Below are 121,896 nucleotides of genomic sequence, written 5' to 3'. Positions count from 1 at the left end.
TTTGTTGGTTTACTAGCTGGTTGGTAATTGAAAATGTACTGATTGGATTCGTGATCTAGTGTCAAACTAATTAGTAACTATTATCAATTTATGCACTTCATAGTACCACTTCGGCGAGTATTGATACACAAAAGGCTTCACCAGTGAGGTACTGAATCGACGTGTTCCACTCTTTTCCTCGTTGGGCCTCCACAATCGTTACCGTGGTAAGATTTCTTTTGCTAAGAGTTGAGAAAGAAGTAATGGTGGGGCTCAACATATAACTTTCCTTTTATCAATCTCTATTCATGAAGAAAGAGGTCTTTAACACATGACGTAGGCCTAAATCTATTAGAAAGATCTACTGCTTATCTTCTTCATTCTAAGGAAGCCAAATTTTATTTTTTTTTCGTTTAAAATTAGTTTTCGGCTAGGGTTAAATTCACATACGTTAGGTCCAATGTCTAATTATTAAATTTTGATCCGACTAATGCGATTTCAAGAACCATTTAAAGTCTTACAATTGAAGAGATTTTTGAAAAAACAACCATAGTCCAAAAACATAAATTTTCAGAAAAAAAAAAACGGAAAAAACTATCTGGCATGGGTGCTGTTGATACTTCACGTATGAAATTCATCATGCCATTTCTTAAGGTGTTATAGAAATTTGTGAAAACTGAAGTACATTTATAACTTAAGTTGCTTCATAGAAATTGTGTAAATGTAGGTAACTGTGGACAATTGTTGTTTTAAGAAAAAATTCTCTGTTGTGGCTGAAGTGTACCTCTCTTTTATTTCTTTTTCTTAATTATATCATGTTTCTTTTCCATTCGTTGCTTACGTTTCTTTCATGGGATTAATTCTTCACCTAAAGATGACTCCTTAACTAATACAACAATTCACGTACTAAAGTATTTTTCTCTGAGGAGGCTTTTGCCGTGTACATAAGAAGCAGTACTGCCAATCTTCTACACTTTAAAGTTATATGGATAAATGTTTCAAGATGATATGAATGAGATATTTGTGAATGCTATCATCGTCCTGGACAATGGCTGTTTTCACAAAAAAAAGTCTTTGGATTATTGTTCTTTAAAAAAAACCATTCAATTCTAAACTTGAAGAAATAATATAAAATATATTCAATATAATAACACATAAGTAATAAACTAACACAAACATCGTGGATAGAAGTTTGACTTCATTTGTAATAATGTTTCGAGGGAACTTAAAATTCAATGTTTTCCAAAGTACTACAATTTAAGGCTTTCCTATTTTGTTTGTACAGTAATTACCACATCGGTGGGCCAAAAAAGGCTATGAATAATTCATTATCTCAGTGGTGTGGTACAATTGAAGAGAAATGGACATTAAAATTGAAAATAATACGCTTTGTATTCCAGCTTTTATAATTCTTGCGTCAGAAAGCAAAAGGAAGTAAGCGCCAAAACATGGATTTTTAGGTTATGGTTGATTCATATATAGGACTTTATTTTTGTTTCGGTGTTGGTACTCCCGAAATAGATGGATTGTTGCATAATATATATTTTTTTTTATATTTAAAGGCGGTAAGTCATTAAGTTGTTCACAAAATTGAACATTCATCTTATCATATCTCTAAATGGATAATTTGGACTTAATTCCTTCTGGTTTCTGAGGTAAGAATTCTCAATGTATGTGCTAATCGTTTCTTCTTTGAATTTTTCTTTTAGTGAGTTCATTTGTACATTTCATTAGACTATCATTACATACACTATACACTCGTTTCACCAATTTTATATCCTCCAATTTTTTAATTATCCATTCTTCTTGACGTCCGAAAGTAGTTGGCAATTTTTAATAGAACGCCTTAATTATTCTGTTTTTATTACTGTATTAACGTGACTTAGTGAATAATAATGCTTTTCGTTTTCTTAGTCATTTAATGGGATAGTGAACCGAAATGAGACAAGTGGACAATAGCTTTGGAGCTCGCACAATTTTTCCAGTGAGTCCTGTAACTCCTTGAAATGACAAGACGTTATGCGTACCTTGAACATATCGCTTTGTCTTTTTTTTCTTTAGACCTTTTACGTTTCGTCGAGTCGTCATTTGCATTACCTCTGGTGTAACTTGAATTTTATAACTGGTAAGAAGACATGGATGCACTCCATAGGTACTAAAGAGAGGTGGAACTATAAATCCAATATAAACAAATCGCTAAAGCCTCATTTGCCTATGAGACAGAATTTTCTCACAGTTCGCGAAGTGAGATCGAATCGTTACTTCTCGATGAAGTGTGTCTGCTTGGGTTTGCCGGTAGACTTGAGCGCAATGGGTGGGGATCCTGTGATGACGGTGTTGTCATTCTTTTTACGCATGATGAAGAAGAGACCCGTGGCAGCTATGATCCCGCCCGCCACGATCATGATCCACTTCATGGCGCCCACGATGCTGATGATGAGGAACATGTCCAGTATCTTGTCCACATATTCCTGATGCAGCTCCATATTCTGCAAAAGAAATCACCCTACGTTAATCTGTATATCTCTTTTCAAACAACATGATGTAATTTTAATTATCTTTTAATGATGTAAAGCCTACACAGTGAGTCAAAAAGAAATAAAGATAAACTTTGATGAATTGTGTCTTTGATAGTTGTTAATATTGGAATCGCACCAAATCCATATTGCAGTTCTTGTAACCTAAGGGATGACGTGGATAGAAGTCCTGACCACATATGAAGGGTACACGGGAAAAACGAACAATGTCACAATGCTCTTAAGGTTGATGTCGTTATCTAATTCACTGTATTACTACAAACTTTAGTATTATTTTTACCAAAAGTGGTAAAGGAGAATTAAAACCACGGATACACTCATCATTTCTTTCATTTCAAGCAGAAACATCAATAAATTTTGCAGTTATATACTGAAATAGATCACTATCCCATCTCTAATGGAAATGTGACATTGTTCGTTTTTCCCGTGTACTCTTCATATAACAGATTGATCGGTCTAACGAACTTTAAAGACAACAACTTTTATCAATTTCACTGTATTGTCATCTAGAGACGCAAAAGAAGTCACGTTATAATCTGAGAGCAAACGTTCCTTGCGATCTATCTTGATGATTATAATGAGAAATAGACGTAAGAAAAGAGAAAATAATAAATTCGAGAGAAAGAGAAATAAAAAGCAACAGGGAAAGATAGAAACTGGGAAATAGGTACTGTGAAATAGCAAATAAAAATAAAGGATTCATGATATTAAAGAGCACGAAGCAACAGGACAAGGGGAAAAACGCGACGGTAAGAAAGAGAAGGAAGGCTAAGAAAGAAATTAAAATAAGACACACAGTAAGATAAACGATAAGATACGATAACTAGAAAAAAAAAGACAGCCTGGCAACTTCATCAGAATGAAGCGGGAATGGAGAAATGTTGCGAAAGTAGAAAGAAATCCATGGGCACCTCGTACCTCCTGTAGCCAGAGGAATGGCAGCAGCGTGGTCTTAACGGCGCGCAGGAGGTCCACGTGAGTGGTCCGGCGCATGAAGATGTTGAGCTGCAGTCTCTTGTAGGCTTCGAGTGGAGTTGCCGTCAACTGCAAGGAAAGCAATGTTGAGAAGCAGGCAAAAGTCCATTCGTTGCCGAAGTGACTATCCGATCAAGAACGTACCGGCTCGAAGAGCAGGGTGATCTGGTGCTTCTCTTGTGAGGGATTGAGTCCCACGACGCCGTCCAGATACTCTTCGTCCGCCATGTAGAAGTGGGGCAGGGAAACCACTAGCGGGTGGCCTGAAATGAAACTTTGCCGTTTTAAAATAGATATACAGAAGTTTCCGAGGTGGTGTTACAAACATGTACAGGGACATCATTTTATTTTTACTAAAATTTTTAATATTAACCTGTCTATACCTTTAGAGAACCGAAAACACCGCTTGCTCCCCCCTCCAAGACTGGAGTTCGATGATACTGGCGTAAAACACAAATCACTCTACTAGGTATAGGAAGGAAGAAAAGTAGTTCATCCATTTACGTAAACTAGGAAATATCGCGATTTTGAGTTTGATAATTTTCATTAGGTTTTTCTTTAATCAAAGTACAGTACTGTATTAAGAATAAGTGTTTTTACTCACGAAGTGAGTTATCCATGCGAACGTATTCATTATGCAGTGTATATTATACTGTCTACAGCACATTAGCGTACAATATAGAGAAAGAAGTTAAATTGAAAAATAATCATAATATGAATATTTAAACACAATTTTGAAAATGGTGGCCGTTCATTTCGATACAGGCTTCAGTTCTTTCGTGCATATTATCGCACTATAGACTATTGCATCTGATTCCAATTGTCAGTTTCATCCTTCGTACTAGTAACTCATGTTGAAATAATTCTGTACCTACTCTACGTACTGTGAATTCAATCTTCACTTCTGCCCGACCCGAAAATATAAAATTACTCAGACATGCTATCTACTGTCCGTCCAAGTGGTTATGCCGCAGGATTGTAGAAAGGGAGGAAATCACGTGACAGTTATTTACTTAACGAGGCCCTTTTATTTAAGTTAAATTAAACAGCTGTATAATATTACGTAAACTTCCAATTCCTAAGAGAAATTAATGTTTTCAGAAAAGAGCTAAGACAGCCCAGCTATTACAGAGGGGCGAGCAGAAGCAGGTGGGGGAAATCGAGATGCAAACGGACAGTACCTGTGCGAAAATATGATTCAATATTGAAAGCTCTTTCGTCACTGGAAAACGCGAACATATTTCTGGAACGTACTATACTCAGTAACTCAGTACTGCTTACTATCTGCGGTCTTGGCTCTGTGTGGAGTTGGAACTTCCTTAGTAGAAGGGGTGTGAGTGAAGTACATTAAAAAACTCAGGTACAATAAAAATTGAAGTAAAAATAAAATGATGTCCCTGTATCAATTTGAGATAAGGAGCCATGGTCCGGAAATGACTGAGTCGAAAGTTACAAGCAAAAATAGTTGTGTGGAAATGAAAAAAATTATTCCTCTGTACACCTTATTTATGTGTATTTATCTGTACATCTTACACATACTGTTGTTTACGTTGCCTACTTACAACTGAACATGACTGCTTGGCGCAGTATCTCCACCGTTTCGGTATTTATCAACATCCAACCTGTATCTTTTGTGACCTTCAAGAAGCGATGAATAGCGATCATCTCCAACGCTGTCCAGCTCTAAAGTCACTGACAGAATGTGGCAGATACTGGGAAGCGAGAAGCCTCGTGCCTCTATTTAATTCTTAGTTTTCAGTTCTTTAAGGATTTCGTTTAGTCACTTTATTAGATTTAATTTTTATTTCTATCAAGTTATATTGTTTTAATCTTGAGGTTGTGTTTAGATCAAAGATAAGTTATCTATGTACCTGTCATTAGAATAAATAAATTATAAATAAACAATATATATAGGCCTACATATAAAAGAAAAATGTTGCATTAATGGAAAATAAGGATGCTGCAGACATGCATTACACGTCACGAACAAAACCGGACTGCAAAATTGACCTTTCCAGATAGTTGTGTAAAATTCAAGAAAATATAAAAAAATCCTACTGTAAGGTATTTTCAAATGTTCAACGTTTGAAGTTATGTAAGTGCACAAACACCTGTATTTTCATGGTGCAATAATTTATAGGATATAGGGATCAGGAAGAACGTCGAATTCCAATCGTAATCCATTTCGAAAATGTGTGTACTTCAACTTTTCAGAAAGTCGACTCTTCACTTGTAGATACATTATATAGCCTACATAATTTATGATTAAATTATTCATATGTTGTTATTTTAAATATGTAGATATGTAAGTAAGGCACGTAGAGATTTAATGTTATTTCAAGTTATGTATTCTTAAGGGGAGAGGATGGTATTTTTTGGCGAAAAATGAGTAAATAAAAAAAAATTCTTTAAAATACTCATGATATGTGTGGAATGCATAGCATAATATTTTGTGGGTATTTGTGCTCTTATCAGATGTTGAGACGCTATTGTTAAACTTCCTGCGTTATGGATTATTAAATCACTCGCCCCATTTTATTGTTGTTTCCGGTAAATTGAATTAAAAAAAAAAACAAATCTTTAAAATACTCTTTCATATGTGCGGAATGCATTGCATAACATTTCGTGGGTATTTGTGCCCTTATCGGATGTTGAGACGCCATTTTTAAACTTCCTGCACTATGGATTTTTAAATCACTTCCCCCTTTTATCGGTTTACGTTAACTTCATTTTTTGCTACATTGCCAGACAAAAATGGATATAATTTCTGAACTATTAAAGTTGCATGTATGAAATTTAGAACACATATTCTTTAGACTATTAGGAAACTTTTCTCTGTAACAGAATTTTGTTAATTGATTTCATTTTAAAACTACGCCCGTTTGTTTGCAAGAAAGGAATTAAGGAAATTGTTATTAAATTTTAATTGTTTATTTTACAAACGTAGGGACTAATATCAAAATTCTGTTACAGACAGTTTGTAGAGAATGCCTTTGCAAGTACATTGCAAAAAACTGGATGAATCTACCTTTAAAAATGATTTCGATATATCGGTTCTAGTAGAATACTGCATTGGGAATATTTTTTTCAAATCTGGGCCCCCAAATAATTTTTTTTTCAAAATATTTATTTTTGGTTGAGTTGCTACAGCTATGAGCTCTCTACATACAAAAAATTAATATTTTACACCAAATAGGAAAAAAAGTTAAAAAAAATACCATCCTCTCCCCTTAAAAGGATGTGTAACTTAACCTTGACTACCTATTTTAGGAACAACTTGTAGTTTGCGTAATTGGTAGGCATGTAGTTGTAGCCTTCTAGAACTGTTTGTATCTATAGTCTATCAGTGCATACATACCTTTGTTTAGATATGACCGACTACTCATTCCACGCGACCAACATTTAGTTGTTGTTGTTGTTAAGTCAAGTGTCCGAAGACAGGTCTGAACCTCACAAGTGATACCAACAAGGCACCCTTATGAAGCAACTAGGCCAGGAGATAATGGGGTTAGAGGGACATCTAGTATGGTATAGTAAATGTACCATTAAGCTTACTATACGTTCATGGGTCCGAAACCGCCAGGCCTGCTTATGGCATTAAGCCTATGCTCAGCAAAATTCAGAGGTCGCGGTTGGAATACCTCCCTTATCATATACATAGTTGGACTCACCGGCGCAGCGGCTGATGTCGTGCACGCCGTGCTTGAGGCACGTTTCCGGCGTGGTGCAGTAGCACTTCAGCTCCGGGTCCGTGGATGTGTCTCCTAAGTCTACAGCGTACTTGAAGGCGCGGATCCCGCTGTACGTGGTTTGATACTGGTACTCGGCATCTGGCGCTCTGCGAACACACAGACCTATTGTTTGCACTACTGATCATATAGTAGACCTATAGGAAAAGGCGGGTTTGATTCGTGAAAGCTTGCTCTTGCTCTTCCTTAAAGATAGGGAATAGAAGACGCTCTTGCTGTTCAGTGAGGTTAATTTAACATTAGTTCCTAAAAAGCTAATATGGCCATCTTTTCAATGTTCCCAACTGTTACCAGATATCACCAAAGCGGGTAAAATTACATTTCTACGTATACTCTGAAATAATAATAATAATAATAATAATAATAATAATAATAATAATAATAATAATAATAATAAATATAATAATAATAATAATAATAATAATAACTTATTTATTTTTATGCTCGACCATGCCGAAATGTAGTAATTATACACCTGGTAGCAGTCCTTTAATGCATGTCATTAAAGTACACCTACTCATTAAAGTATAGGTCTTCAGCCAATGACAAGTCAGCTTTGTACCGCTATAACTTATCGATTATTCTCGGATATGCAATCGAAAGACAATTAGCGAAAAGTCACGGAGGCTGGAAATCCAATACTGTTGCAGAAGGTTATGTTCTGTCACTATAATAATTAGCGTTAATTGTAAATAATATTCAAATAAATTCAATTTGTCATCTCGTTTTTCAATTCTAAATCAATTTCCAAGTTATATCAGAGTAATGTTCATTCTTATTCTGTGCCAAGGTCAATGACATTCGGCCTCGGAAAAATTCAATACTTTCGCGTCTGCGCACATCTCACAATTCAGGTCAGTTCGCACATAACCATAAAAAGACCTAATTTTCAATACTTTCAAGTTAGAAATATAGTCGAGCATAAAAAGTCGTATGAAACTTGCCTATAATGATAATTAAGACGCTCGTATGAAAATTATGAAACTCGCTTGCGCTCGTTTCATAAACAAACATACTTGCGTCTTAATTACTACCATTATAGGCTCGTTGCATAATGTACTATTATTTATTTATTTATTATTAAGATTTGTGTGCTGAACAGCAGCCAGAGGCCAATTATATTTTAGCACAATACACAAACAGAAGATACAAGTACAAAAATAAATAAATAATATCTTAAATCAAGAAAAACATACATAAATAAAATTGAGAACAAGAACAGTAAATAGTAATAAAATCAAAACGAAACTATACTTTAAAAGGATCTAAATTGTGCCCATGCAAATTGGCATATTTTATGCATCTACAGACTGGAGAAAGTGATTTTGAATTTCTGTTATACAATTTTTTTTTTGAAATCTTAAACCCTTTGTAGGAATACGAAGGCTGATGTTGTTTATGATAGACTCACAATCAATATCACCATTGATCACTTTGCAAAGAAATTGATAATCAAGATTTTGACGTCTAGAATAAAGGCTACAACAGTTAAAATATTTACAGGTAATCTCATAACTGAAGTCAGAGGAGCTGGGTATAAATCGAAAAGCACATAAGGAAATAAATTTTCTTTGAATATTTTCCAATTTAACCGAATCAGTTGAAGTAATGGAATTCCAGCCTACAGATGCATATTCAAATTTAGATCGAACCAAAGTAAAGTATAGAATTAATAGAGTCTCTGGAGCAGAAAAAGAATACGTTATATACCTTATTAAACCAAGCATTCTTATTGAATGATTATAAATATATTGAACATGATCATGAAAATATAATTTAGAATCGAGTAATACTGCAAGATCTTTAATTAAATTGTTCCTAATAATTATACAGACGTTATTAAGAGAATAATTAAATTTTATGAAGTTATATAAGTACACAGACACTAGTCTTTTAATGGTACCATCATTTATATAATATAGGGATAGGAAAGAATATCAAATTCCAATCGTAATCCATTTCGAAAATGTGTCTCACAGCACAACTGCTACTATATTACTACTACTAGTACTACTGCTGCTGCTACCACCACTACTACTACTACTACTACTACTATACTACTACTACTACTACTACTGCGATGAGGATGATGATGATGTTGATGATGATAATATAATAATAATAATAATAATAATAATAATAATAATAATAATACATTTGTGATTGATCTAATACAGTATTAAAATGTATTTTATATGGCAATATGAAATTCATTAGTTTGACTAAACAGTTCATGAATTATGAGAATGAAGTTAAAAATTAATTGTTTGACCATATGAAATTATTACGAACTCTGAAAATTATTAATATGAAGTTCCAAATCCCAAGAAAATATGTGACAATTTATGTTAAAAAAATAATATATTGCTGTTACGATTATTCATAAAGATTCATACAATGACAATTTTTCATAGTTATTAAAAAATTGTTATTTACGTTTCTATGGAAACAAATAGGTCTCATACCACAACTGCTACTATACTACTACTACTACTACTACTACTACTACTACTACTACTACTACTACTACTACTACTGCGATGAGGATGATGATGTTGACGATGATAATAATAATAATAATAATAATAATAATAATAATAATAATAATAATATAGTACTACAGTAGTAGTAGTAATTAATATATTATTATAGTACGTCCAATTGTCCTGAATAATACTGGTTCTGCAAATCTAGCTTTCAGGTAAAGCTCCCTGTGAAGCAGACTTGAATAATTTCAAGGGAAAAATTGTTCCGGGGCCGATTACACAGAAGTTTGTGTTCACTCGATGTGGGTTTCTGGCGTCGTGTCAGCCCACTCGAGTTATGTGGATATAAAGGGAAAAATTGAGACGGTGTCTTGTGAAGTTCCTGGGTAGCTAAGTCGGTAGAGCTTTGGTGCGTTCAACCAAAGGTCCCGGGATCGATACCCGGCCCCGGATCAATATCGTTACTGTTAATAGAAATTGTAATGATTATAATTTGTGAATCTTGTAATATGAAGCTTTTCTTTAGATTTTTATTTTTATTTTAGTAGGTTATTTTACGACGCTTTATTAATATCTTAGGTTATTTAGCGTCTGAATGAGATGAAGGTGATAATGCTGGTGAAATGAGTCCGTGGTCCAGCACCGAAAGTTACCCAGCATTTGCTCATATTAGGTTGAGGGAAAACCCCGGAAAAACTCTCAATCAAGTAACTTGTCCCGACCGGGAATCAAACCCGGGCCATCTGGTTTAGCTGCCAGACGCACTAACTGTTACTCCACAGGTGTGGACCTTTCTTTACATGTAGGGTAAAGGTGCCTAATTCCGTGACAAAATTTCAATTGACTGCCGTGGAGTTGTGGTCTCTGACTTTTAAGTTTTTGAAATACCTAACAGATGGCAGGAGATGTCTTCCTTTCAATTCTATTGACTATCCGCCTTTTGAATAGAAGCAGTCGACTGCAGAAGCTTTTGTTCAGTGGAAGGTGGTTGACCAGTAAGTTTTTCTTTCTCTTGTGACCGCTCCTGAAGAAACATTTTATATTTGAAGTAAGAATTAATATAACATTATAAAACTGATATATTACTGTAGATTAAAGTCAGCTGAATCAATGTGTATGATTATTTGAACATTGTGAGATAATAGCAATGCTACAGGAGCTTTCCCATTTTCGGATTTATTTTCACATTTCTCCTTCCTGGCTCACTCGATCAGTGATGCCACCGCTAAATTGTGAAAATTAATGTCTATGAAAGAAAATAGTTCGTAGAAATAATAATAGAAATAAGTTATAGAAAACATCAATTATAATTATAATAAAATAATAGGGCATATATTTAACTTAATTACTGCTGTTGTTAGGAATATAAATAATGAGAATTAATTGTGTTTAATTCAATTTATTCAAATTTAATTTTGTATTGAATTTAAGTTTCAGTTTATTTTATTTATAATATATTAATATGTAATATGTATTCCTGTAGTTACACAAGTATTGTCTATGAAATTTGTCACTTAGGCCCTTTTTTTTGTTGTAATTTCCTGCTTAATCCATATTAAAACAATATACCATGACTTTAATGTGTTTTTCCAAATACGCGTTTGTTTTCTGAGCAGTTAATGAGTATTATTTTAGTATAACGGAATTAGGATATCACTCACGGAATTAGGAAACCACTATCACGGAATTTGGATCCCTGTCACGGATTTAGGAACCTCTGTATAACAATGAAGAGTCATATATTATATACCAAACTTGTGAAACTGTTGACATTGAATGCTGTAAAAACTGTAGCTAAAGGTCCAAATAACGTCATTTAGGTGTTATTTGAACATTTTTATTACAATTTTGGCATAAATATAACTTTATTAAATATGTCACGGAATTAGGCAACCTTACTCTATACAAGTGATCGCCAAAAGCTGTGTCGCGACACATGCCCCTGCCTCCACTCAAGCGTAACCATGACATCATAACCTCACCCTCTGTTTACAGCCATCACTTCGATATAAGTAAAGACATTTATCAGCAGGGGACGTACGCATGCAATGTTACAAATGTGTAGGATAATAATAATAATAATGATAATAATAATAATAATAATAATAATCATAATAATAATGATTTATTTAACCTGGCAGAGTTAAGGCCATACGGCCTTCTTTAACACTCAACCAGGAGTAAAACTGCAAATTTACAAAGTACACTACAATTTTACACACAAAACTGAATAAGATAATAATAATAAAATGTAAACAACGAGTAAGTAGAAATCAGACATACTATATAACATACAGAAATAAAGGAAAAGGAATAATAAAGTGTGCACAATAGGTCAAAATAAATGAGACATACAAAGTATAAAAAGGGAAGACAATTATTGATAATAATAATAATAATAATAATAATAATAATAATAATAATAATAATAATAATATGTTTCGATGTCTTTTCGAAAACAGATGGTAAGTAAAAACTTAATTTTAAGGAGCATGGAAGGAAAAGTATTTATTTTGTGCAGATAGCAAAAATATGAGATACTTAATATGTTGTGAAATTTTAAATGAAGTATAAAAGAACAATGCACGTTGTCATTATTTTTCTTGTTATGAAGACTACCACGCCCTCACCTGTAACTTGAATAATAAACGAACAATAAAAAGTATCGGCTTATATGTCTTAATCGGGGTAAAATATATCGACGTTATTTCGACGTATGTAGTGTAATTTGTAAATTTCATTAATAAATAAACAATAAAAAGTATTGGCTTCTATGTTTTAATCGGTGTAAAATACTTCCACGTTTTTTTCTACGTATGAGTGTAATTTGAATATTTCATTAATAAATAAACAATTAAAATATCGGCTTCTATGTCTTAATCGGAGTAAAACACTTCAACGTTTTTTTTTTAAGTATTTAGTGTAATTTACAACTTCGTGACCAGCCTGGTACGTTTTTCTAATTTCAAATATCTGCTGATGTAAAGTGCACGCTCTTTCTATGGAAAATAAGAAAATAAATTTATTTTATTTTATTAATAATACAAAAATAATTAATAAGAGGATAAAAAATTAACATGGAAAAAGTGTGTATACGGTAGTAATAAGTAGAAGAATATTATATTGCTTTCGTTTTTTGGTCACAGTCCGTCTCTGCACTGTTATTCACTGCATTACCTGAGGAGATACCCACACCACCCCTCTCCCTGCGATAGTGGTGTGCGGGTTGCATTTCTATTACGTCACAATTTCGTGGTGTTTGGCAACTAGAGCTGGGGACGGAGCGAGTAGAACTGTTGAGTTACTCGGTTCTATCGGTTTATGTGCTTGGCAGCGGAGCACCGAAGTTACTCGGTTAACCGTAGCCGTTACCGGTCAGTTCAAACGTTCAAACAGAGTTCACGTGTTTTACTTAATTGTAGCAGGCAACAACGTAGGTACTGTTGTATTTAAATATTATCTGCTGCAAGACAAATTATTTCCTTATCCCCAAGGCGGGCTGAAAGGTCTCTAGTATTGAAGAGGAGTTCATTCTATTATATGATCTGTCAGGTGGACCTAATGAACATTGAATCTGAACATATTACTGTACATAATAATAATAATAATAATAATAATAATAATAATAATTATTATTATTATTATTATTTTATTATTATTATTATTATCATCGTCATCATCATCATATTAGAGTGTTTGATTAATATTAAAATAAGTTAAAAAAAAGTGCATTGTTTTTCTTCTATTTGTGTTTATTGGATTTGTGTTACCTCATCAGTCATTTTATTTGTATTTATTTCTACGAATTATGTTGCCTAATTACTTTAATTTATCAATAATATTACTCTTCACCAAAGAGAACATGGTTGTATTGAAGGCTAGTAATGTTATAAAATAAATAAGCATTATGTTCTTCAGTTTAAGATTCCACGTTTTATTGATTATTTTATCCACTTTCCGTAATAGTAAATAATTCTGTGTGTTATTTTTAAGTGTTTTAGGCAGCGCTTCATGGAGCCCGTTTCTTTCTATCTTCTTTTTTACTTAGCTGCAGCGTTTAACGTTTACCTCACATGTTAATTTATTAGCTGTTAGTATTATAAATTGAATCCTCTAGATTCAAAACCCTCTAAAGACCATTTTGTTAGTAATTGAGTTACGCCCACATATTGCTTGCTAAGAATGAATTCGAATGATTTGTACAGTTTGAATTCAAAAAGCCAGTAAATTTGAAGCAAAAGGCTTGTTAAAATTCACTGTTAGGTTGAAAATTCCCTCTATTTGCCACTAGTTACTGTTAAAATCCTTCAATTTATGAAAGTGGATGTAGGGGATTTTGAATCTATAGGATTCAATTGTTTTATCAATTTTATTTCGTCTGTCATATATAACAACACTGAAAGTTAAATAGGCCTTTCATACAAAATAACTCCGCAAATAGTTGTAATCACGCAAATGAAATTTGCAACCGCCATTTTGCAATGAAGAGAAGCACTTTTTTCTCGTCAATCGGCAAAGCGAAAGCGCTTTACTACAACGCTTTTGAAACAAGCTTGGTTTCACTTTCAAGGTACGTTCTAAAATCGACTCAATCTATCTACATTTTAAATCTGCCGCCACAAATTTGTACTCTGTACTGTACTTGGTTCAACCGAGTAATGACGTCATTGTAACTGCTCCAAAGAGTTTGTAATATATAACTAGAGACACCAATGGCGCTAGTGTAGCGTACAAATTTGAACCGATGTTCGGCCGCCATTAAAGGGAGTTGATGCTTCGCCGGGAGTGCGAGCAGTTCATGCTTATTTGAGGAGTACGAATAAATATAAGTACACCTGAAGGGAAATAATATGAAAATGGTGAAATACTGCGCCGCAAATGATTGTTCTAACATAGCTTACTATTGTAGGATGCCCAGGAAAACATGCATCTCTTAATATTTGGAAAAATATTCTAAATGCAGTTCCTCCTTTCAGTGTGTTTACAGAATGTCGGAACATTTCTTGAATAACTTTTTTTCCAGAAGCATATTAATCAGGTTTATACGGTTGATTTCAACAATGTATGTAAGGGTTAGGTGCCATCGTATTACAGATTATAATAGCAAAGTGCATAATAAAATCCTCAGACAGTATCTGTATAAAACTGTTTTATTTCAGAATAAATTACGGTAAATCATGTAATATCCGTTTGGTACTTCTAGCTTATTCGTTAAAATATAGCTGATGGCCACAAATTTATTACCACCATCACAAGTTGCCGTGCCATCACTACTACTAGGCCTACTAATACCAAATATTAGACCTACTAATACCACTACTACTAGGCCTACTAATATCACTAATACTAGGCCTCCTAATACCATCAATACTAGACTCACTCTTACCACTACTAATAGGCCTACTAATATCACCAATACTAGGCCTACTATTACCACTACTAGGCCTATTAATATCACCAATACTAGGCCTACTAATACCACCAATACTAGGCCTACTCTTACCACTACTAATAGGCCTACTAATATCACCAATACTAGGCCTATTATTACCACTACTACTAGACCTCTATTATATCAGTACTACTGGGCCTATTACTACTACTGCATTAAAAAGCCTGTACTGACAGCTATACAATTAATAAATTGTTTAATGATAAAAAATTATTCTTTTTATGTTTTAAATCAGGTTTCCAGAATTTTGATGATCTCATATTTCACCACTAAACATTTTCTAAGCACCATATATCTTCCTCTTCCTTTGCATGAAAGGACTAAAATATAAATTATTTTAAATATTACAGTAGATATCTATTATTATGGCCCTAAAAATACTGGCAATACTGAAAATTCATGTTGGTATTGTCATTATTCAATATTTCACTTATTTATACCGAGTATTACTTATGGGTGATTGAAATTATTTTTTTATAATATCGCCAAAGATGAATCATATAATAGTTTAATAAATACAGCGCTTCTCTGCCATTCATATTTATTTCATCACGACCCATCCTTGGTAAAAGATGTTTAAAACAGTGTCTATCACCAGGCTACATCAATGTATTGTGGTACTGTTTCCGAATTTCGCGCCGCAAACACTCCCTTTAATGGCGGATGCTAGCCGATTCAATTTGTGACATTTTCCTTGCCTGCCACTCACGGGTATGTGTCTCTAGTAAGTATTACAAACTCTTTGAACTGCTCCGAACCGAACCGCTGAGTCCCCAGCCCTATTGGCAATCACTGCTCTATACAGTAGGAGCAACTGTACCTGCAAAGGTCTGCCAGGAATCCCGTGATATTGTCCTTCTTGGTGAGGAAGGGCGGGAAGATGGTGGAGTCCGTGCCATTGAGAGTATTGCACGGCTTCCCGCTCCACACGGTCTGCTCGGGCTGGTCCCTGAACTCCACGAGTCGGCCTAGTTCCTTGATGTTCTCGATGCCGCGCTTCACCCGCAGCCTATCGCGGACCGTTCCATTTTTCTGAAATCAGACTTGTCCGTCAGTATGGCTGTTTGCAGGCTCCAAAGCAGCGCTGCTCGGTATGCTCAATGTTGCGACCAGTGTTGCCAACACTTATTCATATAATCCCGCTAGATGGCTTTCGAAAACCAGCGATTTTCTAACGAATATCTCTAGATTTTAATGTGTACTTATTATATAATAATATTATTTGCATTTGATATGTATTGCATTTTACTGTTAAACGTAAGAATTGGACATGTTCCTTATTCTATGCTATAAAGCAAATGTAAGAATATTATGGAACGAATAAATCTATCTATCTATCTATCTATCTATCTATCTATCTATCTATCTATCTATCTATCTATCTATCTATCTATCTATCTATCTATCTATCTATCTATCTATCTATCTATCTATCTATCTATCTATCTATCTATCTATCTATCTATCTATCTATCTATCTATCTATCTATCTATCTATCTATCTATCTATCTATCTATCTATCTATCTATCTATCTATCTATCTATCTATCTATCTATCTATCTATCTATCTACCTACCTACCTACCTACCTACCTACCTATAATAATAATAATAATAATAATAATAATAATAATAATAATAATAATATTGGTAAATCCACCCGTCAACGTAAGGACATTCGCCCGCCAATGTAACTAATATTGCATACTTTTATCATTGCCAATGTGGCGCTATAAAGCAATTTTGAACACTTTTATCACAGCCTCAACATATTTCAATTCTTATTGCACTATATATGTTACCATTAAAACCCGAAATCTGACAAAACCAGTTTCAACTAAAGTCCCGACGCTGTTATTTCCAGCGTGACTCCGCCTCTTTGCTTACATCTTAGAAAGTGAAGGCTCTGTAAAGTCTAGGTAGGTAGTATCGTTCGCCATTTTTGTTCTTACGTTGCCGAGCTACCATACGAGGAATCTATTTGCCACACCGTTAAACATTATCATGTCGTAGCTCCTATGATAATAAATCAAACGCAATGTAATTCAGCAAATAACTGAGCAGCAAATAACGTCTTCGTGTGCTTTCTGCGAACGCCAACGAAAGAGCTAAAATGGCGCGCGATTATATTATGTATTTATCGTGCCTTAATGAATGAATCAGCGAATCACAAGACGCACACGTTTAAATGTACCCGACCAGCAACGCGATTGGCTGCCGGAAATTAGAGCGACGGGACTATAGTAAAAACTAGTTTTAAAATGTAGATATATACAAAACGAATTTTCGTAAGATCTAGAATCAATGGTTTGTTTGGTTTTTTTTTTTTTTTTTTTTTTAGGCTTTTACCAAACAAAAACCGTAACAAACCAAACCTAACCTATCATTGATCTAGAAAACTCGCTTTCTATCTATATTTGCATAAACTAGTTTTTACTAGCAGAAACTGGATTTGACGGATTTAGGGTTTTAACGGTAACATAGCCTATATGTGGAATTATCACTACATTAACACATCCATTATTTCACACAACACACATTGAACGAAATAAATGTAATTATGGAAGCCGCCAATAATGCTAATATGAATTTCATTTCAGAAACTTTAAAGATTAAAAACCGCTAGTATTCCTGCTAAGCGGGATAATATAATTTTACCCGCGAGACGGTTATCCAAAAAAGCTAGATTTAGCGGGAAAACCGCTGAATTGGCAACACTGGTTGCGACCTACCGATCCGAAAATGGAGAACTTGAAGATGTCCTCGCTGACACGGTGGAAGTGGTGAGCGTGCTTCTTGATCTCCGAGCAGACGGCCGTCGTGGCGAAGTTGACTTCAGTGCAGTTAAACTCGAAGCCGTCGAAAAGCAGATCGCGGGCCGGTGCTGTAACGAACACGGACGACGTGTTGCCGAACATGTGAGGGATGGCGGCGTTGATGAACTCCAGTCCCAGAGGATGCTGCCTCTGTGCCTCTAGCACCATACCCTGAAGTGTTCAATAAGCACCTGTATTTTTATGTTATTAGTGGCTTGTGCAGCAAATGCTGCAAACTAAGTTCATTAGACGTTGTAATAAAAATTTTGCATATTTATTTTCAACAAAGAATACCAGACATTTTGAAAGTTATTTGGTTCCATAATAATGAATCATACCTCCCTTTAAATCACCTTTTTATGAACTTGTTCATCCATTCATAATTATTCTACCCGTTCCAGACTTGACATATATTTCACCAAGTACAAATATAGTACTACAAGCAATAGTTTTATTTCCATATCTTATAAACTTTATAACTCTTTACCATTGCATATAAGAAACACGTCATATTTTACTTTCAGAAGGATGGTGAGAAGGACAATGATGGCAAATCCAATCTACAGTGTCAATGATTTTAGCAATATTACGTTGTAGATACTATTTGTCATAAGCTCATGTAATTGACAAATCTGTACATTTTAACCTGATTTTATACTATTTCTTTTAAAACTTTTAACCTGTTTTTGTGATAATCTGGTGATTGTATATTTATTTTTTTTATTCTTACATTTATTCATATTGTAGTAGCCAGGTATTATATATATATATATATATATATATATATATATATATACATCTATATATCTGACGTTGTCTATGGCTGTAAATCGCTTAATGAAATTACATTCATCTATCTATCTATCTATCTATCTATCTATCTATCTATCTATCTATCTATCTATCTATCTATCTATCTATCTATCTATCTATCTATCTATCTATCTATCTATCTATCTATCTATCTATCTATCTATCTATCTACCTGTCTGTCTGTCTGTCTGTCTGTCTGTCTGTCTGCCTGCCTGCCTGCCTGCCTATCTGTCTGTCTGTCTGTCTGTCTGTCTGCCTGCCTGCCTGCCTGCCTGCCTGTCTGTCTGTCTGTCTGCCTGCCTGCCTGCCTGCCTGCCTGTCTGTCTGCCTATCTGTCTGCCTGCCTGCCTGCCTGTCTGTCTGTCTGTCTGTCTGTCTGCCTGTCTGCCTGTCTGTCTGCCTGCCTGTCTGTCTGTCTGTCTGCCTATCTATCTGTCTGTCTGTCTGTCTGCCTGCCTGCCTGCCTGTCTGTCTGTCTGTATGTCTGCCTGTCTGCCTGTCTGTCTGCCTGCCTGCCTGTCTGTCTGTCTGTCTGCCTATCTATCTGTCTGTCTGCCTGTCTATCTGTCTGTCTGCCTGCCTGCCTGCCTGTCTGTCTGTCTGTCTGTCTGTCTGTCTGCCTGCCTGCCTGCCTGCCTGCCTGTCTGTCTGTCTGTCTGCCTATCTGTCTGTCTGTCTGTCTGCCTGTCTGCCTGCCTGCCTGTCTGCCTGCCTGCCTGCCTGCCTGCCTGTCTGTCTGTCTGTCTGCCTATCTATCTGTCTGTCTGCCTGCCTGCCTGCCTATCTGTCTGTCTGTCTGCCTATCTGTCTGTCTGCCTGCCTGCCTGCCTGCCTGCCTGCCTGCCTATCTATCTATCTATCTATCTATCTATCTATCTATCTATCTATCTATCTATCTATCTATCTATCTATCTATCTATCTATCTATCTATCTATCTATCTATCTATCTATCTATCTATCTATCTATCGGTCCGTCCGTCCGTCCGTCCGTCTGTCTGTCTATCTGTCTGTCTGTCCGTCCGTCCGTCCGTCCATCCATCAGGATAAATCACCTTTTTATGTAACAGGATACGTAAAACAATTTACAAATTTGTAAACCTTCGCCATTACTTGCCTACTCATGTATTACGTTTGGTTTATTTGGCTATAGTTGAATCTGTTATCCAATATGGTATAACTGGATGGGGAGGCATTACAAAAACTGCTCTTCTTCCTCTAATTATGTTGCAAAAACGTAGAATCAAAATTTGTTTGAAAAGGCGACTGGATTATCCAACAAATTTGATCCATTCCGAATTGAATGTTTTTAGAATTGACCAAATTTATAAATACTCTTTAATGAAATTCTATCATAAAAATAGAATGAAATTTGTAGCTCAGCCACATGATCATAATACAAGACGAAATGAAATTCTTAAATTAGTTGAACCTAAATGTTTCACATCTGCTGCTTTACTACACAGTATAAATTATGGTCCACGTCTATATAATTCGATAATAAAATTTAATCCAGAATTGACTACTTTAAGGAATGAAATTTTCAGATCCAGAATTAAAAAATTTATATGACAGACTTCCCTGTATTTATATTATGTACCATGTATTGTAAAACAAGTTTATTTCTATCCTAAGTATATTTTTTTCTATTTTATCTTGGTTACTATATCAACATGACCTGCACTAATTATACTATTAATAATAATTTAATATTAATCCAACAATCTCAACATCGTCTCTTTTTTCACTCAGCTATTACTAGTATTATTATTTACTAATTTTATTATCATCTTATGTGAGCTTTTTTCTTAAGTATCTTGTCTACAAAGTATGTGTATCTATGTAACGGAACTGTCCCCGAACACGAGCTTTGCTCTTTCGGGTATTGTAATGTAACGTTTTTATGTATATGTTATTATTAAATAAAATCTAAACCTAAATCTAAATCTGAATGTTTTTTTATGCCAAATACTTTTTCTTGAAAATATCTACCTTCAGTTTTTGAGTTTCAGCGCGAAAACGCAAGTAGTAACAATGTCAGGATGATCAGTGGGTTTTTCATACGGGAGTAAAGCAATAAGTATTTCAGTTCATTGTGGATTGTAGTCGAAAGTTAAAAAAAAAATGTCAGGTTTGCTATGTTTTCGAACAATAGACATAGTATCTTGGTATAGCTGCTGCATGTAGAGCTTGAAATGTATAGGGTAAAATCATTTTATCTTACTAAGAGATCTTGCTAAAATGATCGGGAAACTACAAAATTATTTATTAGTAAGTAATACGTTTTGGTCTTTCCTGTAAGTTTTGCGCTCTCTCGAGCCAATACTGAAGAGAATGATGCATATAAATATCTACACCACATCGCCATTAACTATATGGAAAAGACCCAACCCCACTTGATTAATAACTATAAAAATATTTGAATTTTCGTAACAATATTATTATCTTACGTAAGTTTTGTAGTTTTATATATATATATAACTACAAAACTATATATAGACGCCACTCAGTAAATTATAGAAATGAAGATCTAATTTAAGACATTCTCTACATCTACTTACAGCTACTCCAAAACGTTTCGCTTTCATATCATTAATATAGCATTAATATGTATAATTATTAATAAAAATGGTAACATCATGGCATTAACTATAATAATATTTAATTTCTAATGGTAATAATGTCATCAAACCACCTCACGTTTTGTAGATTTTAATATCCAATACACAGCTGTACTCAGAAAATTACACACCGCAGAATAAGACCTATAAATTATTTTTAGTAAGTCTGAAGTTTTTTAATAACCAATTGAATTGAGCTGTAAATAATGTCAGCAATACTGCAAGTCATGGCCTTCGTGTAATAGCCTATTGTTTATTGCACTACCATCTCTATCGATACAGACGTTAGTGGTTTATTGTAGTGTGTGTTTTGTTTTATTCTGAAATGCAATTAGTTCTCAAAACTGACGAAAGATTGATTTTGAAAAATAGGAAAATTATGTAGGAAATCTACCGCTTCACTGAAAGTTACTATTTTTCTGAAAATCCTTGGATGCCAAGCTTCAAAATGACGGGTCATTCATTAAAATCCGTTTAGCCGTTTTCCCATAATTTTTATTACCAGTTCAATTATATAAAAATGGTAACATCATGGCATTAACTATAATTACGTAAGATATATAATATATATATGTACATACATGTAGATGTTAACATTTCAACAGTCACCGTCGTAGCTCAAGTGGTAAGCGCGTAGCCTACGAGTCTGTAGCTGCGCTGTATTCATTGTTGTTTTACTTTACAATGTTACATTTAAATTAGTCTGGTGCGACATGAATTTTCCTGGCACAATTGTAAAATATTTTTTGCACGATATTGTTTTTTTGTTGTATTTGCTACTATTGTTGTTGTGCATTGAAAGCTTGAAATCTCACAAAGAAACTTGTTGCTAGGGAAACCATTCTTCATAACATAAAACTATACTGAAATAGACCCATTACGGTGCACTTGTTACTTAGTTACCATTGCAGTGTAGTTTTGTGCAGCATTTGGAATAATATTGCTCTACATTTTCAATGTAAAATATATTATTTGCAATTTAAAAATATGTTCATGCAAAAAATGTTGTACAATAAATGTGTTGCAGTTCCATTATTGTATGCCATTTAAATTTATTACTCTCTCCTCTTACCATACGTGCCCCCATCAGGTGAATAACTGAATTCAACACTGTATCTGTGACACACACCAATATTTATTTGGCGACAGACTTTTAATTACCAATAAGAGTTTTTTCTGTTGTACGGAGGAAGGACCCGAAGGCTTACACTGCAGCCTGAGGCTTATTGTGCTTACCACTCCTATTCTTTGAATGATTGGGTAGCCGAATGGTCGTGCTCTTGTACAAATACAACGCTCTGCAACGTGAATTTAACCCGGGGTGCGGTATGAATGATGATATTTGAATTAATGATGGCGAAATGAGTCCGAGGTCCAACGCCAAAAGTTACCCAGCAATTCTGCTTCAGAAAACTCCGGAAAAAATCCTAACCAGGTAACTTGTCCCAACCAGGATTCGAACCCGGGCCCGCGATGTCACTTTTAATATATTTAGGCCTACATAATTTTTGGAGGGAAATACACGTACAGGAGCTCGTAGATCACTGCCCGACGAATACAGTAACGGGAAGTACAACGATTAATATTGACATTTCTTTCCCATGTAATCTTATCTTAACCGACCTATAGTCATCTACTTGAGTGCTGTAGTTGGAAATAAATTTTAGGGGGTACTGTTGAAATCTCCTTGATCAGACTAGACTATATGAACTCGTACTGATCTTCTTTTCCAAGGTTACCTTTCAACCTGCAATCTCCTCTGCAGATCTCCTTTCAGATCGCAGCCACAATTTGCATATAAGGCAAGAAATTAAACGCTGACACTTATGACCCAACACTTTTTAGGAACAAAAACCTAAAAACATCTTTTACTGGAAGAGAATTCATTTTTTAGTGAAGATATCGTTCATTACAATAATGCTCATTACATTCTTCAGTTGAAATTGGAATGGAATCTGCAATATGTAACTGGACTCAAGATTCATGAACGCACGAAAAGTAACAATATTTCCCTCATCTAGCAAACTGCTAGCATTACACCTGACCGAGCTTTAAAATTAGAGAGTCAGTGCAGCAGGATTCGTAAGGCGCCACATCATAAAATTAGTGTTGTGTGAAACCGTCTACGCAAGTTTTGAAATTAGCGATTCAGTGTAGCAGATTTCTCGAAGCACCATCCCATAAAGTTAATGTCAATTACATATAGAAATACCACTGCGGTATACAAGTTGAAATTAACAAATCACAATTACTTCTGAAGTGCCAGGCATGGTTTTCGATAAAATAACGAATGAAAGTGTTTAAGCAAAGGATGTGAGATGCTAGCCGCTACTTTTATGCCAGATAGGCTATCAAAATCAAAACGTTCTTCAAGTAACTAATATCCTTCATTTCAAAGCATATTAAAGACTATGGGTCGAATCCATAGTCGTCACTTATAAAATAAGGAAACACTTAAGTAATGACCATTTCCTTAGCACTTGTTTTAGATCGTATTGCAGAGACGCTACTCTTTCATTTGCAGTGAACATTCCCTTGACATCGAAAGAAATATGGCAAAATGGCTAGACGTGAGCACTTTCGTACATTCAATTGTTTTCCAGCACGTTCAAATGGTTAAATCGGCATTATTATCGCACACAATTATAGAAGTAAATATTAGAGAGCTAAAAACTCTACAAAATGTCGAGAAAGCATTTTGCAGCAGAAGAAGAAAGAAGTGAGCTAAGAGAAATAGTTATGAAATATAGAGATATCGTCGAAAGTAAAAAATCTGATAATTGTTCTCTCCAAAAGAACAACTTGACATGGGACAAAATTACAGTTGAATTTAATCCAAAATCCGGAAATATTCCTGTAAGTAAATCATTTAAATTTATTTTTCAGTTATTTTTATGATAAACACAGTGGAAGTGGTATGATTCATCATCATCCTTAGCTCGACAACCCATCATGGGTCCTGGCTGTCCTTAGGAGTTTCCGCCATTCATCCCTATTTCTAGCAACACTCATCCAGTTTTTAACTCTAATAGTTCTGGCATCCTCCCTGATGCCATCCTCCCATCTGACCTTTGGTCTTCCTCTTCGTCTACTTCCCCCTGGTTCATATCGGAGGACTCTGATAGCTGGTCTCGAGTCCTCTAATCTCATTATATGACCAGCCCACCTCAGGCGTCCCATTTTTATAAAAGATGTTATATTGGGTTCACTGAATAGTTCATATAATTCATGATTATACCGGGCTCTCCATTCGTTATCTACATTGACTGGCCCAAAGATCGACCTTTAAACCTTACGTTCAAAAATGTTTAATCTATGTATATCCTTTTTAGTCAATGTCCAGGCTCCTGAGGCATAAGTGAGGACTGGTCTTATCAAGGTTTTATATATTCTAATTTTGCTTTGGGGGGTTAATATTTTAGATCTAATATGTCTCACGAGACCATAGTAGCATCTATTAGCGAGGAAGATCCTTTTACCAATTTCAAGACTCATATCATTATCTTGACTAACTATAGAGCCCAAATAACTAAAATTAGTTACTCGATCAAATTTATAGTTTCCAATCTCCAAGAAATCATCTGCACCACAAGCTCTATTTGGGTTAGATATCATGTACTTAGTCTTCTTTTCATTTACTTGTAGTCCCATCCTCTTTGCTGCGTCCAGTAGAGAGTTAAATGCATCTTCCAGTGCTGTTCTTGTTCTAGCAATGTCGATGTCATCTGCATAGGCTAGGAGTTGTACTGATTTATAATAAATCGTATTCGTTGTTTGTATTTCTGAATCTCTTATAATCTTTTCCAGTGCAATGTTGAACAGCATGCACGCCAGTGCATCCCCTTGTCTTAGTCCACTGGTTGGAAGTGGTATGATTACACACATTTTAACAGCTTATTCCTTGGGTAGAATACAAACTAAAATGCAAATAGACCCTAACACTTCGTTAGGGCCTGAATACTTTTCGAGAGAAAAAAATAAATACCACTTAAACCTACCTGGAATGATGCTGTAGCATAAAATCTCAAAGCCACCAGTATTTTGTGCAGTGGTGAACTTGGTAAGCCTCATTGTTGTATTGTAAATTTATTTCAATGAGAGACATCAAAATATACACAACAGTGTTCTTGTCGAAACGGTATCTCCTCTTAAATTGTTGGTCATTGTACATCTCTAAAAGGCTTTCCATATCTCTAATATAGGCCTATCTTTTGTTTTGCCGAAACACATATTCATTTTCATTATAGAACTAAATAAATTCATCAAAATCATAATCATCCATTGCATAATGAATCAGCTGATTACAATGCATATGAGGAAACACTTGAGTAAGCTGACAAGCTACCTTATTTGAATAAGTGTTCACTTCAGTGGGATTTATGAATTGGAAATGATTATAAGCAACTGCTTAAGGGTTTCCTTACAATAAGTGTTGACTATCAATTCGGCCCTTAATCTGTATATCACAACTGATTGAATTCTTTATGCCTTAAATTTAATTAACTTACTTGTTTTGTATTATACTTACAGCTCAACTGATGAATGATCGTTTGTAAATTTAATAATCTGATTGGCTATATATTGTATATTTTTAGTAGAGCCATCGATGTAGCTCAGTCGGCAGACTCGCTGGGCTGCTGATCCGGAGCTGCGTTCGGGCTTGGGTTCGATCCCCCTTTGGTCTCATTGAATGGTTTCTTCCGAGGTTTTCCCAGCCGTGGGACTGAAGCCGGATGGTCTATGGCAAGTCCTCGGCATCAACCCCTTTGATTTGATTACCTGGTTGAGTTTTTCCGAGGTTTTCTCCAACCAAAAGGCAAATGCCGGGTAATATTTTGGCGAATCCTCGGATCTCACCTCATCTCACTACATCTCGCCAAAATATTGTAAAAAAATTGCGTAATATTGTAAAAATTGTAGAAAATTACTACATTGTAAAACTGTAAAAATTATAATTGTAATATTGTAAAATTTTGACTTGTTCCACATCTTAAAGCTTCATTGCTCATATAAGAACTATGGAATAAAATAAATGAATGAATGAATTTAAACATAATTAATATATTTTCGAGTCTATATTATTTTCCGGTACGGTAACAGCGAGTTTTTATTTTAAACGGTACGGCGTACCGGCCCGTAGCGGCCCAACTACAGCACTGTGAAGAAGGAAGCAGAATTCAAAATCAACTGATGTTATCAGTTCACTTTATGTTTAGTCAACAGTCCGAAGACTGGTTGGAACCTCACCACCAATAAGGCATCACTTATGAGGCAACTAAGCCAGGTGATAAAGGTCTAGAGTGACCAGCTCCGTTCCCTCTCCATTGCATACATGCTGACTAGTAATATAGTTCAGTAATCAGACTTGAGATCTGTGCAGCAATTCCTCTGACATATCGCCAATTGAGATGTACTGCCTGATAATAGATGTACCAGCCAGAACCTCAATCAGAGGTAATCATCCGCTATTGCGTTACAATCCAACAACAGTAAAGTCCTCAAACTATGTAGCGACCGATAGAGTTTCTCGAATCCAAGAAGAGAATTCTTCTGATCGCCAAAATATGAGATAAGCTTCTACCTCGAGGCGGTCCCATCGTTGTAACAGGGCCGCACACCTGTAATAACAGAAGAGCAGCGGCGACCTCAGCAACCGGCGACGTGGGAACGCGAGAGTCCTTGGAGTTTCCAGGTCAGCTGTTACTCAACGCCATTGCTGGCACGAGGCAGGTGAATAGAAGCAACACGGGAATTTATTTGAAACAGTTTGTCTTCTCAAGTTGATTCCACTACGGAAACCCAAAGTACTACTTCCGGTTTCATAATAGGACTTGCAGCGATTTCCCATGAATCGAGTTCACTGCGATCTACCACACTGCTACTAAGGTTCAAGACTTAGAGAAACACTCGATTAAAATTTTATGAATTCATAAAGGCCCGTGTTATCAGCTACAATTGTGAAGACTCAAGAAAAATCTGAGTTGAGGAAAGAAAATTTGAATGGATTGAAATGAAATTTCTGCGTTTGCTACGTAGATTCCCTTTCTTCGAAATAAATTTTCACCGTACCGTATTCTATGAGAATAATTTAATACCAATTTCTAATTATAAAAAACATTATAGCTCTACAAAGAATAGATTTTAACACATGTTTTCAGTATCCCTGGGAGCACCGGAGTAGCTCAGGCGGTTTGACTGTTGATTCGAAGTTGCGTTTGGGCACGGGTTCGATTCCCGTTCGAGTATCTGGTTGAGTTTTTTCCGAGCTTTTTCTCAATCGTAAGGCGAATGTCAGGTAATCTATAGCGAAACCTCTGCCTCATCTCGCTATCAACAATTCCATCGACGGTAAATAATTCAGTAATTGATAGAGCATCGTTAAATAACTAAGTAGACAAAGTTTGCCTGATGCCGGAAAAATTGTTTTGGGCATGACTGTGTCTGCATGTTTATCTGTCAGCAGGTCGTGTACAGCGATTTCATTGAAGATATTGTTTATTTTGAACACAAAATAACGGTAAATAGGAAGTCGATTGAATCGATTGTTCCTTGCATAAGATGAGATAAATGAAATGAACTGCTCAGAATGTCCCTAGACTCCTATTTTAAGGAGAAAGTATTTATTTTATCCAGAATTAGGATTTGTATTTCTCGTTGGTATTTTTTTCAGTGTCACAAAAGTTTCAGGCAGATCCAACTATGAGTTCGTACAAAAGAGGGCTACCTGGTAGTTTGACTGGTTACCTTGCTGAAAGGAATGCCTAAACTTTACGCAGTGGAGACGTGCAAGACGAAGACTGTTCGGTCGATTGGTACCTAACAGAGGTCTGCATCGGACGTTTTCGCTCGAGCGCCAAGTAGTTCATAGCATAATCCGATAGGTAGCGCACATGCATGATGGGTAAAATTGTCACGAGCGATAAACCCTCGAACGGTATTAGCCGAGCGTTAGACATTCGTTCTTGTTACAGTGATGAACTGTGTAGTAACATCATAAATGTTTATCATTTCAAAACTTTGCAGTGTTTAACTAACCTCTCCATAGTACAACTACAAAATTTGCTTTAAAATGTAATACATATAAATGTTGTAGGTAAATGTATTTTTTTTTTTCCACACAGGAGTGATTTTGTTTTTGCCACTTTTGATAGATGTTATTGGATGTAAATGTAATTATTATAAACGGAGAACACAATCACGATAATGCAAGAACTGTATCAAGTTTTCTAGTAATAATAATAATAATAATAATAATAATAATAATAATAATAATCTATAATAATTAGTGTATCAATCTTTGCGTCTGTGACAGTTGTGCAGCATGATTATTCGTTTTATTATATTTTCTGTGACGTTATCTCTGTACTAATATTGTTATTAATCTACTGCTATATCAATAATATTTTGTAAAACGTTTCTACATTGTCGCAGTATATAGGCGAAACACTACGTATGGACCTATCATATTATATATGTGGTAAATCTAATATTGAATAATTATTACTTAGCAATAATAACTGTATATCGAAGTTTTTCATATTATTTTATAACTTCATGTTCCTGTTTTGGTACGTTCCATTGACTGTTCCATAAACACAGAAAGTAAAGTCTTATTTTTACCGTGTAAGCAAAATATATGTGTATCTTATCTGTCGCCTTCCATACAAGATAAAACATGTCGGTGAGATGACCTTGTACTGTGCTTCTATTTATTACGAGCGTATCACGACCGATCGTAACTGACTCGAGGGTGCGACACTCGACCGAGTTCAAGCGAGCGATTTAACTCCAATGCAGCACTCTGGTACCTAGCCTGTTTACCACACTGCCACACTCACTATCACACGGTTTTTATTTCAATTTCTCATATTCTCACTCTTATTAATTTCCCATTTCACTTTCTCACAGTCTCGTTCATCCTTACTCTCTTTAGTACAAAAAATTTTACTTTCTCACGTTTTCACTCTCACCTCATTTCATATTTTCACTCTAACTCTCCTATCAAATGCTTCCTGTCTCCTTTTTAAAATTCTAAGTCACTCTCACCTTCATTCTCATTACCACACACTTCCAATCTCATTCTCATAACTCAATCTGACATATTTTATTATCACTTCCACTCCCATACTCTCACTTTCATTCTCTATATCACATTCACTATAACACACTTTCACTCTCACACGCGTTCACTCTGATTTTCTCACACTCAATCTCACGTTCACTATTGTACATTTAAACTTTCATACTCCCACTTTCACTTCCACACACTTCCACGTTCATTCTGACACACTCAATCTCACATTCACTGTAAGTTATAACAAACTTGTCATTCTTCTCACTGATTCTCATTAATTATAACTAGACTTCGTGGAATTGCCACGAGATTCGCAAGGTTTACTGTGCATGCAGTATAGACTGTATGAGAAGAGGGCGTGTCTCTGATGTAAACATTGAGCAGTATACTGCGGTTACAATAAAACCTGTATCATGCATTCAAGAAATATAATGAATGATAATTGAAGTAGGAAATGTCTAAACATGTAAATATACAATTATTTTATAGTGAGATATATTACCTCTTAAAATTTAATGTAAGATACATCATCCTTGAATATGTGCATTACAGTGAAGAGTTACGTACATTTTGACCGACTGCAAAGTAACCTCCTCCGATGGTCACTTAAACAGTTTGTATATTGGGAACTTGTAGTTCAACACCACACGATGTAATACGTGCATTTCTTAAGAACGGGAAGTCACTACTTTTAGTACACCAACTTCAGACATCTTGTCGTGATCTGATAGTACATAATTTATAATACGAAGTTGTGAATAGGCAGAATTTTTAGCAATAATGTTTCTCAACTTACATTTCACTTTTTTCTGAAATTAGTGAATTGTTATTTTGGATAACGGTTTGTGATACTTTATCCACTATATTAAGGGCTTCTGAGAGTTGTAGTTTAGACGATTCTAACAGGATGATGCTTTTGGACACGATTTCAAAATTAGAATAAATGACAGAATATCTTTCAATAGCTGTTCAGAAAGCAATGATTTTACAGCTGCAACAGCGGAACTGTCTGTGTATCCAAAGCATGAATTACCTCCATTATTTTTCCGTAATGTTCTGCATAATAATTAACAGAATTCAACCACGTTCCCCAACGGGTCAAGACTGGTTGCGGGGGTAAGGCTATTCCAGGAGTAATTGTTTGGAACAGCAACACTCTCATTGTAGTTTGATTGAATTCTTGTCTGCACTGAACAAATGTTAAGCTTTGACTATTCCAACCACAGTAATGCAAAAACAAGTGCTTACATAGGTATACATTAGCTGTAGCTGCTCTGTCTATTTGGACCGGTCACAACTCTTAACATGAACTGCTTATTCTACGAGACCGGGCGGTCGCTCACCTCCTCTATACTACCGTACATCGGCAACCTGATTGCATGCTGCGTGTGGCAATTCAACGAAGTCTAATTATAACATACTTCCACTCTACAAATCTGGTTTTCAGGTATAGCTCCCTGTGAAGCAGACTTGAATAATTTCAAAAGACAAATTGTTCCGGGACCGGGTATCGACCTCGGGGACCTTTGACAGAGCGCTCCAACGCTCTACCGACTGAGCTACTCAGAAACTCTACCAGATGAAGCAGACTTGAATAATTTCAAGGGGAAAAATTGATCCGAACCGGGTATCGAACGCGAGACCTTTGGCTGAGTGCGCCAACGCTCTACCGACTGGGCTACCCAGGAACTCTACCACAAATTTTAATCACACAGCATGGTGTACACTCCATGCTGGATCTTTGACGTTTTGTCAACTCACTTGAGATACGTGGATATAAAGAGAATAAATAATTGAGCCGGGGTCCGGTAGATTTCTTTCGTAGCTCAGTCGGTAGAGCGTTGGTGCGCTCAGCCAAAGGTCCCGGGTTCGATACCCGGCCCCAGAAAAGTTTTTTCCTTGAAATTATTTTTACTTTCACTGTTCCTCAGTCACCCATCCATTCTTACTTTCATCACAATTCCACTGTCATTCTTAAGCATTCTTGAGTGTGTGTAACTCATTTTCTCAGTAACCTCAACGTTAATATGAATTTACACGTATTCAGCTATGTTTGAATTTACGCGCACCCATAAGCATGCATAACGAGACTTGTCAACTACAATTCAGTCCCCGGAAACAATAGAAAAGTAATTATTACAACGTAATAACAACACAATATCATATAAGACGTAAGGGTTCATAATGGATTTTAAATGTATTAGGTGCATTGCTTTATTGATGTAATGCAGAAGTCTTTTTTTTTTTTCTTGTTTTTCTTGAAATTTTATATAGGTCCTAAAATATTAATTTAACGTTAGAAGAAACCCCTTTAAATGTCACATGTATTCTAAACTATAGCATATTTCTCGTTGTTGAATTCAGATATCTTCCTCCTTCGGAAACATACATTCATAGGACAACATTGAATATGGCTGACGGAATAAAATAATTGTATTCAAAAATAAATCAATGACCTGAAGAGGACAATACTTTATTTTTTTTCTTCTATGTGCACACAAGGTAGCTACTATTTTCAAACCGAAAATAAATTTGTCTATAAATCCATCTAAATGCATATAAAGTGTTAGTTGGGAGGTCGGAGGGGAAAACACCTTTGAGGAGGTCGAGACGTAGATGGGAGGATAATATTAAAAGGGATTTGAGGGAGGTCGGATATGATAGAAGGGGCTGGATTCATCTTGCTCAGGATAGGAACTGATGGCGGGCTTATGTGAGGGCGGCAATGAACCTCCGGGTTCTCTAAAAGCCATTTGTAAATAAGTAGCTAAGTATAAATCCATCTTTGTGCATAAAAAAGTATTCGCCATTGCAGATTAAAATGTATATCTGTTGTCTTAGAATTTAGTATTTTAAGTGGATTATTTTACGACGCTGTAACAACTTATCAGGTTATTTAGCGTCTGAATGGAATGAAATTGATAATGCTGGTGGAATGAGTCCGGGGTCCAGTACCGATAGTTACCCAACATTTGCTCATATTGGGTTGAGGGAAAACTCCGGAAGGAACCTGAACCAGGTAACTTGCCCTGACCGGGATTCGAAACCGGGCCACCTAGTTTCGCGGCCAGACGCGCTAACCGTTACTTCACAGATGTGGAGTAGAATTTAGTTAATATCTATCTTAAACTAGAATATAAAGATAGCTATGAATTTGACTACGTATGCTTGCTGTATTAAATTATCCTCAAAGTCCTAGAGATAATATAAAATTCCTTCGAGTTCTATTCCACAATCAAAGGATATTTTCTCATAGTGGTAACACACTTGTGTGATTAACACAGCCCTGAAGACTGGATGACCGTTGCTACGCTACTACAGAAGTGGCAAAATTATTTGACGAAACGTTTTTCTTTTAAACATAATATAATTCGTCATATCATTATAATTCACAGAGTCTATATTGTTGTAAATATGATTATTTACATCTTTTGGTATATGTTTCCAACGGTTGGATATATTTTGTTTGCCTATGTTGCAGCGGCGGATTTTCAGGGGAGGCAAGGGAGGCCGAGCCTCCCCAAATATTTTACCAGAACACAATATGGCAGTAATAATTCCAGCTGAATTAAGATCACAGACAAGTTACAGCAAATGACGAACATTTTTTCTTTTATATTAATTTTACTATTCACTAGACTAAGATGTAAGTTACGTAAAGTCGACCACATTCAGTTGGTGATGCCCGTTCAGTATACTGTAGATGGTATAAATAATTCGTACTGAAAAATAACAGATAGCGCTGTAACCTGTATAGTCGACATCTAGCATCCTGCAGCGTCTATGCGAGAGCGGGAGAGAGGAGTCGACTACATAACGCTACTCCCCGGTAACCATGGCAACAGCAGTTCAACCAATAAGATAGCTGGTTAGAAGAGTGTTTAAACTTGACTAGAACGCGCGAGGGGAGCCGATTTTGAGACGCCTTACCCACCGCTGACAACTGTACTGCTTATAGTCATGGCTGGTTTCGGCTGTATTGGGAAGCTCTCTCTCTTTCTCTCTTCTTGGTTTTAGAAAATTGAGTCACGTGTTGTTAGTTTTCTCTCCCTACGTAAAAGTTTTCATTTACGTTGTTAGATTTTCTCTTGTTTGCAGGTGTTCTAGTTATTTTATTCTTTTGTGTTACGAGATGTATTTACTAACACAGTATTTTAAATATATCGAGAGTTTAGAAACAAATGCAGATTTGTCTCTAGCTTCTTCTAGTAGCAGTTGTTCAGTATGTTGTGACTTATTTGATCGGTTTGCGAAGAAAGAGGATCGTAGAGTTAATTTGCTGTAAATTAGACTATGTAATAGTAATGAGCAAGCTCCGGATTCTTAGGTTCGAATCAATTTTATTGCAATCTCGATACTCTCGAAATATTATTTTTCTTATTCGTTTTATGTAGCAAAGAGTAACATTCTTAAATTCAATATGACCTAAAAGACCTAAAAGACCTAATTCATGGGTTAAGACTTAGAGTGTCTTAAAGAGAGGCTATCTTTACCAAGCCATTGTAATATATTAACAGTATGTTGTTTATTTTTATTCTTTCCCCGTAAAATCATATAAATTCCTAAACATAAGATTTAAAATCCTAAAACATAAATTTGAATACCTAATTTTAATTTCTTAAAATCTATAAATTCTGCGCTTGGTAATGAGGTACGTCACAGGCCTTATATTTTTTAAATTCTCATCATTCACGTCTTGGCCTCCTCAACTTTCAAACCCACCGTCCGCTACTGCTATGTTGATACTATTATTGTTTTAATTATAGACTGCAGAATATATTCAACAGTCTGTTCTCTCATGGTCTGCAAAAAGACCGGATATGAACCCAATTGAAAATCTGTGGTCTATACTGAAGAAGATACTGAAAAAAGAAGCTTACAGCAAGAAATGAACTCAAGCTCCGTCTGATATCTGGCTAAATGATGCTGATAATCAAAGAAAGTCTCATTTTGGTTTCCAGAATCCCTGACAAAATCAACATGTAAATAAAGAATAAGCGAATGTTCACAAAATATTAGTAACCTCCATACTCAATTTTCTGTTCATTATTTGTGTCCAGAATTTATTTTTGTTGAATATTTCTGCCGTTAAATAGTTTTGTTGCACATGTAATCACGTTAATCTAATAATTTGGCCACCTCTGTATACGATCCTCTTGCTAATGGTGTATTTGAAGGATGGATGAATAGAAAGAAGTTGGTATCTCCACCCTGAAACATGTTAATGACTTTTAAGAGCGAACATAGGAAAGAAGAGAACCCCTAAGCGGAAGTGAATGTAATCTGTCTTTGGAAGAAAAGACCGAAACAAAAAACCCATCCTGCCGACAGGCGGTTGTAGATTTGATAACCTACCCATGGAAATATTTTATACTCGACATTTCAAAGGATCATAACTGATTTAGATAGCAGAAAAATGAAGGATTTCTTTTGAGATGAACTTCCCATATTGCAGATGACAGTGGTAATAATGACTATGTTAAATTGCAATGGAAACAATAAAGAGTACTAAAATATTGAGTAAAAACTGGAGACTTGTAACTTTCTGTATCTTATAATTTTATTTTAATCGTCGAAAGATATTTCATTGCACAACGTTGGTTCTATATTTAAGTTTAATAATAAAAAATAAATTACGCTTACGAAACAAAAGTTGCTATTTATAGTTTAATTCATGTTAATTTATTTGAGGGGAATAATGATTGTTGATCGTAACAAAGACTATACATATATTTTATAGGCATTGGAAGACATTTTACTATAATTATTAAAATGTTCCCCTCCAAAGGAAATGATTTTCTCCTAGGGAAAATAGTTATTTTCCCGAATTTCATTCAAATTAATCACAGCTACTACTTCGTTATCTTTGCTGGCTTTCTGCATTGTACATTATTGAAATCATAAAACATTGTTTAATAAAACGGTTTCAAATTAATCATTGATTTATGCCGAGTAACGACTAGTAAAAAATAAGAACCCAATTTTCATTGTAGGCCTATTCGATATTAACACATTTAACAAAAATAATCTTAATTGTTAGACAATTAAAATTCTACTAAGTAACAGCCACACCAATGTTAACATCAGAATTTGAAACTGGGGTACTAAAAGAGTACAACAGAGAAAAAAGAATGTGCCGAAATGAAATTTCCGAGATACAATAGCTGGATACACTGAGCTGGACAAATTCAGGAAACTCACAATACGAAAAATAAATAAATAAATAAATAAATAAATAAATAAATAAATAAATAAATAAAAGCTTTTAATTTAAATGATTCATATAACAATATAAAACTGAAGACCACGTGTTAAGAACGTTAAAAAAGATTAATTCAACGAGCTGTGACCTACAAACTTAGTGGGAAGGGAGATGTGGATTAATCAAAATGACAACGGAGAGACGTTTTAGATTTCTAGTTAAGTGGAACGAAACGGAGAGCTCAATTCATGATGATGATTATGATGATGATAATAATAATGGATCTTTATTGTTAACGCTTAGTCTTACCAGGAGCAGAACGTTGGGGATTGTGATAATCTCGTCCCCAGTGAGTTTGCCAGACTCCTCCTGGTTGAAGTGCCAAGTGTCCTTGAGGTTGAAGCTAACGGAGTCGTCCTCCTCGTGGTCCATGATGTTCACCTTCTCCTTATCCTCCCTGTAACAAACGTCATCAAAATTTTAAGATCTGTTCAACAATATGTTAACAGACATCAAATCTTCTGCTTATATTTCACTATCACCCGATATATCAAATGTTAGTATGTGTCCACATGTCGTGGGCGTCTTCAAACGTGACGTAATTTCATGATGATAATTTTTGGAACTCTCGCGACGTGAGCAACAGAACGGCTTAGACAACACATTAACAACGGACAAATATCAATATTTTACTCGTTATTGAAACACATTAACATGACTTCTACGCACGTGGTACACTAATCAACTTATTACGATCTAATCTCGTCTGAGAGTTAACCAGAAGTTTCGTGTAATGAGAAAATAAAATTAATTTACTCATATCTGTTCAATAATGTCGTCGTTCAATAAATGTCTATCTGTATTTATTAAATGTCTTATCTGTATTCTTCACCTAAAAAGAAACATCTTGAATATATGAGAAGATAATGAGAAATATACCGATATACATGGTCATGAGGGTTAATAATCTAGTGTATTTAGTAAAAACATGTTGTATTTCATGTGTATACTTTCCGGATGATCTAACAAGCAGATACAATAGAAACCAGTTAATTGGCCTATCGATAAATCATGAAAACAGTTTATTTGGGAAAATTATTGAAGAACGGAAACAAGTCGATAACATAGATCAGCATTAATTTGCTTCGCTTGTTTGGACCATCACGCAGCGTAATCGGGATTGTGAATAGCTGGCGAGAAAAAAATATAAAAAGCAGTATTTTTGGATGAGATTGTGATTTCAATAAAATAGAATTGGAAATGCTACACGGACCTGTACTGAACATGAAGCAATTTCGGTTTTGATATACATCGAAAAATACGAAGAGTTCTTGTACATTGATAACGGTTTTCAGTGACACAATGGACATGAAGATTTTGATGAATTGAAGATACTACACGGACCTGTTTTGAACATGAAGCAATTTCGGTTTTGATATACATCGAAAAATACGAAGAGTTCTTGTACATTGATAACAGTCTTCAGTGCCACAATGAACATGAAGATTTTGATGAATTGGAGATGCTACACGGATCTGTACTGAACATGAAGCAATTTCGGTTCTGATATACATCGAAATGATCGGTGCCACACATAGAGAACTAATCATTGTTTTCGTCAGGGTTCTTCAGTTCCTTGAAGCAGTAAATGCTGTAGATGTGGAGGTATTATTTATGGTTCCTTCTTCAGCATTTCCACATGATATTCCTTTTCAACTAAAACTAATAAGTCTAACTAATATTTGAAGTCCTCGCAACTATTTTCAGTTTAACTTCAGTCAAAATTCATGTTCTTCCACTCTTCTTGTCTGCAACATAATATGTACAGTCTGATCCGTTTGGGTATGGATAATATTAATTTATTATTATAAAGCTATTATGATAGTGGAAACAATTTCTTGCTGGTTATATTATGATTAAAATATGGGAGTTTCCATATATGACAATCAAACAATGCTTCAATTGAAAGGACAAATGAAAATCGTAGAAGTTTAAAATTGCTACAAATCAAGAGCGGGCACAATGTGTTCTTTGGTATACTAAATTTAAGAGTATTAAAAGAGTTCAAATGGATTTTCGGCGTGAGTATGGTGTCAGTAATGTACCTAAATACGATTCCATAATGTTGTGGTATCGAACATTTGTAGAAACAGGTTCTGTGTTAAAAAAAAACATGCAGGAGATCGCAGGCGAAACCCAGTACGAGAAGCAGCTTGGCTTTGTCCCCAAAACTACCTAGATCTGACTCCTCCTGACTTCATCATCATCATCATCATCATCATCATCATCATCATCGTCATTGTCATCATAGTCATCATAGTCATCGTCATCGTCGTCATCAGAGAGCATAACAATGTCCGTTCTCAATTTATTTTGTTTTTTTTACGCTTATTAATAGGCTTCAACTTGACTTGAAGTGACGTCATAATCGCGTGCTGGAATGTGTTACATAAATACGAGATTTATTTATACCGGCATCTGCGACAACAATGCTAATTGCTTTTCCCACACAAGCATCGCGAACTGCGTGGAAAACTGCCACAAGGCTAAGGGACAGCAAATTGCACCTTAACATGCGGTAGCGGTTGTCAACATCAGATACTCTTCACGCATTCCGCGCTGACAATACGTTTGTTTTTATCCTCTATTCTAAGTTTTCTTCAGAAGCCAAATCCAACTCCAGGATTTTGTTTTGTGTTTGTAATTAAGTTGTGAATTAAATCTTTCGCATGAGATCCTTGGATCTTTCCTGTCTTTTCCAACGTTTCTAGAATATTATGTTTTCATTATTGCATTCTGTAGCTTCCGGTTTTATTTTTCCTCGAAATAATTTCAATTTTTATGTCTGTTGCCGATTTTAAGAGGCGCAATTTTCCGACCTATATCCTCTTTTCTGGGAGGCAAAGGCTAATTGGGATTTCCCGGTCTCTGATCGGGTCAAAAACTCTGATATAACTGATACTTATCCCTTGCGGTGAATTTCGGTGAAGTCCGGAGGGCCTAATTAGTCACATCCATTCTCCTCACCTCCACACTTGGTCCCCCTGGTATCTTTTCAAGATTAGAAAAAGAGAGTGGTGCGCGGAAAGCAACGGGAAACTACCGCATTTATCTTTCCCAAGAGAAACTGGCTGAGAAGAAATTCCCTACTGAAGGATGCACTGGAAGGAATGGTGAATGGGAAAAGAGTTCGGAGCAGAATAAGATATCAAATAATAGAAAACATTAAGACATATGGATTATGTGGAGATTAAGAGGAAGGCAGACAATAGGAAAGACTAGAGAAAGCTGTGTTTGCAGAGAAAGACCTGCCCTTGGACAAAAGACTATTAATGAAACTGGTATTTAATAACACTAGTCTACAAATTTTAACTTTGAAAATTGTGCCGAAATTAAACATTGTTACTATCCACACATTTGCCATGCTGAATCCAAAAATGGAACCCATTTTTCAGCAGCACCCTCAGATTTTCAGTTATTACCCTTATTACACTTCTGAAAAGTTCGATACTAGCTAAGCAGTTCCACATTTTTAATATCTAATGCAGAATGCACAAACATAGTCTTCCACTATTATAGTAGTGTTCGTACTAAAAATAAACTATCCTTCATGTTATAATGATGTAAATGGCTATTTACATTTACGTAGTGGAAGGCAGGCATCGCTTTAAAACACTTTTTTGTGTATGTTGTAGTATTCTCTCTTTGTATGAACCAGCAGTAATCACTCATCATAGATTGATCCCATCTCCCTTTATAACGCTGTTCCATCTGTAAAATGTCTTGATGAAAGCGTTCCCTTTGTTTGTCACGCACTGCACCCAAGTTTTTAGGAAAGAAATCTAAATGAGAATGTAGGAAGTGAATTTGACAGACATCCTGTATCCAAAATCCTTATGATTTTAAAAAAGATTCTGAACTAGTTCGTCATGATTTTCTTCCTTCTTGTTGTCGAGGGACCCATTCACAACACTTTTAAATGACTCCCATGCTGAGGTCCAATGAATATTCCTTCTTTTAATTTTGTATCACTCAAACTAGGGAATATTCTTCTTAGATATTTGAAACCTTCGCCTATTGTGTCCATACCTTTCATAAAGTTCTTCATGAGCCCTAATTTAATGTGTAAAGGATGGAGATATATTTTTTGTGGATCCACTAAAGGTTTAAATTTTACATTATGTTTTCCAGGAGTGAAATCTTCTCTTCTTGGCCATACCTTGACTGTATAGTGATGTTGAGTATCTCGGCTGTCCCAAAGGCACAGGAAAAAGGATATTTAGTGAATCCACTCTGCATTCCATGTAGAAGACTTTAAGAACCCGCAAATATGCCAACAATGGTTTTAATATTTTAACGGCTTCAAGAATACGACACATGTTTTTGTATGTTTCTTTCATTGCTGCGCTGTATGCTACAGATATGGAGGGAAGTTTATTGCAATTGTGCAACAAAATGGCTTTCAGACTAATTTTAGAAGCATCTATAAATAAGCGCCGCTCTTCAGCATTATGTGTAATACCTAGTTTTAATCAGTCCATTTACATCGCTGCATGCACAAACTCCAGAACCTGTAACTATGAAAAATGGTAATAGATCCTTATTTATGTTTCTAAATACGAAACATTAGCATCTTTATTCAGCACCTTCCATTCCTGAAGACGAGATCCTAGAAGCTCAGTCAGCTCTTTAGTTAAGTACCCGTACAAATCACGTATACCAATCATTGAGTCCCACCTATGTTATTAAATGTGGCTTTTCTTCTCTCTCTTCATCTGGGATGTAGACGTCATCCCTTGGTGTAGAGGGCTGCACATCATCAGATGACGTTATGTCACATTCCGATTCTTCTTGGTATGTAGAAGGTGGAATGGGAACAGGTAAATTTTCTCCGTGAGGTATTGGTCTTATAGCTGACGGGAGATTAGGATACTGAATGAGTCTCTTATTTCTTAAGAAAATCCAGTAACATTGATTAAGCAGAAATAACAGTAATCTTAGTGGTTTTTTTGCTCACACCATACCATTGGTTCGGAAAGTTTTCAAAACTACGCCTTTGCTTCTTCATTTCATTTCACACAGAACAGCTCACACTACTAACAAAACCTCTACACTCGAACTAAACAAAGTACAGACTGTCTCTGTTTTCCTTACCAGGTACCCTATAAGTCTATCTTATCTTTCAAGTATCAACAAACCATGATTCAGATGTGTCAAGTGAAGAGGGACTTGGCATAATGGATAGAAACCAAAGAAGCGCTGCTACATATATACTAGGTATTGAAAAATGCGTATAAATTCTATATTTACAACATTAAATTATTGAAATTTATTTCATGTGTACCTTGTTAAATGGGAATGCGTATGCATATACTGTATCAAAATTAAACGTAGACACCTGTGGCTTCCACCAATTTCCTCAAGCGGCCGGTAATGGAATCCACAGTCTTCTGGAGGAAGTTGCGTGGGGCATTGGTGATAATGCCCCGAATCCGTGATTCCAATTCTTTATCGTCTCTGGAAGGATTGTGGCATTCCTTTCTTTCTCCATATGGCACCATCTCGAACGAAAACAATGGAAATCCACACTTCATAGCGAGCAGCAATCTGCGCTCTCTCGCGAACACATAGGTGATCGACCATCTTTGCTATTGTTGCGCGAACTGCCCCTCACAGCCACCATCTATACTACGGACGAACAAAAGTTCAAATTCTATTTAATGATTTATATATACACACAATTTTCATTATGGTTCCATCGATATTAAAAATTCTACAGCCAATTAATAATACCTAGTTACTTCCCGCCCGCACTTTATTTATGGCTATTCATAAAATATAACATTGTTGCAGTGCTCAGAAACCTGACGTGATGGGAAAAATCTGATTACATATTCGTAATCAGCGCATCAGACTTGGTAATAATCAGCATTCTGTTTGTCGGCACAAAAAATGTTGTAGACTAGCGTAATTGTGCTTTCTTGTTGGTGCTAGCTTCTTTGTAGATATATGTGTATTGTTAAATTATACCTACAACGTAACGAAAAATAGGTGAAGAAGCATAACTTGGTAATTTGCATCCTCATCCGAATACGGATATTTCCAATATAAAATTTCCTTCTTCTTCTTCTTCTTCTTCTTCTTCTTCTTCTGCTTCAAGCTGTAGGCTTTAAGCCCGTTGCGGCTCCTTTATTTCTTGTATCCATCTTTTTGCTGGTCTGCCGATACTTCTTTTTCCAGTGGGTACATAGTCAGCGATTATTTTCGGGGTTCTATCTTAGCTCATCCGTTGTACGTGTTCCCACCATTTCTGTTTATACTCATCTACAGTTTCTAACAGACTGTTAACTTTTAGATTGTTTCTTATTTCCTCATTCCTGATGTGATCCAGTCGAGTTACTCCTACTACACTTCGAAGAAATCGCATTTCAGCTGCCTGTAGTCGACTTCTATCTTTCTCTTTTAACGTCCAAGTTTCACTCGCATATAAGCCCGTTGGTATTGCCATAACTTTATATAGTTTAATCTGTGTATCTTTCCTAGTTTTATTACGGAGTGTTCTTCTAATGGTCCCACATATATTGTTAAATTTGGCAATTTTATAATCAATATCTTTTTCATGAGTATATGATAGATGGCAGCCAAGGAAGTTAAAAGTATTAACTTGTTCTATGATATAGTCTTCCACTACTACCTTTGATCTCACCACCCTTTTGCCCATAAATGCCATTACTTTTGTTTTTTCTTTCGAAATAGTTAGATTCATATCTTTCGTAATTTTATATAATTCAAATAATCCCCTTTGTAACGTATCCTCGTCACTAGCTAATATAACTTGATCATCAGCAAAGAGGAGGTTTTTTAAAGAATTTTTTGTTTTTAACGTATGAAATTTCCTAATTTACAGAATAATTTATCATATTTTGCAGATTATTGTTAGTAATTATTTTCAAGCTACTTTCACGTGTTATTTTCAGTTTCTTTTTTTCCTTTCTCTCTTTTTTTATTTGCTTCTGTTTTTAATAAAGTTATGTCTCGTTTTCCTTGTTCATAAACAAATGAATAAAAATAACAAAATTAATTCCAACCACAAATTATCAGCTTCTTCCTTGTATTGTACCCGCGAGCCTTTCAAACAATAAGCACTAGGCTATATTAAATTGGGTATGAATTAAAAACAAAAATACAGTGGACTCTCCTAAGTTCGACAGAACAGAATGGAAAGATCTGTCCAATAAGGGTAGTGGGTGTGGCACGTGAAATGAATACAAATTCTTATTGGTTATCCATCAACGAATACAGTACTGTACTTGGATTTCCTGCCCGCCCCGAGACTTGTGTATGCGCTTCTAGTACCACAGTGCGTTTCGACAATTCTGCCTCTCAAATAGAAAAAGAGGAGTTCATTAATTTAAAATCAGTGATCAATGTGGATGTCCTAATCAATAAAATATTCTGTTCCTTTAACAAAAGTATCACTACAAGACACAGAACCAATTCCCATTCAAATGTCAAACCCATTTCTTAATGCTTGTATAGGAGAGTGTATAATTCTCCTACATAACCAGTCGAACTATAGGCGATCGAACTTGACTTCTGTCAAACTTAGGAGCTTCCACTCAAAACTTGGTGCTCTTGTACCCCAATGTCGCCAATTTTCTACTTTAAAAATAGGTAATCTCAATGTTTTTATGATATAATACCGTTATTTTATATCATATTTATGTAATATACGTTACAAGAGCGGTATGATGACGTTTTCATGGTCGAGGAAAAGATTGAAAAAGCGAAACATAGTTGAGCTTTTTTTAATTTCCGAGAACATGAAAACAAACATACCGCTCGTGTATCGTACATTATTTTGTGCGAAGATCGTTTATTACATGCCTGAAAGACGAATTTCTAATTAGTTGCAATTAAATATCCATTTTGGTTTCTGTTTAATGACGGCAACTTCGGAACACCAAAATATCTTTCTTCAACATTGTTGCTATAAAATGTTTTCTGTGTTTACTATACTCCAGCAGGCCGTAATATACGTCTGTCTTTTTTCCCCCAGTCTATAAATGCGAACTTAAAACAAACGGTAAGGTTATGTAATGATTTATTTTTCATTTTAATATTTTAACAATATTATTTACATAACATATTGCAGTAATAACATCGGCATCTGGAATCTTGTTGATTTTTTCACGGCTTCCTTAATGTTACTTGTATCAGGAATGCAATAAGTTTCGTGGAGTAGTAGACTTTACTTAATTTTTTCAAATATCTAAATACAATAATTAACATTGCAATTTAGGTGAAATTGCAGTGGTAAGTATCCAATTTATAATTATTACTATGTTAAACGTCTCTAAAAATAATATGTTAAAAGCCTAAAGCAGTAAAATGAATGTCGCGCTTAAGCGGTAAGAAGAGGGAAATTGTTATGTGTGTTACGTTGGGAATACTGAATGTGGTATTTCACACTTACCGCGTATTGGTTCTGTGCGGAAAACAAGCAAATACGCACGATCTCGCACAAATTATATTAATTTAGTATTTATGGGTTTTGCATTGGTTTTTGTACCGATCTTATCAAATTTTCCCCATTTCTACAATTTTGCACAACACAAGTCATTGTTATCCACTTCCCCTACAAATTAAAACCAATCTCAATATTAACACATTTGATGGAATGAAATATTATATTTAGGGAATTGGAGTAGGAACTTGCTATTTTTACGCTGTTAAGAAAATTCTCTACAATGATTCGTCTGTAAGTTCCAGTATTGATCACGGTCAGTTTACTGGTCCTGAGATTAAGAAAAAATAGCGCAGTAGGACTATTTTCTGGAGCGAGAAAGAAACAGCGATATGTTTGTTTAAACAAGTGTCAAAGATCGGTGACAACAAGTTTCGGCACTCAACTATAATGTGTACTTTATACAATAAAGTTTTCTTGGATTAAAAAAACAAGTTCAGGCGTGTTAACAATGATAAGTCTAATATTTTGTGAGAGATCGTGCGTATTTGCTTGTTTTCCGCACAGAACCAATACGCGGTAAGTGTGAAATACCACATTCAGTATTCCCAACGTAACACACATAACAATTTCCCTCTTCTTACCGCTTAAGCGCGACATCCATTTTACTGCTTTAGGCTTTTAACATATTATTTTAGAGACGTTTAACATAGTAATAATTATAAATTGGAAACTTACCACTGCAATTTCACCTAAATTTCAATGTTATTTATTGTTTTTAAATATTTGAAAAAATTAAGTAAAGTCTACTACTCCACGAAACTTATTGTATTCCTGATACAAGTAACATTAAGGAAGCCGTGAAAAAATCAACAAGATTCCAGATGCCGATGTTATTACTGCAATATGTTATATAAATAATATTGATAAAATATTAAAATGAAAAATAAATCATTACATAATCTTACCGTTTGTTTTAAGTTCGCATTTATAGACTGGGTGGAAAAAAAAAAGACAGACGTATATCACGGCCTGCTGGAGTATAGTAAACACAGAAAACATTTTATAGCAACAATGTTGAAGAAAGATATTTTGGTTTTCCGAAGTTGCCGTCATTGAACAGAAACCAACATGGAGATTTCGTTGCAACTAATTAGAAATTCGTCTTTCAGGTATGTAATAAACGATCTTCGCACAAAATAATGTACGATACACGAGCGGTGTGTTTGTTTTCATGTTCTCGGAAATTAAAAAAGCTCAACTACGTTTCACTTTTTCAATCTTTTCCTCGAACATGAAAACGTCAACATACCGCTCCTGTAACATATATTACTATTATGTCAATCATTGGATTGGATTAGCGATGTATCAGCAATGGATTACTCAATAAAATAAAATGAATAAACGATGAAGTGATTTTTCTATGTGGCCAAAATTTCGCAAAATTCCGGGCAAAAGTCGCCCAAATGACGTTAGTCGCAATTCTTTAAAAATAGGTCGCAAAATCTCTGTTTATGTAGCCCAAAGGCCGAAATATCACCCAAACTGGCAACCCTGGTTGTTACTGGCAAAATATATTCCTTAGAAACACGATTGTCATCAATACTTTGAAATTACCAGCAACGTCTGTGCACCGTTCTGTTAAAAAAATAATGAAATTGATCGCTTTCATAATACTATTTCGTCCACACCTGTGGAGTAACGGTCAGCGCGTCTGGCTGCGAAACTAGGTGGCCCGGGTTCGAATCCCTGTCGGGTTATCTGGCTGAGGTTTTTTCGGGATTTTTCCCTCAACCCAATACGAGCAAATGCTGGGTAACTTTCGGTGCTGGACCCCGGACTCATTTCACCGGCATTATCACCTTCATTTCATTCAAACGCTAAATAACTTAGATGTTGATACAGCGTGGTAAAATAACGCAATAAAAAATACTATTTCGAATTCACTCCGTTTTACGGCAATGCATTGTAATTGTTAGTAAACCTCTTCATTGGCCAACTAGATGAAAGGTTCTCACTAATCGGATGGAAATCAATCCCTAATTGATTCCTTGAGACTTGTCATTAAGAGAAATCTGCTGGTATTGCCACTGTAGAATTATAATACATGAATTCATTGACATGAAGTCTTTTCCACATAAGGATATGCGATTACTGGAACAATGATCTATGACCACAATACAGGACACATTAATTTGTGTTGAAGACAGATTTATGTTCTACGTTGAAAGAGGCTAATGCGTTTACAACAGACATATGGGATGACAAAAGACTTCTTTCGTTGTCTGCGTGACAAGAATTTTATATGCAGCTTACCTATATGTTAAAAGGACGAGCCGTGGATTTCACGTGACATACAGTAAGCACGTGTTGAGTCTTAACCTTACATAACATAGAACATCACCCACATACATACAGTAGGGATAAAATTTCGAATCATACTTGCGCGGGAAATCGACTGTGAATTTTAATTGAAAAGTCCACTGCAAGAATGATGGATGTCACTTTTTTGTCGAAAATGAACCAAGACTGTCAATGCATAGCTTAAGACATATAGAATGTACGTAGAGAGTTACATGGCATTAACACTGATAGTCATTGTCCAGTAATGATCGGAAAATCACAGTTAAGCTTTGAGCGCTAAGCATTTTAAACTTTCAATCGCTTCTCCTGCAAAATGTATTCCAAATGACATCCATCATTATTGCAGTGGACTCTTCAATTTGGAGCGCCATCTCAAATAGGGTTCTTTTACTTTCCGTAAATCCATAGAATTATTCAAATTTCAAAATTTAAAGCATTATAAATATTATAATATTTGAGCTAGAAAAAACAAGAAAGTTACTGTGTTGGACAAACAGTAGGATCAGGTTTTTAAGAAACATTGGGAACATGTCTGCCGTTCTCTTGTTCAACAAACGTCATTCTTTCTCCGACACTAATCATAACACTTTTTTTTTTTTTTTGCAAACATTGTCTTGGAATACTTCTAATTTCTAGGGAGATAACATCTTTTAGTTACTGTATGGTTGATGAGTATCCCACGAAAACTCATTCTTTAAATTAACCCCACGACCAAAAGTCTGCCGTATTGAGATCTGTAGATCGTGTAAGACATACTATTGTGGAAAGTGCACACTGATGACACGACCGCTAAAGACTCGTAATTAATTGTTTTGCAGGGGTATGTATGTGGAACGGTGCTCTAACTTGCACGAAGAATAGGTTTTGCAGGGTATCCTGAGTATAGGGGTGATGAAGTTCCTTAGCATACTGTACAGCAGCCGTGGCGAAAAGGCCATGGTGCGCCGAGCCACTGTGTAAGCTGCAACGTGCATAGCACCTATGGAGGGAGGCGGACAACCGAAGGGGAAGTTAATGTTTAGGACGTGTAACGAAGAAAGAAATGAACAAGAAAACATAGGACACATTATCACAACCTAAAATTAACTGTCTTCAGAATGTCTCTGCGACAAAGGTTCAAAATCAGGAATTATGTCACTTACTGCCAATCGTAGTTGATCACGAAGTTATTTGTCTGTCAGTCGTGATCTAAATTTGATTTTTACTATTTTCATTGTTGAAAATAATTTTTCACAAAAGTAAGTTACAGCGAACATGGCTTCAACAGAGCAAGCGAAAGAACGAAGCTTCAAATATTTACTTTTTTCCAAAGATTTGAAAAGTTCAATATCTGTCAAGTCCTTACATCTATTACATCTAGCTTTCATTTGACGTCACATTGTAAATCTGTGAGTTTAAATTGAAAATCTAACCGCATTATTCGTACATCTGCTGTAAAAGAATCAACGTACAGAGATGATAATGATAATGATAATAATAATAGTAATAATAATAATAATAATAATAATAACACTTAACCTTTTAATGTTTCATCAGTAACATGTAGTAACTTATAATGCCGTTTTATGTTATACAACCGTTTTCCTAGTAATATTTGTGAATAAATCATACATTTAATATTTTCATCATATTGTAAGCAAAAGAATGCATCCTCCCATCCTACTTGAAACTTTCGTTTTTTATAGAGGTACATGGTTTCGAGAGAGATATTGCGACGATACGCCACTCGCAGGTCCGAGACAAATACAAATAGAACGGAGTTCGACTCCAGTGAGTAAGAGGGTGGGGGTTGTAGGTAGGAAGCGAGAGAAAAGCACTGCGAGCCACAATGTGCTCGTGAGTCGCATTTTCGCCGCGGCTGCTGTACAGTATGCCTATCGTTTACTGTGACAGTCTCTATTATTCCATTGTTGACTCCTTCGAAGAAATATGAGCCGGTGATGAATTGCGAAGTGAAACCAAACGATCAACACCATTCCTTCCTATTTGTATTCCATTATCATTCCTTTGCATTCCCGGACGCCGATTGGCGGTTGGTTTAGGAACGCGTATGTTTACCTGTTCGAAACCTGGATAATCAGCGGATCTTATTGTAGTCCGCAGGTGTGTTGGAAATACGCCTACCTGGAGGGTAAGTGTGATAATCTGCCAGGTTGTAGGCTGGTTAGTACTGATTCCCTCCCAAATACAAAACAATACAACACAAAGATATCTTTATTAAAAATCACAGTCATTAGAAAAAAAAGTGTTCGGGAACTCAACATGTATAGGCCTATGTATATTTTTATGCTCGACCATGCCGAAATGTAGTAATTTAATGGACCTCATTAAAGTACACCTAGTCATTGAAGTTCAGGTGTTCCACCAATCAGAAAACACCATTGTAGCAATATGAAAGCGCAAGTATCGATTATTCTCGGATATGCAATCGAAAGACAACTAGCGAAACGTCACGGAGGCTGGAAATCCAATACTGTGGCAGAAGGTTATGTTCTGTTACTATAATAATTAGCGTTAAATGTAAATAATATTCAAATAAATTCAATTTGTCATCTCGTTTTTCAATGTCTAAATCAATTTCAAGTTTCTATCAAGATTAATGTTCATTTTACTCTCTAGATTATATCAAGGTCAATGACATCTGTTCCTCGGAAAAAAAATCAATACTTTCGGGTCTGCGCACATCTCACAATTTATGAGATATTGCACAAGGTCAGTTCCGCTCCTCAGTCAGATAAGAATAACATGAATACTTCTGAATAATTTCAAGTTAGAAATATGGTCGAGCATAAAAAGTCGTGTGAAACTTGCCTATAATGGTAATTAAGACGCTCGTATGAAAATTATGAAACTCGCTTGCGCTCGTTTCATAAACATACTCGCGTCTTAATTACTACCATTATAGGCTCGTTGCAAAATGTACTATTGTGCGGCTTTACTTTGTTTATAGTGTTTTTTTTCTCTCTCTGTTTATTTATTGTGTAGCTTTATTTTATATATAGTGTATTTTTTTCCTGTTTATTTCTATTATTGTATTTGTATTCCTGGTGTTGTGGAAGTGAAGGCCTGATGGCCTTAACTACACAAGAAAAATAAATAAATAAATAAATAAATAAATAAATAAATAAATATGTAGTCTATATAACCTATATATACATACAGAAACAATGGATAGTAAGACATTGGATAGACTGAAAGAAGCTGAAAATGTTTATTTCGCCCTTTAGAAGTCTGCCGTAAATGAAGCAGGACATTGGAATACAAATGTGCATTAAATACTCCTATTTTGTTTCAGGTTATGCTGCCGTAACCGTTACACAATTTCTGTCATAATTTGTAATATTTGTATACGAATAGTTGCAATTTTGATTTTTCAATAAAGCGTCGAACTTCATGTTATCTTTTTTAGTGAAATACACACCGCGAATTATTTCGTGTTTCATTTGCGTGAATCAGTTGATTCTTATAAAATTCTAATTTATTTCGTAGTGAACAACTTCGGAAGTTGAGACAATTGAAATTACGAACCTATTCATTGGAAGCCGGGGAACTGTAACAAAATATTTATAAAATCTTTTGTAGACAATTACATTTACCAAGGACAATCTGTAAAGAAATTACTCTAATGACCTTTAAGTTATATTCAGATTTTGAAATATCATTTATATAACAAAAGCACATAATTTCAATTATTTGTAGTCTACTTTTGTTATATGTACTCTAAATTCATTTTTTATGTTCTCGTTATTATTTAAAATTATTACATTTTAGTATATATACTTTTTCATTTTAGGTAGGCCACTCTGGTGGTAAGTTTTGTAAATAAAAATTATATTACATATTACTATGTAAATATTCCATATCTTTTTAAAAACTGCTTCTTCGCGGTTAAATTTCTCATTGTGTGTTATAGAAGAGAGACATAATTTTACTTCTATTTGAAATGTTGTAACCTTTCAGTGACCTTTTGCATCGAACATGTTTACGTAAACTTTAAAATATTGATCTTACTTTTGTTTAATTGATCCAAGGCGCTCTGTTCACTGTATCCACAGAACTGTCTTTAAATGCCATAAATATTTACATAATGGGAAAAAAGTTTCAAATAGAAGTTTTTTTTTTTCAAAAGGAAGTTGTACAGATTATGAAACAAATCTTTCGTCTTTCATATGTCCCTTTCGGTAGATATTAGAAAATATTTAAAAATGCCATGACTTCATAGAATTTTGAAATGTTCCGAGGAAGAGTTCAAGGCAATTTGAAAAATATTTCGCATTAAAATAATTGCTTATTACGAATGTATTTAATTTTGTATATTGACACATTTATACGATACTATAAGATGATTTCATGTGGGCTGTATACTTACTTGTAGCAGTAAGGCCCAACCTCTTGCAACACAGGTGTAGCACCCTTTTGTACCTCCATTGGATTCGTCACGTTGAAGAGAAAAATCTTGAAGTCCATTGGGTAAGGCGCTTTCTCCCATATTTTTCGTCTCTCGGAGCCTTCTCGCAGTTCCAAACTCTGTAACAAATAGGTGGGTTAGAATTAAAACATATATTAGGGTAGAGTAGCATAAATCGCACCGCTTCCTAAATGGCACCACTGCTAGTTTAAAACAAGTTACTGTACTAGTGTAGCATCTAGTGGTATTGTTACAATCTACCATATGAACTTCCACCATGTCTCTTGATTTCTGCCACTTATTTGTGCTAGCAACGTGATGATAGAGTATTTAATATAATCGCTCAGGTGGATGTATATTTAGCTAACATTTTGTAACTAAATAACGGATTTGTATGCAAAGGAATCCATAATCTTAAAATGTTATTGGTTAAAACAAATATTAAAGAACATTTATCTTAGTACGATTTTCGAACATGTGATTATAGGCTAGAATGAAGGAAATAATAACTTATGACGTAGTTTTTTAAATCACACCATTTTGTAGGTGCCTAATTCGCACCGGTGCGATATGAGCAACTGTAGCAATCCTAGCCGTACAAAAGAAGGCCCAAAAATTTTAACTGAACGAGGAATGCATCAGTGGTGAAAATGACGTTAATACAACAAGTGTGTGTTGTACAAGCGCACCAGATATTTTGTGCCACCTATGAACATTTTTAAACGTCAAACAGTGCATCCTATATTATCAGCTGGTGTTCTTCCAGGATCGTTATTTGTTTGCTCTGATTCAGGTTACATCAACAGTGAACTATTTGTCGAATAGCTCAAACATTTTATTTGCCACTCAAACCTGCCATAGAAAAAAGTGCTGCTTCTGTATGTCCACCTATACGAACCATTCCAAACATTTAGAAGCTAGATTATCTTGGGAAAATGATGTGCTCCTATTTCAGCTTCCTCGTCACATTACTCAGAGGCCCAGCCTTTAGATGTTTCTATCTTCAAACCATTTCAGACAGCTAAATCATGAAGCAGTTCTTAGGTGGCTTCGAGATAATCGTGGAGAAAAGGTGACGCAGTTTACAGTTTGAACTGCCTGGTGAAGCACATGGCAAATGTTTAACAATAAAAAACGCATTCAGGAAGTTTAAATGTTAGGTAATTCATGCTCTATTTTTTCAATTCCATTTGAAGATACGTTACTCTCTTTCATTAATTTCATTAAACTTGTAATTTGCATTTATTACATTATTCATATTAAATACTGTTCAATATGTTCAATATTTAAAGCTTTCCTTCATCCTGTTCCCTGCAGTTAAAGGGGTACGATTTAAGAAACCGCAGGTGCTATTTAGGAAACTAGTTGCCTAAATGACACCACTGACAAGTGTTTTGAAAATGCTATTCTACTTCAAAAATATTAAATCAAATTCAAGGATTCTTTGTTACATGAAAGGTAAATGTTCTGGGAATGTATTTCTGTAAAGGAATGCAGAAAATAAAAATTGTGTTGTTCAATAAAAATTATAAATGCTAAAGTGGTGCGATATAAGCAACCTTACCCTATATATGCGTTTAATTCCTTTGTATTGTCGAACTTGAAGACAGTACGAGCTTCAGAGATTCCTACTCTCATTTGCTAGTAAGAATATCCTGCACTTTATTTCCTTGGAAAATGACAGGGTGCAAAAGTCTACAGTATGGCAGTTGTCAGAAATACATCAGCCATATTAACCAGAATGAACATATGTTCAAAAGTACCCGGACTCACTGGCTGAGAGGATTGTACAATGGATTTCACCTTACTAGGTACCTCAACCTAGGTAATGGATTTTTTCAAACTGCTAGGTGGTAGCATCCAGGAAGATCTTAATTGATCATACTTTTCCGTGTTGGAAAGTTTCCAACCTGTCATAATTATTTTCAAGGTAATGTACAGCACATCCACTGTTGTTAAATCCACTCTTCTGTTTGTGTAGTTTCCTGTTAATTAATATTAAGTTATAGCTCACAAACGATAATTTTTAATAATATTTATTATTCTTGCCTATTCATTTAATATTTATATTTTGTTGCTATCGCTAGATTTTTTTTAATTTGCAAGTTATCACCTTTAGAACTTTTCCGTACAGAAGTAATGATCTAATCGTTGGAAAGGACGCGAAATTGTAATTCAGGGTTATAATACTTATCAGTGCTATTTTGGACCCGCTCGGACTAAACAACTTTACAGAGATTTGGCAATATCATTACCAATAATTTTCGATAATCATTTAAAATGGAACCAACACATTAATTACCTTTGTAACAAATTACATAAAATATTATATTACTTTGTTTTATTGAGGAATTACTTGTCAATAAGTTTATTACGCACAATATATTTAACTTTATTTCAATCGGTAATTATGTATGGAATTATAGGATGGGGTAGATCATTTAAATCCAATTTTAATCCACTTTATTTATTAAAGAAGAAAATAATTAAAATATGTCTTCATAAACCTATTGATTTTCCATCTCAAAATTTGTTTTTAGACTTTAATGTACTTAACGTAAGACAAATTTATTATATTGTATTAATAAAATTCATACATCAAAATCGAAATAATTTTGAAGTGTATTCCCATAGTTATGAAACAAAAGGTATGAATTCTTTAAAATTGTTTCAACCAAAATGCAACACTGTTACAGTATTTGATCATAGTAGTAATTTAGGCCCGAGAATATATAACAAATTTATATTTAAATATCCTAATCTTGTCAATTCTAATAGTTCTAGTATTCAATTTAAAACGTTATGTATGGATTTTATAAAAATTGAAAAATTGTAAATTTAAATTTATATATTATAATTGCATAGTAGACATAAGACAAATTGTATTGTATAATTATTAATTTAATTTCAGGAATCCGCCCCTGAGCACGAGTTCTACTCTTTCAGGGGCGAGCTAAAGTTTTTCTGTATATATTATATTTTATGTTACAATTATTAGCAAAATAATAAATAAATAAATAAATAAATAAATAAATAAATAAATAAATAAATAAATAAATAAATAAATAAATAAATAAATAAATAAATATCATTAAATAATTGTTTAAAATATTGTTACAGTTTTGGAAACCTAAGAATTGCTTATAAATTAAAAAAAAAAGTTTTTATTGATTTACTTCGGATAATATTGCACTTATGTATTGAAGAAGAGTTGTCCACATTGAATCACTATTATCGAGGTAAGAAGCTCGCCTAGATCCGACGAGGCACTGGGTGTGGGTTCGAATTCTACTAGGACCGGTTGGGTTTATTCCGAATATCAGCTACTCCATATCGGGTCCTCGATATCATCTCGCCAAGTAAAATCTCGCTATCATTAATTCAACAAACGCTAAAGAATGTTGGATGACTTCTGCAATGGCATCCGAGGCGGACCTACTCGGGGGAGAAGTTTCACCTCGGACCGACAGGGGGGGGGGGCTTGGGGGAATTTGCCGAAGCAGGAATGGTATATGGATTCTGTCGGCTGTAGGGACCGGTCGTTAAGGGAATCATGTGGTTAGGGTTGTGCGCGTAGGGGATCTGTGGCATGCAACTCATTCCATATCGAGGGTTAGCGCAATAGATCTTTATAGATCGCAGTGCTGGGCCATCCGAGGCCCCCTCAGTTAAATTTCGTTCCACCACACGTAGTTGATACAGCGTCGTTAAATAACTAATATAATTAAGTAGCTTTCTCCCAAATGTAAAATACTGCACTGACCTCTTACTGTAAACAAACAGAGTATGGGTTTTCTAAGTATAAATACTGTGAAATCTCCGATTCTTCTTCGTCTTTCTGCTATATTCCTTTACGAGTTAGTTTCTCATCTTTATTACTGAAGTCTACGCAGTAGTGTATAGCACATCTGCTCGTCCTTGGGTGTAAAGATACAAACTCAGGCCCCGAGGGCTCCAGAATCTGCATTATGCCTGCATCACAATTATCATTTCTCTCTCTGTCAGTCCAGTGACTGGAAATAGGCCACGATCACCAGCCTTCCTACAAATTGCCCATCCTCCTGAAGTTAACAATTCCATTGTTACGTAACACGGAGGATCGCCCGCAGCAATGCAACTCGTGATTAACAATTTGGAAATCCCTCCGTACAGCCTTGAGGTGGGATGACACTGCACAGAAATAACATACAATATAAAGAGGGTGGACCAGCGAGTAAAATTCCGTCATGAGATAGCGATTTACGTGCCAAGTTATATCATCTGCTCTGTTTGCTTCTGGTCGATAAGAGAGACAATTATTTCCTTCCTGCCAATTGTTATATTTCGTGTGTAATAATGACTAAGCAATTTTTAATCTTAATTCTTAACACTACAAAGACTGGACATGGTGACATACCTAAAAAGACTGAGGGGATCATTTTGACCCCCTGTTTTATATTGCCTTAATGTGCACGAAAAAATGATTTGGTTGTGTAATATGTAATGTAATACGTTAACATTATATTTTTAAGCATCATAATGATGGCTCTTCGCAACAGAAATACAGTCAATATAATAATAATAATAATAATAATAATAATAATAATAATAATAATAATAATTTATTTAACCTGCCAAAGTTAAGGCCATACGGCTTTCTCTAACACTCAACCAGGACTAAAATTTCGTTACAAAAAATACTACAAATTTACAAAGTACACTACAATTTTACACACAAAATTGAGTAAGATAATAATAATAATAATAATAATAATAATAATAATAATAATAATAAAATGTAAATAAGTAAGTAGAAATCAGACATAATATATAACATACAGAAAGAAAGAAAAAAGCATAATAAAATGTCAGGTCAAAATAAATTGGACATACAAAGTCCACCGCTGTGGAGTAATGGTCAGCACGTCTAGTCATGAAACGAGCGGGCCCGGGTTCAAATCCTGGTTGGGGCAAGTTACCTGGTTGAGGTTTTTTCCGGGGTTTTCCCTCAACCCAATAAGAGCAAATGCTGGGTAACTTTCGGCGTTGCACCCCGGACTCATTTCGCCAGCATTATCACTTTCATCTCATTCAGACGCTGTATAACCATATCAGTTGAAAAGCGTCGTAAAATAACAAATAAAAAAGTATAAAAATGCAATAGGTAGCGCAAAACAGTAAGATTCTAAATATTACAGTGTCATGGATTAAAGTTACTGTCTTTTTTAGTAAGTAAAATTTTCATTACTAATATAATATCTGTTATAGTCGCGACGCTGTTATTCCCGCCGTGACTCCTCCTCTTTGCTTATGTCTTAGGAAGTGAAGGTTCTATAAAGTTTAAGTAGGTAGTATCGTTCGCCATTTTTGTTCTTTCGTTACCGACCTACCAGACGAGGGATCTATTTGCCACACCGTTAAACATAATCATGTCATAGCTCCTATGATATTAAATCAAACGCACTGTAATTGAGCGGCAAATAACGTCCTCGTGTGCTTCCTGCGAACGCCAACGAAAGAGCTAAAATGGCGGGCGATTATGTTAAGTATTTATCGAGCCTTAGGAAATGCATAACTCATCATCAGCGAATCACAAGACGCACACGTTTAAATGTAGCCGACCTGCAACGTGATTGGCTGCCGGAAATAAGAGCGATGGACTATAGGTTGATAGTTCTGTTTCCTGTTATTGCGTCACAACACGCCGCATTCAAAGCGGCTACTTTTGGGTAATATCGGCGGATATTAACATTATGCATCATGAAATTAAAATTTTGTCTCGTCATGTATATTTAATGTCATCTATAATGTGAAATCTTCTTTTGCCCCGAACTCTTCTCCCGTTCACCATTCCTTCCAGTGCATCCTTCAACAGGCAGTTTCTTCTCAGCCAGTGACTCAACAAATTTCTTTTTCTCTTCCTGATTAGTTTCAGCATCATTCTTTCTTCACCCATTCTTTCCAACACAGGTTCATTTCTTATTATGTCTCTCCATTTCACACGCTCCATCCTTCTCCATATAGTCGCTTCTCTTCACTTCGACGTAATGTACTGTACACTTAGCGGCAAAAAGAATGGGCCGGCCGACAATTTCTAAGTTCCAGAGACATAACACTGCGCATGCTCGTCTCATCAAAGCATAGTTCACGAGGTAACACATAATTAAACCATTTAAATTTGCTGTATTTTGTTTAAGCGTCTAAAATATGTAATAAAATCGAATGGTGTGTTGATCCTAGATACATCACGGCCCTTGAAGAGCGAAATAAGAATAAAATTGATAAATACAAAATCAACCGGAGCAAATATGAACAGGAAAACCACGGATTATGCCGACCTGATAATAACAGTCACAGTAGCGTAATTCGTTACGGCATTGATTTATTGAACAAGTTGATAGTAGTATCACAAGATTCGAATCTCCCCCAATCTTTTTTTTTAATTACAAATTTGCCATCATATGTGTCTCGCAAAGCTATAATTATGTGGCGATATCTCATAGAATATTCCCAAACTCTAATAAATAATAATTCATCCTCTCTCTTTCAAGCAAAGCTGCTATCTGTTAATACAACGTTCTGTCTCGTAATTACGCTTGAAGATGACACAGAAACAATAACTCATTGCCCTTCGCTTGCGTGTTGGGGGTGGATGTCATACGATGGGGCAGGACTTTTGGAACGCATCCACGAGCGGTTTACGGCAGAAGTCTACGAACTCATTTTGGCAAATGTAATGATCCCTTCCGCCCGAAAACGATATCCAGAAGGAACACTTTTCTTCCAGCAGGATAATCATCTGATTCACACAGCCATCCGGATTCAAAGATGGTTTACGAGGAGGCGTGATGTCGACCCAGTCGACTGGCCTCCAAATTCACCAGATATGAATCCGTTTCAAAATTTGTGGGCTGCAATCAAAAGGATCATACGCTCTAATTGGGCAGAACAACCACCCGTTCGGACACCTGAGGAATTGTGGGACAGAGTTCTAGATGCGTGGGAGGAGATGACCAAGAATTTAGACCTGTTCCATAATCTTGTGGACTCCATGCCGCGCAGAATGAGGGCAGATGTTGACGCAGGTGGTTTGTGGACGAGATACTAGTCCCCACCACAGACCTTGTTTTGTTAATATATAAAAAATTGTTTGTTTTTGTTAATTTAATTATTTATTTGTGTTTGTTATGCGTCCGGTTTTTTAGGATGTGAAACAAATATTTTTGTTTATACAGGCCAGGTCTCACCTGTTAATAACCCACAGGTGATGGGCAATAATATTCTTACAAGCTAGGCATAACGAAGTTTGTTAACAAATGCCATTTCATATTTAAAGTAATAAATTAAGTAAAAGTTAAAATAAAAAAAATAATAATTTTACCGTACCGAGAGGCGAACTCACAACCTCACATACGGATGTCAGACTTCTTACCACTGGGCCACACACTGCTCGTATGGTTTACTGCATTATAGACGGACGACTTTCAATGAAGAGACACCACAGCAATGCCTTGCACTGGGTTACGTTTACACGAGTGAACCGCGCGATAGAACTTAGCATTTCTATCGACCAAGAGTCGGCCCATTCTTTTTGCCGCTAAGTGTACATGTTTCTGCCCCATACAGTGCTACACTCCACACAAAATACTTCACTAGTCTCTTACTTATTTTTTTTTTCTAGAGGTTCGCAGAAGATCGATCATACCATATTACACCTTAATCATTTTTTCAGTTTCTTACAAGTATTTGGTCACGTATTTCTAAGAATACTTTCACACACTTTTCCACACTTTTGACTCTCTCGAACCACGTCCTTTCCTAATACACTTTTATGTTAACACACTTGATACCACTCTTTCGGTCATTTCATTTGGATCCATCTCCTAACAATATAATTATTTTAGTCCTCTTTTTGACCATTTACAATTTATAATCTTTTCGAGAATTGCTAATTCCCTTCATACTGTTTACACATTGGTAACAGGCAGAATATCTGTCGTTAATTAATAAACTTCCCATTCTTAGCAAAACAGTCTAAACCAACAGGCTAATTAACAACGCTAACTTACGTACATAAGTCTCTATTAATATCATAATTTCCTCATCCAATAATTACTTTTATGCTTAATAAAAAGATCGACTATCTTTCCCGTTTCTTTTCTTTATATTATTTAATTTCTTCATGACGTCATTTTTCCTAAGCGATACCTGTTCTAATAAACCATCTGTCGTCGAAGGTCTCGGATTCTGACAGCTTCTCGTCTGGTGACGTAATTGTCTTCCTCCTTGAAGATTCTTAGTAGATAACTTATTATAACTTAATTAATAATTTTTTCCGAAACTTGGTGCATGTAATTAAATTTTAACGCAATACATGTGAAAATATATACGGACATAAGAAAATATAAAATAAGGTTATACTCAGACAAAAGATCGATAGGCCTATCTCACGATTTAAAACATTTTAGAGAGTTATTTCTTCAGACTTGATATCACGAAGTTTGTAAGCTTCTCTGTAAGCACATCATTAAAAAAATAAGTTTGATGAAATTCAATTGCTTTCTGTTGATTGCCACATAAAATTTTAAGTTTGTTTTATGGAGACTGATTAACCAGTTTAATCAATTTGTAATGGAGTAGCCCTATATAATTTTATATTACACAGTTTGCTCCAATGGTTTAATGCAAACTACGAAAAGATGTTCTGTTAGAGTAATTCTTAGTTTAGGAACCTATGTCCGCCGATACCGCACTGATGTACTAATAAATGTTGAAATAGTCGGCTCTTAGAACTTCGCCCAAGATTTCGAACTGTGTTCTCTTCCTTGATTTTAACGTGTTTGCTTTGTCTGAATGTAAGGCCTACGTGTAGTCCATCGTTAGTGTTTCTTTTATTGTTCTTCAAGTTGTTGTGGAAGCAAAGAAACTGCTTCTCCTAAGCACTAGTGACTTCTTTCTACAATTTTTATATCTATATGTCTTTTGTTATATGCAGTAGGTGTGCTGTGTAACGCGTTGACTTGATGAGTATTTTCTAAATCTACGATGTAGGCTTAATCATAATAACGTTTCTGAGCTCTGCGAATAGGATAGAAAGCGTGAAAGAGAATTATTCCTTTCAGTTGTACAAGTAACAAGACTCTAAGGATACACTATACACGGAATTAAACAGCGGATAGTTCAATTTACGCAAACTGATGCTAGTGGAACTTTTGACGCTAAGTTTAATCAGTCGAATTTTTAACATTCTGTAGTAAACATGACGAACTTGCGTTCCTATTACCCTCTCTATGTGTTCTTGCAGTTTGGGTCAAACCTTTCGGAAGAACCTATGCAATACTGTCGATATTTATTTATTTATTTATTTATTTATTTATTTATTTAACCTTGTAGAGATAAGGCCATCAGGCCTTCTCTTCCTTCTACCACGGAATTACAACTACAATATTAAGAATACAATTACAATTTATTATAATTACAATTATTAATATTACATTTACAAATACAATAAAAATCAAAGTACTAAAAGATTAACTGATTGATAAAGTGATTAATATTTGAGGAGAAAAATTCGCTCCGGCGCCGGCGATCGAACTCGGGTCCTTGGTTCTACGTACCAAGCGCTCTGACCACTGAGCTACGCCGAATTCAATACACAGCACCGGATCGAACCTTCCTCCTACAGTGTTGTTTCCCTTTTTGTGGCCTGACTCCAAGTTGGGCATGTACGTTGACGTTTATATTTCAAGGAGCCATTATATAAGGAGCGCACTCAGTGAGTGACTAATGGCCGGGATTCCACAGTAAAGTACACAGCAATCTATATAGAATAATGCACTGCTAGCTAGACGAATTTACTAAAGATGTTATCAATTGGTCCAACAGAATAATATCTTTTATTGTGACAATTAATATTAATTGTCACAATAACAGATATTATTCTGTTGGACCAATTAATAACATCTTTAGTAAATTGCTTGATAAAGGCTAGACAGTTTATTGTAAAAGTTAAGAAGAGAGAACATTTTTTATTAATTAAGTAAAAATTATACCTACTCTACGCAGTAAGAAAATGCCTAATAAGTTTGCTTTTGAACGCTGCTAAATTCCGATAGTCTCTGATGTCACTGGGTAAGGTATTCCACAAGCGCGAGAGCGAGATTGTGTATGATGATGAATACGATGATGTCTTACGTGTTGGTATGGCTAGTATGCGGCTATTTTGCGTGCGTGTGAAGAGATTATGATATGATGACAGGTAACTAAAACGGGAGGCAAGGTAGGTAGGTGTAGAGGCGTGAAGGACTTGGGAAAGGAGAACAAGGGAATGAAAATTTCTATGTTCGTTAAGCCGTAGCCAGTTTAGAGTTTCGAAGGATGGGATAATGTGGTCAGCGCGACGGACATCGCAGAACACAAGAATTATGAACACGTTGTAATCTTTGTGACTGGTTGACATTGAGGTCAGTCAGTAGAAAATCACAATAATCGAAGTGGAGCATTACTAGTGTTTCCACTAGTATTTAGGGTACGATATGGTACGTGTGAGGGAATGTTAAATCTCTGAATCGAGATTTTTTTTTAAACTACAGAGTAATGGTAATCGTTTTATTTTAAATTGGAAAAGAAAAGTTGTTATTGTCTATTGCCAAACATAAATGGATGAAACATATCGTAAATTGTAACTTTTAAGGCCAATATTGCCGAGTTTTGCCTCTGCAAATCATATGAAATGATGGCGGTAGAAAATAATTTAGTATTTTAAATTTATTTTAAATGACGAATTAAAAATAAAATGAAAATTATGATGAACATTTAGTGGCGTTATAAAATAATTAAGTATTTGAAATTTATTTTAAATGGCGAAATAAAAATAAAATGTAAGTTAGAATAAACATTAATCAGAATTCAAGTACAGAATACTAAAATTGTGCATATAAACATACAAGACATGACTAAGAACTCTGGAGTGAACAAAGATAATATTGACCGACAAAGATATGTTAAGGCATAATATGATTATGATGATTATGGTGATGATGTCTTTTCCTTCTTTGTTTTACAGCCATTTTGGGTTAGCCTTAACCTGCATAATAATTGCCGCCATTATATCCTATCTTGAGCCCTCAATCTCCGTCTTGGTATTCCCAAGACCTTGATATCATCCTCCACAACGTCTAATCATCTCAACTTGGAATTCCAAATATAAGTCTGTTTTCTTAGCTAGTACTAAAATGCATGCACGATTGTTGCACGCAGTTCCTGTAACAAATTTCAAGTGTTTCTTATACGATAGGAACTTGAGTAGAACGCAGAAGAAGAAACATAAAAAATATCCAAACTTAATTGTATTTTAGTCCTTTACTCTAAAACGAAATAGTCTCAGTCCGTAAATTTAGCCGAAATTAAAGGAACGCACAGGTGAAATTACTAAATCTTACAGTTTTCATTTTTTTTTCTCAAAGACCAAGGACACCAGAATAAAATTATGTGACACGTTTCCTTATTAAGATGCAATAAAGGGTAGGAATTTTTTTCAACGTGATTTTCTTTAATTTTCGACGTGTGGAACCATTTATATATTAATTTAATTCATTTATATATAAATGGTTCCTGCCATTTATTTCATCTTAATAAGGAAACGTGTCACATAATTTTATTCTAGTGTCCTTGGTCTTTGAGAAAAAAAAATGAAAACTGTAAGATTTAGTAATTTCACCTGTGCGTTTCCTTAACTTTGTGTTATACATTACATAAAATAATACATCCGTAAAATACACAGTTTAGACTTGATTGACAATTCTTCCTGTATAAAAAAAATTGAAATCTTTCTTTATAGGCCTATATTTAATTTCACTTAAAATGTGCTGTGCTTATACTGGAGGACATCGAAGGATTATTGAAGCTAAAATCGTAGAAGTAGGAATTTATTAAGAATTCGTTCAACTGCAGAAATTATCAGCGCCGAAATTCGTGATAGAACAAATGTCCGACAATTTTGTCCCGGAGCCCTCTGTCAGAACAAGACCTTATAGATGCCAAAAATCTACGACATGGGAGCCATAGCTTTACTTTCCTCGTGGAAGAAGCTATGCTGAGGATTCAATTTCCTTTTTAAAACTCATCATCCTCGACCAGATTTGAACCCGGGAACTTTAGATCAAATGCATGCATGATATCCGCTCAGATCGCAAAGGAAACAGCATACCAGAAGACGTGTGACAAATATTGTATGGGTTTTATGTTAAACCTACCTTTCTTTCTTTCTTTCTTTCTTTCTTTCTTTCTTTCTTTCTTTCTTTCTTTCTTTCTTTCTTTCTTTCTTTCTTTCTATCTTTCTACCTTTCTTTCTTTCTTTCTTTCTATCTTTCTTTCCTTCTTTCTTTCTTTCTTTCTTTCTTTCTATCTTTCTTTATTTCTTTCTTTCTTTCTTTCTTTCTATCTTTCTTTCTTTCTTTCTTTCTATCTTTCTTTCTTTCTTTCTTTCTTTCTTTCTTTCTTTCTTTCTTTCTTTCTTTCTTCCTTCCTTCCTTTCTGTTTTCCAGTGTTCTTTAATTTCCCTCCAGTTTTAATTGCATGCTTACGTTTCTATTCCTTATCGTACTCTGTTTCCTTTTTTACGTTTTATTAAATTTTCTTTCCTTTTCTTATTTTTTTAGTTTTTCAGGTTCATTTTTATTTCTATTTCCTTCCTTCCTTTCCTTATTTTTTTTGGTTTCTTTCTTATATTCTACCCTCTGAGACATCTTAATTTCTCATACCTTTCCTTAGTCTTTTTCTACCTTATTTCCTTGTCTCTACTTCTCTTCCCTATATCGTCATTTTCCTTAATTTTTTCTTTCACCTGAATTTTAACTTGTTTCCTCTTTCTATTTCTGGATAAACGGTCGTATGTACGAATTGATCATTTGTACAGTTAAGGGTCAGAATTATTTATGAATTTTCATATTGCCAATACGAGTATTTATGTAAGATAAAATATATACATGTAGCCTACACAAGAAACAGTGAACAATTTTCTAATCATAATAGAGTATACTTACTTACTTACTGGCTTCTAAGGAAACCGGAGGTTCATTGCCGCCCTCACATAAGTCCGCCATTGATACCTATCCTGAGCAAGATTAATCCATTCTCTATCATCATATCCCACCTCCCTCAAATCCATTTTAATAGTATCTTCCCATCTACGTCTCGGCCTCCCCAAAGGTCTTTTTCCCTCCGACCTCCCAACTATCACTCTATATGCATTTCTGGATTCCTCATACGTGCTACATGCCCTGCCCATCTCAAACGTCTGGATTTAATGTTCCTAATTATGTCGGGTGAAGAATATAATGCGTGCAGTTCTGCGTTGTGTAACTTTCTCCATTCTCCTGTAACTTCATCCCTCTTAGCCCCAAATATTTTTCTAAGCATCTTATTCTCAAACACCTTTAACCTATGTTCCTCTCTCATAGTGAGAGTCCAACTTTCACAACCATAAAGAACAACCGGTAATATAACCGTTTTATAAATTCTAACTTTCAGATTTTTTGACAACAGATTGGATGAAAAAAGCTTCTCAACCGAATAATAACATGCATTTCCCATATTTATTCTGTGTTTAATTTCCTCCCGAGTATCATTTATATTTGAATAATAATAGAGTATATTGTGATAAATTTGAAATTATTTGTTTTAAAGAAATTAATATTAATTAATATTTAATCTTTACGTAGATCCTTTAAAGAAAGTTCTTATTATTTCATGCCTGGACAATTAAAAGTAATGCAACTGTTGTAGATCATAGTTAGTCGTATTTGTGGTTAAGAGCTGGCTTACTGAGCTTCCATTTAGAGAGAAAGGGATCGATCGTGGTGAATTTTGTAGTGTACAAAGCAGAAAGGTTAGTTTCCTGGTGATCGTAGTTAGTATAATAAGAGCACTACTGCTGCAATTTGTTCTTTGGATGGTTAAGAAAGCAACTTTCTTTTTGCTTTGTTCCACTTCTTGTTTTTAGGCAAGTTATTTAACGACGCTGTATCAACTGCTAGGTTTTTTATCGTCGACAATACTGTTGATAGAGAGATGGTACTTAGCGAGGCGATCCCGATGATTCACCATAGGATTATCACACCTTCGCCTTACAGTTGAGCCAAACCTCGGAAAAGAACTCAATCAACCTAAGCTAGAATCAAACCCATACCTGAACTTGGCTCCAAATCAGCTAGTTTTACATTTGTGCATAGAATAATAATTTCATGCTATCATTTCATGAATTTGTAATAAATGTATTTTCCATTTTGCTAGATAATCGGCTTATTAATTTCTATGGATCTCGTAATATAAAGGTATTCATTGCATAGGGATATACTATCCTTGGCTTTGTAAGTGTTTTATCGAGGCTAGGATGTCTGGTGTGCTAGAGGTCAGGGTTAGATGCATTAAGGATATAAGTTATGTGGTTGAGTGTCACATGAATAGTAAAACGGAGGATAGAGATGCTTCAAGGCTACATACACATATTTTGTTAAGTTTTCCTCAAGAAGTTGTACGAATTTTTTCTGAAAAGTGAATATTTTATTCTGACATTTCATAGACTCATAATGTCATGTAGTACTCAACAACAAGTTGTCATATCGTATAGCCTACATAAAATAGACGCTTAATAATTATTATATTGAATCCGACACAATATAAAACATATAGCTGTAACAAATAGTATGTTGAGATTTTTGGTAAACGCTTGTAATATGAATCATAATCATTTAGAAATTTTAAGGCGTCTAATTTCGTTGAAATGCGATCATATTGAAAAATATAGGACACAAATTACACTGAACAACAAGAATTTTGCTCCGACTTAAAACAATGTGTCCCTTATGGTTTGATGTGAAAAATGCATCTCTTTTCTTCGTATCACGTAATGTTTTTAAGATATACTATAATTTCACTTTTCGATAAGGGCTCCCCTAGGAAATATCTGTCGCGGGTTGGGGGTATAAACGAAAACAAAAGCTAATGCATTTAATGAGTTTATGATTTATTTTCGATTTCTTATTGTTGTTGGCATGTTCTTTTGTATTTCTAATAAATAAACAAACAGATATTGATCTCTTCTATTAAGTAAATTTCATAACAGTTCAAAGTAAGGTCTATGCATTGAAGAAACAAGCGTGTGGTTTTCAGTATTTAAAGGAAAAGTTTACCAGTTTGAGTGAAGGTAAATTAAAAGAGGACATTTTCATCGGTCCACAAATTCACAAAGTTATGGCTGACCCTTGTTTGAGGGAAAACTTTCCGTTACAGAAAGAATGGCATGACGCGCTTTCAAAGATGTTTGCTCAAATTTCCTTAGAATATCTAGGTTAGAGAACTACATAGACCTTGTTGTGTAAAGTGCGTATGAAAAATGGAGTGTAATATATCTCTCAAAATACACTTTTTACATTATCATTTGGAATTATTTGATCCTAACTTTGGAGCGGTAAGCGACGAGCAAGGGGAAAGATTTCGTCAAGAAATATCTGAAATGGAAAGGCGATATAAAGGAAGATCATCATCCAGCATGCTTGCAGACTATTGTTGGTTGCTTGTAAAATACAGTCTCGGGTCTAGTTATAAACAGAAGTCATCTAGAAAATTATTTTAAATTTAAGTTCAAATTCTGAGATTTTTCTCATTATACGCATGAAATATTTTTATTATTGTTGTGTTTTAAACTATGTAACATCATTTTTGTATCCAGTACACATTTTTCAAGTATTATGAGGAATTTTGAATCCTTAGTGTGTTGTAATTTTATCAGTAGCAATGAAAAACTAAAAAGAAATAAGTTTTGTCATAAAAATCCAATTCATTTTCCCCGGATGGGGTAATTAATGCAATTTTAGGGCACACATATTAGTAATAGTCCCCTATTTTTATTTCTTAGCAAGACAAAAAAGTAAAAATTTGTTGTTCAGTGTTATTTATTAAATAAATACAGACGTAAATCACCATATTATGAATAAGTTAGTTTATATTGATATTTTAACCAAAATCTTTAGGTACAAACAGATTAATTCAATGGATCACCAGTCGCCCGTAAGTCTTTGAACATTTCCACACGTTCTGTAGTGACAAAGAAACATAAGACTTTCAAGGATTGCATCTTCTTTCTAACCTCAAATTCTAGTGTTGTAACGATAAAACAGTGAATCCTTTTTCTGACATACAGTTTGTGGTGTAGGTATATAAAATTAACTTACGCGCTGAACCAATTAATGCCTAGCAATGACGTTAAATTTTATTTGCTAGTCGTCATCATTATTATCACCATCATCTCTCATTGCCTCATATAGGGAAAAGAACTCACATTTCTGGTGTACTCACATCAGAAATGGAAATAAACTGTCAGATTAGCAGAATTTCAGAAGATTGTTAGTTGACCGTATCTGGAGACACTGAAAACCAACCAATAATATTTTGTCAGTCAATGCTGACATCAGTGCTGCTCATCGGAGTGACTACTACCGCGGAGGAATCGGAGATACGAATAAAGCTCTCCACCGGTGATCTCTGGTACTATCGTAGGTGGAACAGGGGACATATGGAGGGATGCGGGGGTTCGGAGCGAAGCGACAGCTCAAGGACGACCGGCGCGTACGGACTGACGGTAGTTGTGAGTGGAATAAAATGGCACCAAATCGGATATCCGTCGCATGGAAATTCTTTAATTTAGTTGAATGTAATAATAAAGTCGCACATTGTAAACTTTGTGGGCCAATTTACTCTAAGGGTGGTGGAACTTCGAATGTGTTAGGCCATTTGAAGCGAACTTGATGAAAACAATTACGCAAAACATTTGATACGATTTCTTTTTAAATTGTTTAAGTGCTATTGTTCCCAAAGGCCCACAGTATAGGAAAGAGTCTTGAAATTTCTCTAAAACGTAACTTTCGAGGCAATAAAAAACATATGGAATATTTAAAAGACGACTGAGTTCACTGTTTGGATTAAAATATTGAGTTTCTGAATGAAACTAAAGAAACATGTGGTAATAATATAATTACAACTATTCTTAAGTTGATATCCGCTTATATTTTTATTACAGAGAAAGAGTGGCGCATTTTAGAAGAGGCAGTTCAAATACTGGCATCCTTTAACACAATAATCACAATCCTGTCCGGTGAAGAATCTGAATAAATTATGTTGGGCAGTAAATTTTAACCCATTGATAGCCCACGTTTCTTTTGTAGCATTCTGAAGCTCCCTCAATATATTTTACGTTAAACTAAACCGATTAAAATAATAATTGACAAACACTGTTTGCGATTAAACGAGAGTTTCTAGGAGAACTACAGTATACATGTTTACATTAGCTACTGAAAAGCTTTACTTTTGCGTTAGTTTTTCAGTTAGATTGAATGTTATTAATTTTATCAATGACATAAAACTAATACGCCTTTCCATATATACTGTGAATTTTAAAACTAGAAAAAAATCTGGCAGCTAACGTAGCACTTTAAGCAACACAAGAAAAAAAAAGAGCCGAAGAAAGAGAGAGAGATTAGCGTAAAAGAGAGAATGAACAACAACAAATTGCAACTTATTTTAAAAGATATGCGGACGTCAGCGGGCTCGAATCACTACCTGATCCGACTAAAGGAATGCTCAGCGTCTACGCCACAGCACATATACAACCTGCGCGGCATCAATCGGAGGTAATCCGGAGGTCTCCGATTGAAAGCGCGGAAACAACCGCTCCGGAGAAAACCTAATCATAAGCAGCACTAGCTGACATAATACAAATTTGGTGATACTTGCCGAGATGACTTGACTGCGGATAAGAGAGGGGAAGCCGTACCAACCCAGGACAGCTCCGAGCACCGCGATCACCATTCCCGATATCACCAGCCATACGGGTGTTTGTTTCTTCAGCGACATTCCTGTGGAGCGAACACAACACTATTCAATCTGACGATCAGGTTACTAGGTAGAGCACAGGAAGGACTTTTTGCATAACTTTTTACACTAATTTATGCCGTGAATTAAGAGTGGAAAATTTTACACTATAGCTAAGTGACACAAGGAATGTTCTTTTCGCTTCTACGTGGTACACAATGACTGTATGAATCATAAAATGCTGCTAGATAAATTAGATTATTATGGAAATTAGGTCCCCTACTTTTTCTAGTGTTTATAAATGATCTTGCCCCCCCTAATAAAAGGTGTAGGTCAGCCCATATTATTTGCAGATGACATGAGTATAGTAATCACAGCCAATAACTCCAACACATTCCAATCTTCAACAGAGGAAATTCTCTTCAAAATATGTGACTGGTTCTCAGCCAATAAATTGGTATTAAATTGTAATAAAATTAACATAATTCAATTTAAATCCTGTCCAAATTCAACCTCGCAAATTTCTAGCGCAATAATTAACAATAGATCCCTATTAGAAACAACAACAACCAAATTTCTTGGCTTAAAAATCGATAATGTGTTGAATTGGAAAAATCATATTAAAGAAATTACCCTCAAACTAAATTCAGCTTGTTTTGCTATTAGATCTATGCAAAAGATAATAAATAACAATACCTTAAAAACAATATACTTTGCATAATTCCACTGGGTAATGAGTTTTGGAATAATATTCTGGAGAAATTCCACACATAATAACAGTATATTTCTATTACAAAAAAGAGTAATTAGAATAATAGTAGGTGCGAAATCAAGGGAACCTTGTAGGACTATTAAAAAAAAACTACAAATAATGCCCATGGCTTGTCAGTATATCTTTTCATTAATAATCTTCCTCGTATGTAATCGTGAAACCTTTGTAACTATTCAACAGTTCATAGCATAAATACACGTCAAAAAATGACTTTCATACTCCATCGGCAAGTCTATCCTGCTATCAAAAAAGAGTGCGTTATATGGCAGTAAAAATTTTTAATAGCCTCCCTATCGATATAAAAAATTAAACTCAAAACATAAGATTATTTAGGGCTAAATTAAAGAAGTACCTAACTTCTCACGTCTTCTATTCTATAGGTGAATTCATGACATTCAATAACACTTCATGAAATTGATACTAAAACTTTGTGTTGTACTAGTAGACTGTATTGTAAATCTCGTCTGTATATATTTCAACTAGACTGTGACTATAAATTAAGACTTTATAATAGTATTAGGGGAGAGTCTGGTAGTATTGGACATCGGGTAATATCGGACAGTGAGTTTCTTTCATCTACCACACGATGATAGTACTTGATTCACATGGTTACGTTTGTGTGATGTCGCATAGAGAAACGTAACCATGTCATTCAAATACTACCATATGGTGGTAGATGAACGAAACGCACTGTCCGATACTACCCGACACTCCCCTAAGTTTTTTGACTTGTTCCATATTCTAGCTGTAAATCAATGTATGAATACCATGGGATGTTACTAAATGCAATACAATACAATACAATGTCTGTTTGGGGGCGTATGCTAGCTTGACAAGAAAACCGGAACTATTGTTCAGATCTGATTAAGGTACATCGATTAGGCTGGGGTCTCTATCAGAAAACTCATTCCAATTTTTGGACCACATCAGTGTTTGACTTGCTGTATGCCATGGCTGTCATCCAGTCGATGTTAAGCGACTAAGGAAGGAAACTATTATGTTTGTGGTAATTACATAAGCGGGTCAGAACCATTTCCTTCTTCTCTATGCGCTGCCATGTACAGCAGCATGTGACGCACTATAAATTCCTGTAAGTCATTTCACAGTCATTTTGATTTCGGTTTTTACAATGAAATTTTTTTCAGTTTATGGATGTTCTAATGAAAGTACAGGTTGGCACTTAAATACAAATCAACTCCGCCAATAAACAGGAAAAATCTAGTAATTGCATAAAAAAAGAAGAGTGAACAGTTCGATAGTTAAATTTCATTGTTCAATAGAAATGAATTTTTCGTAAATGAGTTTGTGAGAGTAATGTCAGAAATGAACTTTCCTTAAAAACTATTATAGATGAGAATAGTGTCAAAACATATTGTGCAATCTGTAGTTAATTTCATGAAATTAATAAGTGATCTAGTCAGAAAAAAAGAAAGAATAAATGGAACGAAAAAAAAAAAGCCTGTCTGGATGGTTGGATGGATAGATGGATGGATATATTCTAAAGAAGTTAAAAGCCAATATTTTTTTTTTGGAAAAATTACAATAATTTTCAGTGGAGTCTTCCCTTAATATTGCGTATTGGTGGTGTGGAAGAGAAGGCCTGATGGCCTTAACTACACCAGAATAAATAAATAAATAAATAAATAATAGATAAGTAAGTAAGTAAATAAGTAAATAAGTAAGTAAATAAATAAATAGATAAATAGATGAATAGATGAATAAATAAATAACTAATAAATAAATAGATAAGTAAATAAGGAATAAATAAATAAACAAACAAACACACAAACAAACAACAAACAAACAAATAAATAAATAAATAAATAAATGTAATCAGTAAAAAAAAAAAGAATTAATGGAACGAAACAACAAAAAAAGAAAGGCTGGATGGATGGATGGATGGATGGATGGATGGATGGATGGATGGATGGATGGATGGATATATTCTAAAGAAGTTAAAAGCCAATATATTTTTTTGGAAAATTACAATGATTTTCAGTGGAGTCTTCCCATAATATTGCGTATTGGTGGTGTGGAAGAGAAGGCCTGATGGCCTTAACTACACCAGAATAAATAAATAAATAAATAAATAAATAAATAAATAAATAAATAAATAAATAAATAAATAAATAAACAAATAAACAAACAAACAAATAAATAAATACCGTTAGCGAACGGCTGGAGAAAGTGGCCTGGATTCGAATTCCAGTGGATGCAAAGGAATTACGTCTTGGAAAAAGATGCTCGGTGGTAGGTTTTGCGGAACACTCCAGTTTCCTCTACCGGCATTCCACAATTACTAAATTACTAATCAACATACGGTAAATCGTCTCCCATTATGCACTGAGGGCAACGCTAAGGCGCCAAAATAATCTACAGTTATGTTGTGTCACTCTTAGATGGAGACGCTTGGGTAAACGGTGCAAAGTACATGATATTGGATTGCAAAAACATTATTCCTAATTCTGGAGCAGATAATAAGATTACTTCGTCTGATGATGCAAATCTGGTATAGCTCCCTGTGAAGATGACTTCAATAATTTCAAGGGGAAAATTGTTCCGGGGTCGGGTATCGAACCCGAGACCTTTGGCTCAGCACAAGATTTGCATAATATACGGCACTATTCGTTTACATAAAACCACAATTCAAGTCACACAGAGTTTGTGTGCACTCAATGTTTGGACTTTGACGTCTTGTCGGCGCATTTGAGGTATATGGATATAAAGGGAAAAATTGAGCCAGTATCTGGTACAGTTCCTGTGTAGTTCAGTAGGTAGAGCGTTGGCACGCTCAGCTAAAGATCCCGGGATCGGTAATCGGCCCCGAAACAATTTTCCCTTGAAATTACTCGTCAGATGATGTTCCCTAGAGACTTAATGCAAGGTATGGATTACGGATGGAGGATGGGACAAGTTCACGCACACTTTTGCCATGATGAAGGTCCATTTTGTTACTTGCATATTGGTAGGGAAATAAGAGCAAAATAGTCCTACAGTGAAAAGCCTCAAGCGACTGAAAGTTTCATATAGCTGGCTCCAACGCATGGATTGGATAGTATGTTACTCGTGTTTTCAGTTAGTCTGTCAGTCGGTTTGTTCGTCAGAGAGTTAGTTAGGCGGTAGACTAATTCAGTAGCAACGTTCTAATTAATCAGTTGGCCTTCAGATGAAGTAACGAAAACCTTCCTGGAGCCAGTCTGGCAGTGTGAAGAATTCTTCCAGAACCCAGAAGGTAAAATTCACGATACTGAGGACGATGACTGACGTAAATAGGATATTTCGAGCTTCCACTCCATGTTCCTAGAAATAAGCCTATTTGCCTAATAACACCATAGAGTGAACACAATTTCCTATTCGACATTCATCAATTGACACCAATCTTCAGTAAACACTGTTAAATGGCTTACTGTAGACAATTCAGACGCGTTTATTTTTATGCCGAACAACCACACTAGCTTCACATAAGATCGGTTTTGTCGTCTGGTGTTGCCGTAAAAAAGAAAACACTCTCGCTATCACTGGACTTACTCATAGCGGATGCTGTCGGCCGCACGCTCTCCAGAGACACACTGTGCGATCTCCTCACTCAAGATGACGGTCCTGGCAGCTAGCTGAGTGGCGGGGGGAAGCAGGCTCCCAGGGAGGCAGGCTTCCTTGTTTGTAGTTACGTTAAATACTTCCTGCGAGCACGGCAATTTGATTTCGATATTGTACTCGTGACTGTAGCATCGTCGGTTTTGTTCTTACTTACTTGAAGTATAAAAATGATCCTTTTTGCAGACAATTAATATAACAATTTCTGTTAATGTCTGCAAAAACATTAAAAACTGTTATTAAAGTAATTTGTCTCTGCCAGCAATGAATTTACTTTTCAAACTTTTTTGTGACCTAGTAGTTATATTGTAAGAGAGCTTATCAGCCTGTGACAAGACGGGCAGTAGTCTGTACATTTATTACATGTATCTGCTGCATTATCAACTAACCTTAGCGAAACTAGTCTTCATGCTGTCTGGTAGATTGACTGACTGAAGAAATAAATGATAATATGACAAACTTCCAGACTCCAACTAACTGACTCCAACTACTTAGCTCATTCAGTGACTGACTCTGACTCAGACTGGCTCAACGACTGACTCAATGGCTATCTTGCTCAATGAATGAGATCGTTCAATGACTGACTCTGCCTGACTCAATGACTGACTCAAAGATTATCTCAATGAATGACAGCCTCATTTAATGACTGACTCTAAATGTCTGACTCTGACTGTCTGACTCAGTAGCTATCTCACTCAATGAATGATAGCTTCATTCAATGACTGACTCAGTTGAGTGGGTCAGAAGCAAAGGGGTATAAGTAGACTAAACTTTAGTCATTTTGAGAAAATATGATTGAAAGTTATTAAATTTACGTAAATTCCGTGAGGTTTAATTTTAATTGTAATGTGTGATGTGGTTATAACATGTGTTATTTGCTAAGAAGTCAAAAGAAGAACAATAATGGCAAAGGAATCTTGTAAATATAAAAGGGAGCATCTTCTGAGAACCTCTGGAGAAAGAACTGAAGAAGAGATTAGTGAAGTGCTTTGTGTGGAGTGTAGCATTGTATGAAGCCGGAACATGGACATTACGACGAAGTGAAGAGAAGCAACTAGAAGCATTTGAAATGTGGATTTGGAGAAGGATGTAGCATGTGAAATGGACAGACGGAATAACATTAAAGTTGTGTTGGAAAGAGAGGGTGAAGAAAGAATGATGCTGAAATTCATCAGGAAGAGGAAAAGGAATTGGCTGGGTTACTGTTGAGGACAAACTGCGTTCTGAAGGATGCACTGGAAAGAATTGTGACTGGGAGAAGAGTTCGGGACAGAGGAAGATATCAGATAATAGACGATATTAAGATGTATGGATCATATGCGGAGATTAAGAGGAAGGCAGAAAATAGGAAATACTGGAGAACTCTGGGTTTGCAGTGAAAGACCTGTCCTTGGGCAAAACACTACGAATGAACGAATGAATGAATGAATGAATGACTCGATAACTGACACTTCAACTAAATAACTGAATCAATGATTGACTCACTCGATGACTGATGGTCGGACTCAATGACGAACTGGCTGAATGAATGAATGAATGAATGAATGAATGAATGAATGAATGAATGAATGAATGAATGAATGACTTAATAAGTGATTGATAAACTGGCTCCTTGGCAGACTTGACAGACTGGTTAACTGAATGGCTGATAATTTGACTGATTGACTTACATTAGCCAAGTGATCATTCTACGAATTTCAGCCCTTGGACGAATTCTATAATTAATTAATTAATTAATTCATTCATTCATCATTCATTGTAGTGCCCAAGGTCAGGTCTTTCACTGCATACCCAGCTTTCTCCAATCTTTCCTATTTTATGCCAATTCTTTAATATACATGTAATTCATTTTAATTTTCGGTAAATACATACAACATGATTCTCTGGTTGAAGGACTAAGGAAGAGACTAGTGAAGTGCTTTGTATGGAGTGTGGAATGATATGAGGCAGAAACATGGACATTGCGAAGAAGTGAAGGGAGAAGAATGGAACGTGTGAAATAGACAGACAGACAATAAGAAATGAAGCTGTGCTACAAAGAGTGGGTGAAGAAAGAATAATGCTGAAACTTATCAAGAAGAGAAAAAGAAATTGCCTGGCCCATTGGCTAATAAGAAATGCCTATTGAAAGATGCACTGGAAGGAATTGTTAACGTGAGAAAAATTCGGGGCAGAAGTAGATATCCGATGATAGACGATACGTAGATCATATGCGAAGGCTAAGAGTAACTGCTCTTGGGTAGAAAAATATAAATAAATATGTAATGAAATTAACAGAAGTTTACATAAAATAGCTTCACGTAGCCTATATTGTAATTGTTTTTAATACGGCATTATTTTCATAGGCCTACATATGAAAATCGGAATTTAAGTGATTTTAATATGCCTTATATTAGACTTTGCTTCATTGTTGCATATGCTACACTCCAGAATCTGGAGTTTTTATTAATTATTTGATGACAAATTTAGCGATTTTTACGTTTTGTCATTTCAACTGTTTTTAATAAGATGTATTTGGAAATATTTTTAATTTGACAATATTTTGACATTTTTTTATATTATTATAGAGAAAATATTTTCCTTGGTATAATTTCAAAACTTCATAAGAATAACCCTGCACAATGTAGGCCTATCATGAAATCTTGAGTAATCCACTTTGGCGATTTCTTGGCGCTGTTAAATGGTGCATTATAGGCCTACATTTTCGGGTTGAGGTGTACCAGTACAAATATTCTGCCGGGGCTAACTCCAATAATTTTCTATGTTTGCTTTGACCGTACTTCCCCTTTCCTATTCTAATGCTGAGATAGAACACCTGTTCAGCCAGTCTAGCTTAGTGAGACCAAAACTTACGCAAAAGAATTCATCATATCAAAACAGTTAGTGCTATACCTCACGCAGGAACACTGAGAATTTTGGGAAAAACGAGTTACAAATACGAAATTTCCTGAAAGTGTTCTGTGGAAGACTGGAGATACTGATGCGTATTTACATTCCACTTCCGGTCTATATGAATCCTTGTCTTCCACATCAGCTGCTACAGAAGAGACATGGATGATTTATATCTCTAAAAGTTACGATACGTTTTTGCTATTGTTAATTTTACCCGTTTCTTTAGATACTTTTTTTACCTGTAAATTGAATTTGGCGACGTTTTACATCTTATTTGGCGACTTTGATGTGACAATTATTGGCAACACTACACTGTAGTCTACTACTGTACTCCAACCACGAGAAAGTCTCAGGGGAATGAGACGCAGCGGGGTGATGCTATGAATGAATGTTGATGTCATAAGGTCACACACGTGGGTAGACGCATCTCCATTGGTTAACTCTCAAAGCACAAATGATACGACTGATACACATATTTATACTACCCTAGTTACAAAATTAGATCACGGTTAATCTCCTGGTCTTTTAATTCCTCCATACAGGAAATAACAAATGCAGGAGAGCGTATGTTTTTTAAACTAACGTTATAACGGTAATATTATCTACTTTGCTCCAATAGATGACGCAATAGTAAGCACATTCCTTTCACGGTTAATCCCCTGGTTGGAGAACAGTATTGTATGCTCGAGTTTAAACTAGTTGCAATATCATCGTGTCTGCTATTGGAATGAGGGGTGAGAGTTATATAATACAAGGTAACTTCGCCATCTTCCAGTTACAAATAATTTTAATTGCAGTGAACGTTGCTCATTCGGTTAACGGCACAACATTTTATAAATGAATTATACAGTGACTGAAAGGTTTAAGGCAACACTACCGATTTGATGGTTGGGTAGTCATGTGTTCGTGAGCCATAAACACGTCTTGAAAATTTGTAAGAGTTCGACACTCATATGTCTACTAATGAGATGCAGAGTGAAAATTCTGAGGATTCTTCCCAGACCTTGTTGGCTCGTTATGACTCAGGCACAGTAATTACACGTGTAAAGAATGTGACTAAGCAAAGGCAATGCGAACTGTGTATAAAGTCACGAATAGGCTGCGGTCGTGTCTTGTTCTGCAGCCTTTATCACCGTGGCGTACTTCACCGACACACTAGGTCACGTGTTCATTACACCACAAATAGAATAAGACCTCGCTCTGAAGAAGTTATGCTATTACGTAACTCTTAAATCCACTCTATATCACAGTTTATTATAAATTATAATTCCAATTTTAATTATTTATTTAATATCCCTTTAAACTATAGGAGCTAGAAGATACAAGAGAGTTCTACTGCTGTGGAGTAACGGTTAGCATGACTGACCGTTTAACGAGCGGGTCCGGAGTCAAATTATGAATGGAACAAGTCACCTGTTAGAGGGTTTTCAGGAGTTTTCCCTCAACTCAATAAGACCAAACACTGGAAAACTTTCGGCCCTAGACCCTGGACTTATTTCGCTGGCATTATCAACAGTAATCTCACTAGAGGTTTTGATTTATCTAGAGAAAATCAAAATTCGAATGGGATTTAATTGACTATTACACGATTAGAAGAAAGTATATAAAGATTAGAAGTAACAAAGTACTCCAATACAATAAAATATTAATTGGCTCACGAAAATACAACTGTCTTCAAATGTATTATTGTACCATCTCAACATTACGCTAGATGGCAGTAGTGTTTTATGATTATGTTTTCTTGTTATCAGTTGTGCCAACTATGGAATCTTCATTGAAGTCTGTGGACGGTTACTAGTCAAGAAGGCTTTGTTGATTCAGTTTCATTTTTATTAAAACATTTGCATTCCACTTCAATCATCCGGATCCCAGTAATCAACGTCACTTGACAGATGATTTTCAATAAATCTTAGTATTAAACAATCTCTGATACGTGACTATCCATAATATCATATAGCAGAAGCTGTAACAAACATAACCTAAATAATATAAACAAGTGTTAGAAAAGTTTTAATTAGGGATGATGAAATAAACATGAAACGTTTTAATTAACGATGATGAAATAAAAAATAAACATGAATAATTTTAAAAGAAACAATTATTGAATGTACAATTTTCAAATGTGTACGTTTTAGTGGTTGGTTGTTCAGTTGATGTTATATTGGACGTGTGCGTAAAAGAAGTAAACTCGTTGATGTACATGGTGTATCCCTCAATTTATTCAGGATTTCCGAATGGTGCTCTTTATATATGACCAGTGATCTTTATTAATTCTTGTTCTTGAATGCCAATGCGAGTCATATTTGAAAGTGCTGTGCATCGACTGGAGTGGTTTGTAATTTTCTGATTTTTGACGTCCAGACCAGTGCAGTTTGAAATGTTGGCAAACAAAGAAACAAATGCTAGGGTAGTGATAAAATTAAACAAATGCTAGGGACGCGATAAAATTGTGCGATAAGCAGTCATGATTAGTTGAAAGACGTCCTTTCGTACCGTTTTATTGGTCAAAAGTAGTATGACGTAGTAAAAGTGTAATAGTCACCTTAATTTCATCCAGACGCTAGATAACAACAGTAATTGATAAAGCGTCATAAAATAACTAATTAAAAACGTACATAATATATTAGAGACTATGAGAAGACTACAACGTTGTAATCATTTCAATTTCTTTTCTCAATTACGGAGAAAGAGTGGGTAAAGAAAGAATAATGTTCAGACTGATCAGGAAGAGGAAAATAAATTCGCTGAGACACTGGATAAGAAGAAGCTGTCTACTGAAGGATGCACTGGAAGGAATGGTGAACGGGAGAGTTCGGTTCAAAAGAAGATATCAGAAGACAGAGGACATTAAGACAAATATATGGATCGTATGTAAAGATGAAGAGGCAGGCAGAAAAGAGGGAAGGTTGGAGAACGCTGGGGGTTTGCAGTCTTCAAAAGAGACTATCCTATTATGTGTTTCTGTGATCAGTTATGTTAATTTTTTTTATTTTTATCGAAACTTCAATTAAATTTAATATTTTCCACAAGAATACTTGAAATTCTTACATCGGTACCATAATAAGTGTACTTTTATTGTAGTACGTGAGTTCTGAAAGCCTACACAAAATTCCAGCTTTTTAATATAATTTGTTTTTTGAGATGTGTGCACTTTATGCAAGTCTAAGAATGATTTTTTACGTAGTACGTAACACTGAGTAAAGAAAAAACTATGCTCCTGAAAGTTAAGTTGCAAACCTTAAAACATTTGTAAATACTTAATTAGCAATCATACATTTGTATATAATTATATATATACGATCTAGTACATAACACTCGACATAATATCTACAATTACTCATTAGTAGCCAATATACTGTCCATGATCATGAAATTGGAAGTAGTGAACAAATTAATATTCAATAGTGTAAACTACAAAAGATTAACGTAAACTTTTCCGTTATGGGGATGAAATTATATAATAAGCTTCTCAATCAATATCATAAGTTACCAATCAATAGCTTTAATACTAGATTTTATAATTTATGTATTTATTTTATTGCTAGTAAGTTTCAAGTACTAATTAATCTTTTTACTCTGATGGTGGGTTTTTTTTACATGAATTCACATGAAATTGTTTTAATAAATGAATTTATTTCCTTTTGTAACAATTAGTACATTAAGTGTGAAGTGTTTTCATTAGCTTTTATAGTTTCAAAATATTTCGTGTTTTCATTTCTTAATTAAATTTTACTGTTTCAATTATATTTGTGTTTTTCAAATGTATAATATGTTTTTCAATGTATTTGTAACAAAGTCTATTACTGTATGTCTAAGGGCGTAATAAATTTAATTATTGAATTATAACTGTAAAATTTATATCAATCCATGACTGCAACTTTATGTGCATTTGCAGATTAAATATTAGGAAATGTTGCGCATGCGTTCACATAAAATAAAAATAGAGAGTCGATAGAATAGTTTTAATTGTAAATAATTTAAATACCTTAAATAAGATTTCTTTAGAGATTACATCAGATGAGATGATTATATTCACTTTTCATTTACGCCATCTGGGCTGTTAAAGTTTCGATCCATTTTTTTTTCTGTTTTGCGGTCGACAAATTTATCGTCTGCCTACTGAATGGTAACTTAGTAATATATCCTGAATCCATGTCAATTCTTCTGAAGTGGTTATGAAATTCTTCCTTTGTGTTCGTATGTAGTTTACATGTTTAATTCTTTCACTATTGAAACATTTCCTTTTGGGGTCCCATTTTTTATACAACCTGTAGTAGCCTAAGTCTCATAAATCTCATTCCTGCTGACGAAGGAATGAATAAATGAATGAATGAATTAGTGAATGAGTGAATTAGTGAATGAATAAATTAATGAATGAGAGGGGAAATGGGAGGAGAAATATTTAAAAGTATGCGAAAATGCGTCCTTGCAAAGGAGATCGGGGCTGAAAAAATCCAAATATGTGAGCTCCAAGCCTGTTGGCCATTTGTCTCACTTTGAATTTCTCTATTCCACTGAAGGAACTCTACTCTAGACAATTTTGAAGGGTCCTACCGATAATTGTGTTCAATTATTTCTCCTAATTATCTAGATTTCTCTTTCATTAAAGGAAATTGGCCTAGGGAATTTTATGTAACTACAATCTTGCCACACCACCTCATTCTAGTGCCGAGGTCATAGAAAGCATGGGGCTCTACCTCCATGCTCCCCAAGTGCCTTCATGGCATGTTACGGGGATACCTTTACCTTTTTTTTTTTTTTTTTACAATCTTGCCTCCTTTTGGAATTTTAAGTGTTCAATTATTGAATTTATACAGCCTCTCTGAAATAAAAAAAAAAACATAATAATTTGTTAAATGGCATGATAGTTAAGTTAATAGAAAAATTAGCTATGGACAGGAATGATTCGTGTCTAGTCCCGTTGCCAAAACATTCAAAATGGCACCAGAATCCACTGAGTCTCCTGTTAAAAATTGAGTACTGTGGTTTTCCCAGAGAAAAAGTAAGGTCGAAGCATGTTGCCAACCATATCACCTCATTCTAATGTCGAGAGCATGAAAGCGTGAACTTTACCTCCTTGACTTTCTGCGCCACCATGTCGTGTAAAGGGAGATACCTTTATCTTCAAAAACTTCTTTACTCAGATCAGGTTCGTTCACGAATGATAACGAACGGGCTAGGTAGTTAAAACAGTTGACTCTTTTTAATATGTTTTTATTAAGGCAGGTATACTGCAGGTGTAGCCTTTTCTATTAAATAGAAGAGTTTTTTTGATTGAAATTTCCATATTGCGTATAATTTTGTGATTTTTTTTTTAAATTATGCTGGGAGATATTTTATTGAACTACTTTATTTTACGATAAGTTACTAAGACAAGTTAAGTCAAACAAGTCAAATTATTTTATTGGGTCAGTCTATTATAGGGATGCAAAACTGTGCTACAATTGCGGCGGATATCACAAACTGGAACACATAACTCATCCCTTCCCTTCAACCCTCGCGTCAATGGACACGGTAGGGGGAGAAGAGAGATGTATTCAGTGTGCTTGCCAGACGTCACTGATACCTCATTGAAGGCTCCGGCCTTGTGGTCGGGGGAACATCTCTTTCCCCATGCTTCCACCCCTCTCTTACAAGTTCTGCATCCGTGGTCTATAACATATACCAGATTATAACCAATAATTGTGTTCATAAATGGTAATATTATACAGATCTGAAGACGACTATTTCATAGTTGAAAACGTTTGTCAAATTGAAATATAAAACAAAATATGTGTAATATTTAAGTTATATTTGTGAATGATAAATTATAGACTGAGTCAATAAAAAGATTTTACTCGATTATACAGGGAGAGTTGCAAAGCATGTTCTTAATTCAACATAAATCTTATCGTCAGCATACAAAATCTATTGTATGCAGTATGAAATTAGAAATAATTTTTGTCTGCTGTGGGGTAATGATTGTAACTGTAATCAAATTGCATGAACGTTATTACAGCAGAGAAGTTGAATTAATTTTAATTGTATCCTTAATGTTGAATAATACGTATCTACGAGCCAGCGCTAGGCGAAAAATGCAAGTCACACTGGCTCGTAACATTTTTCAATGTCAATAACACTCTACCTGTAAGAGAGAGAGACAATACAAACCTATGTGACATTAAATACTGTGTACCTAATAATCTTTCTATTTATGGCATTTATTTTATTTCATAATTAATATTACACACATTGTTACAGAATTCTGTGAAAAATGCAAGAATTTTCGTTCACTCCCGCCTTCAGTCGATTCCTACGCCCAGAGTACAAGAGTTGCAGCTGTACCGGTTACGAGTGAAATACGTAAGTAATGTCGAGTTTTTCAGATTTGTAGTAAGATTTTAGCTATCTTTTATGGTTTCAGAGTTTTGGTACAATTTGTTTATGAACTTTTGTTATATTGAAGAAAACTGTTGCGTAGTCCGCTGTGACGTCATCTGCGGATGACATACCGGCATGAAGCAAGCGTAGGAATACGTGCGAGACTATACTATATTATTTAATATAAATGAAAACAAACATATACAAATACATTTGTTTTCCAAGCGTAAATTAGATAATTATAGATGAATTCATCATCATCATCAGTAGCTCTACAACTCATTGCTGAGTCTTGGCTTCCTCAAGGACTCGTTTCCAGCCATCGCGATCCAAAGCTACCATCCTCCAATTTCTCACCCCAAGAGCTCTCGCATCACCATCCACTCCATCAATCCATCTCGATCTCGGCCTTCCTTTCCTTCTTGTCCCATCCGGCTGTGTTAGCATTACTTTCTTTGGGATCTCCGCCTCTTCCTTCCTTATCAGGTGTCCTGCCCATCTTATCCTGGTTAACATTATGTATTTAGAGACTTCCACATCTTCATAAAGAGAATACAATTCTTGGTTATACCTTTTCCTCCACACACCCCTATCACACACTGGGCCATAAACTCTGCGCAATATTTTTCTTTCAAAACACTGGAGAATTTGTTCATTATTTTTCTTCATAGTCCACGTTCCACAGGCATACAGCAGTACTGGTCTTATGTAACGAGACCTTCACAGATCTTGATAATATGTTGCAATAATTATCGACAAATTAGCTTATTTAACACTTGTTATAAAATATATGCAAAAATTATAATGAAAGATTAAAATAAGAAAGTGAATTGTTTCTTTTGGAATGTCCATAATGGATTTCGAAAAGGTAGATCTTGTTTTGACTCGGCTTTGTCTGTAAAATTGTTGCTTCATAAACGAAGGGAATTCAATTTAAAGACACTTTTTGTATTTATAAGTTATACCAAAGTGTTCGATATGATTAAAAGACAAACTTTTTAAAATTTTTCAAAACAGAAATATACCGAACATAATACTCCAAAACATATGTAATATTAACAAAAACAATACCATAAAAATAAAATTGAACAATGTCACGTCAGAATGTAGAACGGTGACTCAATGATTAAAACAACGTGGTATGGGTGGAATACATTGTATAACATTTTTTCGGGTATTTGTATCCTTATCGGATGTTGAGACACCATTTTTAAACTTCCTGCGCTCTAGATTTTTAAATCACACACCCCCTTTGTTGCTTCCATAGCTTCATTTTATTTGCTACATTGCCAGACAAAAATGGATATAATTTCTGAACTATTAAAGATACATGCATGAAATTTAGAACACACATTCTCTAGACTATTAGGAACTTCTTCTCTGTAACAGAAGTTTGCTAATCGATTTAATTTTAAAAATATATTTGTCTGTTTTCAAAAAGAAAAGTGTTATTAAATTTGAATTGTTTATTTTACAAATGTAGGCGATAATAACTAACTTCTGTTACATTCAGTCTGTAGTGTATGCTTTTATAAGTAAAATGTAAAAAACCGTTTGAATTTATCTTAAAAAATGGCTTAGATATAACGGTTTTAGTAAAATTCTGCATTGGGCACTTTCTTTTAAATCTGGGTCCCCAAATAATTTTGTTTTCAAATATTTATATTTGGTTGAGTTTTTAAAGCCATGAGCTCTCTATATACAAAAAATTAATGTTTTACACCAAATATGAAAGAAGAAAAAATACCATCTTCTTCCCTTAAATGAAACGTTACAGTGTTTATAATTCTGAATAGCTTGAATTAACATTGTGGGTATACGCAAGATACAGTACTGGCCAGGGCAAGTCGCTTGGCAGACATAAGTACGGTCGCGTTGACAATGCTCGGAGAAGAGCATTCCCGACGAAGAACGTCAAGAATTTTGAAAAGTTTGCTAAGAAAAGTAAGGGGTGAAGGAAGGGGTTAAGTCCGCTGTACATTTATTTTAGCTCTCATCCCGACATTTCTCTCAGCTCTGTTATTTCACTTTGTAACAGTACCACTATTACTTATTTTTGTTTAATGGTTGTAAAGTCTATTATTAGCAGGAGTGAGGTTATGAATATTATTAGTAATGAGGAACTTGGAATTGGCAGAAGCACAGCTAATTGCGGGATGCTAAAGGAGTTCGGGCTTCAAAACGAAGCAATTCATTTGAAAATTAGGGTGATAAAATATTGGTTAAAAATCATATTTGGGAACCAATCGCTTTTACGGTCGATTTGCTACAAATTTCAATAAAGAGAGGGTTTATAAACTGCAGAGAGGGCTGCATCATATAGGAATGGGAAGGGGTGTGGGAAAAAGGAGAGAATAATAGAAGCAATATATGGCGTAATATGAAGATGCGTTTGTTTGATATCGAGAGGCAAGAGATTGAGCTCCAATGTTCGGAAAAGTCCTCACTACATTTACAATCATATCTCATGCTTAACTGGAGGAGGTGTGGCTACATAAATTCTTGTAACAAAGACAGCAGAGCAGGTTTAGCGTGGCTAAGATTGGGAGCATGAAAGGGTAATAAAATTGTCAATGAAAAAGGAGAGCGCCTTTGTCCACTGTGCGGAGAAAAGAACTCCTGGAAACATATTTTATTGCAGTGTGTCGAATTGGAACATATCCGGAAAAAATATCTACCACCCTCGATGCTAAGTCAGAATAGGAGTTCGCTTGCATGTCTTGACCTCATGGGGAATAGACAATGGGAACAAAAGACTGGATTGTTCCTCTTGAAGGCGAGACAGATTAGAACTTTAGCTGTTGAAGTTTGTGATGCGAACTGATGAAGGGATACTCAATTATACACTTTCATGCTTGTTTAAGTTAGGATATATTATATAATGTGTTTTGTTTGTGCCATTTTTATTTTAATCTGTGTGTTCTTTTGGAGAGTGGTTGGATCTAACTATAGGTGATTATATCCAACTACTCTCTAAAAGAACACACATATTAAAATGGAAAAGACACAATAAAACACATTATATAATATATCCTAACCTAAAAGACATAAAAGTTTACAGTTGGGTGGATACTATTATCCCTTCCTCAGTTCGCGTCACAAACTTCAACAGCTGAAGTTCTAATCTTTCTCGCCTTCAAGAGGAATAATCCAGTCTTTTGTTCGTATTCTCTATTCTCCATGAGGTCAAGACATGCAAGTGAACTCCTATTCTGACTTAGCATTGAGGGTGGTAGATATTTTCTCCGTATATGTTCCAATTCGACACACTGTAATAATATATGTTTATAGGAGTCCTTTTCTTTTCAAATCGGACAAAGACGCTCCCCTTCTTCGTTGACAATTTTATTACCCTTCCATGCCCCCAATCTTAGCCATGCTAAACCTGCTCTGCTGTCCTTGTTACAAGAATTTATGTAGTCACACATCCCCCAGTTAAGCATGAGATCTGATTGTAAATGTAGTGAGGACTTTTCCGAACATTGGGGCTCAATCTCTTGTCTCTCGTTATCATTTAATCGCATCTTCACATTACGCCATACATTCCTCTTGTTATTCTCTCCTTTCTCCCACACTCATCCCATTCCTATATGATGCAGGCCTCTCTGCAGTTTATAAACCCACACCTTTTCCCAACCCTCTCTTTGTTGAACTTTGTAGAAAATCGACTGTAGAAGCTACTGATCCACAAATATAATTTTTAACCAGTATTTCATCACCCTAACTTTCATATGAATTACTTCGTTTTGAAGCCCAAACTCCTTTAGCACCCCGCAGTTGACTGTGCTTCTGCCAATTCCAAGTATTCGTATTGTTTATCACTTAAAAATAAACATTCACGAACTTGTTAATAATTTAATGAATTTCGAGTTTACGAAAAAAAAAAACAAACGTGTAAGTAATAAAAATGTATCTGCTCCTATTTCTTTCCTTCTGGAAGTATTCTTCGTAGCGAAATGAAACATTCCGTTACCTGGTTTTAAAGAAAGGAAAAGAAATGTGCGGTCTTATGAGGCGACTAAATTATAGAAACTTTAAATGGCCACCTAAGTGGTAAAATTCAGCATTATTCCGAAACTGTCTGAAAACTGCTGAGGACCGATGTATTGTGCTGAGCTGCATTTTGTGCCGTTTCTACGGCCGGTTGCCCGGAACACAAGAAACAAAACACACGCAATTACTCCGCGATGAGAAAGCTTCACTGTTACATCATTCGATGGCCTTGTCCCAAGCCTTAGCCTTAACTCACGTGTGGATTCTGCTCAAATTCCATACTAAGACACTAGTGACCTACTCCTGAACGACACGGAGTAGCATTCCTTTCCTCTATTTCGTTTGAATCCAACTTAACAGAAGTGTGGCGATTTCTTATTTGAAATATAATATAGCTTTCCATCTTTGCTAGGAACCTTTTCCTTCCTCCGTTCGTCATCTGCGGTATCATTCCTTATTCTTACCATGATTATGTCATTCTCATCATAATAATCATAATTATAACAGTACCATTAATATAATATAACCGTTGGATCTGTTACGACTTCAGATATTTGTGACGTGAATACGTCTGTAACTTCAGTCCAATAATAGGGTGCCATCCCATAAAGTCAACCGACATATTTTCAGGCCAGTTTTGTCGCACCTATAATTTCTAAACTACACGACATATTCCATAACAGCCAAATTAATTTGAAAAACGGAGGGAAAAGCTTCTTGTAAAAGATCCATGCACAGAAAGCACAAATGAGGAAGAAATGAGAGAATAGAACAGAATGTTTTATTTTCGCTGGCAGAGTTAAGGCCATAAGGCCTTCTCTTCCACTCAACCAGCCTTAAGGAGTTAGGTACAGCTTACAATAGTAAAATTTTGGAAATATTCAACATCTTTCCCTCCATTATTGTACTTTATAGAACAATGAAAATTAGTATGTCTAAAATACTGTCCTTCTGCTATATGAAAAAAAATTAGGCCTACGATTTAAAATAAATTATTAGTTTTTTTTTTTCAAAATTCAAAATGGTGGCAGTGCACTGTGCAGTGATGAAGCGTTTCCCTCATAACTAAAAGACTATCCAACATTCTGCGATGAAATTTGTATGCACATTTATGCATGTCATATCTACAATATGATGCAAAATCACTTCTCTACTTTTGATAGATTGTCTGATAAAAAATAAATTCCTTAAGAAATTGTCAAATGTCAGTATTTTCTTCTAACACAAAAATATTATTTATTAAGGAATGTGGTTGAAAGACATTGTAAACATATTGTAAACACGAGTTTTAGCAATAAAATAATTTTTTTGATTATGAGGGAAACGCTTCATCACTGCGCAGTGAGCTGCTACCATTTTAGGGGAGAGTTGGGTAGTATCGGACATAGGGTAATATCGGACAGTGCGTTTCTTTCATCTACCACCATATGGTAGTACCTGAACGACATGGTTACGTTTCCGTGATGTCGCATACAGAAACGTAACCATGTCAATCAGATACTATCATCGTGTGGTAGATGAAAGAAACTCACTGTCCGATATTACCCGATGTCCGATACTACCCGACCCTCCCCTAAATTTTGGAAAAAAATATAAATATTTTTTTTAATCGTAAAAATATTTTTTCCATATAGCACACTATTTTACACATACCAATTTTCATTGTTGTACAATATATAGTAATGGAGGAAAAAAATGTTGGATATTTACAAAAATTTACTGTAAGCTGTACCTAACCCCTTAATCAATACAATAGTTACATACATATTGAAATTATGAATATTTACAATATACTTAAAAGATTCCCCAGCAATATTCTTCAGTTAAGTTTTAACGACTATTACATGTTTATTTAATTTGAGGTAAAGCCTATACGAAAAAATAATAACTTAATTCATGAGCAATATGTAAAGAATTATAATTCAGTTCAGATAGTTAGTTGGTTAAAGTGATGAGAATTAATTTAATAGAAGTTTACTAGAACTACGTTATAGAGAGCAAAATATAAATTTAAAATATATCGATATAATGAGAATATTAATGTATTAAGATTTTGTCGTTAGAGGTTTTGTATTCTATTTGAGAAATTAATGGTAATAATAAGAATGGACAGATGTTAGTTTCATTGTAAGTAACCAAAAGAGATGCCAAAAGAACGGATAATACCACTTTATGTCCGATGTTTAACAAAGTGATAAGGAGGAATACAAAAATTATCGTAGAAAATCTCTTCTGAGCTTATTAGCTTATAAAGTCATCGTCTCTATACTAGCATAACATTTAAACTTCTACATCAGGGATTTCAAAGCGCCTGTATTACGTGCTCATACTACAAGCAATACAAATACAACAAGGTTCACTTTTTAGCAAGATAAAATACAATCATCGCCCTTAAGGAAATGTTGTGCGGGTTCTTGAGAGCACGCAGTGCAGCTGCTGTGACATCCCTGTTCAATTTGGAAGAAATAATAGGAAACTACCAATGTCGTTACAAGGAAGGACAATCTACATCTGATCAAACTTTTAGTTCCCATACAAAATGTTAGAGAAATTACGTGAATGCAATATAGATGCTCAACAATTATTGTAATACATAAAACGTAGAGAAACATAAAATGACGTTGTTAGAAGAGACATTATGAAAGAATCTGGAATACACCTTATAAAGTTGTAAAAATAACAGTGAGAAAAACGAACACACAAAATTTTAGGGGAGAGTTGGGTAGTATCGGACATCGGGTAATATCGGACAGTGCGTTTCTTTCATCTACCAGAGATGGTAGTACCTGAGTGACGTTGTTGCGTAATTGTATGCGACATCACAGAAACTTAACCATGTCATTCAGGTACGATGAAAGAAACTCACTATCCGATATTACCTGATGTCCGATACTACCCAACTCTCCCCTAATTCAGGGGAAAATATCACTAAGTTCTGAAACATTATCAAAACTACTCTTTTATATTTTCTTTATCCATCTAGGCTACTAGATTTATTGTAAGCCAATGCGTAATCAGTGTTTTTTTCTTCTTCCCGATGTTAGGTACTTGATTTTAGAATATTCACGCTGTGCCGTTAAAAAATTTTAATTATGGTTTATTTAACGACGCTCACACTGCTGAGGTTATATCAGCGTCGCCGATGTGCCGGAATTTTGTCCCGCAGGAGTTCTTTTACATGCCAGTAAATCTACCGACATGAGCCTGTCATATTTAAACACACTTAAATGCCATCGACCAGGGCCGGGATAATTACACAGGGTGGAGGGGTATACGTGAAAATATTTTTAGACGTAATCGGTTTAGTATACTGAACAACACTATGTAACAAATTTCTCAATCTTCGAAGTTATTTTTAGACATGAAAAAATACCATATTTTTAGGTTAGTTAATACTTCCAGGCGATTTGTTTTCTAATAAAATAACAGATGTGTCTTATGATTGAAATTTATATGTACTTATTTTATTATATTACTAGGCATATCTGAAAATATAAAAAAAATGAATTGTAAATTAGATTTGTTTTCTCACTAGTTACGTGGAGGTATAAGCTTCTGGGGGTTGTCTACTCTCCAGGCTTACCATGAAGGTCTTTGTGGTGTAACAGGTTATGAAATACGTAATTTATCGTGTATCCAGACACAATCACCTGTTTACATTAACACATGGGATTACATTCATGATATATTTTGTACTGTAATGCGTTACAATTTCACCCTTAACTGTTAATGCTGGAGTATAATAATGATATCGCAAGACGTGCGTATAGTCTAAACTGACAGGGTTTTCGGGGTACTACCATTCATAAAACATCATACCGTAAAATACGTGACACATTTATGAAAAACTATAAGAGTGAGGGAAAAAGTAAATAGGGCGTTATTTCACTTGCATTTTTTCTTAAACAAATATCAAAATATCTGGCTACGGCTTAACGAACGTAGAAACTTTCATTCTCTTGTTCTTCTTTTCCAAGTCCTTCACACTTCTACCTTGCCTCCCGTTTCAGTTACCTGTCATCATAATATTATCATAATCTCTTCACACGCACGCAAAATAGCCGCATACTAGCCATACCAACCCATAAGACATCATCGTATTCATCATCATACACAATCTCGCTCTCACGCTTGTGGAATACCCTATCCAGTGACATCAGAGACTGTCGGAATTTAGTAGCGTTCAAAATCAAGCTTAGGCCTATTAAGCATTTTCTTACTGCGTAGAGTAGGTTTAATTTTTTACTTAATCAATAAAAGAAATGCTTCTCTCTTCTTAATTTTTACAATAAACTGCCTAGCTTTCATTAATCAGTTAATCTTTTAGTACTTTGACTTTTATTGTATTTGTAAATTTTAATATTAATTGTAATTATAATTGTAATTGTATTCTTAATATAGTAGTTATAATCCCATGGTAGAGGGGAAAAGAAGGCCTGATGACCTTATCTCTATCAGGTTAAATAAATAAATAAATAAATAAATAAATAAATAAATAAATAAATAAATAAATAAATAAATAAGTAAGCAAATAAGTAAAGAAATAAGTAAATAAGTAAATAAATAAATAAATAAGTAAATAAGTAAATAAATAAGTAAATAAGTAAATAAATAAATAAACAAACAAGCAAATAAATAAATAAATATGTAAGTAAGTAAACAAATAAGTAAGTAAATAAGTAAATAAATAAGTAATTAAGTAAATAAATAAATAAACAAATAAGCAAATAAATAAATAAGTAAATAAATAAATAAATAAGTAAATAAGTAAATAAATAAGTAAGTAAGTAAATAAGTAAATGAATAAGTAAGTAAATAAGTAAATGAATAAGTAAGTAAATAAGTAAATGAATAAGTAAGTAAATAATTCAATAAATAAGTAAATAAGTAAATAAATAAATAAGTAAATAAGTAAATAAATAAATAAACAAACACGCAAATAAATAAATAAGTAAATAAATAAATAAGTAAATAAATAAGTAAGTAAGTAAATAAATAAGTAAATAAATAAATAAACAAACAAGCAAATAAATAAATAAATAAATAAGTAAATGAGTAAATAAATAAGTAAGTAAGTAAGTAAATAAATAAGTAAATAAATAAATAAACAAACAAACAAGCCAATAAATAAATAAGTAAATAAATAAGTAAATAAGTAAATAAATAAGTAACTAAGTAAATAAGTAAATAAATAAGTAAGTAAATAAGTAAATAAATAAGTAACTAAATAAGTAAATAAATAAATAAACAAACAAGCAGATAAATAAATAAGTAAATAAATAAATAAATAAATAAGTAAATAAGTAAATAAATAAGTAAATAAGTATATACATAAGTAAATAAGTAAATAAATAAATAAACAAGCAAATAAATAAATAAATAAATAAGTAAGTAAATAAGTAAATAAATAAGTAAGTAAATAAATAAGTAAATAAGTAAATAAATAAATAAACAAGCAAATAAATAAATAAATAAAATATTTACACATATACCGTTTCCACCCTGTATAATTTTTGCCGCCAAAACGATGCCCTAGGAAATCCAAACTAGATGATTTGCATAACACCTGCAACCAGCCTACCAATCAGCAACGTCTTTTCCTATCAAGAATTCCACTTGGACCCACCGGGATGTGAACTCGTTGCACCAATATAGTGAAGACATTCGGCTAGCTGTATGCCATGTATGATAGTTGTTGTCGGACATTCTCCTTATAGAATTCTGGAGTTTTTCTGTCTAGATTTTATGAAGATGTAGAATTGTTCTTCTTTTTCTCTGATTAGACTTCTATTTATTATTATTATTATTATTATTATTATTATTATTATTATTATTATTATTATTATTATTATTATTATTATTATTATTCGGAAGTCCCTAAGATTTTAAACCTGCAGTGCTTATAACCATACATTTTAACACTTAACTGATTTAGGAATATATACAGGGTGATCCGTTTGGGTATGAATAAAATTAAAACACCTTAAAACATTTACTACTGAATCTTATTTGTTGAAAGATGGAAGATTCCTCAGAGCTCAACATGACCCCTATTGCGCACACTGCACAACTCATAAAGGTGATGGAATTCAGCCCATGTCCGTTGTAACATAAGAAGAATGATTTGTTGAAAAGCTTGAATAATTTTTACTCTCAGATCGTCAATATTCCTGGGTTTCTGTGAATAGACAATGTCTTTAACAAAACCCCACACGAAGAAGTCAGGAGGGGTTAGATCTGGTGAGTTTGGGAACCAAGCCAAGAGATGGCTGCTTCTCGTACTGGGTTTCGCCTGAGACCTCCTGCATGTTTTTTGACACAGAACCTGTTTCTACAAATGTTCAGTACCACAACATTTACTTATTTACTTACTGGCTTTTAAGGAACCCGCACGTTCATTGCCGCCCTCACATAAGCCCGCCATTGATCCCTATCCTGAGCAAGATTAATCCAGTCTCTACCATCATATCCCACCTCCCTCAAATCTATTTTAATATTATCCTCCCATCTACGTCTCGGCCTCCCCAAAGGTCTTTTTCCCTCCGACCTCCCAACTAACACTCTATATGCATTTCTGGATTCGCCCATACGTGCTACATGCCCTGCCCATCTCAAACGTCTGGATTTAATGTTCCTAATTATGTCAGGTGAAGAATACAATCCGTGCTGCTCTGCGATTTGTAACTTTCTCCATTCTCCTGTAACTTCATCCCGCTTAGCCCCAAATATTTTCCTAAGCACCTTATTCTCAAACATCCTTAATCTCTGTTCCTCTCTCAAAGTGAGAGTCCAAGTTTCAGAACCATACAGAACAACCGGTCATATAACTCTTTTATAAATTCTAACTTTCAGATATTTTGACAGCAGACTAGATGACAAAAGCTTCTCAACCGAATAATAACAGGCATTTCCCATATTTATTCTGCGTTTAATTTCCTCCCGAGTGTCATTTATATTTGTTACTGTTGCTCCAAGATATTTGAATTTTTCCACCTCTTTGAAGGATAAATCTCCAATTTTTATAGTTCCATTTCGTACAATATTCTGGCCACTAGGCATAATCATATACTTTGTCTTTTCGGGATTTACTTCCAACCCTATCGCTTTACTTGCGTCAAGTAGATTTTCCGTGTTTTCCCTAATCGTTTGTGGATTTTCTGCTAACATATGTATTCACGTCATCCGCATAGACAAGAAGCTGCTGTAACCCGTTCAATTCCAAACCCTCTGTGTTATCCTGAACTTTCCTAATGACATATTCTAGAGTGAAGTTAAAAAGTAGAGGTGACAATGCATCTCCCTGCTTTAGCCCTCAGTGAATTGGAAAAGCATCAGATAGAAACTGGCCTATACGGACTCTTCTGTAAGTTTCACTAAGACACATTTTAATTACTCGAACTAGTTTCTTGGGAATACCAAATTCAATAAGACTATTCTATAAAACTTCTCTCTTAACCGAGTCATACGCCTTTTTGAAATCTATGAATAACTGATATGCTGTACCCTTATGCTCCCATTTTTTCTCCAATATCTGTCGAATACAAAAAATCTGATCAATAGTCGATCTATTACGCCTAAAACCATACTGATGATCCCCAATTATAGAATCGTATTTAGGTACATTACGAACACCATACTCACATCGAAGTTCCCTTTGAACTCTTTTAACACTCTTAAATTTAGTATACCAAAGAACACATTGTGTCCGCTGTTGATTTGTAGTAGCCATTTTAATCATCTACGATTTTCATTTGTCCTTTCTGATTATGCATTGTTGATTGTCATATATGGAAACTCCCATCTTTTAGTCATAATATAACGAGAAAGAAATTGTTCCCACTATCATAATAGCTTTGTAATAATAAATTAATGTTATCCGTACGCATCATCTGTACATTGTAACCTTTAAATGTCCTTTAATTAACATATTAATCAACTCTAACATCGTAGTGGAACAAGGACACCAGACGCATACAGGACAGAGACATTATTCATCTTCTTTCCCACGGATGATGCTGCTTTTAAGACGAAAACTTGCATCCGGCTAGAATGTGAAGCGTGTGGGTTTGACTGTAAGTAGAATCAAACAATTAAGTATAGCCTACAGAAGAACTTTGTAAGTTCTTAACTTTACTTGCTTTTATTATAGAATTATTTTTTAAGTTCTTCTATATTATAGCTATAAAATCTATCACTGTCACCATCACCACCATCATCAGCGTTATAATATTCAGGCCTGTCTCAGGAAAGTTATTTATTTGTTCTGGGTATTTTTCTATTTTCCTGCGTTTTACAAACATTACTTTTCCTGCTGCTTTGTAGGCCTATCATAAAAGTTTTTATTTCGGAATTCCTTCAGTATTAATTCTACTCGTAAGGTACACGTACCAAATAACGCCACCTTAACACTTAGGTCACTGTTGCTCTCGAAATAAGTTATGTAGAAACACAAAAATTATAATAAAGAAACTTTAATTTTATCTTTAGAATATAGCACTATGAAAATGGTAATATTATATACTGGAGAAGAATTACAACTCCAATAGGAAAACTTTGTGTACTGGCGTTATTAGGAACAGTTTATCCAATTAACGCTACCTATTTTCTAGTAAGCTATGCACTTATAATTATTAATGAAGTATTTTTCCTAAGCAACACAAATTGAACTAAGCAACTAAATTTGAGTTTCCGTTAATAAAAGAAACAAAATCACTCAATAGTAATGAAATACAGGGACATCATTTTATTTTTACTTCAATTTTTATTGTATCTCAGTTTTTGAATGTACTTCATTCCCACCCCTTCTACTAATGAAGTTCAACCGTCTTGCACACAGATCCAAGACCGCATATAAGCTTACAGTTATAGTAAACAGTACGTTCCAAAAATATGTTCGCGTTTTCCAGTAACGAAAGAGCTTTAAATATTGAATTATTTTCGCACAGGTACTGTCGTCCATTTGCCTACGTCGTATTCCGGTTTCCCCCCACCAGCTTTTATTCGCCAGTTAGTGCTTAGGCTGTCTTAGCTCTTTTCTGAGAACATTAATTTCTGTTAGGAATTGGACGTCTACGTAATATTATACAACTGTTTAAAATAACTTAAATAAAAGGGCCTCGTTAAGTAATTAACTGTCACATGATTTCTCTCCTTTCTACGACCCTACGACATAACCACTCGGACGGACAGTAGATTGTATGTCTGAATAATTTTAACTTTTCGGATCGGGCAGAAGTGAAGATTGAATTTACAGTACGTAAGGTACTCTTTTATAGAGTAGGTACAGAATTATTTCAACATGAGTTACTAGTACGAAGGACGAAACTGGTAATTGGGATTAGGTACAATAGTCTATAGTGCGATAATATGCATATTAGAACTGAAGCCTGTATCGAAATGAACGGCCACCGTTTTAAAAAATGTGTTTAAATATCCATATTATGATTATTTTTCAATTTAACTTCATTCTCTACATTGTACGCTAATGTTCTGTAGACAGTATAATATACATTGCATAATGAATGCGTCCACATGGACAGCTCAATTCGTGAGTAAAAACACTTATTGTTAATACTGTACTGTATTTTGATTAAACAAAAATATAATGAAAATGATCAAACCCAAAAGCGCAATATTTCCTAGTTTACGTAAATGGATGAACTACTTTTCTTCCTTCCTATACCTAGTAAAGTGATTTGTTTGTATATTACGCCAGTATCATCGAACTCCAGTCGTGGAAAGGGGATAGCAAACGGCGTTGATCCAGAGGTATAGGCAAGTTAATATTAAAAATGTTAGTAAAAATAAAATGATGTCCCTGTAGAATTAATTTAAGTTCTTCTATATTATAGCCCTAGCTATAAAAACTATCACTGTCATCATCACCACCATCACCAGCATTAGAATATTCAGGCCTGTCTCAGCAATGCTATTTATTTGTTTTGAGCATTTTTCTATTTCCCTGCGTTTTAAAAACATTACTTTTCCTGCTGCTTTGTAGGCCTATCGTAAAAGTTTTCATTTCGGAATTCCTTCATTATTAATTATACTCGTATTTATGTTTCAGTAATATTTCAATTTTTTGTTTCAATTCTTCCACTCAAGTTCATTAAGTGAAGTATTAGCACCAATATTTTCAGTTTGGTCAGCAAGATATTTTAACATTAACACACATTCAGTATAAATTTAATGAAATAAATGAGATTTATAACTTCCAATCATCCGCTGAAGGCGATAATAGTGCATTTAAAAAGTATGCATGCTCATATTACATTATACGATGTTAAAAATTTGTCTCAAGAAAACACAGTTCTTGTTTGTATTGTTTAGGCCTACGATGTGAAATACTGAATTAGTTTCTTCTTGTATAGAATTACGGGTACTATTAACACAACGGAACCGTTAACTTCTAGTTTAATGACAGACATGCTAACCATTACACCACTAAGACGACTGGATGGAACATAACCAGAACTTACAAATTACTTAGCTAAGGGTCGATAAAGTGGAAGAGTTAAAGTATTTCTGAGCAAAAGTATAATATGTTCATTAGGACACAAGAAAATTATTTCTTGTCTTCTTGTAAATAAAGAACATGCTTATATCTAATTCTTTCCTATAAACACTGCAGTTTCGATGTTTTAATTCGTTTTATCTACAGTAATCTTACTAGAGGTTTCGATTTATCTAGAGAAAATTAAAACTCGAGTGAGATTTAATTGGTTATAACACGATTAAAAAAAAGCACATAAATATTCGAAGAAATAAAGTACTGTAATACAATAAAATATTGACTTACTATAATACTAAACTGTCTTGGAAATATATTATTGTGTCATTTCATCATTACAAATATTCCGCTAGATGGCAGTAGTGTGTTATAATCGACCAACCCTGGGCCATAAGCTAGAAACGTGGAACAAAAAAGGTATTCTAGTATGGCCGTCAAATTACCCATAGTTCATCTCTTTTTCCGGTGTGTTTATCAGCTGTTTTGTTCATATTATTACGATTACAAATTGTTTCTCGTTGTTGTGAATATTTAAAAAGTGTAGTCAAGTTCAGCAAGTGTTATTTGTTTTAAATAAGCTAATATTCTGTTCGGCTCAACTGTACGTAGAATATGTCCGTTGATATGTCCCCCTATGCTTTAACATATGAAGGAGTGCCAACATCCTTCTTGATAAAAGAAAGAATGTGGAAATGAAGTGTTCAGTCCATGTCACAACCGTAACACTTTTAATAAATATACAGTGAAATATAAAGTCCAGGATAACAGAGAGGGTTTGGAATTGAACGGGTTACATCAGCTGCTTGTCTATGCGGATGACGTGAATATGTTAGGAGAAAATCCAAAAACGATTAGGGAAAACACGGGAATTTTACTGGAAGCAAGTAAAGAGATAGGTTTGGAAGTAAATCCCGAAAAGACAAAGTATATGATTATGTCTCGTGACCAGAATATTGTACGAAATGGAAATATAAAAATTGGAAATTTATCCTTTGAAGAGGTGGAGAAGTTCAAATATCTTGGAGCAACAGTAACAAATATAAATGATACTCAGGAGGAAATTAAACACACAATAAATATGGGAAATACCTGTTATTATTCGGTTGAGAAGCTTTTATCATCCAGTCTGCTGTCCAAAAATCTGAAAGTTAGAATTTATAAAAAAGTTATATTACCGCTTGTTCTTTATGATTGTGAAACTTGGACTCTCACTTTGAGAGAGGAACATAGGTTAAGGGTGTTTGAGAATAAGGTGCTTGGGAAAATATTTGGGGCTAAGTGGGATGAAGTTACAGGAGAATGGAGAAAGTTACATAACACAGAACTGCACGCATTGTGTTCTTCACCTGACATAATTAGGAACATTAAATCCAGATGTTTGGGATGGGTAGGGCATGTAGCACATATGGGCGAATCCAGAAATGCATATAGAGTGTTAGTTGGGAGGCCGGAGGGAAAAAGACCTTTAGGGAGGCCGAAACGTAGATGGAAAGATAATATTAAAATGGATTTGAGGGAGGTGGGATATGATAATAGAGACTGAATTAATCTTGCTCAGGATAGGAACCAATGGCGGGATTATGTGAGGGCGGCAATGAACCTCTGGGTTCCTTAAAAGCCAGTAAGTAAGTAAGTAAGTAAGTAAGTAAGTAAGTAAGTAAGTAAGTAAGTAAGTAAGTAAGTAAGTAAGTAAGTAAGTAAGTATACAGTGAAATATACGTTGATACAATAATCTGCTATACTCCCGTTACCTCCACATCCATTCTAAACCTTTTACATATGACCGAGACCGATAGTAGCAATTGAATATTTGGCGATTGGCGGTATTTCGCGGAGGCTTATGGGGCGTAGAAGGTGTAGTTTGACGTCATATCCGTCGCACCGATATCAAGTACATTTGCTTGAAGTGCTTCCTCCTTTTTATCCTCTCAGTGATCCTCTTGTTACCAGTTGTGCCAACTATAAAATCTTAATTGAACTCTGTAGACGATTACTAGTCGAGAAGACTTTGTTAATCCAGTTTCATTTTTATTAAAACAGCTGCATTCCACTTCAATTATCAATATATATTAAATAATCTCTGATACGTGATACGGATTTCTTAAAGAACCTTGTTCCTGAGTGGCGTGGTTCTCAGATACACGACTTTGTTACCACTTCCGCCTCCGCAATTTGTGGGCGGATGATGCCGATTAGGGGTGGAAATAATGGAACCGACTCACGGACGGGCCATGGGAACTAGCCGTAATGATAGTCATTACAGCACGGACAAGGCTGCGATCCCGAGAGGTGGACCGCCGCATAATTAAGCTAGTGACTCGGTTCACGTGACCAAATGAGCTGACCAAGTCATCTGCTTTGTGAGAAACACGAAACAGAAGAATATGGTGCAAAGAGTTTTGAAATGTATTCAGTTATCCCTCCTAACCAAATACCTTGATCACTTGCCCGCAGTGTAACCTGCTGACATTAGCGATAGTCGCGGAACAGCGGAATATCTAAGCTAGTAAGAGTAAATGGTTACGGGATAGTTAGTAGAATCGGGGGGAGACTGGCCAAAACAGCCAACTTAATAGTGCATTATGCAACGAGCCTATAATAGTAGTAATTAAGACGCAAGTATGATTGTTTATGAAACGAGCGCAAACGAGTTTCATAATTTTCATACGAGCGTCTTAATTACCATTATAGGCAAGCTTCACACGACTTTTTATGCTCGACCATATTTCTAACTTGAAAGTATTCAAAATTATAGTTATGTGCGAACTGACCTGAATTGTGAGATGTGCGCAGACGCGAAAGTATTGATTTTTTTCCGAGGCCGAATTTCATTGACCTTGACACAGAATAAGATGAACATTACTCTGGTATAACCTGAAAATTGATTTAGAATTGAAAAACGAGATGACAAATTGAATTTATTTGAATATTATTTACAATTAACTCTAATTATTATAGTAACAGAACATAACCTTCTGCGACAGTATTGGATTTCCAGCCTCCGTGACTTTTCGCTAATTGTCTGTCGATTGCATATCCGAGAATAATCGATACTTGCGGTTTTATAACGGTACAAAGCTGACTTGTCATTGGCTGAACACCTGTAAGCTGACTTGTCATTGGCTGAACACCTGTACTTTAATGAGTAGGTGTACTTTAATGACATGCATTAAAGGACTGCTACCAGGTGTGTAATTACTACATTTCGGCATGGTCGAGCATAAAATAAATTATTACTTTACACAACTTTCGGTGTACGAAGGTGTCTAAAATTAAATGTGTGAGTTGTACATCATGCAAGGACAGTAATACGGCATTTTTTAAATAAAAAATTATAGGGTAAAGGTTGGTAATTCTGTGATACGAGTAATATTGTGATAGTTCTTTTTGAGAATTTATCACAATTTTACTGAGCGAAAGAAGGACCGGTTTTGTGGAGAAACTCGTCTACGAACATTCCCTTAATACTTTTAAGAGGCATATTGGTCCGACAAGTTAGCATAAAATGAAATAAATATAATAATCTCTCAATAACTCTCTTATTAACCTAAGAAATAATACAAAAATTACATTAGATCATTACACAATCAAACATGACTAGCTTTTTCGCCAATTAATGGCATCTTCAGGTCTATTAGCATATAGTAATGCTTTGAACATAAAGACATAGGTAAATGGCAAAATAATAAAATACGATGAATTGCATGATGTGAAATTGGAGGAAATTAATTGAAACAGTATTACATGAATAACTGTACAATCACAAAGTAATGTAATAATACCTGTAATCACTTAAAGGCGTAGTGGTTGTGGTGATTAAACTTCATTAGAGTCTAGATGTTAAAATCCAAAATCTAAAATCTGCTTCCATTGGACATAGCCTGTTTTGATTCTAGTCCCCTCATATAACAACATTTAAAGTTTACATTTATTTTCATTTTTGCTTCTGTCATTATCAGGGAAGATGGGAGCCGTTCTACAAAAACGTAGCTGAGCGAGGCATTGTTCTAATCCTTGTCGTGCGGTGCGGTCACGTCACGTTATGCAACCCACACCACACATGTTCCCTTGCACACGTCGGAACGACGACCTTCGCCATTCAGGACATGGAATGAGGCTTTATAATTATATGAAACCTGCAAACGAGAACCATTAATCAGTGATAAAATATGCAGAACGGTCAAGAACTTTAACCTTTCTGCCAGTACGACGAAAAGAGAAAGACAAGAGAGCTGTAGAATTAAGAGAATATCGTTCTTTTCAATCGGTATCCGAATTCCAGTCATCATAAACGAAAAGCTTTATATGACTGAGTTCGAGTGACAACAATGTTGGAGAAAAGTTCTATGATAGTACGTAAAGATGCATTTTATCCACTATTATCACTGCGTAAAATGAGCCTTTAAAACCCTAGTGAGTAAAAAAGAAAGTAATCACTTTACACACTTGAATAGGCCTAATTTCAAGGCAAAATTTTTCCGGAGCCGGGCATCGATCCCGGGACCCTTCGCTTAGCGCACGAATGCTCTTCCGACTGAGCTACCCCAGGAACTATACAGAATTCGTCACAATTTTTCCTTTATATCCACACAACTCAAATGGGCTGACAAGACGCCAGAACCCAACTTTGAGTGCACAGAAATTCTGTGTAACTTAAATTGTGGTTTTCTGTTAACGTACCTGCAGTAACGAAATATATTAATAACTAGCTGTACCCGTGCGCTCCGCTGCACTTATTAGAAATAAATATAAAGTAATTACATAATTAAAATAGAACATTGGGTCCAGGGAACATTCGTGTTTCATAGAAGAATAAATCGTTTAATATGCTACTTAATTTAAATTGTATTTAAATAATTAAAATGCTATCAATTTGGTCCAGAGACCACTCATTTGGTGCAAAGATAATTCGTTTAACATTTTTCTAAGTGTTGCACCCAAGATAATTGAAACAATTTATCTGTTCAATAATTTTTCCTTCCAAGACAATTTTGGCTCTTAATGTATCTGCTCCTCTAAATGCTAAAACTTTTGTTTTGTTAATTGAAATATTTAAGCTAAAACTTTTACTTATATTATTTAATTGGAATAGAGCCCTCTGTGCCCCATTTTCAGAACTGGATATTAAAACTTGGTCGTCAGCAAAGAGCAATTGCATCTACGAATATATTTTTTTAAATTTTAAAATGTTCATTTAAATCCATCTGCCAATCCATTACGATTTTGTCAATGTAAATATTAGAAAGTGACGTTGAAAGTGGACACCCTTGTCTTACTCCTTTATTTAAGATTAATAAATTCAGCTATGTATGCGGTGTCATTAATAGATCCCTAAAAAGTACTAGAAAAGAAAAAAAATAAATTTTATAAGGTAATGGCAGTGCCAATGTTGCTTTATGGGTCTGAATTTTGGATCCTGACTAAAAAAAGAAGAAAGAAGAATAGAAGCAGCAGAGATGAAATTTCTGAGATCTGTGGCAGGTTACACCTTATTGGATAGGAAAAGAAGTGAAGATATAAGGGGGGACTAAGCATTTTTAAATTAATAGGCAGAATAAAACAATATAGAAACGATTGGAAACAACATATACAAAGAATGGAAGTAGACCGCATACCAAAACTGATGATGAACTATAACCCAATAGGTAGAAGAAATGGTTGTAGACCGAAAACAAGATGGGCTCGACAGTGTTAAAAAAATGAGACCGGAACGAGCCTTATAAGGCTTAATCCATGATGCTGATGATGATGATTTTTCTAAATTAGTCTTGAAAGCATCCTTTAATAAATCACTCCAAATTAATAGAGTTGATTGTGTACGAAGATCATTTCTATGTTAACCTTAGGCTACTGTGCATCTTTTTTTTTTTTTTTTTTTTTTTTTTTTTTTTTTTGTTAAGTTTATTTTATTCACGCCTTAACATATGTGGTCATGTCGCGTATTTAGAATGTGTGGGTATATCAGCAGGCCGTTTTTACTCTTGTTGAGTTCCTGTTCCTATTGTGTGTTGTAGATGGCTTGTGTTCTGTAATTTGATTAATGTTTTTGGTATTGGTAATTGAGGCGGTGATGAATAATGGCATGTATCTTTCCAATCCGGCATTTGCCTTTATGACTAAGGGAAATCATGAAAAACCCCAGTCAGATTGGTCGGCCACGGGGTTTGAACCCGGGACCCCGAATGCGTGTCTTAAAGCTACCGCCTGAGCCAACTCGCTCGGCTGTATATCATTGTTTATGCAAATAAAAAAATGAGGTACCCTACATAAATAGTATTTTAAGAAACACAGGAAATGAATATGGGTAAATCATGAGCGCAGAAACGCCATTTCATGACACCTTTTAAAATAATTCAGCTCCAGTGATAGCTATGGTAAAATGAGCGTATAAAATTAGAGTATTTTATGTGGACCAAATAAAGTTTCAATGATCAAGTTATATAATATTTCGACAGAATATCAAGTTTTCTGTGCGTACAGATTTCTTCTCATCTTACCTCAGTCCTCATTTGTAGCATTACATCCAAATTTCAAATAGTGAAGGTTAATTAGCTTCTGAGATTACGTCATACAAACACAAAATATTCTCTGTATATTAATATTGATAAACGTCAAGGCCGGCTTAAATAACGGAGTCATTTGTTTTGATTTCATTGTAGTCATCGTCGTCGTTCCTGCAATAACTCCTATGTCACATATCGATTTTCAGATTTTTGCTCTATTAAATAACTTAAATAGTGATGCAGCAAATACAATCTACTATATATAACTTAATTATATTTCTTTCTTTCGAAAATGTAAGAATTCACGATCTCCTATACACTACTGCCATAGAATGAATATATTTGTTTTTCTTCCTACTAAAAAATTTAATATTTTGCACATAGAAGTTACGGAACAACGACACTATAATCTGAGGCGGCGGTGGAAATGTATTGTATTGTTATTGTAAAACTCTTGTATATCCTTAAAGATCAGTCCTATCAAAATTTTGCCTGGAATAAAGCTTATCGGAAATCATTTTTAAAGAAACTTTTGTTATATAACATTTTTCACAAAAATCAATAATAAGCGAGATATTTCGGTTTATTTAATTCAGGCCCCCTTATAACCTCCATTTTAAATAAAGTATTTTGAATGCCATATAGCCTAAAATCTAAGTTACAACGAATTTAATTTAGGCCTATGTTCTAATTTTCATCGAAATCCGCTCAGCCATTATCGCGTGAAAAGGTAACAAACATCCAGACAGACAGACAGACATACAGGGATTTTCGGTTTCAGGATGATTACCCTAATTATACATGTTAACATGAATTATTTTTGGAAAAGCGAAAATTGCCAGAAGATTTTCGCTTAAAGATTTATTATTAGTATAGCTATAGATCTGTACACCATTCACGTTCAGTACACCATTCTAGGAGTTTAGTTATATTTTTCCGTCACTGGTTTTTCTAAATATGTAATTACAGAATTCTTTTGCAGACATTTCTTGTATATTTTGTATAAGTATGCATATTTAATTTTTTTCCTTATTCCTAAATAAACAAGTGATACAGGTTGTTCCATATTCATATAATCACTGTGCAAAATACACATTCAACCACCCCATAACATAGTGAAGCATGTATTTCGTAAAATTTATTATCTGCCATAGAAAATGTTAGTATGATATTATTAAATACCGGTATACATATTTTAAAACAAATTTTATATGTAATTCTTGTTATTGTTATTCTTAATCTTTACATTTAAATTTGAGAGCTGTTTTTAAAAGTTTTTAAAAAAGTTTTTTAAAATTTTAAAGTTTGTAAAAAAAATTTTAAACTCTTGCAATACGTAATATGGATTTATTTACCTATATACAGTAGATATCCACACAGTTGTCTGATGATGCCCATAACAAGGGGCGAAAGCGTTCATGTGCAATAAGATGTATTAGCAAAAATAACTTTGTTGACATTTTAATAAATAAGTCAAAGAAGGAAATAACAAAATTTACTCTTTGTATTTTTTTATTTAACTTTGCAGAGGGTTTTCCTCGAGGTATTCCCATTTCCCTCTTCCATTCTACCAACAGGCTTCACCTCCCACTCAATTAATTTCTGAATAATATTTAAAATTTCCAGGAATAAAATCTTAGTGTTAGTACGGATTTCCAATACTGATATTAATAGAGTTAGGAGCTCAAAGTTCTGTGTCTTTTCGCGTACATGTTTGCGGGTGGGATTTGACTCTGTATATATAAAGGTCTCACAGTGGACCATTGTAAGTCCAAGGATCTGTCGGAGTCCGAACTTCAAAAAGCAAAACCAAACCAGAGTTTCATACGTAGGGGAGATCCGTGCAAAACGAATATCCCGGGCAAAGAGAACAATGCATATTTCTTAGAAACGCCAACAGGTAGTGCTTTCTGCTATGTTGGGGAAGAATCCCAACCAGATTTTCCTGCTGGAACTGACTTGTCGTCATTCTAGCTAGTGAGAGAAGAAGACAGCGTGTGTTTGAAGAAAATTGAATGTTTTCTTAAAATATTTCAAAGTAAGAGAAACAAATGTACAACACACAATACTGCAGTAACTTTTTGTTATGTGATAGTAATATATAGGCAATACGATTACTTCTAAAGTGCCGTACTTACGAAGAAGATTATTGACGTTTATGTTTGTATAACCTTAAATGAAAAGCGAAATGGCTTCTGCGGGCAAAGTGGATAACTTATCCGCTTTGCCTGCCACCTTGATTTGACTATATAAGTGTTAGCTGTATTTTTGTATGTATTTGTCTATTGTAATAAAGCATGTTAGATCATTTTACATAGTGGAGGCATTAAGTCACACTAATTAAATTATAAATCAGTAACACTGACCTTAATTTTTACTTAAAAAGGTAGTAATGTGTTTTCAGACGGTTTAATTTTTCAAGAGGAAGACGGAACAAGCCAAATGGTCTGAAGAAGCCATGAAGAAAGCACTTGAAGAAATAAAATCTTCCAATCATTGGTTCTACTATCTGGCCATACAACCATAACGTGTTTGTTGATGAAGATTTTGCTCCAGATCAACTTACAGATCGCCCACTTCAGATAGAAATCAGCGAAAAGACAGCAGGCTCAGATTTAACAAATTCTGCTGAAGAAACAGTTAATGCTCACTCAGAATCAACCACCTCTGTGATGTCGTTATCTTCAAAGATTGAAGGAATATTCAATACATCAATTACACTCAAATTTTCAGTTCCGGTTACACCAAAACCCTCAACATCGTCAGCAAGAGAATCCAAGTCAGTTCTTTTGATTTAGACCAGTGCCAAAAGTGTATGCTCGAAAGATACGAGTTCAACGAAGAAAATGTCAGCGCTCGGAAGTTCTTACATCTATACCGATTAAAAACGTTGAAAGAGAAGTAACTTACGGGCAGGAGCAAAAGCAGAAGAAATCCAAGTCTTCAGTGCTAGTGAAACGTCGACTTGTTCAAATTTGTATTTTGTTCTAACCTAACGTGCTGTAATGGGCTGTAAATAACATATCCTATCGTCTAATATAACTCATTAACATCGTGAATAAAAATTAAATAGAAATGTGAAAATTTTATAGGGATATTCACTTTGCCCGGGTTAATTATTCGCTTTTCCCGTATAACCGGGCAAAGGAAATGATTAACCATATTTTCTTTCTCAAATCATATCACTGTCCATAGGTACGAGAAACGAATTGCTGTTTTTATATATGTGGACCACGTGTGTCACAACCAATATCAAGAATATTTTATTTCGGGAGCACCAAAATATAGCCTGTGGCATTGTTTGTTCTTAGCTTATCCGCTTTGCCCGGGTTTCCCCTATTCTTTCGTCGATTATGTTACGCTGATTGCGTGCAAATTTATGTTGTACGCCCAAGAGCGAAGAGACTGTTGCATAATTATAAAGGTCACAAGATCAATTCTTAACTGACGGTCTTGGAGAATTAAAACTCGATACAAGAGCGATGTGCTCACCCTGATCGATGAGTGCTCAAGTTCCCACATTGGGTGGCACGCGATGGTAGTCCCTTCGCGTTCGGATTTAAATTAGCAGTAGACGTCATGCAAGGTCGACACATACGTATTCTTCAACTTCGATTGTTGAGTGCTAACGTACCCAGATATGGCCTGAATTCCGCTAGTCTGACGTTGCGAAGGGAACTTTTTTTTTCCCGAATTGGTGTTACCTATAGGGTGGGATTAATTATATCTTGAGATAGAATGATAGGAAAAGAGATTAAAACCGAATCAAAGCATCAGTTAAGGGCCGTCAGAAGATGGATGCACTAAAAGAGATAAAATACCAAATACACAAATAAGAGATTGACTGAATAGCTATATATAGAGTTAATGATAAATTTTACAATGCAGACAAAATTGGAAAGAACTTTTGCATGGAATGGAAGAAACCCATATCCCGAAAATGGCCTTGAATATTCAACCTTTAGGTAGAAGAAATATGGGAAAACTAGAAAAAGATGGCAATGAGATCGTAACAGGTCGAGGGGCCTAATATTTGACAGGATGATGTTGATGATGGTGATGGTGATGGTGATGATGATGATGATGATGATGATGATGATGATGATGATGATGATGATGATGATAGAATGATAGGCGAGAATAATGGCTACAAAAGTTTAATACTGATATAGGTAAGAAATTACCAGTACATTTTGCTTAAAGTTCTCTCATAAAGGGAAAAATTTCTTTCACTTTGCGTAAATGTACGTAATTAAAAAAAAACAATTATCCAGGGTCGGGTTTCAATCCGCGAACATCAGATGTATTGAAAATCATAGCAACCAGTAGATTACATAGAGTCCACACCTGTGGAGTAACGGTCAGCGCGTCTGGCTGCGAAACCAGATGGCCCGGGTTCGAGTCCCGGTCGGGGCAAGTTATCTGGTTGAGGTTTTTTCCGGGGTTTTCCCTCAACCCAATATGAGCAAATGCTGGGTAACTTTCGGTGCTGGACCCCGGACTCATTTCACCGGCATTATCACATTCATCTCATTTAGACGCTAAATAACCTAAGATGTTGATAAAGCGTCGTAAAATAACCTGCAAAAAATTACATAGAAGGGCACATTCTTAAGTCCTGTTGCTCAGTCCTCGTTAAATTTTCCTGTATTGTCTTAGGTCGAAGAAGGACGTCGTACCCACCCCCCTTCGGGGATATTGACATGTGTCCGCCTTGATGTAGAATTTATTAATCGTTTACGTTCAGAAATAATTTATTGGATAGCTTCTCTGCAGGAATCTCGTCAGATAGCAGACAGATGGATAAGAAAGTTTATGTTTAACATTTTCTAAAAAAAAGTTGTTAAAGTTTGGTTAGATTCGGTCGATATTTCATGAAGGTATTCTGTATTTTAATCAATAATTTCCCACTCAAGTTTATAAAACTTTGAGGGGGGGTATGGAATGTTCTCGCAACGTTACTACTACTGCTACAAATAATAATAATAATAATAATAATAATAATAATAATAATAATAATAATAATAATAATGATAGTAATATAATGATTATGATGTTAATAATAATAATAATAATAATAATAATAATAATAATAATAATAATACTTACTTACTTACTTACAAATGGCTTTTAAGGAACTCGAAGGTTCATTGCCGCCCTCACATAAGGCCGCCATCGGTCCCTATCCTGTGCAAGATTAATCCAGTCTCTATCATCATATCCCATCTCCCTCAAATCCATTTTAATATTATCTCCCATCTACGTCTCGACCTCCCGAAAGGTCTTTTTCCCTCCGGTCTCCCAACTAACACTCTAATATGCATTTCTGGATTCGCCCATACGTGCTACATGCCCTGCCCATCTCAAACGTCTGGATTTTAAGTTCCTAATTACAGTATGTCAGATGAAGAATACAATGCGTGCAGTTCTGTGTTGTGTAACTTTCTCCATTCTCCTGTAACTTCATCCCGCTTAGCCCCAAATAGTTTCCTAAGCACCTTATTCTCAAACACCCTTAACCTATGTTCCTCCCTCAGAGTGAGAGTCCAAGTTTCACAACCATATAGAAGAACTGGTAATATAACTGTTTTATAGATTCTAACTTTCAGATAATAATAATAATAATAATAATAATAATAATAATAATAATAATAATAATAATAATGTTTAAAGAAAGTAAGTAAGTAATAATGTTCAAAGAAAGCAAGGTATTAATGTGAGATATCAAGAATTGAACGTGAAATTCGTAATGCTTGTCAGGAATAAATGGCTTTTAATGTCTGCGTAATTCTTTCTGCAAGAAGTAATACCAAAGGCACATATAATTCAAATATTAAAATTATCCTCTGAAATACAAAATAAATAAGAAGGAGAAAATTACTACAGAAATACCATTTAAAAAATTTTTCGCTATTGCTTGAAAATATGGTATGTCTTAGCCAGTGACAAAGCGTCCTATACTTAATAGGGTAGACAGTGGTTTTTAGTTTATCTATCATCATTTTATATTTTATAGATTATAGTACAATTACCACTAATAAAGTCTATATTACTACTGCTACTACTACTACTACTAATACTACTGTTACTACTATTAGTACTACTGCTACTATTACTACTATTACCGCTACTGCTACTACTACTGCTGCTACTACCGTACTACTACTACTGCTACTCAATAAATCAGTATTTACTTACTTACAAATGGCTTTTAAGGAACCCGAAGGTTCATTGCCGCCCTCACATATGCCCGCCATCGGTCCCTACCCTGTGCAAGATTAATCCAGTCTCTATCATCATATCCCACCTCCCTCAAATCCATTTTAATATTATCCTCCCATCTACGCCTCGGCCTCCCGAAAGGTCTTTTTCCCTCCGGTCTCCCAACTAACACTCTATATGAATTTCTGGATTCGCCCATACGTGCTACATGCCCTGCCCATCTCAAACGTCTGGATTTTAAGTTCCTAATTATGTCAGGTGAAGAATACAATGCGTGCAGTTCTGTGTTGTGTAACTTTCTCCATTCTCCTGTAACTTCATCCCGCTTAGCCCCAAATATTTTCCTAAGCACCTTATTCTCAAACACCCTTAACCTATGTTCCTCTCTCAGAGTGAGAGTCCAAGTTTCACAATCATATAGAAGAACCGGTAATATAACTGTTTTATAAATTCTAACTTTCAGATAATAATAATAATAATAATAATAATAATAATAACAATAATAATAATAATAATAATAATAATAATAATAATGTTTAAAGAAAGTAAGTAAGTAATAATGTTCAAAGAAAGCAAGGTATTAATGTGAGATATCAAGAATTGAACGTGAAATTCGTAATGCTTGTTAGGAATAAATGGCTTTCAATGTCTGCCTTAATTCTTTCTGCAAGAAGTAATACAAAAGACACATATAATTCAAATATTAAAATTATCCTCTGAAATACAAAATAAATAAAAAGGAGAAAATTACTGCAGAAATAGCATTAAAAAATTTCTTCACTATTGCTTGAAAACATAGTATGTCTTGGCCAGTGACAAAGCGTCCTATACATAATAGGGTGGACAGTGGCTTTTTAGTTTATATAGCATCATTTTATATTTCATAGATTATAGTACAATTACCACTAATAAAGTCTATATTACTACTGCTAGTACTGCTACCACTTGAGGGTGTAGTCGTTATTGATGTCCCACGTTGGACGCCATTTGAGGGTGAGTGGTTATTGTGACCACACGTTGGGCGCCATTAGAGGGTGGGTGCGTCTCGGTGTTGCGTGAGATTCACTCAGGGTAGCCGAGGTACTGTTGTGGTATAGGATGATGTCGGGAATAATACCAAGCCGGCTACTTATATAAAAGTCAGTGTAAACTCCAAAACTATAAGTTTATTGTCGTATTCACTTGGTAAACCCTAGAGTATGTATTTCCGGCTGACTTATAATTCAATCGTTGGTCGCAATTCTGTATCGACTCTGTTGCAGCTCTGAATAAGCTCTGTCCGATACTATAAATTCAATACTCTGTCCCGTACACTACGATCGAAGCTCCTAAACGTTGGCGAGTAGTCTCGCCGATGACAAAGTTCAATCTATCGAGTCTTCGCCTGAAGAAAGACTATTAAGTTGGGCCGCCGACACCAAAAAAACTCAGTGTGTCGTGCCGTCGACACGAAAAGAAGTCGTCGTCCTGTCGACACAAAACGAAGTAGTTATTGTGCCCTGTATGTAGGGCCGCCGACACGATGAGAAGTTGTGATCGTGCCCTGTATGTAGGGCCGCCGACACGATGAGATCTTGTGATTGATCTCCGCTCCCCGTCACCCTTATTTATAAAAACCTATCCTACGCTAAAACTAACTATTCTATTGGTTAAAAACTACGTCACTTAACCGGCCTAAAATCTATTCCCTATTGGTCCAAAGTGACCTCATAAGCTGGACCAAGATCTCTTCTTATTGGGCGCGAAATATGTCATCTCTAAATTTAGACTTTGGATTTCCCATAACCTCAAATTAGTTTGTATATCTCACAAGAATACCCGTTCTTTGGAAAACCCAAGCTTGGCAGTTGCTTTCCCACGGGTCCAGTCTAACTCCGGCTCTTACGCATCGCCGAGTGTCTATACACAATCACGCACAAGGTGGCCCTAAATCTGTCCGATGCTGACAAGTGACGAAACACCTGTGTGGGAAGCTAATTCTAACGAAGTCGCCAGAACATCCCCGCGAATACATGTAATAGAAATATGGAGATATCACTTCGCTAATAAATCGGTCTCTCCCTCTCCTAATTACTGCTTCACACTACTACTACTAATACTACTGTTACTGCTACTACTACTGCAACTGCTACTACTACTGCAACTGCTACTACTACTACTACTACAATAAATCAGTATTATGTTCCTATATTATAATTACTATTATAATTTATTATTTTGGTACTGGCAATGGAGTTCCTTTCATTTACTTTACTACACAGATTCCAAGGATGCACTGTAGCAAAGGAAACTCAGTAATAAAATTGTGATGTCTGAATTTTGACATCTCACTTTAATTAATTGTCTTGTAAATAAGTTCGATGCGTATCCTTCATTGCTGCTGAAGTGTCTCTTACACTGTCTTAGAATTCTGGCAATCTGGTAAAGTTCCACCATAGAGAACATACTTAGATTCGATAGTCTTTTGTTTGCCATATTATAGTTCCTTATGTATGTTGTCACTCTTTCCGAAAAACTCATTGCACGCTCACTGGAAGCAGAAGTAACCGGACGGACGGACAGACATCAGTGGCTTCAATAATTTTGTGGTTTCTTTGTAACTTTACGAATAGATTTTCCATCTCTCTGGTACTAATTTAAATTGGATTTGAATATTTAATTTTTTGACATGATTATTTTTCTTAAAGTGATAAGTAGAAAAAAAAGTTATTCAATATATACGTCACAGAATGGAAATTAGAACTGTTGACATCACAAGCCATTGACGACTCACTGTGATAGTGAAGTATCTAGTTTCATCGAAGTAACTAAAAATAAAAAATAAATTGAGTACATAAAATATTACGCAACGCACATTCAAGTTTACTTCTAGGCTTACATTAACATAGTATTAAATCTTTTAGAGAGGTACTACAGATGTCTACTCTGTGAATCCTTCCATTCAGTCAAGTGAGGTTCCTGCAAGGTATCAATCCTTAACTGTTTATGCTGGAGTATAATGGTATCGAAACACGTGCGTATAGTCTAAACTGACAGGCGTTTCATAGTACTACCATTCATAAAACATCATACAGTAAAATACATTACGCATTTATGGAAAAACTGTAAGGGCAATAGAAAAAGTAAATAGGACATTATTTCACTTGCATTTTTCTTAAGCAAATATCAAAATATTTCCACGTTTGCCCCTTCCACCCTGTATACTATACCAGAGATATACTGTTTCACCCAGGTTTTGTTCAAGTTGCAAGAAATTTGGCTCCCTTCAAAACTTGCCGCCCTGGGCAAGTGCCTAGTTTGTCATCTCTTAAATACAGCCCTGGTGAATGATGATGATGATGGTGGTGGTGATGATGATGGGTTAATTAGAATTGGAAAGAACCGGAACGTGGTCTTTTTGAATTTATATACCTTAGAATTCGCCTAGAGGAACTTGGAAAACCAAAATAGACCCAAGTTAGGATAGCCAGTCACTGGGTTGGATTCCCAGACCCCTCGAATTAAAGGTAGGAATCATAACTATTACTCGACCATGATATGTCAAGCACGGAAGAGTGAAAACATCTAAAAATCATTATGAAAAATGTTGTACCGAAAAGTTCATGGGTTGAACTTGATGGTTTCAACATTTCCAAATGACTTCTTAAATTATCCCCTGTCTTGGGACGCTTAAGGGCGGGACAGAAACAAGGACAAGTTAAAAAAGTCTGTTGCTACTATGTCATTTGGAATTAAAATATTGAGCGTTCTTAGAGAACTACTGACAAACCGTTTTAATATTTGAAACTCCTTGGGCGTTCTTCAAAGTGCCTGTGAAAACAGCAGCTGTCCACACTCACGTGAACTTGCGCAAAATACGATCTCATTCGACATCTCAAATCAAAATTTCAAGTATCACTTTAAGAATAGAGTAATGACATTTTAATAGAAATCAGTGCAGTACTCGACCATTTAAGACAAACGATTATAAAGCTATACCAACCAGATGTCCATGCCGAGATGTAGCTGTTGTAATAGTTAGAAGTCTATGTACAGTAGTTGCAAAAAGAACAGGACCGACCCTTGTATCTGATTTCAGAGCCTTGTTCACTTCAGAGCACGATATACTGGCAACTAAGACTTTCGTGGTTCGAATCATGCCTTGGAAGGAAACTTTTTTTTGTTCCTTATTCAAATTTATTCCCAAATTTCAAATGACACCCCTATATTTTTTACTTAAATATGAAACAGCATTCAATTATTCACACATTTCATTCATTTGTTTTCGCATCTTTTGTTTTATATCGAAGCCTGGCAACCTGGGTTGTTTTTATTGTTGATTAGAGGCGACGAGAATAAAACTACAAAAACTTATTGAACATTTCATCTAATAGTTGTGTTTGTATATTAAATTATTTTAAAATGGTGTATACTCTTCATAGTCATAGATTTCAAAAAGGCATATGACTCGGTTAAGAGAGATGTTTTATATAATACTCTTATTGAATTTGGTATTCTCAGGAAATTATTTCTCAGTGAAACATACAGCAGAGTCCGTATAGACCAATTTCTGTCTGATGCTTTTCCAGTTTACTGTGGGCTAAAGCAAGGAGATGCACCATCACCTTTACTTTTTAACTTTGCTCTAGCATATGCTATTAGGAAAGTTCAGGATAACAGACAGGGTTTGGAATTGAACGGGTTACATCAGCTTCTTGTCTATGCGGATGACGTCAATATGTTAGGAGAAAATTCACAAACGATTAGGGAAAACACAGAAATTTTACTTGAAGCAAGTAAAGCGATAGGTTTGGAAGTAAATCCCGAAAAGACAAAGTATATGATTATGTCTCGTGACCAGAATATACGAAATGGAAACATAAAAATGAGAGATATATCCTTCGAAGAGGTGGAAAAATTCAAATATCTTTAAGCAACAGTAACAAATATAAATGGCACTCGAGAGTAAATTGAATGCAGAATAAATATGGGAAATGCGTGTTATTATTCGGTTGAGAAGCTTTTGTCATCTAGTCTGCTGTCAAAAAATCTGAAAGTTAGAATTTATAAAACAGTTATATTGCCGGTTGTTCTGTATGGCTGTGAAACTTGGACTCTCACTTTGAGAGAGGAACAGAGATTAAGGGTGTTTGAGAATAAGGTTCTTAGGAAAATATTTGGGGCTAAGAGGGATGAAGTTACAGGAGAATGGAAAAAGTTACACAACGCAGAACTGCACGCATTGTATTCTTCACCTGACATAATTAGGAATATTAAATCCATACGTTTGAGATGGGCAGGGCATGTAGCACGTGCGGACGATCCAGAAATGCATATAGAGTGTTAGTTGGGACACCAGAGGGAAAAAGACCTTTGGGGACGCCGAGACGTAGATGGGAGGGTAATATTAAAATGGATTCGAGGGAGATAGGATATGATGATAGAAACTGGATTAATCTTGCACAGGATAGGGACCGATGGCGGGCTTATGTGAGGGCGGCAATAAACCTGCGGGTTTCTTAAAAGCCATTTGTAAGTAATTAAGTAAGTAAGTAAGTAAGTATACCCTTAAAGAGAGACCATAAATCATCTTTATTGATTGAAGTTAGGAAATTACACAAAATAAGCTGCGTTTTCATCCTACAATCAACTTATGATAACAAAAATATATGCTTTTACCGTGCGGGTATACAGGCCCTAGTTCCAAGGTAGCATAAAACAAATGAAGGGGACGAGGATTATATAGAAAAGTGACATTTTGTTCCTAAAGGATCTATCAACATTCAGGAGAAATAGGTAAACTATATAGGAAAAAAATTAATTAAAAACATGTATGCATTTCTTTTGGAGTGACCCTCGTATTTTCTTTATCCCGAAAGCTTTGTAAGGAAGAATGGGGAAAATATGAATGTTTTGAATTATTTCTTGCCCATAGTCGCTTTGAAGTTACAAGTCTCGCACATTCACAGACAATGCTATAAAGGCTATCTTCATCTTGCATGCACGGGACAAACATATGACTTAGATATCTCCTTCAAAACGGGGCGTGCGGCTTCATTAATAAAAGATGCAGACTGTATCACCTCTCAGTACTGAGCTTAAAAACTGGGTGACCTCCCCCCCTGTTCCCTATGCCTTATGTCGCTTATAGTAATCTTAACCTTTACATTCAAATTATTAAGATTATTCAGAGAGAATGAACAAGTTATTTAATGATAATGGAGCAGTAGTAGAATAATAATAAACTGGGACACTAAATAGTCGGAGGAATGCTAGGAATGCTGCCTCTCAGCCCTGTCGTTCAGCATAAATATTTTTATTTATGCTAGGTAATCTTATGAGAAGGTCCCAGCTTAATTTTATTTCGATAGCTAGCTAGTAGGCAAAATGAGTACAAATTAAAATTATAAGTAATTGATTAACTAGCGGACTTACTCGTTTTAATTATTTTTGTGCGGCTTACAGCTGTTTCGGTGCTTCATCACACCATCCTCAGAGCCTACTAGATCTTGGCGTCATCTAACTTCTCTGCATATTATGTGGGTGCGTTTGATTGTTGAAAGGTGTTGAAAAGTGGAGTCAAATAGTGCGTGTGTATTGAAATTGACTTGTGTGTTGAGGATTTGATGGGGGTGTGTTTTAGTGTGTTTGTATATTTCGTATTGTTCTAGTGTGTTGAGTTTTTGGTTCTTGGGTTGTATGTGTAGGATTTCCATGTCCGCATTTATGTTATTGTATGTATGGTTAGCATTGGTTATGTGATCGGCGTATGTAGATGTATTGTGTCCTCTGGTTATTGCTTTAATGTGTTCTTTGTAGCGGGTTTGGAATGACCTGCCTGTCTGTCCTATGTAAAACTTGTCACAACTATTGCATGTGAGTTGTATACGCCTGTGTGGTTGTATTTATTTGTTTGTGTTGTTTGTGTGTTGAGATGTCTTTATAGTATGTTTTCTGTTCTGTATGCTATGTTGTATTTCTGTTTTCTGAATGAGGATGCGATCTTGTATGTGTTTTTGTTTTCGTATGTTAGTGTGATGTATTTCTTGTGTTCTTGTGTTTGTGTTGTGTTTTGTGTGTTTTTGTGTTTGTTGAGTTTTTGTTTTGTTTTCCTTATGATCTCTATTATGTTTGGGTTGTAATTATTTTCTTGTGCTATGTATTTGATTGTGTTCACTTCTTCATTGTAGTGTTGTTGGTTCATGGGTATGTTGAGTAATCTGTGTACCATTGTCCTGAATCCAGCATGTTTGTGTTGTATGGAGTGGTTAGATGTGTTGTGTATGTGTGTGGTGGTGGTGGTTGGTTTTCTGTATATTTTGAAGGCGTGTTTGTTGTCAATTTTTGTTATGGTGATGTCTAGGAAATTTATGGAGTTGTTGTTTTCAAATTCTAGTGTGTATTGAAGTTTTGGATGTAATTTGTTTATGTATTGGTGTAGTTTGTGTATTTGTCTTTTGTTTCCTTTGTATAGTATGAGTATGTCGTCTACATATCTGTGCCAGTATATTACGTTGTCTGCATATTTGTTGTGTTCATTGTTGAGTATGTGTGTTTGTTCTATATTGTGTAAAAGTATCGCTGCTAGTATGCTGGATATGAGTGATCCCATTGGCAATCCTTCTGTTTGGGTGTAGTATTTGTTGTGTGTGAAATAGTTTTGCTTTGTTATGCTACCGAAAGAGCCAGACTCGTGTACCGTGTGTTCTTAGCCAATAATGTAACATACAATTTACAAAGACAGTTTACTAAATACAATAATTAATTTAATTAAAACCGATAAATAACACACAAGAGCAAAAAAAAAAGAAGAAGAAGAAAAAGAAAGAGAAAAAGAGAGAAAAACACATTTAATATAAATTGACAATCAGACAGAAGGCATTGATATTCAATAAAAGCATGAATATAGTCGACACAAATAAAAAGGTAAAAAATACACACCTTTGTTAATATTATATACCGGATAATTTTATAAATTTCGTTTTTGAAGGGTTCAATTTTAAAATATTTCAAATTTGGTAAACGGTTTGTAATTTTATTATAAAGTCTTGGGCAGAAACTAGCACCAAGTTTAAGAGCTGCACTTGTATGACATTTAGGCTCAATTAATGGGAAAGTAGACTTTTGTCTTCGAGTACGATATTCATGTCGATTAGATTTATGTTTTATTTGATTTCTATGGTAGTAAGTTAGTAAACTAATGACTGTGTGTTAATACAGTAACTAATCAATTAAATTTAACATTAATCGTCCAGAGTGTGATTTTGATCAATCTTTCAAGTTTATTTGGCATTCATATTGATCCTGATTTAAGATGGCGTACGCACATAAATTCCATTGCCAATAAAATTATTAAAGGTTTTAAGACTATTAAGCCACAGTCTTGGTTCTACTTATTTATTGACGATTTACTACGGTTTTATTCATAGTCATCTCAGTTATGGAACCCTGTTGTGAGGGACTCATAGCCTGACTGTTAAACTTCTTACTTTGCAGAAAAAAGCTGCAAGAGTTATTTATGGAGCTCATTTAAAATCGCATTGTAAACCATTTTTTATTGAGTTGGATATACTTACTTTGCCATCGTTATATGCTTTGAGCTGCCTCCTTTATGTGAAGAAAAAGATTTTTTTTTTTTAATTCAACCTCTAATTGTTACCTCCATGATTATTCTGCCCGTAATAGAAATAATATTTATCTTAATAAGAATAAATTTAGTAGGCCTATCACTCAAAACAGTTTTGATACGGTTGCAGTAAGACTTCATAATAGATTACCTTCTCACATAAAGGAATCTTTTTTCAAATATTTAAGAGGTCGCTTAATATTAAATTGATGGGAAATCCTCTTTATGGTCTTGAGGAATATTTTAATATTAATTAGTAGTACTTTTTTTTTGACGTTAATACACATTTGTTGAATGTCTCCAGTATGAAATCTATCTATCTATCTATCTATCTATCTATCTATCTATCTATCTATCTATCTATCTATCTATCTGTCTGTCTGTCTGTCTGTCTGTCTGTCTGTCTGTCTGTCTGTCTGTCTGTCTGTCTGTCTGTCTGTCTGTCTGTCTGTCTGTCCGTCCGTCCGTCCGTCCGTCCGTCCGTCCGTCCGTCCTTCCGTCCGTCCGTCCGTCCATCCATCCATCCATCCATCCATCCATCTATCTATCTATCTATCTATCTATCTATCTATCTATCTATCTATCTATCTATCTATCTATCTATCTATGTCTGCCTGTCTGCCTGTCTGGTGTTTTTTGGTATTTAGTAGGTTATTTTACGACGCTTTGTCAACATTTTAGGTTATTTAGCGTCTGAATGAGATGAAGGTGATAATGCCGGTGAAATGAGTCCAGGGTCCAGCACCGAAAGTTGAGGGAAAACCCCGGAAAATACCTCAACCAGGTAACTTTCTCCGTCCGGGAATCGAACCCGGACCACCTGGTTTCGCGGCCAGACGCGCTAACCGTTACTCCACAGGTGTGGACTTCTAATCTGTGTGTCTAATTTATCTATCTGTTTGTCTGTCTGTCTAATCTATCTATCTGTCTTGTCTGTCCAATATGTGTTCTATAAATCGTTACAGAAAATGCATGACAGTAAATTATTCTTATCCATTTTTCAGGAGAATTTTTAAGACTAAATTCCCCTCTCGTAACATACTGAAATATTCATTTTCGTGTACTTTATCCGCATGTCTCTATTTTATAGTGCAATTTCAACTGATTGCTCTACTTAACTCCATCATCCAGTCTTTCTTAGAGTTTCCAAGGACACGTTTTCATTTTATTCGACATAAATAAAATATTACTAATCATAGCATAAATTGTATAGGTTCCGTGAAAAATCGGATCTGTGATTCCTTTATGAAACTAGCTTATGAATTCAGGTATTTTTATTCTGTTATTTAAAGACACTGCATCAATTATTAGATTATGTAGCGTCGATAGAATTGGTGATAGCGAGATGGTATTTAGCGAGATGAGGCTTAGGATTCGCCAAGAATTACCTGCCATTCGCCTAACAGTTGGAAAAATTCTCAAGAAAAAAACAGATAATCAGCGCAAACGGGAAACGAATCCGCGGAACTCCAGAACAAGAGGCAAATGTGCTACCGCCTGAGCTACGCAGGTGGATTTTTGGTTTTTTCGAAGCATTATTATGGCACACATCTTTCCAATTCATATAGGTCCAATGTAGCTTACAGCGAGAAGCGACTGATATCTTAAACTGTACCAGAATAGTGTGACACTCGTTAAAGAAAGCTGCATTCTTTTAATTTTTTTATACTCCTGATCAAGAAAAAAGTGGCACCTTAGAATTTTTCCATTCACATCGCAGAATGTAACAGCGTCAGGAAATATTCCCACATACTACCAGATATTTTACTTCATTACAATCAAACTAAAGGAGTAGTAGACACAATGGATAAGATTGTGAGTAAATATTCCTGAAACAACTACCAACAGGAGACCTTTCTTGTTGTTTATGAACATCATAGACGCTTGAAGAGTAATGCATTTTTGATCTGGAAAGCAAAAGCTCCTGTTTGGAAAATTAAGTCACCGGACAGGCGATGAAAATTTCTTCTGGATTTGGAAAAAGAACTAATAAAACTGTACGTGAAGGAAAGACTAAAGAAAAAGAAAGGGTTGATATAACAGATGGTTACCGCAATGGAGGAACTGAACTTAACATGTGGAAGAATAGTGGAAGAAAGTTTTATAACTGGACGCTACAAACTATATGTAAGAAACATGGACAGGATATCCAGAAAGAGATATGATATGAGCTTGTGTTTTGTTTGTAAGAAACACTCTGACAGTAAAACTGTAACAACATGCAAGTCTTGTTCAGAGGGACTTAACTGACTTTGTGACCGCTCCACCATATCTGATAGAATTTCCCATTCACCACTTCGAGCACACATTTGTTTTTGTGCGAGATCGTGCGTATTTGCTTGGTTTCCGTACAAAACCAATCCGCGGAAAGTCTAAAATTCCATATTCAGTATTCCTAACCTAACACACATAACAATTTCCCTCTTCTTACCGCTTAAGTGACATATTGATTTTACTGCTTTAGGCTTTTGACATATTATTTTTAGAGACGTTCAATACAGTAATAATTATAAATTGGAAACTTACCACTGCAATTTCACCTAAATTGCACTGTTAATTATTGTTTTTAAATATTTGCAGTCAAAGATATTTTCCATTTCTAAACATCTCCTTGACCGGCAAAATTAAACTTGCCGATATTATTACTGCAATATGTTATATAAATAATATTGTTAAAATATTAAAATGAAAAATAAATCATTACATAGCCTTACCGTTTGTTTTAAGTTCGCATTTATAGACTGGGGAAAAACGGCCTGCTGGAGTATAGTAAACACAGAAAACATTTTAAAGCAACTATATTGAAGATAGATATTTTTGTTTTGCAAATTTGCCGTCATTGAACAGAAACCAAGATAGAGATTTCATTGCAACTAATTAGAAATTCCTCTTTCAGGTATGTAATAAACGATCTTCGCACAAAATAATGTACGATAGACGAGCGGTATGTTTTCTTTCAATTCTCGGAAATTAAAAAAGCTCAACTACGTTTCGCTTTTCCAAACTTTTCCTCGAACATGAAAACTTCAACATACCGCTCTTGTAACGTATATTACTATTAGGTATTCAGTCATCTCTGATTATTATCTAGTGGTGAAATGGAATAAATAGGCTATTAGGACAAAGTAGCAGGTAAAAATGTGGAGGACAGGTTGGTCTGATAATATTTCAGATATTCAGGCACTTTGCAGTTCAATCCAGAGATCGTCTTGACCAAATAAGGTTTATGTTAACATGAGTCTGATAGCATTGATATGTGATAGATATAAATGCGACAGATGCCATCACTGTAACCAGGTTGCATCTACAAATCCGTAACAAATGTAGTCACACCAGACTTGTAGGTTCTCTACGATCAGCTGATTAACTCGCATATCTCTGAAGGCCGATTCACACCAGTGATACTGAGTGCCTTGAAGCAGGAAGTGAATTTTTTATTATCGGCTGTGAACCTCGTTTTGAAATGAGAACGATCTATAACACCTACAAGAATTCCATGCATGAAGGACTGATTATTATTTAAGTACTTTGTGCAATAATATAATAAAAACTGTATTTTCCGACTATAATACAGAATAGTACATTATGCAACGAGCCTATAATTATAGTAATTAAGACGCGAGTATGTTTGTTTATGAAACGAGCGCAAGTTTTTT

The 121,896-nt window shown here is 35.0% G+C and overlaps 1 protein-coding gene across 1 annotated transcript; it reads right to left on the bottom strand.

Annotated features, from left to right (window-relative positions):
* Positions 1–739: 739 nt before the first annotated feature.
* Positions 740–73,211, bottom strand: LOC138709426 (sensory neuron membrane protein 1-like). Its single transcript, XM_069840181.1, has 10 exons — positions 73,090–73,211; positions 68,712–68,833; positions 50,904–51,061; positions 36,013–36,160; positions 17,912–18,166; positions 15,999–16,210; positions 7,163–7,329; positions 3,636–3,754; positions 3,435–3,560; positions 740–2,468 (listed from the first exon to the last, which is right to left on the bottom strand). Exons 1-10 carry the CDS (start codon positions 73,091–73,093, stop codon positions 2,238–2,240), a joined length of 1,542 nt encoding a protein of 513 aa, XP_069696282.1. The 5' UTR covers positions 73,094–73,211; the 3' UTR covers positions 740–2,237.
* Positions 73,212–121,896: the final 48,685 nt, after the last annotated feature.

The sequence above is a fragment of the Periplaneta americana genome, chromosome 11 (assembly GCF_040183065.1).
Source record: "Periplaneta americana isolate PAMFEO1 chromosome 11, P.americana_PAMFEO1_priV1, whole genome shotgun sequence".
Lineage (NCBI taxonomy): Eukaryota > Metazoa > Arthropoda > Insecta > Blattodea > Blattidae > Periplaneta > Periplaneta americana.
This window is presented reverse-complemented; position numbering and strand designations above follow the sequence as displayed.

Coding starts and splice junctions, on each gene's coding strand:
- LOC138709426 (XM_069840181.1), bottom strand. Junction 51,062..68,711: donor TCCGCAGTCAAGTCATCTCG/GCAAGTATCACC, acceptor TATTTGTTACAG/AGTTTGGAACTGCGAGAAGG. Junction 16,211..17,911: donor AGTTCTCCATTTTCGGATCG/GTAGGTCGCAAC, acceptor GTCTGATTTCAG/AAAAATGGAACGGTCCGCGA.